Genomic DNA, 144,179 nt, shown 5'->3' on the forward strand with positions numbered 1-144,179 from the left:
ATACAAAAGAACATCTGGAAAATTTTAGATGATAAAAATTTAAAAGTTCCAAAAGAAAGCAGGCATATACAAATTCACAAAATAAAAGTGACACAGCTGCAAAAAATAATATTAATAAGTTTTTCACGATCTTGGTAGCCAGGAGATTTAGTTTATTACACAGAGCTTTTAATTATTGAATTTTGGTTTTCCCTATTTTACACAGAATGTTTTAAAATTCTTGTTTCAATTTACTAAGCACTAAGGAACACATATTTTTATCTTATCTTCTACATTTATACTCTTGGTTCAATATACCAAAATCAAACATTAATATCTCATTGATATAGAAGGGCTATCTTGCTTGAGTTTTTATATAAATTCAATAGTAAGAAATGTGCAAAGAACATTCAAAATGTAAAAACGTCCCTTGTTGAATTTGGCCACTGTTGTTGAAACAATTTCTTAGGGTAAAACCCTTTCTTCAAAATAAGTTAATAGGGAAGTATAAAGCAGACTGCCTGAGGTATAGTCGTAAATAACCCAGGACCCTGACTCATTCTGCTATTCTCCACCTAAATGGTCAATAAAACAACCTGATATTTAACCACAACCCTAGTCATTACCAAAATCCCTTTATTCTTCTAAAAGTGGTACCTAGGTTTTATGAATAAGAATACATGAGAGAGACAGTCTTTTACTGGGAGAATCAAATTTTAGGAGCTTTTTGCCTTCTCCAGTCCATGGGGCTTTAGCAGAGTCTTGTATCAATGGGCATTAGGTGCAATTATGACATTGCTTGGGATGCTGCATCCCAAATCCAAATACTTGGTTCAGATCCAAGTTCTACTTATGATATGGTTTCCTGATAATCAAGATCCTGGAAGGAAGAATATGATAGCTAAAATACTTGGGTTTTTGCAACAAATGTGTAATGTTTGTACGGAGTTATAAGTTCCCAGTTTCTACTGGTCCTAGCTATGGCTGTTGCAGGCATTTGTGGAATTAACTAGTGAATAGGCTATTTTTATTTATCTCTCTGTCTCTCTACATTTAAAATAAAATATAAACAAAAATTTTAAAGATAGATAAATGAGCTTTCAAAAAGATTTGTTAAACTAAGAAAAAAAAATCTACAAACTAGTCAAGTCCAATCCTACCAGCTTGTTCTCCTCTAACAACATACCTTAACCTTCTGTGTCTATATATTACTTGGTAAGACAATAGAAGGGAGTCTCCTTGGGAGAAGAAAATAAGTGCTGTATGGTTTCTCTTTAATCCTGACCCTTATGGGTTAGACATTTTGGTCCCCTGAGCAAACAATAGACGTTAGAATTCCTAGACTTTATTTATCTGAAGTTATTTTAATTTTCTTTCCTGTTTTTGAAGATATTCTTTTAATATAAGTTCACTAACTCAATTAACAGGAAATAAAAAGTCATTGTTCAGAGGTATAGACAATGAAAGGTACTCAGAACATAAAGAGGGATTAAGTAGAGAGGTTAGAAGAATTATTATTTTCTGCCTGAGTTAATTTCCAATTCTATTTAAAATTAGACACCTGTCTTATTTTCAACAAAACTCTGCTTAAATATTTTCAGTTATCAGAGAACATATTATTCTGAAGTCAGACTCTTTGATTTGTGGGGTTCTAATTATCTGGCAATATTTACACAGAATTGAAATCTGTCTGCTTGTAATTATGAACCATTATTTCTAGTTGTCCAGTGTGAAGACAAAGGACAATCATTTTTTACTTAATTTTTTGTTCACCCATTCATTCAGCAATTTCTTATTGGGTGCATTCCCTATCTTAGTGGTAGTATTAGGCAGTAAGAATGCCCAAAGCTAAGTTCCTGTTTCTGAGAAGCTTACTATACATTGCGTCTGACAAGCAGAGACTAAGTATAAGTGAAAAGCAAGAACTCCAGATGCCTCTCTTATTTCCATATCATTCACTTAAATCATTAATCTAGTCCTCAAACTGGAAAACCAAAAGGCGTTCTAGATTCTATATGTTCCTTCACTCCTTTATTTAAACTATCACATAGTTCTATTAAGCATACCTCTAAAAATATCCATGTAAGACCCACATACCAAGCCATCACCATTTCTCAATTAGAGGACTACAAGAATTTCCTACTTTGTTTTCCAATTTCCACTGTGGATGGTCAACAATCCATTCTTCTCAGATCACAGAATTAGTGTTTGACAATATATGTCAGATTGCATGACAAATCAGATGAAAAATCTCTTCAAAATTTCTAATTGCCCTGAGAATAAAGTCCAGTTTCCTTACATTGAAATACAGAGCTTTGGTTCATCTAGTACCACTTTCCCTTTGCCAATTTCCTTCATGTTACTCTTTTACTGATTTTTTTTTTTCTGCATAGGCATCTTTTCTCAGGGTGATTCTTTTCACTTACTGGGTTCTCTGTCTCCACCTTTGAAACACCATCAATACACACCTAACTGGTACTTACAAAAAAAAAAAAAAAAAAAAAAAAAGGCTCCTGTAACCATTTCAGAAAAAAACAAGATAACAGAATAAATCCTTCTTGTCAACTACACACTTTTTTAAAAAAAAAATTGTAACTCTGTCTATATTTTGATTTCTTTCTCTGTATTTTATTTAAACTATGCATTAAGGATTAATTAGATAATATGATTACAAATTCATAAAATGGCTTATGCCTCATGACCAGTTATCATCTTGACATATAATTATTCTCTCAACAAATATTGTTAAATAAATAAGAAGTCTCCATCGGCACTGTGGCTCACTTGGCTAATCTTCCACCTGCGGCACCAGCACCCCGGGTTCTAGTCCTGGTTGGGGTGCCAGATTCTGTCCCGGTTGCTCCTCTTCCAGTCCAGCTCTCTACTGTGGCCTGGGAAGGCAGTGGAGGATGGCCCAAGTCCTTGGGCCCTGCACCCACATGGGAGATCAGGAGGAAGCATCTGGCTCCTGGCTTCGAATCGGCTTGGTGCACTGGCCGCAGTGTGATGGCCGGAGCAGCCATTTCAGGGGTGAACCAACGGAAAGGAAGACCTTTCTCTCTGTCTCTCTCTGTCTAAATCTGCCTGTCAAAAAAATGAATAAGAAGTCTCTTAATTAATATGTGGAAATAGAGCCTATTATATATTTGTAGAATGTATTACCTATACTTAATATTTGATAAAGTTGATAACAGGTGAACATACGTCATACACAAATGTGTATGTGTGTATATGTATGTATATAATCCATTATATTTTTTATGGATATTACATTTCAGAACTGTTATTATCTCACTCATATTAAGTCACCTTGAAATATGGAGCCCAAATATTGCTGAAATGTAAGTTGAAGTTACTTTTTTGGAGTAAAGTTGATGACACACATTAAAAAGTAATATTAACTGTGTTGCCTCAGTAATTCTAACGTACGCAGAATTTTGTCCTAACAAAGTAATTAAAGGGTATTCTGATATGAGACAAGGGCATTTTAACTAGTGACTTAACCATTGGGCCAAATGCCCACCTCTCATATTTTTAATTCCATTTTTTGGACAAGATTTTTGGAGTATTCTCACAGAGTTCCTCTTTCTTGAGGCTTGGTACTGCACAATGTTTTTAACATAGTGTAAGAAATGCACTCTCAAGGGAGAATTAAAGAGAAAACCCAGAGTGAAAATTCTACAGGAGGCAGAGGAATGCGATGGACCTATGTGGAAAGTACAGATGTACAGCAAGAACACGGACACACCACACCAAGCATCCAAGTGCTGGACTAGGCAGTAGCTGGGAGATGGAGATGAGACCAAACAGCAGCGGCCCAAGGTGATATAGCCACAGGAAAAGTGACGTGAGTTTGCCCTGGAGTCCTGGGTGCTAGTGAGTACTCACAGACCCATTGGAAACAAAAGGGACAAGCTTCTCTTACCCCATATTCCCCACAACAGAGCCCTGCACCTGGCTGAGAGAGAGCGGGTGCCATTCTGGGCATGGGTGACAGCTGCAGAAGGCTTTGTGCGTGTGTACAGCAACTGGCTGGGACAGGATACCATCTGCTCGTCAGTACTGGCAACAGCAGTGGAAAAAGGGCAACATTCGGCTAGTGGCTCTTGTACACTTGTGTGATCCAGAGATTCTAGTGGAGACACAGATCCGTGGTCCCCACTAACTTTGACCTTGGCTGGGAGGATAGATGGGAGCTGGGCACCCACATAGGACTGTAAGACACTCCCAGCCTTCCAATATACCACAGGTTCCAGGGCTCAAGTCACCCAGGCAGAGCACCTACAGACAGCTGGCTTGGGGAACAATTGCTTCTCTGTGGACTAGACAGGCTGGTGGGGCAGAGTGGATCCTCTGCATACAGCAAATGTGGGAGCCTTGTGTGCTAAGACTATGGGATGTGGGGGCTTCACCAGAGGGTTTAGGGAGTAGTTGGGTCTCTGGGAAATCCTCTATGTGGCTCCATACACTCAGAGCTCCCCAGTAACCTGAGGAAAGTCATTACAGTGGGATCTGTGCTTGGAGTGAGGATGATACAGTTCATTTGTACAGTTCAAATGATGGCACAGATGAGTGTTGAACCCACTGGGGGCGAAAAAACAGGCATTGATCACCTTGGGGGAGCTGAGGATTTGATCACACAAGCTCCCATCTTCAGTTAAAAGGAGATCTACTCTGGCTAACTTGGATGTTACCCTGGATACTCACCCTTTCACCCCTCACCCTTGTGCACTGACCAGAGCTCCCTGGGCACACTCCTGGTATCTTTTCAAAATGCAGACTTTCCACCAAGACACAGAGGGACACTTGATAGTTAAGAGCCATCAGAGGGGAAAAAAGTATACCCCAAAATGACTAAAAATACACACAGAAATTCAAAGAATATATGAGTTAGAAGACAAATCATTGGAAATTTTGCAAACCAAAAAAAAAAAAAAAAAAAAAAAGAGAGAGAGAGAGAGAGAGAGAGAAGAAGAAGAAAAAGTAGAAAAAAATAGAAAAATTAAAGCAATATTGGTGGGGCCAGGGCTGTGGTGCATCAAGTTAAAGCCCTGGCCTGCAATACTAGCATCCCATATGGGTTGCGGTTTGAGACCTGGCTGCTCCACTTCCAATCCAGCTTTCTGTTATGGCCTGGTCAAGCAGTAGAAGATGGCCCAAGTCCTTGGGCCCCTGCACCTGCATGGGAGACCTAGAAGAAGCTCCAGGCTCCTGGCTTCAGATTGGCTCAGTTCCAGCCATTGCAGTCATTTGAGGAATGAGCCAGCAGATGGAAGAACTCTCTCTGTGTGTCCTTCTCTCTCTCTCTCTCTCTCTCTCTCTCTTTCTCTCTGTGTGTGTGTGTGTGTCTACCTCTCTCTGTAACTCTGTCTGTCAAATAAATAAAACAAATCTTTAAAAAAAAACAACACAGTTTTGGAGTGTTGGAGATTTATCAGATACTATTAAATTACCCAACATATAGATCTCAAGATTTCCTGGAGGTATGGAAAGAAAGAATATTAGAAGGTCTTTTTAATGAAATAATTACAGAAAATTTCCCTAATTTGGTGAAAGAAAGGGACTTCCAAATACAGTAAGTACATAGAACTCCTAATAAACATGGCCAGAGAAGAGCTTCACCAAGACACATTATAGCCAAATGTTCAACAGTAAAACATAAAGAAAATCTTTAAAAATATGCACAAGAGAAATACCACATTACTTTCAGAGGCTCCCCAATTAGACTCACAGCTGTATTATCAGAAATTCTTTAGCCTAGGAAGAATGGAGAGAGGTAGTCCAAGTCTTAAGAGAAAAAAAATACTGTCAACACAGAGCACTGTACACTGTAAATATCTCATTTATCAATGAAGGTGAAATAAAGACCTCTCATAACAAAGAGAAAATAAACAATTCATCACCATTTATCTAGCCTTACAAAACGTGCTTAAGGATGTGGTATACACAGAAACACAGAAGGATAGCCATCATTAAAAAAGAATGTGAAGGCAAAAAAATCTCTCAGTAAAAGTAAAAAGAGATTTCAAAGTAAATAATAAGAATATTTGGAAAAATGGCAATGCCAATATATTACTTATCAATAGTAACCTGAATGTAAATGGCCTCAACTGGCTGAATAGATTAAAAAACAAGACTTTTCTATTCATTGCCTACAAGATACACATCTGACCAACAAAAATACATAAAGACTGAAAATGAAAGAATGGAAAAATATTCCATGCTAATGGAAAGCAAAAATGAGCAGGTGTAGCCATCCTAACATCAGACAAAATAGACATTAACACAAAGACTGTTAAAGAAAGAGAGACAAAGGCACTATGTAATGATTAAGGGATCAGTTCAATAGGAAGACATAAAAGCTGCATTATTTGAAATTTTTACACATAGATTTTCAAAAAAAAAAATATTCCATGTTCATTGAAACAAAAGAAAAAAAATGAAGATTTTTCCAGGTAAATTTAAATTATATAAAATGAAACATAGAAAAGTATAGAAATTCTGGGAAAAATAATTAAAAAAGAATTCAACAGGCTATTGGAAAAGGAATATAAATCAGAAGAAAATGTCCAAAAATACATAGAAAAATATAAGACAAAAAACAATGACAACATAAGAGCTACAGGAAATACTGTTAAAGATGCACAATTGATTCTTACTATTTTCAGCAAAAATCATTTCAGATAGATTGTTTCTAAGACAGATTAGTACAGGATATTTTTTAATGGGATGCAGAACACCATTGCCATTAATACAATCATGTGTTTAAGTTTGTATACTTAGCTTTTCAGGACAGTTCAGTAGAACAAAGTATAGCTGGCTGACCTTGATTCCTGCTTAACTTATAAGATTGAAGACAATAAAGTGAATAATTGCATTGTCCTTTCACTCCATCTCAATGTTCCTCTACAGTATTGACTATTTTTCCTTTCATTCCTTGTCAATAATCTTGTCTCCTGCAATGCCTGTAATTTTGGTCATATCTATGACTAAATAGCCCATGTCCTTAAAAAGACAATCCCTAAAATCTCTTCCTTAACCTTGATAACACTTCTCAAATTCTCCAACTTATTATTTCTTTAAATTTATTGAAAGATGGGACTTAATTAGCTTTCTGGCTTTTCATTTTAGATCCTGTTCATAATATTCTCTATTCCACTACTGAAAAGAAAGAATGCAAAGAAACTAACTATAAATGTGGAAAATAATCCCTCTTAGCACACACTGAGCCATGATCAGCCATCTCCTAGGAAGAACTCTGTTGTCTGTTGGAATAAAATGGCAGAAATCAGGCTCCTAGATTAATGTACAAAACAAATACATAATTTAATAAGAGAAGAATCCCAGGAACACGAAAACATCAGGACAAAGAGATGGTTACCTTATCTTTTCTCAACTTCCTGGTTTCCATTTACCTATCTTTTTCCACTTCTCACCTTAATTATTACGACTCTTCTTTGAAGTCTCACTTTTAACATTCTGGGCCTCCTAATGTATCTTTTTTGTTGTCAAAATAGCTTTTCTTTAAGACATCTCTTACTGCATTTATCTCCTCTCTTTAATAACTTGGTATTTATACAGCATTTTTTCACATAGAATTCACTTTTCTTGACTTAGTACATAAGAGTTTTATTGTTGTGCTCCCTGTGTACCTATCTAGTGTTATTTATTTCTATGTTTCCTTTTTCCACTGTTCTCCACAATCAATTGTAAAATGTGTCAAGAGTTTTCTCATTTTCATGTCCTTTTTCCTGTTGATTCTTCTGCTGTAATACCATTATTAGTGGCATTCCTGTAATATTTTTTTTTTTTTTTGGCTATTTCCTGCTTCCTACTCAAGAGACATCAACTCATATTCCCAAAATGTAAACTTTTCTTGTAGTACTGAACAAATTTGCTTATCTCTTACACTAAGCTATAAATTTTTTGAGGACACATCTTGTTTGATTTACTATCTTTAGTCCTTAGCAAAATGATTAACTCGCAGTGGGCACTCAATAAATATTTCTTGAGGTAATATTTGTCTTTTTGCTTTCAAAAGAACACTGAGAGAGGGAAATCCCACAGATAATCACCTCTGAAACTGTGCACAATAATCTTTATATATGCATTTATCACACATTTATTCCTATAGGCCACTTTAAGTTTTCTCTGTAGGATTTTTTTTTTTTTTGCCATATAAATTTCTTTTAACTCTTCTTTGCTAACATTATCCAAGTTTCACTTTTTCAACTACTCAATAACTCTTCCTCAGCATTATGGTTATAGGGTCACTATATGACTTCTGTGCAAATCAGACAATCAGAATATTAATTCTCTTGGTCTGAAAAATTAATTCATGGACTTGTGACTCAATTGAAGTCATGAAGAGTCAAACAAATGTTTGTTGGAATTGTTGGAACCAAAGCAGAGACTTTCTCCATAGATTTATGTTTTGACAGAGGTAAAATGGGAGTTTCAGGTAGATCATTTTAATAATTAGAAACTGAGAAGGAAATCAACTAGCAGAAGAGAAGAACAGAATAACGAGGGAAAACTATAGCGATTTCATTTAAGTTGCAGAATCAAAATTATTTAGATGAACACTTCATTTTTAATGGTGTAAGCCAGTAAATATATTTATTTATTTACCCAATACAATTCTAGTTGGATTTTCTGCAACCAAATTTATCTTGATATATATCCTCATTTGGTCAACAGTAAAGACACTGCATGATTTCTAGCTATGCATAGATATTCCTGGTTAAAAACAAACAAATAAACAAAAAATATAGCAAGGGATTTGTTCCACATTTGTCCATACTGGTTTATATTTTTCTATGACCCTCTCTTCTCTTCCATACCAGTTATGATTTTTATTACCTTCTCCATATTAAACCATTCATTTTTGGAAACTAGTTGTATGAGTTCATAGTTTACAGACTACTGTTATAATTTATTGTACTTTACAAAATTTATTAAATATAGTTTTCTGTATTTCTTACTGTTCAACTAGTTTCTCACAGGCTCTAAGGCTCAAGGAATCAGAGTAGTCTTGATTCTAAGGCCCTATTTTCCAAGATACAAATTTTTGAAAATATAATTCTGTGTATTCTGTATAATTATATGATAATTCTGTAAATTATAAGATGTTCTACTCAGACTACTGAGAACGTAAATTCTTTCTAGGCCTATGTGAATTCTAGATACAGTTCTATATCTTTTTTTTTTTTTTTAAATCAGACATACACCCTCGTCATTACTAAGCTGGAAAATCAAGCAGAATCTTCTTTAGATCTCTCGAGCTGTCTTTCTGTGCAGATTTCTCAGATCCTTTATGATGTCTTACAAATTTTGGCCACAGAGGCCTTAGTGGACACCTGTGTAGTCCCACCTCAGGGAGACCACTAGGCTCTTCCACTAGTCATACTCGGACTGTGGCTTGAGAATTGGGAATTCTCTTCAGGAAGTATGGTGGACAGTCGAGGGACCCTGTATGTTTTCTTTCTCTCAACAATAATTTTATTTTTTTTCTTTCAATTAGCATGCCATAGTAGTACATATTTATGGAATACAGACTGATATTTTAAAATAGGTATAAAGTGTATACTGATGAAATCAGAGTGGTTAAATTTCATCTCTTCATTTTGTTATGTTCGCAGTTTTCTGTCTCCTCTCTTCTGGTTAGTTCTTCACAAAATATGTGCTAGGTCATTATGAAGTAATTCACCTACGTATGGTATAGGAAAACAGGATTTGTTCCTCTCATCTAATTTTATTTTGATCCCTGTATTCCAACCTCCTTTAGTTCCTCTTCCCTCACACTTCCTAGTGTCTAGGAATTGGTCTTTTACCATCCTGACCTCTACTTTGTTTTTATTGATGATGTTTTTTCTGCATAACCTGATACTTAATCCTTGAAAAACATATTTGATAGTATTTCCAGTTTTTTTTTAGTTTATTTTAACTGAGGGGCTTTATTAATTTATTATGATCCATCTTCACTAAAAACAGAGGTATAAAATTATTTAAAACAGGAATAAGAAACTTACGCACCCTTTGAAATTGTTGGGACATAATGCCCAAAGGAAATTTCTAAGATATATGCAAGTGCAACCATTCCTGGCAGTTTTCTTCTGGTGACGCCAACATGGTAAGTGACTGTTTTCTGAAAGATTGCATACATTTCAATCTGGAATTCAAGGAAAGTCCCTACAAATTATGTCAGTTTTCTGTTCACAAGTTATTCCAAGAAAGACATATGCAAGCCAGAAGCCTCTGTAGATGAGCTAATTTCATTACATGCAGCTGCAACTACAGAAAAATGGCTTATTTTTCTATTAAAAATGTCATAGAAGAGCCCTCTCATTTGTCACTTTAACCCAGAATAATAGTAAAAAAAAATCCTGATAAATGTAATTTTTGTGCTACTTTATTATAGGATAAATTGTAGTATTGCATAATAATAGCAGATCTACATTGGAAAACCTTGCACAATTCATATTTATGTTAATAGAGCATAAAATAATATTTGTCATGTAGTATGTATTTGATAAATAATGAAGGGATGTGGGGCCATCACTGTGGCTTAGTAGGTTATGCCTGTGATGCCAGCATCCCAGTTCGAGTCCCAGCTGCTCCTCTTCCAATCCAGCTCTGCTTTGGCCTGGGAAAGTGGTAGAAGATGGCCCGAGTGCTTGAGTCCCTGCACCCACTTGGGAGACCCAGAAGAAGATCTAGGCTCCTGGCTTCAGATCGACTCAGCCCCTGCCATTGTATTCATATGGGGAGTGAATCAACAAATGGAAGACCCCACACTAGGTCTCTCCCCCTCTCTGTAACTCTGCCTTTCAAATAAATAAATAAAATCTTTTTAAAAAATGATGGATGAATGAGTTCTGATAAAGGGTTAGATGCACAATTGATTTTAACCCTCAAAGACTATAGGAACAAGGAAACTAATAGAACATTAAGATACTGAGCAAGCTTTTTTAGGCCTGTAAGTGAAATTACTTTCGTTTTCTTAAATAATACATATGGAAAACACTTGAATGAAGTCTCATACTGTTTAAGTAGGTGCACTTGTTGCATATGTAACTAAATTTCTCAGAAGAGATCTAAAAAATAAACACTGTCTTAAATAAGATGCACTTTGTAAATGTTTATGATAGCTTTCTGAAATTATTAGCTCTTCTGCAACTCTTGTATTTTGCCTGAAGAATCTTAAACTTGACGACAGTATTACAGTTTGCAAAGCATTTTACTCATGTGATAAGATACTAACCATGAGCTCTTATTTTTCAATTCTGATAGTTCATAAAACTATAATAAACATAGCCATGACCTATTTCAAGAGGAGTCTACATTTAGTTTTCTGGGAAGTTATAATAAGTGTACATTGTGGAACAGGTTTTTATATACACAGTGAAGTTATGCTGATATCATTATGAGTGCTTGTTTTCTCCTTTTAAAATCAGAAATCAGAATAAATAATAGAATCTCTCAAATCCATTAATGAAAAGTAAAAAAAAAAATGCAATAACCCCAGGAAATAGTTAGTAGAGAAATACCCCTTTAATTAGGCTGTACTTATTACTCATTATTATTATTGTGGATCATAACAAGTGGCCAAGATAAAATATGTTCACCAAAAGTGCCTAATTTATCCAGATTGTCTTTATTAACAAGGCTATATTAAGTGGTTTCAGCTGTAATAGCATTTGAGTTCCATTAGATTTTGAAGTGATTTACAAATTCAAATTATTTTTAAAAATTAGATGTCAGGGTGGAGGTAATTAGTAAATACTAGTTTGAAGTTGCAAATTTATACTAAGTAGTTGAATTGAACAGAAACACTGAATGTTGTTGAAATACAAACAGGGTTGACGACACACTTTTAAAACCACTTATTCTTTGGTATGTGCAATAGATGATATTTGGGCATTTAAAATATTATATTTCTTGTAGTATGACATAAACATAAAAATTAAACTAATATCATTCTTTTTAAAGTCTAAAATGTTAATAGATATTTACTTGTATGTCCACATAAAGAAGCTGTTGATTACTTTCAATAAAGAAATTTGCCACTCTATTCTTGAAACTATACTAGATATATAAAAAAGAGATAAATAAAATAAGACTTCTGGTGCACTGAATTGAAGTTAATTAGTGGAAATAGATTTTGAATTAATGTTAAGAAGAGAAGATAACTAAACATTTCTTTAACAGCAAGGACTAAAATAAGACCGTCATTTATTGTATTGCTGATTTTGTTCTTTAATCTTTACATGGGCACCGATATTTCTTCAGTTACTTTTCTACAGCCAGCGTTCTTCTGGACCTTAAATATGTAATAACAAGATACACAAGGATAAATTATATTGGATGACGGAACTTAGTATCAATTATGGCAAATGCCATGAAAGAGATATTCAAAGAAAGAACTCTGAACTAAATCTTAGATGAAATTGCAGAGGATGGAAGATTTTCATGTTTCCAGAATGAATTTTATACCAGAATAGGACAAAGATATAAGAAAATTAGAGACAAAATTAGAAAACATAGTTACAATAATTTTAAGTTAAAATACCATAATTAAATCCAATAACACAAATGATTTTCTATCCCAACTAAGTGATTGATTACAAAATGCAGAGTTGGCTTACTGTTCAAAAAAATTAAACAGAAAATGTATGATTTCCAATGCAGGTAGAAAAAACAAAAAAATGACAAAAATCAAAACCATATATTTCAGAAAAAAGTCAGCAATCTAGGAATAAAATATAATCCTCAAATTCATAAAGAATACCTATGAAAAACTCACATCCAATCTCATACTTAGTTTTGAAAGAATGAGTATTTTCCATTTAAGATTAAGAAGAAAATTCAGTAATCTTGTTCTCACAATTTCTATTCAACATTGCCGTATAAGAAGGAGAGAGGTAGCTTGAGTTGTGGCCTAAAGGGTAGAGTTGCTGCCTATGACATCTGCATCACATATGGGTCTCAGCTCATATCCAGGCTACTCTACTTCCCATCCAGCTCCTTGAGAATGACCTGGGAAAAGCCATGGAATTTGACCCAAGCTTTGGGTTCCCTGCCCCAAACATGGGAGACCTGGAGGTGGATCCTGGTTCCTGGCTTTGGCATGGCCCAGACAAACCTAGTGATATAGCCATCTACGGGAGGGAACAAGCAGATGGAAGATCTCTGTTGCTCTGTCTCTCCCTGCTTCTCTGTAACTCTCAAAATAATAAAGTATCCTGTAATAAATGGTATCTGAAAGTGATAAAATAACTTCATCTTATTAAAGGCAATATTGGTAGAATACGACTGTGGATTGCACTAAAAACAGAATTCAGATATTCTTTGTGGTTATACAGTGATTGAATTCTTGGTAAACTTTAATGAAGTTGGTGCCTGTTAGGCCAAATACAGTTCAATCTAGAATCATTTGAGGTGACTGAAATGCATAGGAAAGGTTTATGTACCTTTTAAGAACAGCAATAGAATCTTGCTAAAATCATTATACCTCAAAGAGAGAAAATAATGGTTTCAAACTATTGATTTTTGGACACAGCTATCTAAATCATTTGGATTTCAGTTAAGTAATAGAGAAAACTGTAGGGGAAAAAAGTGAAATTGAAGGGTATTTACCAATGCAGAACTGGTTCCAGATTTCTTTTTGTAAATAAGAGCATTGCAAATTGCAAATAGAGTTGACTATCTGATTTCCAAAAGAATAGATGAATGTAGAAAGTTTGTGAGGCCAAAGCACCAAGATAGGTATAAATTGGAAAGCTTGAATCCCACTGAGGTGAAATCAAAAGTTTAGAAAGAGCAGCTCTAGATAAAAGTGAAAAAGAAGGAGCTCAAAATCTACCAATATAACAGCAACATTTTTGTCTTATTTATTTTACTATCATGAAATATCCAATGCAGGCAAACTTTTGAAGAGTTTTATTTACCTCTAGAGTCAAAGGAGTGGCACTAGAATCACTTCCGCTTTGGTAACACCCTCATGTTGATTGGCAGGAGCATGTGTGAAAGAAGAGATCACACAGCAGACAGGAACCCAGAGAACAACTCGGGGTGGAATTCTCTCTTAAAGCCGCTCACTCCCATGAGGAATACGTCAATCTGTACCAGGGGCATTGTTCTCAATGAGCTGATGACCTCCTACTAGGACTCATTCCTAAAGGACCACACTATCTTGACTGTCACCACACTGAGGACCAACTCTCTAACACCTCAACCTTTCAGGAACATGCTCAAACCATTCCCAAACATTAGCCAGCAAGGATTAAAGTCATGTAAGAAGAAATTGAAACTTAATGTTCTTAAAATTCAAAAATGATCCAATAAGCTTCTGAGAATAAGTTATGTAACCATTGGACCTACCACTATATCATTTACTTATAAGGGTTCATTTTTTATGAGTGAAAATTACACATATAACTAAAGTAAGTAAAAATAACAGGGGGGCTGGTGTTGTGGTACACTGGCTTGAGCCACTACCTGATACATGGGCATCCCATATGGGCATTGATTCCAGTCTTGGTTATTCCTCTGCTGATCCAGCTCCCTGCTGGTCTGCCTGGCTGAGCAATATATCAATAGAGTTCCAGGCTTCTGGATTTGGCTGGCATAGCCCTGGCGATGGTGGCCATTGTGTAGTGAAGCAGCACATGAAATATTTGTCTCTCCCCTTCTCTGTAACTCTTGCTTTCAAATAAATAAAAAAATTAAAATTTAAAAAAAATAGTATTTTTAATCCAATAAGAGTCTTTTTTAAAAAAAGATTTATTTATTTACTTGAAAGGGGATGTTACAGAGAGGCAGAAGCTGAGAGAGAGAGAGAAAGAGAGAGAGAGAGAGAGAGAGAAAGAGAGAGGTATTCCATCCGCTGGTTCACCCCTCCAGATGGCTGCAAAGGCCAGAGCTGTCCTGATCCGAAGCCAGGATCCAGGAGCTTCCTCTGACTCTCCTATGTATGTGTAGGAGCCTAAGGACTTGGGTCATCTTCTACTGCTTTCCCAGGCCATAGCAGAGAGCTAGGTCAGAAGGAGAGCAGCCAGGACTTGAACTAGCACCCATATGGGTTGATGGCACTGCAGGTGGCATCTTTACCCACTATGCCACAGTAAGAGTCTTTTTAGAACGTGGTTAAGTGACCTATACCAGAGTTATAAGTTTCATTTTTTAATGCTTAGTACCTTTGTTTAGTAAGCATAGAGATCTTTTTTGCTTTTCTAAAAAAAAAAAAAAAAATCAGAATCATGCATCTCTCTCTCTCTCTCTCTCTCTCTCTCTTTCTCTTTCTCCTCCCAGCTTTTGCTTCACTCCCCAAATGTCATAATGGCTAAGACTGGGCCATGCTGGGCCAAAGTCAGGAGCCAGGAATTCAATCCAGTTCTGGCTGCTCAAGCCATCAGATCCTGATTCCCAGGGTCCTCAGTGACAGGAAGTTGGAATTAGGAGCCTATGTCAATAATCAAACCCAGGGACTCCCATAAGGGAAAGGAGCATCAAAACAGACATACGTTAGACCAAACGCTCCCTCCAATCTTCACAGATTTACATAGGCAAAAACAGATCTGTCAGAGGATCAATTAATAAGTATAATTGAGATGAAGAGTAATCAAAGATTAAAATCAGTGTCTTTGCTTTAGAAGAGAGTTTTGGAGATGTTGTAGAAGGAAATAAATTTGAATATTGGAAAAGAGATTGCACATTAGAAAAAAGAAAGAAGAGAAATTGAATATGTTTTATTAATCATAATGAATTGGATATGAATTGTCATTTTTATTAAAAATTTAAAATATGATAATGCATTTCAGATACTTGTTGGATGTTGGACTGATTGGCATTCTTTTGGATGTACTTCAGCCACTATAGACAGCTAGTATTTATTAGGATTGCACGCAGTTTCCTCATATTTCTATAGTCTTTCCAACAAAACTTCTTAGAGTTAGAATCTCCATTCTTATATTCTCCCCAGGGACTCTTATAAGTATATTTGGTCTTCAGTATTTTTTGATTAAGAAGAAAATGAGTAATCATAACATGTAACTATTCTATTTTCCTTTATTCTTACCACTTTTATTTTGAAATCTATTTCTCTTTTTTAAGATTTATTTATTAACTTGAAAGACAGAGTTACAGAGCGGTAGAGGCAGAGAGAGAAAGAGAGAGAGAGAGAGAGAGAGAGAGAGAGAGAGAGAATCTTCCATCCACTGGCTCCCTCCCCAAAAGGTAGCAGCTGCTGGAGCTGGGCTGATCCAAAGCCAGGAGCCAGGACCTTCTTCTGGGTCTCCTATATGGGTGCAGGGGCCCAAGGACTTAGGCCATCTTCTACTGCTCTCCCAGACCATAGCAGAGAGCTGTATTGGAAGTGGAGCAACTGGGACTCGACCAGCACCCATATGGGATGCCAGCCCTGCAGGCAGCCCCTTTACCTGCCTGCCACAGTGTTGACCCCTTGAAATATATTTCTATATCTGTGTCTATTCCTCTAAAAAAAGAGTTTTATTTCCAAATCTATTAACTTGTGTTGTCTTATAAACTCCTTTCTATATACATAATGCATCAATACATATTGATACATTTGATTTACCCTCTCATAATACAATTTCTCTGTTCAACAAGTTGCTAACTCATAATCCAATCTCTCTTTTTAATATGTAAACCTCTTCTCAATCTTTAATTCTGTCTTTACAATAAAGGAAATCCTGAAACAGGTGAAGTGGTCAACCGAACTTGGCTATGTATGAGCTGAATTGATTTGCTCACCTTTGCCTTTCTCTTGAGTTCTGGGGATTTTCCTAGTGGGTGACCTTAATGTTGATAGTGGTGAAATATTTGAAGCATGATTACACTACCAAAAGCTTCATAACTACTTTAAAAATTATTGGATTGAAATTGAGACAAATCATTTCAAAGCACCACTGCAAATAGCCTCTTCAAATATCTGAGATACATAAAGTGCATGGTTAGACTAAATCACGCTTAAGAATAAGTGGCCATAGCATTCCTTTATGAGAATTAGAAGGTTAGGCAAGAACTAACATCAAGTCATTTACATGTAGTAAACTCTTCTTTTCAGCACATCTAGTCTAATTCTAACACCAACATAGTAGTAAATCTAATGGCTTTCAGTTTTTCTTGACTTTTATCCCCACAAATAAATCCAGTAATAGTGCAAGTGACATGGTCACACACACACACACGCACACAAACACACAAAGCAAAAGTGTCAAAAGGCCATATTTAGTGTTACTGTGATTACTCTATTACTTGTTTATATATTTAAATATGATTATTAAGCAAATGCATTTATTGCTAAGTTATATGTCATGAGCTACATTTAAAAAAAAATCTTATTTGAAAATATTTTTTCATTAAATGGTTTTAGCAGCAAATGGGAAGGTGAAAAGACCTAAAAGGCAAAAAGCATAGTTTTTGGGCATTGTAAGTAAACCAGATTTTAAGGAAGGGAATCCACATCTTCACTGCAATCATTATCATCCTCAGTAGTACATGTGCACATTGGAATATATTTTACATTTTGTAGCATTAAAGATTTGTGTTCTATATCTTGTTTTCACATTTCCTGATAGTATCTGACTTTATAAATTATTCTATATCTATAAAACTCATGACATTTGATAGGAAAGCACATAATTTTTAAATTTTCTTAGTCCCTAAAATACACATTTTACAAACAATATCGTATGTTGCACTGAAAAGAAAATTGATTCCTTGGTATTCACACATTGGTTTAGATTCTAGACTTATATCAATAATAATCAGTATTCAGGAGAAAATGATAAATCTACTCATCTACTTAGCTAAGTTTAATAAAAGTATTATAATCCATATGTATTGTTAAATTCTGTTTAGTATCTGATACAGAAAGGGGGTTAGACATGCTATAATCACATTTTGATCAATGTTCTCAAGATGTGTAAAGTACACTAAAGAATATTTTTTTTTTTGACAGGCAGAGTGGACAGTGAGAGAGAGACAGAGAGAAAGGTCTTCCTTTGCCGTTGGTTCACCCTCCAATGGCCGCTGCGCTGGCGCGCTGCGACTAGCGCACCGCGCTGATCCGAAGGCAGGAGCCAGGTGCTTCCCCTGGTCTCCCATGGGGTGCAGGGTCCAAGCACCTGGGCCATCCTCCACTGCACTCCCTGGCCACAGCAGAGAGCTGGCCTGGAAGAGGGGCAACCGGGACAGAATCCGGCGCCCCGACCGGGACCAGAACCCGGTGTGCCGGCGCCACGAAGTGGAGGATTAGCCTAGTGAGCCACGGCGCCGGCCTAAAGAATTTTTGATACCTATATTCTAGAATGTAGACTAGGTAGCTCCTTCCAGAAAGCTGTCTCTGATTGTGGAGATTACCAACAAACAACAAGGCAGTGTGTGAGTTTCAGGATGGTCAAAATAATCAGCAAAAATGGCAGAAATCTGCAAAATTCTAACAATCATGATGATTTATGCACTTTACTTCTTAGAGATAAAAATAATTTTCTTTTATAATTTTACATTCTTACATTTAAAACAATGATTAGATAACCAAAATGCCAAATATGAAGGCTATGCCTCAAAAAACAACTGTTTATCCAGTATGCCTTAGACAAGGATTCTTTACTTGGCCAATTTCTAGTTATGCTTCTAACTTTTTTCCTTTGTTAATCTATTGGTTTCTTGTAACCTAGTTTTCACCAAGAAATCCAGTAAGTCAGGTTATCAAGAATACCCCATCCTTGACATGTTTTTGATTTCCTCATCTTCCTCCATCTCCCAGATAATATTCCATCACCTTAGCTGATCTTCAGCAAGAATCCTGATTTGTGGGTTTAACCAGAATCTCCTTTACTCCTAATGCATTCTATTAGTAATTTTCCATCCAAATCTCCTGCCCTATTTCATGGCATTCAATTCCACTTGCTCATGCTGCATTTGGAATTGATTTCTCTCACCCACTAGAAATATATTTTGCAGTGGTTACTATACCTGTCACAGTGATCCTGTATAATGCCTTTCTGATCAGGATTAAACAAGTATTGCTGAATATTTTTTAACACATATGGAGGACAGAGACTCATGTTGAACCTGCCTTGGAGTAATTTAACACTTATTTGTTAAGGTTTATATTTTATAAAGATTTATTTATTTATTTGAAAGTCAAATTTACAGAGAGAGGGAGACAAAGAGAGAGGTCTTCCACCCAGTGGTTCATCCCCCAGATGGTCTCAAATACCAGGGCTGGGCCAGGCCAAAGCCAGGAGCCATGAGCTTCTTCCAGGTGGCAGGGGCACAAGCACTTGGGCTGTCATCTGCTGCTTTTCCCATGCAATTAGCAAGGAGCTGGATTGTAAATGGAGCAGCTGGGACATTAATTGGCATCCATGTGGTATACAGTGGCTTTACGCACTAAGCCAAAATGCCAGCCTCAAAAGTATTAATCACTTGTTGATATGCTTTTTATCATAACATTATTTGTATTTACTCATTTACTCAACAACTATCCAGTATATGCTGTGTGCCAACGTGTTAGGTACTAAGAATTGAACAATGAGAAGGCCATGTAAGAGTCCCACTTCTAGTTTTGTATTCTTGTTTTTAGTAATTTGCTTCCTTCAAGTGATACAACCGTCACCTTCATAGATCTCATTAATTTTCTGTGACAAATAATTTTCTTTCATTCAGTTTAATTAACAAGCTGATTCTTTTGTCTTTTGTTCAGCTTTTTCCTTTAAGTTTAGTGAAAACTTAGAAAGTTATGGATTTTCCCAGTGAGAAAATCAACTTTTATTCCTAAAAACATTCAGTTTCTCAGTATTTGTGATTCCAACACATTGTTTTGGTTATCTACTGCTGTTTTACAAACAATCACAAAATTTACTGGGCGCTGTCAATAATACTAATTTATTTTATTTATAAATCTAATATTCTCACAGGACACAGTAATGGAAGCTTGTTTCTGTTTGATGCAGCATAAGTAAAAGTGATTCAGCGGGGCTGGAGTCTATTTCTGAGTTTATTTATGGACATGACTGTCAAATTGATGGGTTCTGTTAGCTTTTAGTTCAACTCAGATTCTTCATCAGAAGCCTGACTTTCCACCTCAGAATCTCTTTGCAGCTTCATGAGTTTAGATTCCCAGTATTGCAGCTGGAATTCAACAGTGAGGGTGCAGACAAATCCAGGCAGAATCTGTTTCTTCTGACCTGGGGATAGCAATTCTGGAATATCACTTCTGCAAGTTTCTACTGGCAAGGTTAGAAATTAACTGGAGAAGATTAGACCTTGCCTATTAAAGGGCAGAAGAGAAAATTATAGATTCTGGTCTTTAAACAAATATTAAAGAAGTTAAACCCTGGACAGAATCCTGCGCCCTGACCAGGACTAGAACCTGGTGTGCCAGCACCGCAGGCGGAGGATTAGCCTAGTGAGCCAAACCTTTCATTCTTACCCTGGTCTCAGATATAGTTCTGAATGTAAAGTGTTTTTTTCATTTCTGCTGTACAGATTTTTTTCTTCCCTTTTTCTATCTCAGCAATATGTTTAGAGGTGTTGAATTGATATATGGTTTTCTTGTACCACCTTTTTGTTTCTCCTGTAGATTTTTCATTTTATAGACTAAGACCTTACCTCCAGAATTATGCCTTTCTTCTTTCCCTTATCAAAGTTGTTGAAATGTTTATCTTTTCTTTTAATTTTGTGAAGGAGGTAAGCTGAAAGCCGAAGTTATTTACATAGAGCAAATATCATTGTTTCCTGTATCTGGGTCACCTCAAGTCTTTTTGTAGATGTACTTTATCATATTCTAACTTGTTTTTCAATAATTTACAAGATGTCTTGATTGAATGATACTTCAAATTGGATATTGTGTACTGAAATTATAAGTAAGTCTCAAAAACCCTTGAAAATCTGGGAGCAACCATGATAGTATCAACAATCATAGTGAAATGTGTGCGCATGACAGTTAGAGATGGCATGTGGCAAAGAGGAGTTCAGTCAACTCTCCTTTCTTAATCAGATTTCCTGTGAGTACTTCTCTGTCAAATTTTACAAAAGAAAGCAGTTTTCCTCTTTATTTTTAACAGGAACCAGCTATCTCCTCTTCAGTTTCTTATAAATATTCTCCGTTGTCTAAATCAAGTTTCATAGTATGTCCTTCTAAGTTTTGATGCTAAATATGAATGCACTCATGGTGAGAGAAGGAAACATTAAAACTTATTTTATGTCAACATTTGACTTAAAATTAATAATTATTCATTATTAATAAATTATAATCAAAATGATGCTCATGCACATGATATAGAAGTTATCGAAGGTACCCTAAGGGATGGGTATTTATTTATATACAGCTGAATGACTCTTAATTTTATATCATTGAATTTTAATGAACGTATCATGAATCATCTATGGTATTTAAAATGATTTCTATAGAGAAGCAGCAGGGTAAATTTGCAGGTTTAATGGTAATGTTTTACTTAGCACTATGAACTCAGAAAGTATGCTGTTAACATACAGTTTAAAAAGACAACATGATTTAGCAAAACATTAGCCAAAATTGCAATTTTCAATATTTGTTGAGTAAATAACAAACATTGCTCTAAATACACTATTTTTTTGTCATGGAATATTAGTTAATTGTAGCATCACTTGTAGTTTCACATTTAAAAAATACTTAGTTTATCTATATGTAATCATTTTAATTTTAAAACTTGCATATTTTTTATGACATACATGATATGGTGGTTAATGAAACATTATACTAATTAATACTTTATATAAAATAATCTATACATAGTGTATATATAAATATTTTTGCTGAGAGAATAAAGAAGTTAAATATTTCAATTAGTGGTCTCTAATTCTTTGAATTGTTTTTCATGGCTTTTAGTGAGCTAGTTTCTTTTTTTAAAGGTTTTATTTATTTACTTAAGAGGCAGAGTTACAGACAGAAGGAGAGACAGAGAGGTCTTCCATCTACTGGTTCACTCCCTGAATGTCTGCAACTGCCAGGGCTGAGCTGATCTGAAGCCAGGAGCTTCTTCCAGGTTTCCCATGTGGGTGCAGAGGCCCAAGTGCTTGGGCCATAACTCCACTGCTTTCTCAGGCCAAGGCAGAGAGTTGGATAAGAAGAGGAACAGCTGGTACTAGAACCAGTGTCCACACGGGATGCCAAAACTGCCGTCAGAGTTTTAGCCCACTATGCAACAGTGCTGGCACCTAGTGAGTTAGTTCTATCAGTATAATTCTAGGATAAACTGAAAATATTTTCTCCTTACAGATATCGGTGTTCTTACAGCTGTATATTTCAATCTTCTACTTTTCTTCCTGTCTCATAAAACTTCAGGGATCAGCTATTCTTCCTTATCATTATTCTCAGTTACTGTGATTGCCTCTTAATTTCTATATTAGAAAACATGCTAGTAGGACTCCAAGTCTTATATCATTGTGAATGTTCCCTGCTATTTTCAGCTAAGACATGAACAATGATGTTATAAAAGAATTACAACAAAACGAAACAAAAACACCAAATTGACCTGGGAAGAAGCAGAACGAAGTAAAGAGGGTAGAGAAACTCCTTCAAATCCAAGGGGAAATTTGAAACTGAACTTGTGTGCTGAACTCACATTTTAAATTTAGTTTACAAAACTGTTAGAATGAGCATGAGAATTGTAATGCTGTGGGGTAGGCCACCACATTCCTGGCTCCTTAGCTTCCGATCAAGTTTCCTGGCCCAAGTAACTGGGGTTCTTATAACCTGTGTGAGAGACCTAATGGAGTTCTGGACTCCTGGGCTCAGCTCTTAGCCCAGCCCTGGCTGTTTTATGTATTTGGAGAGTGAACAGATAGAAAATGTCTCTCTCTGGCTCTCTCCCTCTATCACTCTGACTTTCAAATAAATAAATAAATCTTTTTGAAAAGGCAACACTTGAAAACTAGCCTCATTGGACCTTGAATACATTTAAATCAATTTTCTAAATCAACAAAGGAAACTTTTATTTATAATACAATCAAAAAAACCTATTCACTCTTCTTATCTATATTAAGATATCCCAGATAATTTATCCTGATATGAGTTGTTAGTAAAATTTCTAATAGTGTCTTTTTTTTTTTTTTTTTTTTGAGAGGTAGAGTTACAGACAGTAAGAGAGGGAGATGTAGAGAAAGGTCTTCCTTCCATTGGTTCACATTCACTCCCCAGATGGCCGCAACGACCAGGTGCCTCCTTCAGGTCTCCCATGTGAGTGCAGGGGCCCAAGGACCTGGGCCATCCTCTAATGTTCTCCCAGGCCACAGCAGAGAGTTGGACTGGAAGGGAGACAGCCAGGACCAGAACCGCTACCCATATTGGATGCCGGAGCCAGAGGTGGAGGATCAACCTACTGTGCCATGGAACCAGCCCCTTTTTTCTTTCTTAAAACATCAATGGGGAGCCAGCGCTGTGGCGCAGCAGGTTGAAGCCCAAGCCTGCAGTGCTGGCATCCCATATAGGTGCTGCTTTGGGTTCCAACTGTTCCTCTTCTGATCCAGCTCTCTTCTATGATGTGGAAAAGCAGTGGAGGATGGCCCAAGTACTTGGGCCTCTGCACCAGCTCAGCTCCGGCTGTTGCAGTCATTTGGGAGTGAACCAGCAGAATGGAAGATCTCTCTCACTCTGACTCTACCTCTCTCTGTAACTCTGCCTTTCAAATAAATAAAATAATTCTTTAAAAAAAAAATTATGAGGCCAGTGCCGTGGCTCAATAGGCTAATCTTCTGCCTGTGGCGCAGGTACCCAGGGTTCTAGTCCCGGTCGGGGTGCTGGATTCTGTCCCAGTTGCTCCTCTTCCAGTCCAGCTCTCTGCTGTGGCCCAGGAGTGCAGTGGAAAATGGCCAAGTCCTTGGGCCCTGCACCGACATGGGAGACCAGGAGGAGGCACCTGGCTCCTGGCTTCAGATTGGCGCGGTGCACCAGCCATAGCAGCCATTTGGGGGGTGAACCAACGGAAAAAGGAAGACCTTAAAGGGGAAAGATTTATACGATCTGAAGAGAAACCGGAGTATAAAGGGAAGACCTTTCTCTCTGTCTCTCTCTCTCACTGTCCACTTTGCCTGTCAAAAAAAAAAACAAAAATTATAAGTCAAACATATTTAGGACAATATGAAACATGAGATCTTTCAGACTTCCCTTTAAGCATTTTGACAGTTATGATTATCAAGATTCTTGAGAAATGAGTGAATTTCCTTGTGCATCCAAGTGCTTCTTTCACTCATTATGCAGCCATCATCTAGTTGGTTTGCAGCTTCCTGTCTTTAAGGGAATTAATGCTTGAAACAAAGATATTTTCCAAAACTCTAAAATTTCATAGTCTGTAATATTATTATTTTATTATCATTATGAATATACTATCATGGCCAGCACTGTGATAGCAGGTTCTGTCCCATGTGTGAGCCCAGAATTCTCTATTAGAGTGCTGGTTTAAGTCCTGGCTGCACTGTTTCCACTCCAGCTTCCTGCCAATGCATCTGGCATTGAAGGTAGCAGAAGATGGGTCAAAAACTTGGGCCCCTGCCACCCATATAGGTGCTCAGGACTGATTTCTTGGATCCTGGCCCAGACCTGGATATTGAAGCCATTTGGAGAATAAACCAGTGGATAGAAGATCGATTTTCTCTCTCTTCTCCTCCCTCTTATCTTTCCACCCTTGTCTCTCCCTCTTCCTCTGCCTCAGTCCCTCCCTTTCAAATTCATAAATTAAACTTTAAACATTCTTTAATACTAGCCTCTTTGAAAATCTGAAACAATGCTTCAGATATAATCTTGAATGGATGGGAATCAGAATATCTGGAACTCAATCCAAGGTACTCCAATAAGCAATGTGGGTCTCCAGTGTGGGAGCTTAACATACTGAACCACAACACCCACTCCGCCCTGCTTCTTAAAAATTTATTTTAAAATAATGTTGACAATAATCAGCAATTAACAGAAGTCATGATAAATAAATGACTTTATAAAAAGTAAAATATTTCAAACAGAACCCAGGGAATAGGAATTATTATAAAATGATACATACTTTTAATACTATTACTATGTTAGTGCTTTTCTATTGTAATGCCACTCTTCAGGAATAAAGTAGAAGCTTCAAAGTTTGACAGTTTGTCAATGCAGGAGATTGTGCTGTTAATCTTTTTGTCCAATACTGATAAGAGATGGGTTTTATAACATATGACACTACATACACAGAAACAATGTTTATCAAGTATTATTTATCAAGTAAGAATTTTATCAAAGATTGTCCAATTGGTATAAACATCTATAGAATATTTTAAAAAGCAAAATAATTTCACAATATACTCTGAAATAACTTATACAGTATATAATATAATGTTACTACACTATAAATTTAAGCAGAACTACAATCAATTACAGAGTCTATGCAATGAGGTTCTAATATAAATTTCCCATACTCTCTTCAATAGTATTTTCTAATGTGTTCCCTGGAATTTTTTAATGAATATGGTTGGTATGATAATATTCATTTACAGTATATAATGTCCTTCTCTGGAAGATCACAGGTTATTTTAATTTTGTATGAGTTTTAAATTGGTCACATTTTCTTATATCAAAATGTTTATTACTATGTCAGCCAGGATTTTTAGTCTTTTCACATCCACTTGCTTTAACTTTAATTTAAATAATGAGTGCTTATCAAAATTATTGTGTTTTTAAGATTTATTTATTTGAATGAGAGAGTAACAGAGAGAGAGGGAGAGACAGAGAGAAAATAAGATCTTCAATCGCCTGGTTCATTCTCAAAATGGCCATAATGGCTGGAGCTGGATCAGCCCAAAGCCATAAGCCAAGAACTCCACCTTGCTCTCTCTTATGGATGGCAGACACTCAAGTACTTGGACCATCATCTTCTGTTTTGCAGGGTGCACATAAGGAAGCTAGATCAAAAGCTGAGGCTGAACTAAATCCCAGGCTTTCTGATAGAGATGCAGACATTGCAAAATTTGGCTTAACCAATTGTGTTACAAGGCCAGCCTCAACACTATTTTTTTAATAATTTTTTTTTTTTTGACAGGCAGAGTGGACAGTGAGAGAGAGACAGAGAGAGAGAAAGGTCTTCCTTTGCCGTTGGTTCACCCTCCAATGGCCGCCGCTGCAGCCGGCGCACCGCGCTGATCCGATGGCAGGAGCCAGGAGCCAGGTGCTTTTCCTGGTCTCCCATGGGGTGCAGGGCCCAAGCACCTGGGCCATCCTCCACTGCACTCCCTGGCCATAGCAGAGAGCTGGCCTGGAAGAGGGGCAACCGGGACAGAATCCGGCGCCCCGACCGGGACTAGAACCCGGTGTGCCGGCACCGCAAGGTGGAGGATTAGCCTATTGAGCCACGGCGCCGGCCCTCAACACTATTTTTAAAATGGATTCTCATCTTTTTTTTAAAAGATTTATTTATTTTTCTTGAAAATCAGAGTTATAGAGAGAGGGAGACCCAAAAGGTCCTCCATTCATTGGTTCACTCCCTAAAGTAGCCTCAATTACAAGGGCTGAGCCAGGACAAAGCCAATAGCCAGGAGCTTCATCTAGGTCTTCCACCTGGGTGGCAGGGGCTGAAGCACCTTGAACATCCTCTGCAGCTTTTCCCAGGCCATCATCAGGGAGCTGGACTGGAAGCAAAGCAGCTGGGACTTGAATCGCTGCTCTTATGTGATGCTGTTGCTGTAGGCAGCTGCTTTACCTGCTACACCACACTGATGGCCCCTGGATTCTCTGCCTTGCATTGTAAACTTCAAGCTCATGAGTAATTCCCTTGCTTTGAGATCCCAGGAAGGGTTGCTGGAGCCGCAGTAGTGTCCATTCTTTCTAACCCTGGGTATCACATCATTAAGTAGCGTGTTCTGCTATATTCTGGTACTTCAGTGGATTTATTTGGAATAGCAGGTCGTTGTTAAGTACATTTTTTGTGGGCGCAGGAGATAGAAAATGGAACTTCTTGATTGGGATCTGAAATAAAAACAAATAATTGTCCCATTGGCTAAGGTTATGGACAGCATGCATTTCGTGGAAAGCTTCACTAAACAACTACACTGGCAGACTGCATTAGGAAAGCTTAAAAACTCCACTCCCAACACCAGCTATATTCTCCCTGAGGATGTACTCAGTATGTGTCTTTAGTTGAAGTTACTACTAATGCTAGAATACTGATTTCTACATTCATTGTTAACTGACTAAATATATAGTGAAAAGAAGGCTTTTAAAATTGACATTAAAAAGCAATATATAAATATATAATATATACATATATAATTTATGTTCAAATTTTTCTTTTTCCATTATACAGGTCTGTTTTTATACAGGTGTTTCATTTTTCCATTTGTTTAAAATTTATTTTATCTATTTGAAAGAGTGATAGAGAGAGACAGAGAGAGAGAAAGAATCTCCCATCTCCTGGTTTATACTGAGACTGGGCCAGGACGAAGCCAGAAGCCTGGACCTCCACCTGCATATCCCACATAAATGGCAGGGGTCTAAGTACTTGAGTCATTTTCTGCTGCTTTCCCAGTCACTTTAGCAAGGAACTGGATTGGGACTTGAACCAGTGCTCTAATATAGGATGCTGGGAGCCAAGAAAGCAGCTAAAGCCATTGAACCACAATGCCAGCCCTGATACAGGTCTTTGAATATTAATATGATGTACAATCTTATTTAATAAAATAGATGCAATGACTATAGGAATGCTATCCCAGAACATTACAGTTTGAAATATTATTCATTTATTAATTTTCATGCATCTATGAGTTATCTGGTTTCTTCTTCCTGTTTAGGCTGAGTTCACTCATGACTTCTTGGTCAACATTGTATTGAGTAGGCAGCTCTGCTAATTTTAGAAGGGCTTTATGGTAAGTTTGGATGTCAAATACCTTTAAGTTAGTCTATAATTCCTTCATTTGTGATACTTAGCTTCTTTCCTATACCATTTATAATACTCCATTAGGCTTGCTTAGACTTGTTCACTTTGCAGTGGCCCAAGTCTTACTGGAATTGTTCAAGACCTCTGATGTCCATGCTTAGAATTCCCCATTGAACATTCTATCAACCAAATCTTAACCAAAATGTGTTACAGGCTTAGTAGGAGTTGGCTCCCAAAATTAATGTAGATGTTTAAACTCTGATGTCTCAATGATCGTGGCAGACACTTGATCTAGTTAATGGTGTCTGAGAAGTGGAGCTGCTGAGAGGCCTATAGGTCACTAAGAGAAGGCTCTCAGACTGTCGTTCTCATAAAAAGGTTGATTAGCAGAGTTTAAATCTGCCTAACTGCTCTCTTATTTCCTGGTTTATCATGTGATTGGTCCTCTGCATCCTCTATAAACAGCCTCCACAGATAAGGCAAACAAGACTGCCTGATCCTGAACTGTAGCTTACAAACTGTAAGCTGAAACAAACCTGTCAATTTACAGATGAGGATACTGAACCTGTAAGGTTACCAGATTCATCTACTGATGTGTTTAACAAAAGTTTCTCAGATTTAACAAAACCTTTTCATTCATTTTCCACAAAACGAGAGAATTATTTCAAAGTGATATTTAGTGTTTTTTGAATTCAAAATTTATTTGAATTAAAATTATTGACAGTAACATATATTGGGAAACTTAAAATCAATATGAAATAGAAGATTTGAGTCAAAGAGGTAGTCATGAAGGAAAGAAAACTGAATGCTTTTATAAAAAGATCTGCTGTCTTTTAATCTATATTGTCTAACCTAGAATACTGGCCTCCCATAAAATCGAAGCAATAATTGAGAAATTGGCTACTATCTATAAGGAAGAATAATGAAAAAAGTTTAAAAATAAAGATAATTAAGATTATTTTATGTGCTTTCCACAATCATGGGTGAATTATTTTGGTTTGTCTCTTTCAATTATCATATTTATATTGCAAAATGGCTGTTACTACTTCCACTCCATGTATGAGAGACAAATTTTAGAGTTATTTTGGAATTTTGCATAAAAAACTGTGTACACATGCATATGTATCATTTGACTTTATTTGCCAGTAAGCTATACAATATTCATGCACAACAATATTTCATTTATTTTGATAATGTAAGAATGGCTTTCATACTTATTTCAAATTCCTATCTGAAATAAAATATTTTCTTCCATATATATATATTATATAACAAAATGTTTTAAGTGGGTACAGAAGTACCAGCTGAAGTGACTCAAATCAGACACCTGCTGTGATACAAGCCAAACATTTTATTTTCTTAATTTAAAATTGTTTACTCATAGAATAAGTAATATTTTACCCTTGAAGGGTTTTCTTTTCTTCATTTATGGAAGGACTAGATGGGTCTCACAGGTCATTCACAGTTATGAAAGAAACAATGAAAAATTCTCTTCAGAGGTGAGATATCCTTTATTTTTCACTAGAAAACAAATTATTTGCTTGGATGAAAACCTTTTGTATAGCAATGTAATTGCTGATATCTGTGGGGTGTCTTGGAAAATGAGATGCTCTGTCTCAGGGAGTTATAACTTATCCCTGTGCATAAAATCTGAATAAATAAATGGAGCAAACCTTAAGTATCTTGCAGAGAGGAAATACATGCAACACAGCAGAGAAATCAGAAATAAAACCTCAAACAATAACAATTGAAACAATAAAATGATTGGTTTGATTGTTTCTTCTATTTATGTATTTTAAAAAGTTGTTTCAGGGGACCAGTGCTGAGGTGTAGAAAGCTAAGCCTCCATCTGCAGTGTTGGCATCTCATATGGGGACCTGTTCAAGTCCTGGCTTCTCCGCTTCTGACATAGCTCCCTGCTAATGCGCCTAGGAAAGAAGCAGAAGATGGCCACTGCACCCAAGTAGGGGACCTGGAAGAAGCCCTGGTTCCCGGATTCAGCCTGGCCCAGTCCTGGCCTTGCAGCCATTTGGGGAGTAGACCAGCAGTTGGAAGATTTCTCTCTCTCTCTATGCCTCAGACTCTCCTTCTCTGTTATTCTGATTTTCAAATAAATAAATCAATCTTTAAAAAAAAAGTTGTTTTGCATTCTAGTAAAGAATAGCATTCTCCCTTATCTCTCTAAATAACAAATTACATGTCCATATACACATATGTAAATGTTTATGATTCTGAAATTAAATCATAGTTCTTTCCTTAACTTTATGAAATTAGTGACACTATGAAGAATGAATGACACAATAGGGACAAGTGACCCAGCCAATAATTCATTAAACAAATATTTACTGAGTGCTTACGATGAGTCAAGCACTGTTTTATGACACTATGAATAGAGAAACAAAGAAAATGACTATGTTTCATCTTGGAACTATAAATTATAGAGATAGAGAGAACACACAAAAGTATATTACAGATCGGTTTGTGCTAAGTACAATGAGGAAATAGATGGCTCTGAGGAAAGTCTCTGAAAAGATAGTGTGTACATGAATATTTTAAGGAAGATATCAAAATGTATGATATCCAATGTAGAGGGAAAAGGAGCTGCAAAGGCCTTGAGGGAAAAAAGTGTTTGGGATATTCAAGAAACATCAAGAAGTAAGTGGGATTATGTTTAGGTTATATTACAACATAAGGCAAAATAGGAATTTGAAACTTGAAATTTAATGAATATAGTAAACATGGATTATGTCGTGGATTTTATTCTTTACTCAGTCGCCTAAGCAATTCCCAAATCAAACATGGTGATGATTACAATTATGCTGTGATCCTCTCAGATCTACATTTCCAATTGTCTGCTTAAAAGTTCATTTGAGGTGCTAGCACTGTGGGTTAATGCCCTGGCCTCAAGTGCCGGCATCCCATATGGGCGACGGTTCGAGACCCGGCTGCTCCACTTCTGATCCAGCTCTCTGCAATGGCCTGGGAAAGCAGTAGAAGATGGCCCAAGTCCTTGGGCCCCTGCACCCATGTGGGAGACCTGGAAGAAATTCCTGGCTCCTGGCTCCTGGCTCCTGGCTCCTGGCTCCTGGCTTTGGATTGGCACAGTTCCGGCCATTGCGGCCATCTGGGGAGTGAATCATCGGATGGAAGACCTCTCTCTCTCTGCCTCTCCTCTCTCTGTGTACTCTGACTTTCAAATAAATAAATCATTTAAAAAAAAGTTCTATTTGAAGGGCCGCCTGTGGTAGGGATTAGAGTAGCTGCCTGTGACGCCACTTCCTATGTGGGTGCCACTTTGTATCCTGACTGCTCCACTTCCTATCCAGCTCCCTTATAATGTTCCTGAGAAAGCAGCAGAGGATGGTCTAAGTGATTTTGTCCCTGCACCCATATAGGAGAACCAAAAGAAGCTCCCGGCTCCTGGTTTAGACTGGTCCAGCTCTAGCCATTGCAGGCATTTGGGGAGTGAATTAGCAGATGGAAGATCTCTTTCTCTCTCTCTCACCCTCTCTCTGTGTGTAACTCTACCTTTCAAATAAATAAATCTTAAATAAAAGAGAGAGAAAATTCTATTTGGGTGTTACAGGCTGAGTTGTGTACCCACATCCCACAAATTCAAATCTTAAAGTCTGAATCCTCATGGCTTCATAGTTACTGGAGATAGGTTTTTAAGAGGTATAAGGTTAAATGAGATCACTGATTGCATCCAAATCCAATATGACTTGAGTCCTTATAAGAACAAGGGTTTAGGGAACTGGAATCCACATAGAAAAGACAATGTGAAGGCATGAGAGAAGATGGCCATTTACAAGCCAAATGGTGAGGATCCCAGAAGAAATCAAAACTGACAACCTACTTTCAAAAGTCTCTACTACAAAGTAAACTCCTGTTTTGCAACCCATCGGGCATATCACTTAGGTATATCAAACTTAGCAAATACACTGAGTCTCCCACCAGCATGTCAAGCGTAACAGCTCTGAAATGAATGTGTCATCTTCATCAAATCTGTCCTCCAACTGGATCATCTATCTCTGCCAGATCTGACTTTATTTACCTTGTTTCTCAATTCAGAAACCATGTCTTCATTCTTGGATTATTTCCCTCTCTTAAGTTTCAACATCAACAAGTTCTTTCTAAACTATAAAGAAAGATCTCCAATTAATTCCCTACTTGCTATCCTCACTCTCATCAACCTAGCTTATGTCGTTGTTGTCTCTTTGTTGAGTTAGTGCTTCAGCATTCTAGATAGAATGACTGCCACTATGTTTTACTGCCTCCAACACAATCGCTCCAAAATGTGAGTCCGCCGGGTTACCTGCCTGTTCTTTTTTGGCTCCCATTGCTTTACAGGATGAAACCAAAAGTTCTTATGGTTTTAAAAGTCCCTTATGAACTTTCTAATGTTTTCTCTTTACCCTGACTTCTCTCCACTGTAATCAGAGGAAACATTGTTAAGGAAATCTGAACTTATATATTTAATGTCCTTGACTATGTTGTTGTTCTCTCTGTCATATCCCAAACTCTCCAAATCTTATTCTCTTTGTCAGAGAAACATTTCCTTCTCCCTTCACTACACTTAGCCTTTCCATGAGCTCACATCCAACAGGTCCTTCTTTTGGCAGTATTTGATTTGGGAAATTTTTTATGATCAGAAAGTCTGGTTTAGAGTCTTATCCTCCTTAAAAAGCAAATGTTACTATAATTCTGAATAGATACTCACCCAGCTTTTATATCCATATTTTTTTACTAAATCAAGCTATTCATTAAGACCTGTATATATTCTTGTTTATTTATAAATTTCTTGTACATTATATGTGCTCTATAAGCAGTTCTGTGTACATGAATTAAATGGTTGCAGGTATATAGAACAATGTTGATTGAGATTACCCTTGTGTAAATGTGATTTAAAATTTGATTATATCTTATCCTATGCTTTTCTTTTTTAAAAAAATAGTTTATTTATTTACTTGAGAGGTAGAGTTAAAGACAGTGAGAGGGAGAGAAAGAGAGAAAGATCTTCCTTCTGCTGCTGGTTCACTCCCCAGATGGCCACAATGGCTGGAGCTGGGCCCATCCAAAGCCAGGAACCAGAAGCCAGCAGCAAGGAGCTTCTTCTGGGTCTCCCATGAGGATGCAAGGGCCCAAGGACTTGCGACATCTTCTACTGCTTTTCCCAGGCCATAGCAGAGAGCTGGATCAGAAGAGAAGCAGACAGGACTCATATAGGATTCCAGCACCTTACGGGGAGGATTAACCTCTTCCCTATGCTTTTCTTTGCTAAATATTTTCAGTTAACATGTATTCCATATTGTAAAAATAAATTGTCCCAGATACAGAATTTCTGCTTTCTTTAGGTTTCTAAGGTGAAACAAACTGAAGTATTTCTTTTTAAACATATGTAAGCTAACTATTAATTTTTGTGACTTAAATAGCAGAGTCTGTTTGTTTTATCTTATTTTTAGAGATTTATTTATTTATCTGAGAGGCAAAGTTACAGACAGAGGGAGAGACAGAGAGAAAGGTCCTCCATTAACTGATTCACTCCACAAATGGCCACAACAGCTGGAGCTGGGCCGATCAGAAACCGGGAACCAGAAGCCTCCGCCAGGTCTACCACGTGGGTGCAGGCACCCAAGCACCTGGGCCATCCTTCACCATGCCCCCAGGCCACCAGCAGAAAGCTGGATCTGGACACGGACTGGTGCCATAAGGGTTGCTGGCGCTGCAGGCAGAGGCTTAGCCCATTACGCCATGGCACCGGCTCCTATTTATTTATTTTAATATCCATTTTATTTATTTTAAAGACAAAGTTATCAAGAGAGAGGGAGAAACAGATAAAAACAGAGAAAGATCTTTCATTTGCTGGTTCAATCCCCAGATGGCCACAACAGCCAGGCTATGCTAGGTTGAAGTCAGGAGCCAGGAACTCCATCCAGGTCTCCCACATGGGTGGCAGAGGCCTAAATACTTGGGCCATCTTCTGCTGCTTTCCCAGGCAAATCAGCAGGGAGCTGATGGGAAGTGGAGCAACTGGGACCTGAATTGTGCTCATACGGGATGCTGGCCCCTAGCCGAGTTTTTGAGTTCCTCCAAAAGTTATGTATAGTTCTTCCTTGTCTTATAAATTCTATGCCTAGGTCTATGTAGGTCTATATCCAACAGAATTGAAAACATATGTCTATGTAAAAACTTGTATGTGAATGGCAGCATTATTCATAACAGCCAAAAAGGTGGAAACAACCCCAAAGCTCATCAATTGATCAATGAAGCAGGAGTGGTATCACTATACAACAGAGCCTTGAAAAAGATGGAGTTTTGATTCATGGATTTACTTGAATGAACTTTGAAAATTAAACAGAAAATGAAAGAAACCGGTCACAAAAGATCACACATTATATGATTTCATTTACAAAAATGTCTAGAATAGGCAAATCCAGGGAGACACAATGGAAATTAAAGAGTTGCTAAGGGACTGGGAGGGTTAGAGAGAGGCTGGATAATGGACATCATAACACAGTCAGATGGAAGAAACAAGTTCTAATTCTCCATTTCACAGTGGGGCAACTATGGTTCACATGATGTATTATATTCTTTATATAGAATTGGAAGAGGGGCTGGTGTTGCTGTTGATTTCCCAACAATGTTGCAGTGGATTCGTTTCTGAGAGGAGGAGCATGGTGGGGGCAAGTGGCGCGGAGTCACCACACAGACCCCGGGAGTCGGGTGAAAGCAGGCTTGAGGCGAGCAGCCCCCAGACTCGTTTATTACAGCTGGAACAACATCTTATATAGCCAAGACCAGTCAATCTGGTCAAGGGGCGGTCTATGCCCCAACCAATCACAGCCTGTTGCCAGGCAGGCTCCGTGGCCAGGTGGGTTTCAAAGCCATTCCTGAGTAACTGCCAATCTCTTGCCAGTGGCCACCTTGGCGTGGCCTTCTTATTCCACCACAGGCAGGCATTTTGGTGCTGCGGTAAAGCTGCCACCTGGGACACCAGCATCCCATATAGGTGTTGATTCCAGCCCCAAATGCTCCACCTCCAATCCAGTTGCCCGCCAATATGCCCGAGAAAACGGTGGAAAGCGGCCCAGGCCCCTGGTCCTCTGGACCCACTTGGGAGACTCAGAAGAAGCTCCTGGCTCCTGGCCATGGACCAGCCCAGCTCTGGCTGCTGCAACCAACTAGCGAGTGAATCAGAGGATGGAAGAACTCCCTTGGTCTACCCCTCTCTCTCTGCAAACTCTGCCCATCAAATAAACAAATACATCATCATCAAAAAAAAAAAAAATAACTGGAAGAGAGGAACTGGAAAGCCTCAAACACTAAGAAAGGATATAGAGATGGAAAGACTAGTTGTCAGTTTGGTTTGATTTATATTGTATATATGTGTTGAAATATTGCATTGTACTCCATAAAATGTAAAAAGTTTTCAAATTAATAAAGTAATTTTAAACTTACTTTTATTTTATTTTAAGACACACAGAGAGAGATTTTCCCAGCTTCCCACAGCAGCCAGGGATGGGCCAGGTCAAAGCCAGGAGCTCAAAACTCAGTCTGGGTATCCCATGTGGGTGGTAGGGACCCTAGTACTTGATCCAACACCTCTCAGTTGCTTCTCAGGATCTACTTTAAAGGAAAGTTGGACTGGATTTAGAGGATCTGAGATCCCATACCAGGCACTCTGTTGTGGAATGCAAGTGTCTCAAGCTGTGATTTAACATCTGTGACAAATGCCCATTCTTTTATCCCCTAGTTTGTTCCCCAGGTGCCCCCATCAATTTGGGCTGGGTCAGACTGAAGTAAGGAGCCTGGGCTATTCACATGGGAGTTAGGGATCCAAGCATCTGAGCAATCACAAGCTACCTTATAGGCTGTGCATTAGCAGCTGGAATCAGAAGCAGAATAAGGACTTGAAAGCAGGAGCTCCAATATGAGATGCAAACATCCCAGATAGTGTTTTAACTACTATACCAAATGCTCTATGCAAAATGCTCTCCCCTTAAAAATTTTTAAAAATAAAATAAAATTTTTTTTCTTGAAGAAAGCAGATTGCTAGTGTTGTGGAGCAGTGGGTGGCAATGCCAAATGCAATGATGTCACATATCAGAGCACTAGTTCAAGTCTTGGTTGTTCTGTTTCTTCTCTCTAAAATATTTATTCATTTAAATGAGAAGCAGAAACAGAGGAAGAGGGAGAGTCAGGGAGATTTTCCATCCATTGATACACTCCCTAAATGGATGCAAAGGCTGGGCCAGGACAAAACTAAGAGCCTGGGACTCCATCTGGGTCACTCACATGGATGCAGGGGCCCAAGGACTTGGGCCATCCTCAGCTGCACTCCCAGGTCCATCAACAGAGAGCTGGATCAGAAGCGGTACAGCTGGGACATGAAATGGTACCCATATATGATGCTGGACCTGCAGGCAGTGATTTAACCTGCTATGCCACATCACCAATTCCGGCTCCACTACTGATCCAGCTTCTTACCAATGTGCTGGGGAAGGAAGCAGAAAGTGGCGCAAGTACCTGTGCTCCCACCACCCCTGTGTGAAACCCACATGGAGCTGTGGGCTCCTGGCTTCACCCTGGCCCAGCCCAGGCTGCTGTGGTTATTTGGCTCCCCATTCAGTTTGCCCATTTGAGAAGATCATGGATTGCAAAAAGCCACCGGAGCCATGAAGAAGCAAAAGGATGCTTTTCCCTAGAGCTTTCACAGTCAGCATGGACTTCTAACCTCCAGAACCATAAGCAAATATGTTTCTATTGTTCTCATTCACTCAGTTCATTGTGCTTTATTAGGGCAGCCCTGGCAAATGGACACATTCAGTGACAACGCTGGGAGGGCAGACAGCACTCAGGCAAATGTATCCCTCTGACCTTGCCTAAATAAGATCAGAGTTGGCAAACTCAAAAGGCTTCCATAGCCTTGGCAATTCATGACAAGAGCCTGGGGTGATTACTGATGCCATAAACAAGAGTGTCAATTTGTTAAGTCAACAACTGTTTACTTACTCCCCATGTAGGATCTCTGTCCTTAATGTGTTGTTCAATGTGAATTAATGGTATAACTAGCCGGCGCCGCGGCTCACTAGGCTAATCCTCCGCCTTGCGGTGCCGGCACACCGGGTACTAGTCCCGGTTGGGGCGCCGGATTCTGTCCCGGTTGCCCCTCTTCCAGGCCAGCTCTCTGCTGTGGCCCGGGAGTGCAGTGGAGGATGGCCCAGGTGCTTGGGCCCTGCACCCCATGGGAGACCAGGAAAAGCACCTGGCTCCTGGCTCCTGCCATCGGATCAGCGCAGTGCACTAGACGCAGCGCGGCAGCCGCGGCGGCCATTGGAGGGTGAACCAACGGCAAAGGAAGACCTTTCTCTCTGTCTCTCTCTCTCTCACTGTCCACTCTGCCTGTCAAAAAAAAAAAAAAAAAATGGTATAACTAGTACTCAAACAGTACTTTATACTTTGTGTTTCTGTGTGGGTGCAAACTGTTGAAATCTTTACTTAGTTTATACTAAATTGATCTGTATATAAAGATAATTGAAAATGAATCTTGATGTGAATGGGATGGGAGAGGGAGCGAGAGATCCGATGGTTGTGGGTGGGAGGGAGGTTATGGGGAGAAAAGCCACTGTAATCCACAAGCTGTACTTTGGAAATTTATATTTATTAAATAAAAGTTAAAAAAGATTCTGATAGAAAAAAAACAAATAGACTACATAAAGCATGTGATAATTATGTTAAAAAGTATTCACATTCTGTAATTGCACACACTGTCTCTATTTTGTAGACTTTTTTCTTATCATTACTGAATAAAAAACTTAGAACATTAAAAAAATGTATCCCTCTGAGAGCCTGGTGTTGGGCATTTTCCAGATCCCTGGGAGATCTGAATTCTGGAGGTAGTGCCTCCTGCATGTGGGCCCTGACATGGTCCAACAATGAAATGGTAATTAGTATAGATGATAGGCTAGGTTATCCCAACCTTTCACTCTCCAAAGGGAAGGCTCCCTCAAGGGAAATTCCTTTGTCAAATCTTTGCACCCTTATCTGAAGGAACCAAAAGGTGTGGAGCCCTCCTTTGAAGACTGCCCCATGGTTCCATGGAGTGTGCGTGCCTACTTTTTTAGGGCTACTGTTTCTCCACCTGCAAACAGAAGCACTTCTCTTTTCAGATGCTTCACCTGCTCAATCACTGTGGCCTTGGACTGTACCGACCAAACCCTGCTTGGAGCTTCTCCCCAGGCACTAACGCCTCCTTCTCCTTTCTCCCGTAATTTCCTCCCTTCTTACCTGTGAACCTCAATCCCCTTTTCTTCCTCTACCCTGCTCACAATGTGGATGTTGCTAATTATATTTTAAGACATTATTTGTTATATTTGTTTTCAGCCTAATTTAAAAATATTTATGAGTATTTTTACTTCCAACTAGAAAGAAAAGGACCGTGTGTATAAGGAAAGTAGCACATTACATCATTCTCCCAAAATGTCTGCATACTATTTAAAATGAAAGCAAACTCTATTTTAAATGAATTTCGTTCTTGCATGTGATCCTGGGAATATACACATATTTACAAATCTAAAGAATCTTAATGATCCATTTTTTTCCTTTCACCAATCCCACATCTAATAAAGGTACATCCATTAGTAATTTAGTTTACTTTAAATTTCATTCTTTTCAGGCTAATAATTTTTTAGGATTATCAGGTCATAGAATACATTATAATTTTAAGTCTCCTAGAGTTATCTAATAAATGCTTCACAATGTAATAAATTGTCAATAAAATATTACTAAAATGACAAGTATATTTTTTTTTTTTTTTATCTATTTGAGAGGGATAGAGACAGAGAGAACAAAAGAGAGAGAAAGTGACAGAGAGATTACATTTCCATCCACCGATTCACTCCCCCTACACCTACAATTGCCATGACTGGACTGAATTGGAGACCTCAATCCAGATCTCCTATGTAGATGGAAGAATCCAATTACCTGGGCTGTCGCTGTTGCTGCACAGTCTTTGCATTAGCAAGGCTCTGCAGTCATCAGTTGGAACTGATAATAAAACCCACTCTAAGGAGGAATGTAGGTGTCTTAATTGACATCCTAACCACTAGGCTAACTGCTCACCTTAAAATGTGTGTGTGTGTGTGTGTGTGTGTATCAAATAAGGATTTATATATTTATATGAAAAATGGAGTTACAGAGAGAGTGGGAGACACACACACACACACACACACACACACAGAGAGAGAGAGAGAGAGAGAGAGAGAGATCCTCATCTTTTGGTTCACTCCCCAGATGAACTCAATGGCTGAGGCTGGGCCCGGCTGAGGGCAGGAGCCAGGAGCTTCCTCCTGGTCTCCCAAGTGGGTGCAAGGGCCCAGGCATTTGGTTCATCTCTTTTCCAAGGTGCATTAGTAGGGAGTTGGATTGGAAGTGAAGCAGCAGGGATTCGAACCAATATCCATACGTGATGTAGCATTGCAGGTGGTGGCCCAATTGGCTAAGCCAAAACGTGGACCCCAACTAACGTATTATCTTTTTAGAAGAAAAAAATATTTATTTATTTGAAAAGCAGAACTACTGAGAGGCAGAGGCAAAGAGAGAGAAGGAGAGAGAGAGAAAGGGAGAATCTTTCATCTGCTGTTTTCACTTTCCAAATGGATGCATTGGCCAGAGCTGGGCTGATCTGGAGCCAGGATCCAGGCACTTCTTTTGGGTTTCCCATGCTGCTGCAGAGCCCCAACCACTTGGGCCATCTTCTACTGCTTTTCCAGGCCATAGCAGAGAACTGGATCAGAAGTGGAGCAGCAAAGACTTGAACCGGCCCCCATATGGGAACCCAGAACTGTAAACTGCGGCTTTACCAACTATGCCACAGTGCCGGCCCCCAGATGTATTCTTAATCATATAAAATAATGGATTTATATAGCATTATCTGCCATGTGTGCACCATATTTTGGCCATGCTATTACTGAAATAGTTAAGAACAATGAAATTAGCTGTGATCTCAGATTGCTTAACGTCTCTGCAAAGTGACTCATTTGTCTATAAAAAGATGGTAATAATTTCTGCTTGTTATATTTCATGAGAAAAATAAGCAAAACAATATACTTAAGGCAGCATATATAGTGCATAAAAATATGTAATAAACATAATTTCAGAGTGATTAGAAGCACTTTGCCCATGATTTTCAACAAGAGAATATACATGTTTTGCTTTGTAAGGAATAATTTGCATTCTGTAATGTCATGACAATCCTTTGTCTTCCAAGTCTGTAGAGGTGCAAATCTCTTCTAATATTTGACTTGAAGTGTCTTAAGTTTTATAATGTACTGCCCATCATTACTGGGCTTTGACAAAAAATTGTGTTAATCGGATTTTTCAATTTTTCAATTAGTAGTGCTTTAAATCATTTTGTGTAGAAAATACCTAGAATTTTTCTGTCAGGGTATTGATTCCTAAGGTAATTAGTGATGTCATTAACTCTTTCAGTTCATTATGGTGTAATTTTGGAAATTACATTTGTTCTGAGTTAATCACTGCTCTAGATAGAGAGCATTAATGTATCTTCAAAAATGTCACACTTAACTTATGGCAACAATTCTTGAAAATAAATTTGTCATCTAATGATGATATGGGGTTAATATCCTCACACTCTTAAAGTAACTGACTTTTTCAAAATAAGTGGAATTACTCTAACTCTTGTCAGAGTTGAAAGCCCGTTGTTATGATGTATTTCAACATTTAATGAGTGCCAATAGTGCAGCAGGCAAGCCAGAGGAGCACAATTCTACAGTGATACCTGTAATTATGCAGGTTAAACTAGTTTTGTTACATAGATGCCAAAATCCAATTTTTAAGCATGGATAACTTTATTTTACTTATTTCGAACTCAAAGTCATATAGGACATCATGCACATACAATAAAAAGCTTAAAAAAGTTCAGTTGTTTTCTAGCTATCTATGACAAGCTTCAAAAACTTGAAAAGGAAGACTGCTGACAAAGCAGAGGCTGCGGGTCTGCTGCTTTTCAGACAATAACCCACAAATGAAAGAAGAAACTAAAATTCAACCAGAAATAAACCCCTGATTGTTCTCCTGTCAGGCTGTCACCTACATGAAACAGCTGCTAAAGCAAAGACAGACAGAGCAGCCACTGTTGTTAAAAGTACTAATGCTAAGACTTCTCATGAAAGATTTTTATTTTCATTTTTATAAACTGCGATGACACTTCTCATCAATCTAGTGACATCGCCCTTCTTAACTGGAATCACCATAAGGTCTTCACCAGATCCACAGCGTAGTCTTGTTTAGCATTCATGCCATTTTTTGGATGGACTGAAACTCATTCTGTATATCCTATCAATGATGGATTTTGACAAAATAGTGAAAATGGGCTTTTCTTTATGAGACAAAATAAAGTATTGCACTTCCTCCATATTTAAATCCATACATAAATGGGAAAAGTGGCCTAGCTTATATTTCGCAGTGTATTCAATAATAGCTAATCTTGCAGTCACTTTCCAAAGATAGATACGAAGTTAACACACCTAAACAAACAAAAACAGGAAAGTGAAAATTCAGATATCATGCATGTAAGATTTCAGGACTCAATTTGTATAGCTTCTTTTTTTTTTTTAGATTTATTTTTTATTTGTTTGAAAGGCAGAGTTACAGAGAGAGGTAGAGAGAGAGAGAGAGCGGTCTTCCTTCCGATGGCTCACTCTCCAGATGGCTGCAACTGCCAGAGCTGCGCCCATCTGAAGGCAGAAGCCAGGAGCTTCTTGCGGTTCCCCCATGTGTGTGCAGGGGCTCAAGGACTTAGACCATCTTCTACTGCCTTTCCAGGCCATAGCAGAGAGCTGGATCGAAGAGGAGCAGCCAGGACTAGAACCATTGCCCATATGGCCAGGGCTTTAACCACTGTGCCACAGCGCCAGCCCCTGTATAACTTCTTGCATTGCCATATCTCAGTTTGTCACATATGCAGTTCCTTTGGACTAAAATGCCTTTCCACTCCTTCTCAACTTAGTTGTTTTGTATCAATCCTATGCATTTGTCAGATGAAATGTCCCATCTTCTTTTAGATTCCTGGATGTAGAGTTAAATAATCTCTCATCTGTTTGCTACTGACTTTATATATGATTCTCTACAGTGCTTACTACATTGTAATTATGTTGTAATATAAAGGTTGGTGTTTGTGAAATCCTGACAGCAAGGTCTTTTCTTTCTTCATTTGATAATTCTAGTAGCTAGCTCAGACTTTGTTCAACATAAAATGTGATACATATTTGATCACATTTGATACATATTTGTGTAATAGAAATTACACAAAAGTAGTTTGAACTCTGTATTTTCACATAGGGAGTATTTTTTCTATGGATAATTGCAGATATACAGAAAAGCTACTACAGACATGCATAAATCAAACCGTCTTCTATTTTAACGATCTGGTTCTTCTTTATTTTTCATACATAAAATGAGGATGATTACTTCAACTTAAAGAAGCAGGATTTACTAAAAGAAAAAAAAAACACGTCATTTTAATCCACCCATCAAAACCTAGTGCTTTTACAATGATGAGAGAACTCCTGGACAGTCAGCTCTGCATATCTCACTTTTACCAGGGATTTATAAAGTTGAATTACTTTCAAAGAACACAGATAAGGAGAGAGAGATATAGAATTTATTATAATACTTTTCAATGCCACTTGTGATGCTTAACATTGGGAAAAGATGTCTCAGAGAAAGAAAAGATTACAGAATAACAATTGGTAGAAAATACTGAAAGAAAGAATTCAGCTAAAGGCTTGACAATAGTTATGCAAACAATTAGTAATTCAAAAGTGGAATATATTATTCCAGAAAATAATGAATTATTTTTCAATAGAAATATTCAAACACTTGATTGAAGAAATTAAGATATTAAATGGGCTGAAAGATTAATTTAAATGACCCTTCATCTCCATTCTATAATCCAATATATCTAGTTAAGAAAATTAGGAATAAGACTCTATACCTTCAATTTTATGACATATTTTAGGTATTTAATTTTTTTTAAACTTTTAGTGCTTTCAGAAGACATCACTAATACTTCTTATCATAAAATGATTTCAGCAGTAGAAATCCCAGGCTTACATGCAATATATTTTATTTGAACTTAAAGTAAAATTGCTAAAGATTTTTACTTTATGTTATTAATAATGTCGAATTTATTGCTATTGTAGTAGTACATGACTATATCTAATATCAAAAACTATTTTCTTCAAGTGGGAAACCATATTTTATCATTTTCCAACCATAAAATGTCTGCTTTCACCACTTCATTAGATTTGAGATCTTCACCATTCAACATGGCAAGAAAAATAAGTAAAACTATAAACAGAGTAGAAAGGTGGTACTGAAAGTAGGTCATTCAGATGACATTTGAAAAATATGCAAATAAAATGGGCACACTTAAGCAAAAATTATAGATTCCAATTTGAAAAGAGAAACATTCTGAATACATCTATACTTGTTATAGAAATTTTCCAATTGCCAAAAATCAACACATTTCTTTCTTTGGTAAATAAATAAATGAAGCAGCCTGACTATTTTTATAAGCTAATTCTATTAAATGTTCAAGGAAAAAACAGACTTTATGTTCTATGATATTTTCTGAATAATATAAAAAGTTATTTGCTTGAGTAGTTTACTTTTGTGAAGTATATGAAAATTTTTCAGGAACAAAGCATGATAAAATTCAAAGATGTATTTACTTTTTTACATACATATAAACATCATAAGCAAATAATAAAAATAAGATGTAAAAATACTAAAAATAGACAATGAATTCTTGATAGCAATATAAGGAATAACAATAAAAAACTCTAATAAAATTTAAATGTAATTGTGAAAATAAAATAATTTGTTGAAATTGGAAGTAATAGAAGAGATTTAATTACTAGTGCTATTGTTATTTTATTTAATTCATTTTCTGGCTGATTATACAGAAGACATGATTTAATACTGAAAATAAAAGAAAAAAGACAATTTAGTTATATTTTTGGGGAATACTGGCATAGCTTGTTTTATTGCACTTCAATTTACTGAAGGCCTCTGTAGGTATTGCCCTTTACACAATTTGAACTGTTGTGTCAAATCTGCATTGAACAAATCTATGAGTATAGTTTTTTTAATACTATGTGCCCAACTCATATCTCTGTATGACATTTTGGTAATTCATGTATTATTCATAACTTCTCAATTATTATCATATATGCCATGGACATCCATAATCAGTGATCCTTGATGTTATTCCTATAATTCCTTTGGGCTACCATATAGGATGATGAACTTAAATTGTTGTGTGTATTCTGACTTCTCCAACAAGCATTTCTCCCTGTCTCTCTCTGTCTTCAGGCTTTCCTATTCTCTGATACACAGTATTGAAATTAGGCCGATTAAAAACCCTACCATGCTCTTTAAGTATTCAAGTGACAGAATGAATCCTTTGTTTCTCACTTTAAATGAAAAACAAGAAAGGATAAATAGCTACAGAAAAAATTAAATATCTTGGAATATATTTAATCAAGGAGGTGAAAAATAGCCTAGGGTGATTACTGATGCCATAAACAAGAGTGTCAATTTGTTAAGTCAACAACAGGAGTCACTGTGCACTTACTCCTCATGTAGGATCTCTGTCCTTAGTGTGCTGTACATTGAGATTTAATGCTATAACTAGTACTCAAACAGTATTTTTCACTTTATGTTTCTGTGTGGGAGCAAACTGTTGAAATCTTTATTTATTGTATGCTAACGATCTTCTGTATATAAAGAGAATCGAAAATGAATCTTGATGTGAATGGGATGGGAGAGGGAATGGGAAAGGGTAGGGTTGCAGGTGGGAGGGACGTTATGGGGGGGAAGCCATTGTAATCCATAAGCTGTACTTTGGAAATTTATATTCATTAAATAAAAGTTAAAAAAAAGCAATAAATTAAAAAAAAAGAAAATTTGGGAAAAATTTAAAGAAAGAAGCAGAAAAAGATAAAAAAAAAGAACAGGGAAAATCTTCTGTGTTCATGTGTTCATGGATTGGAAAAGTTAATATCTCCAAAATGTCCATACTATCAAAAACAGCTTACAGGTTCAATGTGACCCCAATCAAAATACCAATGACATTCTTTTCACATTTGGAAAAAAATACTTTAAAATTCACATAGGAACATGAGACTCTGAATAGCTAAAGCAATCTTATACAACAAAAACAAAGCTGGAGGCATCACAAAACTAGACTACAAGATATACTCCAGGCCAATTATAATCAAAACAGACTGGTACTAGCAAAAAGTAAATATGTAGACCAATGGAACTGAATAGAAACTTTATAAATCAGTCCATGGAACTACAACTAACTTATCTTGGATAAAGGAGCTAAAATCAATCCCTGGAGAAAGTGCAATCTCTTCAACAAATGGTGCTGGGAAAATTGGATCTACACATGCAGAAGTATGAAACAAGACTCCTACCTTAAACATTATGTAAAAATCAATTCAAAATGGATTAAATATCTAAATTTATGACATAAAACCATCAAATTGCTAGAGAAAAAAATCAGGAAAACTCTGCAGGATATTGGCATAGGCAAAGACTCCTTGCAGAAGACCCCAGAAGCACAAGCAATTAAAACCAAAATAGGCAAATGCTATTACACCAAGCTGAGAAGCTTCTGCTCTGTAAAGGAAACACTCAGCAAAGCAAAGAGGCAAGGGACAGAATGGGAGAAAATATTTGCAAAATATGAAGCTTACAAAGGGTTAATATCCAGAATCTATAAAGAGTTTCATAAACTCAACAACAAAATAAACAATCCAGTCAAAAATGGGCAAAGGACTTGAAGGCATTTTTCCAAAAGAGTGCATTCAAATGACCAATAGACACATGGAAAAATATGCTAAGGATCACTAGTCATCAGGGAAATGCAAATTGAAACCATAGTGAAGTTTCACCTCACTCACACCAGGTAGAATGGCTCTCCTACAGAAACCAACAAACAATAAGTGCTATCAAAGATGTAAAGAAAAAGGTACCCTAATCTACTGTTGGTGGAAATGTAAACTAGTACAGCCATTGTGGAGGACAGTATGTAGATACAAAAAAAAAAAATAATATACCATATGACCCAGCATCCCTAGCCTGGAAATTTAACCAAGGGAAATGAAGTCAGTATGTGAATAAGTCAACCATCTGACCAGATATCTATCAACTGATGACTGGATAAAGAAAGTATGGTATATATACACTATGGAATACCATTCAGCCATTAAAAAACACAAACAAAAAAACTCTTGTCTTTTGTAACAGAAGGATGCAACTGGAAACCATTATACTTAGTGAAATAAACAAGTCCCCAAAAGAAAAACACCATATCTTTTTTCCCTGATATGTAGTAACTAATAGAGTACAAAAAATGTAAAATATAGGAGTGAAATTAATGTTTCAAGCTTCAGTGATTGTTTACAACCCTTGCCTGTACTGTTGAGGAACTGTGCTTTTTTCTTCAAATTCTGTGTGTTGAACTCATTACTTAGTGTAGCTTTAATTTTGAGTATAAAGTAAACTGAAAGTAAATCATTGCAAAAATAGGAGAGTAGGAAGAAGAAGAGTGGAATTATGTGGGAGAAGGAGTGTAGGGGGGGAAGTATCACTATGTTTCTGAATCTATATACATGAAATACATGAAATTTGTATCCTTAAATAACAAAAATTAAGAAACCTACCTTGCTCTTTAAGTATTCAAGTGAAAGAATTATGTGTTCCTCAATTAATCACCCAACATATTATTAGGAAAAGTTATTGAAGCAAGTCAAAAGTGCTACCCAAATGAACACATGAATGATTAAAAAAAAAAAAAAAAAAAAAAAAAAAAAAAAGACAACTTTGTTGCTGATATGAAGAAAGTTTTAGTGTTCTGAATAGAAAAATCAAACCAGTCACAGATTCCCACAAAACAAAGCTTGATCCAGTTCAAGGCCCTAATTCTTCTTTAATTTCATGAAGCATGAAAATGGTGAAGAAGATGCAAAATAAAATTTGAAGCTAGAGGAGCTTGGTCCACAATCCTTAAGAAATCCTCTTCATAACATACAAGTCATGGTGAAATGGCAGGTACTGATGTGGAAACGGCATGGAGCTGTCCAGTAGAAAATGGCTGCACTAAACAAGTGATTTTCTATGAAGGTAACATCCTTTTTTTGGAAGGAGATGCCACATAAGATTTTCATAGCTGAAGAGGAGAAGTCTGCCTGGCTTGAAAGGAGAGTCTGACTCTCTATTTAGGAACTAACCTACGTGTAACTTTTAGATTAATTCTCATTTAACATTTCCAGAATAGCAGAGGTCTTAAGAATTATACTGGGGCCAGCAAGTGGTGTAGTGTGTAAAGTGTCTGCCTGCAGAGCCGGCATCCTATGTGGATACCGGTTCTAGTCCCGGATGCTCCACTTCTGATTCAGCTCTCTGTTATAGACTGGGAAAGCAGTGGAGGATGGTCCAAGTGCTTGGGCCCCTGCACCCCTGTGGGAGACCTGGAAGAAGCTCCTGGTTCCTGGCTTCTAATCAGCCTAGCTCCAGCCATTGCAGCCAATTGGGGAGTGAACCAGCGTATGGGAAACCTCTCTCTCTCTCTCTCTGTCTCTCTCTGTGTGTGTGTGTGTGTGTGTCTCTCTGTCTCTCTCTCTCTGCCTCTCCTTCTCTCTCTCTGTAACTCTGACTTTCAAATAAATAAGTAAATCCTTAAAAAAGAATCATACTAAAACTACTCTGTTTCCTATAAATGAAACAACATAAACTGGATACAATTACCTCTGTTTGAAACAATCTTTGCTGAATATTCTAAGCCCACTATTGTAAAATGTTGCTTAAAAATACATTTTTCCTCATATTAGTGCTTATTGACAAGGAACATGATCACCCAAGAACACTGACTGGAAATTACAGGATATTTTCATGCCTGCTAACACAATCACCATTTTGCAACCCATGCATTAACAATTACTTCTGACTTTTAAGCCTTTTAAAGAAATATACTTAGCTCATTTTTCAATGTTTAATTGTAAAATTTAAAATACAGTTTGGATTTGTAAATATATGCATTTTGTAAGGTTAAATATGATAAAGTAGCAATGGAGGGCAGCAAATCCGTTGCTCTGATTGAACCAACAGATGAAAGATCTCTCTCTCTCCCTCTCTGTATCTGTGACTTTTAAACAAACAAATAAATAAATGCAGGAAGTAATTTTAGGTGCAGAGAAATAGCAAGAGAATTAGAATTAGATGTGGTGCCTGAAGATGTTACTGAGTTGGTGCAGTCTCATGATAAAACAGATGCTGAATTACTTCTCGTAGACGAGCAAAGAATGTGGATTCTTGAAAATAAATCTACTTTTGGTGAAGACTCTCAATACTGTTGCAATGATAATCGAGGATTTAGAATATTAAATAAACTTTACAGATGAAGCAACAGTGTGGTTTCAGAGAATGGACTCCAATTTTGGAAGAAGTTTTATTGTGGGCAAAATGCCATCAAATAGCATTACTTGCTGCAGAAGAATATTTTGTGAGAGTAAATTATGTGGCAGAATTCATTGCTGTCTTATTTGAGGAAAGTGCCACAGCTGCCCCAAACTTCAGCTCCAACCACCCTCATCAGTTTGCAGCTACCATCACTGAGACAAAATCATCCACCAGAAAAAAGATTGAGACAATGAAGGTTCAGATGATTGTTAGCACTTGTTAGCAATAAAGGATTTTTAATTATCATAGTTGACATTACATGGTTTCACATTCAATAGACTATAAAGTATAGGGGTGGGCATTTGGTGCAAAAAATATACTGCTTGGGAAATCTGTATCCCATATGGAAGGGCCTGGTTCCATTTCCAATCCAGCTTCCTACTATTGCACACTCTTCTAAGATGCAGCCGATGATAGTTTGTGTACTTGGGTCCCATACATCCATGTGGGAAACCTGAACTGGCTCCTGGCCCAGTCCTACTTGTTGCAAGCTTTTGTGGAATGAAGCAGTGAATGTGATCTCTCTCTATCTCTCTCTCTTTCTCCCTCTCCTCTCCCCTTTCTGATATTCTTCCTTTAAAAAATACATCTTGAAGGCTGTGTGTGTGTGTGTGTGTGTGTGTGAGTGAGACTTGAAGGCTGTGTGTGTGTGTGTGTGTGAGAGAGAGACTTGAAGGCTGTGTGTGTGTGTGTGAGAGAGAGAGAGAGAGAGTGAGAGAGAGGGAGAGAGAGGATTCCCATATGCTTGTTCACACTCCTAATGTCCACAGTGGGCAATCTGGGCCAGTCTGTAACCAGGACCCAGACTGTCAATAGAGGCCTCACAGGTGAGTGGCAGGGACCCAATCACCCGAGCCTCCACCACTGCCTCCCAGGATGCCCATTAGCAGGAAGCTGGACCTGGAAGTCAAAGCTGAGTGTGGAATCCACATGCTAGGATTTGGGACACATTCATCTTTCCTGCTAGGCCAAATGTTTGTCCTGAGACTAGCTATAACAACAAAGATTGGTTTTTCCTAGTTTCAAAATTCTAAAAATGAAATTATAAGCATTTATTTGCATAGTTATAGCTTCTTAGAATTATATTTGTGAGGTTTTATTTTATAATTCTGTGAAATAATGTTTTTTTCATTACTTTAAAATCACCTTAAGACACCACATTTTCTTCATCCTCTCTACAGCTGATGTTCATTATCTTAGTTCTATTGTTTTCTGACAATCTACTTGTTAGAAATCTATTCAAATAGATTGTTAGACAACACACACACACACACAGGACACAAAGAGAGGCAGAGACAAAGAAAGATCTTGCAGATACTGGTTCACTCCGTAAATACTCATAATTTGTAGGGCTGGATCAGACTGAGGAAATGGGACTTCAGCCCAGGTTCCCCTTGTGAGTGCCAGGGACACAATCTCTTGACCCAGCATTACCTGCTGCTTCCCAGGGTGCACATTTGGCAGGAAGCTGGACATGTGAGTGGAGCAAGTGTTGAAATCCAAACCTTATGAGATGCAAATGCCTAAGAGGCAGCCATTTGTTCAGCAAAAACCCACCTTTCTAGTTTTTCCTACTACGAGGTATTACAATTTGAGCCTATTTGAATCAGTGGGGTTGTTGTTATTTTTCATATGTGAAGGGAACCTCAGAAAACTAATAACAATGGAATTTTATTATGTTCAAAGTTTTTGTAGCAGTTTTTTCATAATATTTTTCCTTCAAAATTTTGAAAGGTATATATAACACATGCATTTCTGTTTTGTATATATATATATAGGCCTAGAATGATCTGCTCATATACTATGTTTCAATCAATGGTTCTAGATGAATAGCCAAGGTTCTTTCAGAAAATCACATTCCCACATTAGAATACAAGAATACTTCTTGCTTCATATTCACCAAACTTTTCTTCTTTATGTATTGTTCTATTTTCTCATTGTTCATCATCATTACAACATTTTAAATAGCACTATAAAACATTCACTACATGATAGAAAAATAATTTCCAATCTAAAATACGGATGAATGTGTGTTCAACTGAATTTTAATAATGTCTCATAGCTAAACATGAAAAGATTTTCTAATTCCTCATGGATCAACTCATCTCCAATATGTTGACATTAAAATAGATGATGAACTTAGAAAAACTCAGGAAAGTATAATTAGCACAATGAATAAAGTAGAATATATTCTATTCTTTGACAATCCTCCCAATATTAGGAAATTCCGTTTTATATGTTCCTATAAGTAAACTAAACTACCAGTATCACCTACAGCAAAAAATAATAATGTCTTATTGTATATAAGCAGTTCAATTATCATAAATTATTGAATTATTTAAGTAAATTTTGTCTACTAACACATTTTTATACTATGTATAGTATTAGTTTGCTGAATATTAATTTTGTTAAAAATGTGTTATTTGCTGAAGTTTGGGGATAATTTTATAGATACATTACCAGATTATATCATTGATTTAATGCATTAGACAATAAATCACCTTAAAGTTGGTTTCTGTAAAATATTTAATATGATTACAAGAATGTATTTTCTTTTTTTTCCTACTAAGAAATGTATTTCACTGATAAAGTTTTAATAACACCCAACCAACTATTTGAATTACTACACTTTAAAAAAAATGGCATTCCATACAATTCTCTGAGCAGATCACAGTGGTATCGTTACTTGTCTGTTTTCCCTAGACTTGCATTTCTTAGTTGGGGTTGATTTGGGTCCCAGGGTATATCTGGCAATGAGTGGAGTCATCTGTGACTTTCCCAGAACGCGGAGGGGCTCTCATTGGTGTGTAACAGATAGAGGTCAGGGGTCTTCCTAGGCATCCACAAAAGCACAGGACAGCCTCCCACAATTAAGAATTATGTAGCCCCAAATGTCAGGAGTGCTGAGGCTGTGAAACTCTGTCCTCAAGGAAACACAGCCACTGCACTGTTCCTGAAGATCCTAGGTTCAGCGGCAGAAGTGAATTCTATGGGCATTTTACACATTTCTGTTTTTTTAACTTTTATTTAGTAAATATAACTTTCCAAAGTACAGTTTATGGATTACAATGGCATCCCCCCCATAACTTCCTTCCGACTGGCACCCCTCCCATCTCCCGCTCCCTCTCCCATTCCATTCACATCAAGATTCATTTTCAATTATCTTTATATACAGAAAATCGATTTAGTATATATTAAGTAAAGATTTCAAAAGTTTGCACCCACACAGAAACACGAAGTGTAAAATACTGTTTCAGTACTAGTTATAGCATTACTTCACATTAGACAACACACTAAGGACAGATCCCACATGAGGAGTAAGTACACAGTGACTCCTGTTGTTGACTTAACAATGTAACACTCTTGTTTATGGCGTCAGTAATCACCCTAGGCTCTAGTCATGAGTTGTCAAGGCTATGGAAGCCTTTTGAGTTTGCCGACTTCGATCTTATTCTGACAGGGTCATAGTCAAAGTGGAAGTTCTCTCCTCCCTTCAGAGAAAGGTACCTCCTTCTTTGATGACCTGTTCTTTCCACTGGGATCTCACTTGCAGAGATCTTTCATTTAGGGTGTTTTTGTTTTTGTTTTGTTTGTTTGTTTTTCTTTTTTTTTTTTTTTTTTTGCCAGAGTATCTTGGCTTTCCATGCCTAAAATACTCTCATGGGCTTTTCAGCCAGATCCGAATGCCTTAAGGGCTGATTCTGAGGCCAGAGTGCTGTTTAGGACATCTGCCATTCTATGAGTGTGCTGTGTATAAGAAAGGGAGAGAACGATCCAACATGGGAAGAATGTATTTTCTTATTACTCATAATTGCTTTTTTGTCTTTATTGAGGTCTAATTGACAAAGATAAATTGTGCATTTCATGGTATATAACTTGATGTCCTAATATATGTATACATTTTGAAACTATCACCATAATCAGTGTTAATATTTCCATCACTCAAAATAGTTAACTTCTGTGTGTGTGTTTGTGGTGAACATAGTTAAGAGCTGCTTCGCAAGCCATTTTCAAATGTAAATTCAATATTAAGGACTATATTCTCCATGCTGTACGTTAGCGCTCAGGACTTCACTTATCTTACATGACCAGAACTTTGTACCTTTGACCGATATCTTTCTGCTTAATTTACTTCCAAGAACCTGGCAACTATAACTCTATCCTGGGCTTATTAAAGTTTGGCTAGTTTAGATTCCATATATAACAGAGACAATGCAGTATTTTTGTATGTGTTTAGCTTATTTCAGTTAGCATAATGTCCTTTATTTTACTCATGGCTCTATAAGTGGCAGGGTTTTCTTCTTTTCTTTCAGAATTAATAATAGTCTATTGTACACTTAATGCTACGTTTTCTCTATTCACTCATCCATTGATGAATATTAAATTTGTATGTCTTAGGAATGATGGATAATGTTTCAATTAAATTGTGTGAACATATCATGATATTAAGTTTTGGGTTAATATATATTTAGAAAAGAGATTGCTAGTATAAATTATAGCTTATTTTTAAATGTTTGAGGAATTTCCATACTTTTTTTCCATAATGGCTATAAGAATCAATATTCCCAGCAATTGTACCAGGGTTTTCTATTCTCCGTAGCTAGCCTTTGTTATTTTTTGTTCTTTTGATAGTATCCATTCTAACAGATGTGAAGTGACATTTCCTTGTTTTGATTTATATTTCTCTGATAATAAGTAGTGTTGAGTATCTCTTCACACATATAACTATTTGTGCTTTTAATTTAAAGAAATATCTATCTGGGTTCTTAACCAGTTTTTTAATTGGATGATTTCTTACAATCAAGTTAAGTTCCTTGTATATGTGTAGGTCTTTAAAAAGGTCATAGAAAAATGTATATTATGGAAAAGCTATACATAAATTCAAAAAATTTTTCACCAAAGCAAAAATTTTAATTTCTTATTTACACAAATAATATTTTAATTTATATTTCCATGAAATTTCATATTTTCACAAACTTTTTTGAAGTACCCTTCTATTTCTATATTAATCCCCAGAGATACATGTTACAAAGATTTCCCACAATTTAATGCATGCCTTTGTACTCTGTCAATTGTTTCATTTGCATTTTGATTTGATATAATCCCATTATGTCACTCATTTTGGGTTGTGTTGTTTTTGTTTTTATTTTGATTGTCTATTCTTCTGATGTTATCCAGTCAATTCAAAGACACAGATTGCTGAATGGATGAAAAAACAAGACCCATCTATTTGCTACCTACAAGAAACACTTGTCAGCAACAAAGATATATGCATCCTGAAAATGAAAGGATGGAAAAAAGGTATTCCATGCTAACAAAAAGCAAATACAAACAAATGTAACCATCCTAATACCAGACAAAATAGACTTTAACATAAAAACTCTTAAGAGGCAAAAAAGGGCACTATATAATGATTAATGGATCAATTCAGCAAGAAGATGTGGCTTCAGTAAATTTATATGCACCCAGTGCCAAGGATCCTGGCTATTTAAAACAAATGTAAATGGATATAAAGGGAGACATAGACTCCAATACAATAGGAATAGGGGTCTTAAATATCTCACTTTCATCAATGGATGGATTCATCAATGGATGGATCACCCAGACTGAACAAAGAAACAACAGAGCTAATCTACATTACAGACCAAGAGGACTTAACTGATATCTACAGAATCTTTCATCCCACAGTTTCAGAACACGCATTATTTTTATAAGAGCATAGACCTTTCTGTAGGGCAGACCATGTACTAGGCCATAAGGCAATTTTTAGCAAATTCAAAAATATTGAAATGCTATCATATCTTTTCTGACCACAATGGAATGAAGCTTGAAATTAACAACTCAAGAATCTCTAGAATATAAGCAAACATGTGGAGACTGAATAACAAACTCCTGAATGAAGAGTGAGTCATAGAGTAAATCAAAAGAAAAATAAAAAAAATTCTAGAAAAAAAAATGAAGATGACAATACAACATATCACAACTTAAGGGATACAGAAAAAGCAGTTTTAAGAGGGATCTTTATAGTAATTCATGCCTACATCAAGAAATTAGAAAGGCAGAAAATGAATGAGCTGTCAGTGTATCTCAAGGACACAGAGAAACAATGAACCAAACCCAAAATTAGTAGAAGGAAAGAAATCATTAAAATTAGAAAAGAAATAAACTAAGTGGAAACTAAAAAATTTGAAAGATCAGTGAAATAAAGGTTTTTTTTTTAATTTTTGTTTGAAATAAGAAATAAAATTGATACACCATTGGCCCAACTAATCAGAAAAAAAAGAGGGAGATACCCAAATTTGTAAAATCAGATGGGCACCAGTTCAAGTCCTAGCTGCTCCACTTTCATTCCCACTCCTTGCTAATGTGTGTGGTAAATCAGCAAAGAATGGCCCAACTCCTTGGGCCTCTGCACCTACTAGGGAGACCCAGAAGAAGCTCCTGGCTCCTGGCTTTGGATCAGCTTAGCTCTGGCTGTTGTGGCCATTTGGGTTGTGAACCAGCAGATGGATGACCTCTCTCTTTCTCTCTATCTATGCCTGTCTCTGTAACTCTGTCTTTCAAATAAATAAAATAAATCTTTAAAAAATTAAATCAGAAGTGAAAAAAGAAATGTAACAACAGATACCACAGAAATAAAAAAGAATCAACAGGAATTACCAAAAACAACTATCTACCAACAAATTGGAAAATCTAGATGAAATGGATAGATTCCTGTATACATACAATCTACCAAAATTGTGTCATGAAGACAGAAAATCTAAACAGACAAATAACCAAGATGGAGATGAAATCAATAATAAAGACCCTTCCAACAAAGAAAAGCCCAAAACTGAGTGACTTCACTACTGAATTCTACCAGACATTTAAAATGAACTAATTACAATTCTTATCGAGCTATTCAAAACAATTGAAAGGGAGGGAATTCACCCAAGTTCCTTCCATGAAACCAGCATCGTGTTAATTCCTAAGCCAGAAAAACATACAACAGAGAAAGAAATTTATATTCCAATATCCCTGATGAACATAGGTCCAAAAATCCTCAAAAAGTTCTAGCAAATCGAATCCAACAACATATTAGACTGATTATTCACCCAGAACTAGTGGGATTTATTATTTGTATGCAGGGATGTTTTAACATTTGCTGTTGCTTTTTTCTGGAAGTTTTACACTTTCAAGTTTTTTTTAAAGCTTTTATTTCTTTATTTCTTTGAAATGGTTACACAGAAAAAGAAGGAGAGGCAGAGAGAGAGAGAGGGAGAGAGAGAGAGAGAGAGAGAGAGAGAGAGAGATCTTCCATCTGCTGGTTCACTCCCCAGTTGGCAGCAACAGTCAGAGCTGTGCCTATTTGAAGCCAGGAGCCAGGAGCTTCTTCTAGTATCCCACTCTGGTGCTGAGGATCAAGGACTTGGGCCATCTTCTACTGCTTCCCCAGGCCATAGCAGAGAGCTGGATCAGAGGTGGGGCAGCCAGGACTTGAACCGGCACCTATAGAGGATGCTGGCACTGCAGGTGGAAGATTTACTCGCTATGCCATACCACTGGCCCCCATTTTCAAGTTTTTAATTTAAGTCTATAGACTGTTTTGATTTTATTTTTACACATGGTTTGAGATAATGGTCCAATATCATTCTTATCCAAATGAGTATCCAATATTCTTAATATTATTTATTGAAAAGATTATTATTTTCCAATTGTGCATTACTGATATTTTTATCAAAAAATCAGTTGAATAAAAGGATAAGAATATACCTCTAGCTCTCTCTTTTCAACCTTTGGCCTCTTTTTATGCAACTACATCTTTGTTTTGATTACTTTCACTTTATATCTTGAAACAGTTTGATGTTTCCAGATATCTTTTTCTTTCTCAAGATAATTTTTGCTATGACTGGCATTTTGTGTTTTTTATCACTATATGGATTCTAGGGTTTATTTTTAAATTTATTTATTTATTTCAAAGGAAGAGTTACAGAGAGACAGAGACAGAGAGAGGGATAGAGGTGTCTTCTGTCTGCTGGTTAACTATCCAAAATGGTTGAAACAGCTAGAACCCAGCCTTTCTAAAGCCAGGTGCCAGGAGCTTCTTCCAGGTCTCCCACGTGGGTGCAAGGACCCAAGGACTTGGGCCATCTTACACTGCTTTCCCAGTCCATAACAGAGAGCTGGATCAGAAGTGGAACACTGGAGACTCAAATTGGCACTCACATGGGATGCCAGCAGGGCAGGCATTAGGTTTACCCACTATGCAAAGGCTTTGGTCTCAAGGATTATGTTTTCTTTTCCTGTAAAAAATGCTATTGGCATTTTGATAGGGATTACATTGAATCTGAAGTTTACTTCCTGTAAATGGTCATGTTAACAATATTAATGGATCCAATCCATTCATGTGGATGTCTTTTCTTTTATATTTACCTTTTTTAATTTTTATCCATGCATTTTTATTTTTAATGCATAAAACTTTCTCCTCTTTATATAAGTTTATTTATAAGTATATTATTCTTTTTATTGTTATAAATTTTTTTTTAATTTCCCCTTTGAATAGTTTATTTTTTGTGCATAGAAACACCATGGTTTTGTATTCACTAATTCCATGTTCTACAGATTTGCTGAATTCATTGGTTAGTTCTAGCAGTTCTTGTTTATTTATTTGTAATTAGAAGGACTTTTATTTTCTTTTTTTTAGAATTAGATAATTTTTCATTTATATAAAAAAAATATATTTCATGTATCTCATAAATACAATTCTAAGAAGTTAATCATACTTTCCTTCCTCCTTCCCCATTTGCCCCGCTTCCCTTCCCTTCTTTATATTAATTTTTATAAACATATAATTTTAATCCTCTCTATAATCACAGGTTTAATTCAACACTAACCACAGTATTCAACAATTAAAAAGTAGGAAACTACATTTTCAAAGGGATATAAACGAAAGTTGAAAATAGCAATCATATCAAAAGATGCCTGTTTTATCCATATACATCTTTTTTTTATTTGACAGATAGAGTTAGATGGTGAGAGAGAGAGACAAAGAGAAAGATCTTCCTTCCATGGGTTCACCCCCCAAATGGCTGCCACGGTCAGAGCTGTGCCAATCTGAAGCCAGGAGCCAGGTATTTCCTCCTGGTCTCCATGCAGGTACAGGGGCCCAAGCACTTGGGCCATCCTCCACTGCCTTCCTGAGCCACAGCAGAGAGCTGGGCTGGAAGAGGCGCAACTGGGACTAGAACCTGGTGCCTATATGGGATGCTGGTGCCACAGTTGGAGGATTAACCAAGTGAGCCATGGCACACCAGCCCCCAATCCATATACATTTTAAAATTCTATATTAACAACCACATGTCAGAGGAAACGTATGAAATTTGTATTTATTAGACAGGCTTATTTCACTAAGCATAATGGTTTCCAGTTGCATCCATTTTGTTGCAAAAGGCAGGATTTCCAAAGTGTGTATATATTACACTTTTTTGTCCAATCATCAGTTTATAGACATCAGGATTGATGCCATATCTTAGCTATTATGAATCTACAAAAACATATGATACAAGCGACTGTTTAATATACTGATTTCATTTCTTTGGGTAAATTCCCAGGGGTGGGATGGCTGGGTCATATTTTAGATCTATTTTCAGATCTCTGAGAAATCTATATACTACTTTCCATAATGGTTAAACTAGTTTATGTTTCCACCAACAGTGAAATAGCATAACTTTGTTACCTATATTTTCACCAGCATTTATTGTTTTGTAATTTGGGGATGATAGCTATTCTAACTGGTGTAGGTGAAATTTCATTGTGATTTCAATTTTCATTCCCTGTTGATAGTGATGCTGATCATTTTTTGATGTGCCTGTTGGAAGTTTGTATTTCATCTTCTGAAAATTTTTCATGTCCTTTGCCCATTTCATAAGTAGGTTTCTTGTCCTGTTGTTATTGAGTTTCTTGATCTCTTTGTAGATCCTGGATATTAATCCTTTATCAGCAACATACTTTTCAAATATTTCCTCCCATTCGGTCCATTGCTTCTTCACTTTGTTGTTTCCTTTGTAGTGCAGAAGCTTCTCAGCTTGATGCAATCACATTTGTATATTTTCACATTTATATCCGGTGCTTCTAGGGTCTTTTCCAAGAAATCTTTGCCTATGCCAACATCACTCAGAGTTTCCCCAATGTTCTTCTCTAAAATCTTGATGGTATCAGGTTGTAGATTTAGATCCTTGATGCATTTTGGTTGATTTTTGTATAAGGTGTAAAGTAGGTGGCTTGTTTCATACTTTCAGATTTCTGCATGTTTAGATTCAGTTATCCCAGCAACATTTGTTGAAAGGACTGTCTTTTCTACAGGGATTGATTTTAGTTCCTTTGGCAAAGACAGGTAGATGGTTTTAGATGTATGGACTGATTTCTGGTGTTTATTTCAGTGCCGTTAGTCTACATATGTTTTTTGTGCCAGTATTACACTGTTTTTATTATAATTCCCTATAATATGTCTTGAAGTCTGGTATTATGATAACTTAGGCTTTGTTTTGTTGTTTGAAATTTCTTTAGCTATTTGAGATCTCTTGTGTTTCCACAGGAATTTTAGCATCTTTTTTTCTAGATCTGAGTAGAATGTCCTTAGTTTTTTTGATTTGTTTCAAATTGAATCTACAAAATGCTTTGGATAATATGGACATTTTGGCAATATTAAGACTTCCAATCCATAACCATGAAGATTTTTCCATTTTTGTATTTCTTCCATTTCTTTATTTACTGCTTTGTAATATTAATTGCAGAAATTTTTCATCTCCTTTGGGTTAAATTGATCCCAAAGTATTTAAATTTTTGTAGCTATTGTGAATAGGACTGATCTTACTAGTTCTTTCTAACAATGGAGCTATTTTTGTATATGAACATCATTTGTTTTTGTGCATTGATTTTATATCCTGCATATTTACCAAACTCTCATATGAGCTCCAGCAATCTCTTAGTGGTAGTTTTCTGCTAGTTTATCTAATTTTCTCATATGTAATTGTACCTAATGATCCCTCCTGTTACCTTTTATTTTGGAGACATCTATTTGGCACACTAATATGATGCAATTTCATTGAGAATTAAAAAAAAAAAAAAGTCATTTTGTGTTACTGAATGGATTGTCATCCCTATTTTCCCCAAATTATGAAGCATTTTCTCATTGAATAAGATTTCTCTCCTCCATCCTCCCTCGTATGTGGGAAAGTATTTGATTCACACAAATATTATTAGATATGCATAGCAGTGGCTGTTTAACACAGTAGTTATGTTGCTTCTTGGGACATCAACATTCCCTGTCAGAGTGCTTGGGTTCAGATTCTGGCTCTGTTTTCACTTCCTGCTCCCTTTTAGTGGATAACCTGGAAGGCAGCAGATGGTGGCCCAAGTAATGTATCCCTGTCACCCACATAGAAGACCTGGATTTAATTTCTTACTTCCTTGCTTCCAGCCCCAGTTGAGAGATTTGGGAAGAGAACCATTGATGGCAATTTTTTTTTTCTTTATGTGTGTCTCCTTTCCTATTCTCCCTGTCTCTTGCACACAAATAAAAATAAGTAAGTATTTTCAAAATATATACATTATATACTTCAATCATTGTACCTAAAAGATGATATAATAAATCTACTTGTTTAAATCTACAACCTGGTAAAAGTTTAACACATGGAAACTGTCCAAAAATGGAAGCTATTAAATTATCAAAAAAAAACAAAAAACAAAAAACTAAGGGAACTAATTATTTGATGCTTAGAGAAAAAACGAGAAGAAATTAAAGTAAATGAAAATGCAATTTTTATAACGTTCTTTTCATATGGTAGGTTGAATAACTTCAAAATATTAGATAAAATTATGGAACACTAGAAATGGGAGAGATCTTTAATGTTGCTTGTTTTAACTTCTACCTTTAAAAACAGCAAATAGAAACTTATAAAATGTGCAAAAGAAAACAAGTCAAATGGATTAGGTAAAGAATCAGATAAAGAGCATTCAAATGTACCAATGCTGGGTGTGTTAAACGTGTTAGGCACTGAAAATTTGAACATGAAAGAAGCTTGGGGACTTTATTTTTCCTACTTCATTAAGATTCGATAAGACATCTGAAGAGTCAGCATTTTGTGGCTAAGACAAAAATGATAAAAAGCTTCATTGAAAATAATATTTATTTGGATTGTGCTGGCACTTTAACAACAACAATAGCAAAAATAGCAACATTTTTAAATATAGAGAGGTAAGCAAAAAGATTTCTCAAACATTAAAAACCCCTGTATATCAAATACTGACTGGAAGATACAAGAAAGTTAATAAATGTAATTAATCTTAATATTAGAAAAAACTTTTAATTATGTTCCACATGATATGTTCATCAATATATTGGGAAAATGCAAACTTTCCACTGAACTGCTAGATTCACAGGCATTTGTAGAATGAATGTGTATGTGACTTTTCTGAAACATCATTATCAATAGTTCAGAGTGAGAACAGAAGACATAATAAGAAATGCTCTGTTGAGACTTGGCCCAGTTCTATTTAACATTTTCATTCATGACCTAGTTAACAACATGGAAAATGTATTTTTTAACTAAGGATAGGTTTAGCATACTAAACTACTGTAAAAACCTTAGAAAAATAAGTAGAAAAATATAGTAAAATGACTGTTCAATATAAGCACAAATTAAAAAAAAAACAATTTACATTAATATGTCACAAAGCATTCATTTCCTTGATGGAACATAAATTAAAAATATTTAGTATTATATGTTGTAACCCTATATACTATATTTAAAACTCAAGAAAGCATGTTTGCTTCAATGCACACTTATATTTCATTCTCTTAAAATTCATCTTCCATTCAGCTAAAGATTCAACTTAGTTAGAACACATTTTGAAAACTGATTTAGAGGGGCTCCCAATAATTCACTCTATCTGCTAAATGCAATTTGCCAATGATACTAGAGTTCTGTTATTTAGATATGAGAAGTACAAAGCTTTAGATTCTTCAGCCTGGAAATTTTTAATTATAGCATTAGTTAAATTTGTGTGTATTTAAAGTTGTTTTCAACTTTATGTCTCAGGATGGTGAAAGAACTTTCAATAAAACATCTGGAGATAAAAGTTCTAGTTTTTTTTTTTCTTTTTTATTAGGCAGAGTTAGACAGTGTGAGAGAGAGAGACAGAGAGAAAGATTTTCCTTGCATTGGTTCACCCCCAAAATGGCTGCTATGGCTGGCACACTGCGCCAATCCGAAGCCAGGAGCCAGGTGCTTTCCCTGGTCTCCCACGCTGGTGCAGGCACCCAAGCACCTGGGCTTTCCTCCACTGCCTTCCTGGGCCACAGCAGAGAGCTGGACTGGAAGAGGAGCAAGCGGGACTAGAACTCTGTACCCATATGTGATGCCGGCACCACAGGCAGAGGATTAACCAAGTGAGGCCAGGGCGCCAGCCCAAGTTCTAAGTTTTGATTGCTTACTGCAAGTATCTTGGTTGTAAATAAGGAAAATTCTCAGATGACAGCCATCAATCTAAACCATTGTATTGTCCTTTCCCTTCGAGTATGTGCAGGTCTGGTTATTCCTTTCAATAAACAAAATATGAAAAATATATAAAGAATAAATAGGTGTACTCACTTCCAAGGCATTTGAATATGGCTAAAAAGCCCATGAGAGCATTTCAGGCATGGAAAGCCAAGATACCCTGGCAAAAAATGACCTACATGAAAGATCTCTGTGAGATCCCTGTGGAAAGAACGGGCCATCAAAGAAGGAGGTACCTTTCTCTGAAGGGAGGAGAGAATTTCCACTTTGATTATCGCCCTGTCTAAATAATGTCAGAGTTTGTGGACTCAACAGGCTTCCATAGCCGTGGCAGCTCATGACAAGAGCCTCGAGTGATAACTGATGTCATAAATAAGAGTGCCAATTGTTAAATCAATAACAGGAGTCAGCGTGCACTTACTCCCATGTAGGATCTCTGTCCTTAATGTGTTGTACTATGAGAATTAATGGTAAAACTAGTCTTCAAACAGTACTATTTACTTTGTGTGTCTGTTTGGGTACAAACTGTTGAAATCTTTACCTAGTTATAGAGTTGAACTTCTATATATAAAGATAATTAAAAGTGAATCCTAATGAAGAATGAAATGGGAGGGGAAGTAGGAGGTGGGATGGTTTGAGGTTGGGAGGGCAGGTATGCTATAATCTAAAAGTTGTAGTTATGAAATTTATATTTATTAAATAAAAGCTTTCTATAAAAATTAAAAAATGAACCAGGACCTAAATCAAGAGAGTTTATTTATATTTTTTTGACTTTTATTTAATGAATATAAATTTCCAAAGTACAGCTTAAGGATTACAATGGTTTCCCCCCAATAACATCCTTCCTACCCACAACCCTCCCCTCTCCCACTTGCTCTCCCCTTCCATTCACATCAAGATTCATTTTCAATTATCTTTATATATAGAAAATCGATTTAGTATATATTAAGTAAAGCTCTCAACAGTTTGCACCCATACAGAAACACAAAGTGCAAAATACTGTTTGAGTACTAGTTATAGCATTATATCTCAATGTACAGCACATTTAGGACAGAGATCCTACATGAGGAGCAAGTGCACAGTGACTCCTGTTGTTGACTAAACAAATTGACACTCTTGTTCATGGCATCAGTAATCTCCCTAGGCTCTTGTCATGAGTTGCCAAGGCTATGAAAGCCTTTTGAGTTCACTGACTCTGATCATATTTAGACAAGGTCATAGTCAAAGTGGAAGTTCTCTCCTCCCTTCAGAGAAAGGTACCTCCTTCTTTGATGACCTGTTCTTTCCACTGGAATCTCACTCACAGAGATGTTTCATTTAGGTCATTTTTCTTTTTGCCAGAGTGTCTTGGCTTTCCATGACTGAAAAACTCTCATGGACTTTTCAGCTGGATATGAATGTCTTAAGGGCTGATTCTGAGGCCAGAGTGCTATTTAGGACATCTGCCATTCTATGAGTCTGCTGTGTATCCCGCTTCCCATGTTGAATAGTTCTCTCCCTTTTTTATTCTATCAGTTAGTATTTGCAGACACTAGTCTTGTTTATGTGATCCCTTTGACTCTTAGACCTATTAGTATGATCAATTGTGAACAGAAATTGATCACTTGGATTAGTGAGATGGCATTGGTGGTCCGGCGCCGTGGCTCACTAGGATAATCCTCCGCCTTGCGGCACCGGCACACCAGGTTCTAGTCCCGGTCGGGGCGCCAGATTCTGTCCCAGTTGCCCCTCTTCCAGGCCAGCTCTCTGCTGTGGCCAGGGAGTGCAGTGGAGGATGGCCCAAGTGCTTGGTCCCTGCACGACATGGGAGACCAGGATAAGTACCTGGCTCCTGCCATCGGATCAGCATGGTGCGCAGGCTGCAGCACGCTGGCAGCAGCAGCCATTGGAGGGTGAACCAACAGCAAAAGGAAGACCTTTCTCTCTGTCTCTCTCTCTCACTGTGCACTCTGCCTGTCAAAAAAAAAAAAAAAAAAAAGAGATGGCATTGGTACATGCCACCTTGATGAGATTGATTTGGAATCCACTGGCATGTTTCTAACTCTACCATTTGGGGTAAGTCAATTTGGGATTGAGCATGTCCCAAATTGTACATCTCTTTATTTATATTAATCAAAAGGTGTGCCCTTTAGATGAGGATCCACAAGTCGCTTGCAAGGAATTGAAGGCTACTAATCTGAAGGAACTTTGAAATTATTCTTTCCCCATGTAAACCTTTGGTAAGAATACAATCTACCCCTTCTTAATTTCAGCATGGTGAAACCCGGAAAAGAAGAGCCAACTATGCAAAGCCAGGGCTACTGATGGAAGAAAATGTGGAAAGAATAATGTTCATTGTTTTTGCCAGTAACTTTGTGGTAACTTGTTAAACATCATAGAAAATTATTAGATTAGTACAGATCCAGAAATAATGTAAGAATTAGAGCCATTTAGCTTGACATGTTATAAAAAAGTTTACTTCTGTTTCAAAAGGTATAGTTGCCCAAAGAAATTTCTGATAACATTATATCTTAGAATCTCCTATCAAGTTTAATAATAAAGAATTAATATAAAAGAGTTCTACAAATTTAAGAGGAACCCTTTATGTCATCGATTCTCTGTCTCCAGGTTCTGAAGCTCTAATTTCTCACATTTTCTTATATTTTTTAAATTATTTATTTAGTATTAGATATTGATCTGAATGTCTGATAAAAATGTTTAATAACAAAGCATGTCATGACAACAGATTCTGTTTGTTTGTTATACTGATATGTTAATTCATTTAGTTGTCTTCGTAGAAAAAATAAAGATGCCATCCAAAAGTGCAACTTAAGATTCTTGACTACTTGTATTGGTTGATCATCTTTAACTGAATCTCCCTATATCAAGCCAAAACTATGTGACAGATGTATCTGGAGTCTCTAGAGGGTCAGAAAAGGACAATTAAAGCAATTCCATTTTCAAAAATTATTACAGAAGTATTGGAAATGGATTTGTATTCCTTGCTTCTAAACAGCTGTGGCTACATTCATTTTGCTAACTTCATTTTAGAATTATTTCATTATATTTCTCTCAAATATTATTCTTGCATGCATCCTCCTTTTGGCTTCCCATTAGTTTAAACTCATTTGCTGAAAGAATGTTTAGTTTGTAAGCATGGCTTGCAAAACAAAATAAACAAACTATAGTCTTACAATGAATAGAATGAAGCACTTTCATGCCAGTAGCCACCTTTCCATTATTTCGTTTTTGCAATAATTATCATTAAATGGATTGAGTTTTCCAGCTATCTCTTTCATGATGTGATCTACATTTTTCTCCACTAGAAAAATAATTTCTATCTATGAAATTATAGTAGCTACTTTGACAAATGTGAATCAGTTGGATCCTTCTGTCCTAAATGAGGCCAGGATTGGGGAGATGAAAATATCTAGCTTTACATTTTCTATCATTGTAAAAGAATCTAGGCATGGAAGTATTTGAAATCCAGAGAAAGAAATTGTCTCTTCATGGGAAATCGCTGCATTGGATGTGAACTAAGCAAGTTGGGTGGTGATTTGTTACTGTCACACACATTTGTTCGGATTACTTGTATGGAGCACATCATTTGGCCCTTCTGATTAGTTTAGAATTTTGGTTGCTATGAGACTGTTGCATGAATCTGTGCATTTTTCACCTATATTTAGTGTCCAGAATTTTCATAAAAAAAGCAGTTACTTATGTGCACAGTAGCTTAACATAGTGTGTGACAGAATAAAAAGTAATTTAGAAGAGAAAAGATATGCTGTTATTCTTCAAGGAGCAAAAGATATTTGTGACAAATTTCCTTCAATAGCAGACTTGGGAATCTCATCAACTTACATCCACTCCTCAATTTAGCAGACAAGCTGTTCTCCACCAGAATATTCAGGAGACAATAGACAAAAGGATGTTCTTATAACTGCATATATTTTAGGGAAAAAGTAAGACATTCGATTCAAAGACTGAGTTGAAGGGCGAAATATTGTTGAAACACTAAAGCTTATCTCTGCAGTATACTCCATCAAAAGAAAACAGAAATAGACAGCATGTGAAAAATATTTTAAATGAAAACTACTGCTAATCTACTACTAAAATACTGCAAATATTTGTGTGTGTGTGTATTTGGTATTTGCTAGTAACATTGTTCCTTAGGAATATATTTACAATATGGTACAAATGTATTTTCACCAATAGAACTTTAAGTTACGGCAGATAATGAAATCTCTTTGACTCTATCATCATAGAAAAAATTATGTAAAAGCACTGAATGGCCTTATAATCTTACATTTTCAATGAAAAGGTGCCATTTTAATATCATGCAATTAGTTAAGAAATTTATCGATTAGTTTAAATAATAACCAATGTTAAAAATAAATCATGTGATAAGAAATTTTAGCAGAATTGTTAAAATTTTTCATAAATCACATTTAGATGAATTTGACTTACAAATATTTATACATAAAAGTGAAAAAATAATCATTATTCTAACTTGCACACTAATATTTTTAAGTGTGGACTAAAACTGGAGTGATAGATGGAACTGGCAGTATTAATGTTTCTTTGAGTATAAAATAGTAAAAAACACATTTATTTTATTTTGAAATTCCAATGACTAGCTATGATGTTTTAGTATATTATAGTACTCATATTTTATTTAGAAAATCACAAGTAATCTTTAATGAGAAAATCAAAATGTTGTTGAGTTTGAAATGCATACTTCAGCATCAAAATTACTTTATACAAATCAAAATAACTTATGAAAATATGAGTTGCACTTAAACAGAAAAATCAGACAGTTAATTGTAGAATAGCTAACAGAATATCTGAACACTCTACACTATGTTAGAAACAATAATTTATTCCAGGGACTTACATAAGTACTCAGAATATAATTTTATATATAAACATATTTAATAGAAATAAACAAATAAATATTTATTATTTATGAAAGAAATATAATGGGTTTTCTTATCTGAATATGAAGATAGCGACATTTTTTATCTGCCCAGCATATATAATTAAAGAGTCATTTATCACCCAGAATAATGAAATTCATGTATTGTTTGCCTTTAAAAATATAAACACAAAAATCTATAAATATATTTCCTTCTTAATACATGTCCACACTTCTATAAAAATAGGAAGAAAAATTAAAGCTTAGAGTACAAAATTAAAAGTCCATGTCTAACAAATATTATTGCTTTATATTATTCTTAAAATTAAAGCCATATATTCAACATTTATAAATTATGTTCAAAGATAGTCAGGTCTGTCTAACATAAATCTGTTGGGGCTGGCATTGTGGCATCACATGTGAATGCTTATTTGAGTCTCAGATGCTCAACTTCGATTCAGCTCCCTGCTAATGTACCTGGGAAAGCAGTGGAAAATGGTCCAGGTGCTTATGTCCCTGTCACCCACATATGAGACCTGGATGGATTGGATACAGGCCTCAGGCTGGTCTGACCCTGGCTGTTGTGGCCTCTTGGAGAGTGAACCAGCAGATGGAAAATCTAACTCCTCCATCTGTCCCTCTATATCTCTGCCTTTCAAATAAATAAATATTTTTCAAAATGCCATTTGCCAGACTACTTTCTTTTTTCTTATTAATAATAGTCCTTTTTTGACATTTTTAAATAATATTTGAGAGGCAGATACAGCAAGACAAATAGGCAGAAAAAGAGCACTTTAATCTGCTGATTCACTCCCCAAAATGTTCACAAGAGCCCTGGGGTAGAGGCTGGGAATACAATACAGATTCCTCAGGTAGGAATCCAATCACTTGCACCATCATCGCTGCCTCCCAGGGTCCTCATTAGAGGAGAGTCAGGAGCAGAAGTGCACTTGAACCCAAAAACTCTGATTTGGATTACATATAACTGCTGCCTCGATTGTTAGGCCCAACCAGCAGTCCTGGTTTTCATTCATACCCTACCTATACCACTATAAGAGGTATCTAAATATTCCACAGTATGATAGTCCTCCTAATCAAAATAAAAAGATTTTGTATGTTGTTTTCTACTATATGCAGAAAAATTAATTTCTCTTAAAACATTTAAAATCTAAAATACATATATTTTAAAAATATTCATATTGATACACTGTTAAAATTTTAAGGTCAGTTTTTTTGCTTATATTCAGAAATTATTGTTCATGATCACATATATTAATTTGTCAGGTCTAGGAACTTACTTTGGTACTAAACCTATCAGTTTGTGTACTCAGTAAAATGTTTATCTTTCTTACAATGAATGAAGTGCATGCAGAGAGCAGAGTGAATGATCTTGATTTTGATAAAAGATGGGAGGAAGGGAACAGAATCTCAAATATATCTTTAGAATGAAAAACCTTATCTCTGGGGAGATGTGCTGGCTGCAAGACTAAGTTAACACATAATACTGTATGCATGTTGACCTCTTATTGAACTGTTGCTGACAAGAAATAAATCTTACTTATGCCATGTTATAATTTCCTTGAAAAGAGAGCTTAGAAAATTAACAGGAATACAGTATGGTGTTCCAATTCTTATTCTTTGTATTTTGTTACTTTATTTTTAAAATTGAACAATTTTTCCAACCTGTAATTTTAATGTCTAATGAATATGTTATAAATAACTTTATTCCTTCTCTCTCCAGGTGTTTAATTATCAAACAGTGTAGGGGTCTTTTGTACTACTATTTTCCTTTTGTATTTTATAATGATATTAACCTGCTAGGACAAGTATTTTAGGTATTATCCCTAAAATACATGTAACTCATTTTAACATAAAACTAATTCTTCCTCACACTTAAATGCCTCCAGAACCCAATCCATCTTTAAAAATGTAGTGTTACATGAAATCTACTGACATTCACATTGTGATTCATGAGACGTGCGTACCAGGTTAGGATTTTGTCTGTCTTAGTGTCAGACAGGCATTTACTGTTACTCAGCTGGGTATCTTTGTACTTAGGCATTTTGCTCTACATAATTTTATTATAATGCAGTCTATGCAGGAGTGCAGATCTCTAAAATAGTTCCCATATTCATTTCCAGGGGATGGTGACATGTTGTAATGCTTCCACAATGGCCATTCTCTTCTGCAGTAGAACCATTCAAAGTGCAACAAAGCAACACAATAATGAAAAAAGACCACTGCATTTAGATGAATCTAAACATAACATAAGAAGCATCTTCAGTGTCACCAAATACATTTTTTTCTTTCAAGAATAAAAGGTCTTGGAAGTAAAAATTTTCCTTGTTTCTAAGCTATAGATAAAACTTGGTTGGAAGTAGAAGGACCTGAGCTCTCACAACATATACATACAACCAACTCCTTAGTAATTGTTAACATATTATCTTAGTTGCCAGGAATTGTGACAGTCACTGAAATTTTCAGTAAATCACTTTAACTTGAACTCTGCAACCCATAGATTTGAAATCTGTGCAACTGGCATGATAAAGAATGAAATGGAAGATACCAATGGACACCAATGGACATACAGTACTCATATTTGATAAATAGGTGGTAGCTATTAATACAAGCTTAGAGTAAGGTTAAGTTTATAAATTTCACAGCCACATAACCTAGGTGTAGTTATAGTCACAGTCAGTTTGAACTTTGACAAAATTCTTCGAAAATGAAAATAAAGTATTATTTCTCTAACAGGGTTCTTATGAGATTTCAATAAGTAAATATGGGAAGAATATATGGAGCACTGTATGGTTCAGTAAGCTGTGGCTAAACAGCTAGTTAAGGTGTCTCTAACATATTTTCAATGCTAGAACTTCAAGAATGTTTGTATGTGGAAAATTTAGGAGCAAAAAATGAATAGTCTAGACCTTTATTAAGTAATTTTTGGAATTTTATATAAAATTGTATACCATGAAATTCCAAGAAAAATACTTAGACAAATTATACATATATGAAAACAATAGAAATATTTTGAAGCAGTTGTAATATATGTAGTCATAAAATGGGTTACTAAAGTCATATCTTTTTTTTTTTTTTTTACAGGCAGAGTGGACAGTGAGAGAGAGAGACAGAGAGAGAAAGGTCTTCCTTTTGCCGTTGGTTCACCCTCCAATGGCCGCCGCTGCAGCCGGCGCACCGCGCTGATCCTGGCAGGAGCCAGGAGCCAGGTGCTTTTCCTGGTCTCCCATGGGGTGCAGGGCCCAAGCACCTGGGCCATCCTCCACTGCACTCCCTGGCCATAGCAGAGAGCTGGCCTGGAAGAGGGGCAACCGGGACAGAATCCGGCGCCCCAACCGGGACTAGAACCCGGTGTGCCGGCGCCGCAAGGTGGAGGATTAGCCTATTGAGCCACGGCGCCGGTAAAGTCATATCTTGCCATTTGTTTTGCTTTATATACAAGGAGTCTTCAAATGTTCAAGAAATGCATATTATGAAAAAACTATGCATGAGTTTCAGTTTTTGTGCATCAAATAAGCATATCTTTAGTTACAATTTTTCACACACTTTTGATGTGTGCTCATATGATCTTACTGCTTTTCCTCTACTCTCACTTTGCATATATATTTTTTGTTTATGTTCATAATCAAGAGAAGGAAAATTACATATAAATTTTTAGAAAATTTGCTTATATTTGAGGAATATTTGTAATACAAGTCATTTGAAAAGTTTTCACAACTAAAACACATGATATTTATAGGAAAAATTTACTAGGTACTCCAATTTTCACATCCGTGAACTGCAAATAAGTACTTGTAGTCAACTAATGGTATGATGTTATTTGGGAATTTTCAACGTTCTAGAATTCTGTTACTTCAACTGTTTGACCTATCCTCAACAATTGCTAAATTGAACTGCTGAACATTAAAGAAAGATAATTGAGTTGAATGTGTCTTGGCTATTCCAACTTCATGTGATTAATATCATGGAAGATTTTTAATATCCTACTTCACCTCTGTCCCCATAAATTTGTACCTGAAGTGCCTTGATTACAACTTTTTTTTTTTTTTTTTTTTTTTGGACAGGCAGAGTGGACAGTGTGAGAGAGAGACAGAGAGAAAGGTCTTCCTTTGCCACTGGTTCACCCTCCAATGGCTGCCGCAGCCAGCGCACCATGCTGATCCGATGGCAGGAGCCAGGTACTTATCCTAGTCTCCCATGGGGTGCAGGGCCCAAGGACTTGGGCCATCCTCCACTGCACTCCCTGGCCACAGCATAGAGCTGGCCTGGAAGAGGGGCAACCGGGACAGAATCCGGCGCCCCAACCGGGACTAGAACCTGGTGTGCAGGCGCTGCAAGGCAGAGGATTAGCCTAGTGAGCCACGGCGCCGGCCTCCTTGATTACAACTTACATCATACCCCAGTCTCACTTTACTTTTTGAAACAAAGGATGTACTAAAAAAGGAAAAGGAATTAAGAGATACTTCAAACTTCATCACCCCTGCTAATATTAGAAAAATGCTTTGATAATCCAATACTTTTTGTCCGAGTTCTTTCTTTATATTCAATCTCATATTCCCATTCTCTTATGATGTTATTTAGGAAAAGGAGACAGTTGTATCAAAGAACCAAATGTTTCTAAAACAAAACAAAATTCTCTTACTTCTGCAAGTTGAACTCTAAAGACAATGACAAGAAAGTATATAGCTAATAAATATGTGTGGTACCATTGTGTTATAAATCAACATTTACTAGAATGGTTTGAGGATGATAAGCCAATTGCTTATTTTAGTATTCTGGTTTATTCAGGGTTACCCTATAGGAAACACTGATTTTAAATCTTTGGGTAAATAGCTACTATACAGTATCTGAATATAGAAATGAATAAAAATATAACAATTACTATCACTGAATTTTAGAGTTGAAATATCAACATTGGTTGATTTATTATTTGATTGCCAATGTTAAATACTATACTATCAGTAATATATTCTATGCAAAATTGATAATTTAGTAGATTATGGACATTCCATTCTTTTATTCTTAAAATGTTGGAATGTCCGAATTCCTAATTAACTATTTTCCTTTGTTTTTGAATACTTGCTCTGTCTTCCTTAAATGAAAGGCACAATAATATATGACAAAATTTTTTGGTATTTTGTATGTATGTATGTATGTGTATGCAAATATAACTAATTCAAAACGTCTACCACTTTGTTTATTTTTAAAGATTTATTTTATTTATTTTAAAGACAGAGTTACAGAGAGAGATAGAGACAGAGAGAAAGGTCTTTCATCCACTGGTTCAGATCCCAGATGCCTTCAATGGCCGGAGCTGCGCCAAACCAAAGCCAGGAGGCAGGAGCCAGGAGCTTCTTCTGGGTATCCCACGCAGATGCAGGGGCCCAAGGACTTGGGCCATCTTCTACTGCTTTCCCAGGCCACAGCAGAGAACTGGATTGGAAGAGGAGCAGCCAGGACTAGAACCGGTGCCCATATGGGGTGCTGGTGTTTCAGGCCAGGGCTTTAACCCGCTGTGCCACATATTTATGTGTTAATTCCTTGGTCTTTCCATTGAAACTACCATAGTGGTTTCATCCTGCCCAATAAGTCACCATGCAAAGTACACCTGGGGCCAACCTGTGTATGAGTGTGAAAGCTACCATGGACTATGGGGCTAATCATTTCATAATGTCAAATTATGGATTTACTGATAAAAATATAAAATGAGAGGTACAATAAGCACATTCTGATTTATTTTAGAAAGCATTTGTAATATACTTAAATAAATTATTTCTTGAAATTATTGACACTACTTTGCTGCAGTTCCTACAAATAGGTGGATTACAATACACCTGAAGAAAGCACTAAATCATAGTGTCAGAAAGAATTAAGAAAACTATTAATCTTTTACAAAACTAGAATCTGTTCATAGATAATAAAGTGTTCTGCGCACATGTGGTGGTGTATGTTTTTGTACAACTGATTATATGTCCTTCAACTGTAGTCTGGAAATTACATGTGACCTACAATATAGTAGTACAAAACTTGACATGAGGAATTTCACAGCTATTTAGTATTCTTTGAATTATGTATTTTATTTGCATTTTGAAACATATTTAGATATAGTAGATTTTCCATGAAGATGATAATTCATTATTCTCTTAATTGATTCTTACCGTTGAAAATACAGTAATATAACTCTTACTGTAGTCTGCAGGATAATAAAATCTTTCAGCTCATAACTTTGACTATCCTTAAGAAATGATTGCAGTAATCATTAATATGAAAGATCCCTTCCATGGCCATAATACAAATGACAAATATGTAATAGACAAAAGTCCAATGAAATTCAGAATATACTCCTAAAATTTAACCTCCTAGGCTCTACTTTACATTTGTATGTTGTCATCCTTTTGTCTGGAAGATCTATAATTTTAAGAAAACCACAGACCTATATAACCTTGCTTGTTTTAGTTTTCACAATTGATTTTTTTCTGCTAATGACTCATTGCTATTTTTTTCATTAGTTTACACAAAATAACTGAAGATGGATCAGACTTCCCATTTCATCACTGACATCCAAATAGTTAACCTTGAAGATCAAATAGTCATGACATTGTATCTCATTACAATGCAATGAAATATAATGTAATATCATATGATAACATTTTATAGTAGTTCTATTGTGTTCTACAAGATATATATATATATATATAATGCCTACCAAATACCAGATACAATATAAGACTACTACACTTTGATAGATTAAGAATATAAATTAGAAACAAGGGACCAGTGTTGTGGTGTAGCAGGTTAAACCTTCACCTGAGAGGCTGGCGTCCCAGATGAGCACTGGTTTATGTTCCAGCTGCTCCACTTCCAATCCAGCTCCCTGATAATGTGCTTGAGAAAGCAGTGGAGGATGGTCCAAGGGCTTGGGCCCTGCATCTACATGAGAGATGCAGAAGAAGCAGCTTTGGGCTTCTGATTTTGGCCTGGACCAGCCCTTACTGTTAGGGCAGCTTGGGGAGTGAACCAGCAGATGGATGATCTATCTGTCTTTCACTGTCGCTCCTCCTCTCTCTGTAACTCTGCCTTTCAAATAAATAAAAAAGATATCTTAAAATAAAAAGAAATAAAGAACAAGAATTAAGGGGAAGATATAGCCTATTTTGTTTTATTGTTTATTACATTAGTCTATTTGGATTGCTGTTAAAAATTACTTAGCTTATAAACAACAGAAATTTTTTGGTAACAGTTCTGTTTCCTGAGAAGTCAATGATCAATGTTCCAACAGTTGCAATCCGTAGAGAGGTCTTGCTCTTACTGTCCATAGATGATGCCCTCTCACTATGCCCTCTCGTGGCGAAAAGATCAAACAAGTTCTCCCAGGCCGCTATAATAAGAACAGTTCATCAATCAATGCAGCCTTATCTTCATGATCTAATTATTGCACAAGTTTTCACCTCTTAATGGCATAGCTCTAGGGACTAGATTTCAACATATGAAATTTTGTGGCACACCATCATGCACACAATAGCACAATCTTTATGGATTTTGATATTGCTAACATCTGAACTTGATTTTTTAAAGATTTATTCATTTATTTGAAAAGCAGAGTTACACAGTGAGGAGACACAAAGAGAGAAACAGAGAGAGAGAGAGAGAGAGAGAGAGAGAGATAAAGAAAGATCTTATATCCACTGGTTCATGTCCAAAATGGCTGCATTGACCAGGGCTGATCCAAATGCCAGGAGCCTCATCCAGGTCTCCCACACGGATGCATGTGCCAAGGATTTGAGTCATCTTCCATTGCTTTCCCAGTTACATTAGCAGGGATCTGTATTGGAAGTGGAGCAGCTGGGACTCAAACTGGCACCCAGCTGGGATTGCAGAGTTGCAGTGGTGACTTTACCCACTATGCCACAACCATCCCTGAACTTGTTTTTTAATGCACAAGGTAGAACTAATAATGCTTCATCAGTTTTGAGTGTGTACATATGTGTGAAATTTAAAGGAAACACTGTTCAAAAATTCTATACACAGCCCAGAAAAGCCATCTGTGGAAATTAATAATAATTAGAGGTGTTTGGAAAATATTATCATGTAGATTCAACATGTGGTTTTCTCCACATAAGAGGCAGGAATGTAAGCAAACAATAACACAAGTAAAAATATACAGTACTGAAGTAGTATACCGAAGGGGATTATTTTATAATACTTACTGAGGAGATACTGTTTAACCAAATTTTCATGAATGAGTAGAGTTTCACAGAGAGATAAATCAAAAGCAAAACAGATTATTTCATTCAGACAAAATGTGGTAAAGGCAAGTAATAAGGATAAGTGATACAGAGGGACTCAGGGCAGTAGGAGACACCAAGAAATTCGGGACAATTGAAGGTACGGGGTGAGGAGATCATGCAGGGTCTGAAATGTGGACAGAAAGCTTGCTTTGCATTCCTTTCAGAGACAGATGATGTCCTTCCCTCACTGCCCTCAGAAAACATCCCATAATCTTTCAGAGTTCATTATCTATCCAAACATCCCTTATTGATGCAAGACTGAAAGTTCTGGGAATGAAACAAATTAAAGAAAATGAATAATGACTCCTGGTCTTGAGTCCAATTTGGAGAAAGGCGTAAATGAGTAGTAGCGTGTGGGAGAGGCCTTCAGCCTTGAGGTTCAGACATGAGCATCCCACATTGGCTTATCTGGATTTGATTTCACCTCTAGCTGCAGACTCCACCTGGTTGACAGCAAAGATGTTGGGAGGCAGCAGGTGGTGGGTCACTGCCATCTGATCCCCAGTGTGGGAGACCTGGATTGAGTTCCCTGCTCCCGGCCCTGACCTTGAGACCAGCTGTTGTAGGCATCTGAGGAAATGAACCAATGGATAGAAGCCCAGTCTGTATATCTGCAATGTCTCTCACATAAATTTCGTAGTGATAATAAGTATGCTATATGAGTGCCATAACAGAGCTACATTCAAAAATGCTCTTGGAAGCATCTGCATCTGCCTGTGACACAGCTTGTTACGAGATCCATCCTTTCACTTCAGCAAAATATGAAAAATCTAGACACAGTAGTTTCATAAATGACTATATGAAATCATTAGAAAGGATCAAAGGAAAAGCAGAAGAATTGAGGGTTCAGTTTTCCAGTTAAAAAATGGGTTGTAGTGAGCTGAATTTTTCTAAAGTAATTTCCTTCCAGGAAATGTATTCACTCTCTGCAAGGGATATAGAGAATATATAGGAAGTGTCAGTCTATAGTTTGTGCCATTACATGATACTAAATGGAAAAGCATTAGATTCAAGCCTACCAAAGCAGTCAGAACTCAAAGGGTGAATATCGTAAAAAAGTCAGACATATTTGAGGTAAAAATCCCAAGAAATCAGTCAAAAGCCATGTCGTAAGAGATTAAAAAGTCAAGCAGAGATTTCAGCAGTCCCACAGTATTGGGATGGCAATGGGAATATGTAGCCTGTAAAGGAAGAGGGGGCCTTGTAAAGTTCCCATCTTTCTGCTGAGATAGTTTATCTCTTCCTAGTATGAAGTATTGATACCTTATTTAAACACTTCTCCAATGCATCTAAAATGCCAATAACTCCAAAAGCAAAAACTGCAGGATCAAACAATTTTATGAAAACAAATGTATATTTACAACTGAAACAGGCTGTGTTACCTGCACCTCCATAATATCGCAAATACACTAAACTCTATGTTATTTAGTCCTCACTCTCACAAGTTTCTTTTCCTTTTGTTTTTTTATTTCAGTGAATACAACATAGTCTCAGATAACCAGGAACCCAAAGAAATATATTTGTGATTTATCATTACATTTCTTTATTCTCAAGAAATTTTACCAAAATCACTGTAAATTAATGGTTGAAACACCTCCAAGGGCTAATTTCACTCCACATCTATTTATCATTGTGCCGTTGATAGCATTTCTTGCTCACATAATTTTAGTGTGGTCCTAATAGCATTCTTGTTCAGTTCTTCTCCTTCTTGAATATCCACAGTGATTATCATTGTCATAACATGTCATTTTTATGTGGCTAACCATTCTCCAAATGAATTCATAGCTATTTATAATCTAACTTAATTTTCTACAACTTCTACCTGTAGGGCCTGTGACCTTAGGTGCCCTGTTCCTAGAATACCATTCGTATTCATTCTACACCTGACAAAATTCTGGTCACCTTGCAAGACCCAGACCAAATAGCTTTGCTTCTTTGGAGGGTTCACAATTTCATTGTTTCCACTCAAAGATTAGTCTGTTCTTTTTCTTGTGACTCTATAAGTACTTCAGTCATGGTGCTAGATTAATGCTTTCATTGTATCGTCATGAATTGCTTATAATTCTGTTTCTTTTTATGTAGCACACTCTGTCAGACTGGTTTCATACCAACTGCTTTGAATCTTCACAACTTAGCACAGGACTCCCTGCTACATAAGTGATTAATTGAATTGTGTGTTCTCCCCCAGGGACCATTTTTGTCTGAGAAAAACCCACATAAGAAAGGAATGGGCTTTTAAAACGAACCATTCTATCCTTATATTCTGTTACAGAATAAATGGCTTTGAGGAAAAAGCAGTATTCAGAAAAGCATACCAAAATTATAGTCCTTTAGAACTTCTTAAGGGTTGCATAAATTATTTTTCAAGAAGTAAGTATGAATTGGTTTGACTGAACTGAAATCGTGATGATGTAAATTTTAAACTGAATGTGTTTGTCTTCTATCTTTTTGTGTGCACAGTTAGTCTCCAGACTACATTAATTGTTATCATTTTGTGGAATTCATGTAAGAGACATAACCAGGAATTACATTATTTGCACCAATCTTTTTAATTTTAATGAGAACATAAAGAAAATAAGTATCTATTTTCATCAATGTTTTCTATTTCTAGTTTATCATACTTAGTAGGTTCTATATGACAATAAGAAAAAAATATCATTTCCTGCTATCAGCACTGTACTTAAACATCTAGGCTGGAAAACATCTAAGCAATAATATTTCTATAAATTTTTGAAAAGCATAAGTGATTTTTGTAAACATACTAGTATTCAGCTGCATCATTTCCCATCTTGTATAGTTTTCTAACTTCTGCTAAAATAAAAAAAAAATAAAAAAAAAAAAAACAGAAAATCTTTAAAAAGCTTAAGTTACACCATGTAAGAACAACCTTAGTGGCCGGCACTGCGGCATAGTGGGTTGTGCCGCCACTTGCAGTGCCAGCATCCCATGTGTGCCGGTTCCAGTCCTGGCTCCTCCACTTGCACTGCTGATCCAGCTCTCTGTTGTGGCCTGGAAAAGTAGTACAAGATGGCCCAAGGCCTTGGGCCCCTGCACCCACATGGGAGACCCTGAAGAAGCTCCTGGCTCCTGGCTTCGGATTGGCCCGGCTCTGGCCATTGCCACCAATTGGGGAGTGAACCAGAGGATGAAAGACCTCTATCTCTGCCTCTTGGTCTCTCTCTGTGTAACTCTGACTTTCAAGTAGATAAATAAATCTTAGAAAAAAATAAAATAAAAAAGAACAACCTTAAAGGAGTCACAGCCATCATTCCTGGAGAAAGTATTGTTGCTTTTTAAAATTCTCATTATACATGGAGTAGTGAAAGTATTTTTTTTACTTTATTTATTTTGTCATGCATGAGAACTAAATGTATAAAATCAACAATTTACACATAACATTAGGGAATGACACTTCCATTGTTAAGATGTTGATCTAGTCATTCAACCCAAATTAGATATTTTTGGTGTGATATTACATTATCTTTTAAAGCCCTGTTGTACACTAATGCCTATCTCTAGAATTCATGAGTCATCATTCCTATATCCAAAGAATCTTTTCCTGAAAACAAAAGTGTTAAAAAGGGACAATCATCAGGGATAATTAAAATAATGTGTTTTCAGGCCATTTGTAGATGTCCACCCAGTGGCAAAAAAATAAAATCATCTCTGTGTTTTTGTAATTTCCTTTAATAATTTAATATTGATTTATGATACAAAAGAGAGTTTAGTTTTATACTGGTATTAACTTGATATTTAATTAAGTCAATCTAAAAGATAATCAACTAATTTAAAAATGTTCTCCCTGTCCAAATGAAAATTTATGTAACTTCCATAACTGTTGTATAAGTTTTTTTCAAGATTTATTTTATTTATTTAAAAGAGAATTACAGGGAGAGATAGAGACAGAGACAGAGATAGGTACAGAGAGAGATTTCTTCTATCTGCGGGTTCACTCCCCAGATGGCTGCAACTGCGGGAGCTGGGCCAATCTGAAGCCAGGAGCCAGGAGCTGCTTAATGTCTCCCATGTGAGTGCAAGGACCCAAGGACTTGGGCCATCATCTACTGCTTTCCCAGGTGAATTACTAGGGATCTGGATCAGAAGTGGAACAGCCAGGACTAGAACCAGCGTTCATATGGGATGTCAGCGACACAGGCCAAGGCTGTAACCCACTGCAAAATAGCACCATCCCCTTATATAAGTTTTTGACATAGTTATTTTCTAATCATATATATTATGGAGAGGCAGAGAAAATAATAGGGGCCATAACTTAAATTGCTTTAATAAATCCCACAATAATTTTTCTGAAAGTCTATGGAAATATCAGTTTGACATACTGACACATAGAATGATACTTCATGTTGTTTAAAACAGTTCTATTTGAGCCAGCATTGTGGGGCAGTGGGCTAAGCTGCCACCTATAATGCCTGCATTCCATGTAGGCATCAACTTGAGCCCCATTGGATCCACTTCAGATTTAGCTCCCTGTGTATGCACTTGGGGAAGCAGTGGAAGGAGTCCAAGCACTTGGGCCCTGTCATCCAGGTAGGAGTCTTGGATGGAGTTCTAGTATTCTGTCTTGGATCTAGCCCAGGTCTGGCAGATCCAGCCATTTGAGGAGTGAATCAACAGTTGGGAGTTTCTCTCTCTCTGTCTCTCTGTCTCTCTGTCTCTCTGTCTCTCTGTCTCTCTCTCTCTCTCTTTCTCTGTCTCTTATCTCCCTCTCTCTCTTTATCTCTCTCTCTCTCTCTCTCTTTTTCCCTTTCTCTCCTCAACACTGCCTTTTAAATAAGTAAATAAATCTTAAAAAAAGGTATAAAACATGAAATTTCCTTGGAGGTCACCCTGAACATTCAAAGATGCCTATCATAAAAATAGTTGCATTATTGATAAAAGAATACTCCCCAAATAAACTACAATGTCACCATTCATTCCAATAATCAGAAATCTTATAGAATGGTTAGTGTAAAGATAATATATTAGAGATGATGGGACAATCTATAGGCTAAAACTACCAACAAATCACTTCTAATTCCTTCTTTTAAGAGGCAAACAGTCCAAATAAGAGTGTCAACTGTTAAATCAACAACATGAGTTACTGTGCACTTACTCCCCATGTAGGACCTCTGTCTTTAATGTGTTGTACTATGAGAATTAATGGTTAAACTAGTCTTCAAACAGTACTTTATACTTTGTGTGTCTGTGTGCAAACTGGTGAAATCTTTACTTAGTATAGAGTTGATCTTTTGTTTATAAAGATAATTAAAAATGAATCTTAATAAAGAATGGGATGGGAGAGAGTCAGAGATGGGGTGGTTTGCAGGATGGGAGGGTGATTATGAGGGGAAGAACCAGTATAATCCAAAAGTTGTACTTTGAAATTTATATTTATTAAATAAAACTTTTCTATAAAAGCAAGAGGCAAACAGTAAATCTCTTGCCCTATTATCTAATTAGATAATGTCTACCATATATTGGAAGACAATGACTTCATGACATTACAAAAGCAATTAAGATGAAGGTGGATATATTTTTGTTCAATAAAAGAACTAGCTGTTTTTAGAAAATAAGAAAGAGGGAAATAGTGAAAATACATGCAATTTGTTGAAAAAATTTCTAAGCAATACTTGCCATTGTTTGAAAATAGTTCCATTGTCCCCCAAGACTTTATGGGTTAAAATTCAATCCTCAGTGTGAGATATTAAGAGTGTGGAAATTTAATCTGACAATGGTGTTTAGACATGAAGTCTTTCAAAAGTGACTGTGATTAGATAATGTCATTAGGGAAGAGCATCATGATTGAATCTTGGTGACTTTACAAGAAAATGGAAAGAGTACAGATGAAGAGGTTCATATACATTGGTGCAGGTTCTATGTCTTCTGCCAGGAGATGTCTGTGCCTCTTCAGGACTTGGCCAGCAAGGAAGCCATCACCAAAAGTAGCCACTGGAATTTATTCCTCCAGAACTGTGAGCCAACAAATCTTCTTTCCATAAGTAGCCTGCCTCAGGTATTTCATTATAATAATGAAAAACTTACTAATGCAGCCTTAAATTCAAATTTTCATTATACAAATTTTAAGGCATTTCAGTAATTATAGTGTCTCTTTTGTAAAATATTCTAAGAAAACTCAAAGACAAAATGCCTTAAGGATATGTTAGAATAAAATGGGCTAGAATGTAGCTAAAATACTGCTTAAAAATCTAAATTTTTAGAAAAGACAGAATCGTTATCTAAAGCTTAAGGAGAAGATAAATTCACTGGATTCCCCAAGGTACATTTTCTTGGGTATTTGCCTTCAACTCTTCTTAATATAATGAGAAAATTTTACTTGCACTTTAATCTCAAGTTATTTCTGCAGTGCTTAATTTCTTCATGTACTTAGTATAATAATTTAAAACAATAACAACATGAGTAAATAGTTCCCCACTTTGCAAATGAAGACAATGTGAACCTTAGAAATTAAGCAATTTGCTTGTTACATAAATAAAATTAGAATCACAACTATAAATACTTACATAGTTCACATCTAATCTTTCATAGCTACATTTTGATGCTGCTGTAACACACAGAATGTTTCTGGTGTGTGTGTGTGTGTGTGTGTGTGTGTGTGTCCATGTGAGGGCTTTCTTGATAATCAAATAAGAAATGACAGTTTCAACTGAAAACTAAACCTTCTATGTTTGTAATTTTTTGTTTGGGATTTAGGCAAGAAACTTCCATTATTCATGCTTCTGACTATTAAGAAAGGCAGAAATGTTAGGAAAATAGAATAATAATGTCTTCACATAATACCCTCTGTAGTAAGGTTGTACACTTTTTATAATGATATAAAAATTTACATGGTTAATTATTTAGTGTGTTTCAGCACTAATTCACATTAATTTTTATGTAGCCTTCCTTAAAATACTAGATTATTTTTGACACGTGATACAGTCATGGAATTAATAGTACCCAAACACATAGGAAGTTGAAATCATTATTAATTACCAATGTTGTATAACAATGATTACACGTGTCTATGAATGTGTAGCTCTGCTAAAAATAACAGGAGATTCCTAGGAATGGAAATTCTAATCTTTTACTACATCATGAAACAATTGTTATCCTTGGAAATTATCAGATAATTGCTAATTAAAGCATTAATGGTATATTGAATTCATTCATAAGATGAGCTATACACTGCCAAGGAAGTCAGTATATAGAAACAGGTTCCGTCATCCTCTGGGAGAAGCACTTTAAGGCCAATCTGGCAATATGAGGGTATTTTGAAAAGTTGTGGAGTGTAGATTAAAAAAAATGAGTGTATTTTCGTTAAAATTTTTTGAAATCTGTGCATATGAGGAGTCTGCAAAAAGTTCATGAAAAATGCATATCATGAAAATCCTTGCATTGGTTTCAAAGATTTTTGCAGCAAAATAAATTCAAGTTTTAATTTTGTGTTTCCACAACCTTTTTGAAGTTCCTTCATATATTTTAAAATTTTACATTTACAGTTTCTATGATTTTGCAATCCTAGGAAAAATACTCCTGTATCAGCACACGGGGAAATAATAAAGACATTCAACATAGCATTGTTGGTCATTTAAATGGTGAAAACCAATAAACATCACCATTATCATCAAGTTAGATATATAAGTTGGAATTCTGTGTGTCACTTTGCTAAGATGATGCTAAATGAAAAAACGAATTGATTTTCTTTCTCCCTCCAAAGATATGTGACATATTTCCATGTTTTATCTGTATACATACATGTGTGAGAGGCTTTTAAATGCATAGGAAACAATCTAGAAATACACAGCATTTAGCAACCAGTAGGGAAACCAAGAATGGTAGTGATTATAAGCAATGGTTGTACTGATTTCATTTTTATGCACAACATTAAAATTAATGTTTTGGAGTAAGAATGTGTTCAGGTATTACTTATATAAATTGTACTTTAAATATCAACTTAAAATAAAATGAGTTATAAATAGTTTTGGGAGAAATGTATAACTCTAGGCTTACTATACTTCAGTTAGTGGTTATTTAGCTCTGTGTCACCATTGGAATCTAACTATTTTCATCTCAATATCACCTTTGAGAAAATTAAAAATCTTGTCTATTTCTTGAAACAAGTTATATTTCAGGCTAAACCATATCTTCAAATGCATCATCACTATGTTGTGTCTGCAAGATATTGTTTTAACTCTGGGTGTTATAAAGTGATTAAACCATTACCGTCATGCAAACACTTAGGTTAATTTTGTTGGGTGATGATAGTCTCTGGAGAATTTTGAGGTGAATTACATTGCTCTGCCCCGTAGTCTTGCTGTAAGCTTGAAATAAAAACAACTTTTAAGTCCAATCCTGCCATATATAAATACATTTATTTAGCAAAACATAAATAATAAATAGACATAAAAAGCCATTGTAATCCATAAACTGTACTTTGGAAATTTATATTTACTAAATAAAAGTTAAAAAAAAATAAATAGACATAAAATAGTTCATGCTACTTATTCTGTATGTTTCATGAAATTCCAAGTTTCTGACCTTTTCATGCTTGAAGAAACAGTTCACATAAGGTGGGCATGCTAATATTCTGGAGTCAGGATACTAATTCTGTGTTAGTGGATATCAGATAATTAAAAATTCTTGAACCCAATGGCTGGAAATAAGACTAATAGTCAAACTTTTTGAGAATTTTATGCTCTGATTATGGAAAAACAAGGAGTGATTTTGAATTATTGTTGCCAATTTGCATATCTGAAATATTATTAATTTTATTGAGAGCTCATTATTCATATTCATTATAATGATTAACAAGCCATTGATTTCACCAATACAAGCATATTTCTGAGTTTCATTACTCTATTTGGAAAAGAAGTTGGAATTGATTGAAATATAGATAAAAGAAGTTCTTTCAGTAGTTACTCAAAGTTTAGATTTCCTAAAGTTATTTATAAGTGAACATTCTTAAAGTTCAATGTATTAATTAGCACAACTGACTAAGACTAAGCATGATGTAATAGGCATAATATAAAGGTCTAGTATAGCACTGGTATTTTAAGTGCAGACAACAAAACAATGAGCTTACTTATTTTTGCCAATAATATTCAATTTCGATTAACTAAAATTTGTTGATATGACTGCAGAGGGCTTATAGTTCATAACTATGCTATGGTATTCAGATTGATAACCAGTGCATTTTGGAATTTTGTTAAATTTCACTTTGCTTAAAGATATTTTATAAAGCTCACAATTAACTTTGTTGTTTATTAGTCTCTTCTATTACTATAACAGTAATAGTTCTTGAGGAGTAGAACTCAAGTGACTTCAAACTGATTCACACAAATTTTCACAATAAGACAAAACAAATAAAATGCTGATGAGGATATGGACAAAGGGGAATACTTACACACTGTTTTTGGGAATGTAAATTAGTGAATTCACTGTGGAAAACAATGTGGAGATTTCTTTACAAAAAAACTAGAAATAGAATTGCCATATGATTCAGCAATCTCACTACTGGATATAGGCACATATACCCAAAAGACTTGAATAAAATGGATCAAAGAGCTACCTGCACCACCATGTTTATTAGCATCACTGTTCAAAACAGTCAAATTTTGGAATCAACCAAGATGTCCACCATCAGCTGAATGGATAAAGAAAATATGGTGTATATACATACACACACATACACACACAGAGACACACACACACATATATATATACACACAATGGAATATTATTTGGGTATAAAAAAGAATGACATTCTACCGTTTGCAACAAAATGGATGCAAGTGGAGGATATTATATTGAGTGAAATAAGCTGGACCCAGAAAGGCAAATACTGCATGTTCCTCCTTATGTGTGGCAGATAAAATTTTTAAAAAGGAGAAGAAAAAAGTAAAACTATTTGTGTGGATCATAATTGCTACAATATAGTTTTGTAAAAGTTTGTTTTACACTTTGTCAAACCAATGGTTAAGAATGTTATACTACTATAGCTTTAATGATCTGTGAATACTTTAAAATTTACAGTGTGTTGGTGAAATAGTCATTTTGCCATTCTAGTACTGTTTATAGCCTGTGTCTGGAATCCCACTAAATCAGGGTCTTTTTTCTGTTTACTTGTTAAACTTATTATTATGCAATTTTAATGTAATATACATTTAAAATATGTTAAATATGTTATTTCAAAGACTACAAACAAGACAGAAAGAAAGGGAGAAGGTAGTTTTTTAAAGACATTTTTACTAATCCTCACAAAAGAAAGAAAAGACAAGGTGCTATTTGTAGGTAGTAGGGTGAGAGGGAGGAGAGGGAGAAAGAAAGAGAATATCATTATTTTAGAATTGTATCTACAAATAACATTGAATCTTTTAAAAACTAATTAAAAATTAACATACTTAAAAAAACATGATGGAAAAAAGGAAGATACTTCATGCTTTTTCTGCCAAATGTGTATATTCAACTTGATATTAGATAAACTAGAAAAGATAATATATTTCTGCTAGTGTCAAAATTCTATTATCAATCCTATTTCTATTTATTAAAAATGAAGCAAGGAAACGTGATTTGATCACTTTAGTGTTTTTGGCCTTGTCATACAACTTTACTTCATTACATACAACTTTACTTTCATTATGAAATTAAAACACCCTGCTGCCACTCAAAACAAAATTGCCATTTTCCCAAGTTTATCAAATAGAATTCATTTGTAGTATGTCCGTTTACTTGATTTAAATAATTCATGGCCAGCTAGGCATAAACCCCTATGTTGATCTCCTTTGCCTCTAGTAATGTAGGAAAGAACAGAAGCTAATAATAATAGGTATAGTCACATTTAATTACTAGAATTAATGTAAAGACTTTGTAATTACTTTCTATAAAGCTTTTTTTTTTTTTAAATTCAATGAAAACAAGCCAGTAAAGCAGCTAATTTCAGAAATCCTGTGGCTGCTTGCCAAGGGTTTAAGCAAGCAATGATAGTCAGGGTCATTGGCTCTCTGAAAAACCAAGGGTGCCTGCTAGTTGTAGGTTTCAATAACACCATTGGGAACTTTCAATTTAACTTGATACTCAAAAACGGCCAGTGGGAGTTTTCAATAAACTCAATCAATGCTGAAAGCAAAGTACTATTAAAAACAAGGGTAAACATTGATTTTAAGCTTCAGGTACATTCAGAAATCATTCTTTGGGGGGAGTCTTTAACATCTCGTTCCTTCACTCCTTTAACATCTCATTCCTACAGTAAAAGAGTGACTGCTATGGAAACACATAGAACTGCACACAAAGGTTGTCAAGGCCAGTTGCCTATGTTCTTGAATGATTCCATTTTTGAAATCATGTTGCATTTTCTTTGTAACCATTTTAGGATAAAAACCCTCTCTAAGCTTGTGGCCTCATGCAGCATGCATACATAATTTTCAATGTGGCTATAATTTTTGACTATGCAAAAGAAAGCAAATCTTATATTTTGAGCATTTACATTAGTGTCACTTCTGAATCCATCATCATTCAACTTATGTCTACTGAAACACATTTTGCTGATCTGTACATAAATGGGCTGTGAATTGTAGCTACAGATGGCTCAGGAACATACTTCATAGTGAGCAAACTTTGGATGACTGAAAGAAAATTGACAGAAATACTACAAGGAGAAATCATATACCTCTTCAATAACAGAGGGAATATATCAAAAGCCAAAAAAGAACAAAGCTAACCTGTTCCCCAATGAAAACTTATCACATATACCTAATGCATGCTAATATGAAGTTGGTCATTTCCCAGGATGATACACAAGACTTTCCCATCCTGCTATTTGTAGACTGGATGGTTATTAGGTGGGCCATTACCACTACCTTCCAGATTCAACATTAGCAGGAAGCTTGAATCAAGAACCAGAAGAGATGTATAATTTGGGACATGCTCAGGCTGACTTGCCCCAAGTGGTGGAGTTGGAAGCATACCAGGGGATTCCAATTCAATCCCATCGAGGTGGCATGTACCAATGCCATCTCACTGATCCAGGTGATCAATTTCAGTTCACAGTTGGTCATGGTGGAGGGACTGGGAGTCAAAGGGAGCACATAGACAAGTCTAGTACCTGCTAACGCTAACCAATGGAGTAAATAAAGGGGAGAGTGATCCAACATGGGAAGTGAGATACTCAGCAGACTCATAGAATGGCAGATGTCCTAAATAGCACTCTGGCCTCAGAATCAGCCCTAAAGGCATTCGGAGCTGGCTGAAAAGCTCATGAGAGTATTTCAGGCATGGAAAGCCAAGACACTCTGGCAAAAGATCTCTGCGAGTGAGATTCCAGTGGAAAGAACAGGTCATCAAAGAAGGAGGTACCTTTCTCTGAAGGGAGGAGAGAACCTCCACTTTGACTATGACCTTGTCTAAACAAGATAAGAGTCGGAGAACTCAGAGGGCTTCCATAGCCTTGGAAACTCATGACTGGAGCATAGGGAGATTACTGATGCCATAGACAGGAGTGTCAATTTGTAAAGTCAACAACAGGAGTCACTGTGCACTTACTCCTCATGTAGGATCTCTGTCCTTAATGTGCAGTACATTGAGATTTAATGCTATAACGAGTACTCAAACAATATATTTCACTTTGTGTTTCTATGGGGGTGCAAACTGTTGAAATCCTTACTTAATGCATACTAAACTGATCCTCTGTAAAAAAAAAAAAAAAGAAATTATCAATTCCCAACTTGACTCTCACTGGGATTAAACATGACAATAGGTCTGCTCTGATTTCATCATCATTTAAAAAAAATCATCTATTATTTTTCACTTTATGTTTCTGTGTGGGAGCAAACTGTTGAAATACATACTTAATGTATACTAAGCTGATCTTCTGTATATTAAGATAATCGAAAATGAATCTTGATGTGAATGGAAGGGGAGAGGGAGTGGGAAAGGGGAGGGTTGTGGGTGGGAAGGACGGTATGGGGGGGAATCCATTGTAATCCATAAGTCGTAGTTTGGAAATTTATATTCATTAAATAAAAGTTAAAAAAAAAAAAAAGAACCAGAACCTAGTATGAAATTCATCTACTGGGGCCAGCACTGTTGTGTAGTGGGCTAAGCCTCTGCTTGAGGTGCCAGCATGCCATATGGGCACTGGTTCTAGTCCCAGCTACTCTTCTTCCCACCCAGCTCTGCTTATGGCTTGGGAAAGCAGTGGAAGATGGCCCAAGTACTCGGGCCCCTGCACCTGCATGGGAGACCCAAAGGAAGTTCCTGTCTCTTGGCTTCAGATCAGCCCGGCTCCAGCTGCTGCGGCCATTTGGGGAATGAACCAGGCAATGTGAGACCTCTCTGTCTCCCCTCTGTCAGTAACTCCAACTCTCAAATAAATTAAGTTTTTATTAAAAAAAAAAAAAAGAAAGAAATCCAGTCACTGTGATGTAGAATGTGAGCATCTTAACCACTAGGTCAAACATTTGCTCCTGATTATTCTTTCATGCATGTCTTTTTTTTTTTCTTTTGACAGGCAGAGTGGACAGTGAGAGAGACAGAGAGAAAGGTCTTCCTTTGCCATTGGTTCACCCTCCAATGGCCGCCGCGGCCAGTGCGCTGCGGCCAGTGCACCACGCTGATCCGATGGCAGGAGCCAGGTGCTTCTCCTGGTCTCCCATGGGGTGCAGGGCCCAAGCACTTGGGTCATCCTCCACTGCACTCCCTGGCCACAGCACAGAGCTGGCCTGGAAGAGGGGCAACTGGGACAGAATCTGGCCCCCCGACCGGGACTAGAACCCGGTGTGCTGGCGCCACAAGGCGGAGGATTAGCCTAGTGAGCCGCGGCACTGGCCTCATGCATGTCTTGATTTTCAACATGTTCAAAATATTTTTAGGGTGTATGCATGGTGATGATCCATCCGATATATATATATATATATATATATATATATATATATATAAATAATGTGTATATATATATTACTTCACACTACTGCAATATTATAACATTTTATACTTCATGGCAGTGCTACTTAAGGTAAACAGAAGGCTGTTATAGTTGCTCCTTATGCCAACATGAGCAAAAATATAACATTTTTTCACTTAAAGATTGAATTATTTCCTGTTGTATCTGTAATAAATTATAACAAACTTAGTGGCTAACAACAACACAGATGTGTCATCCTATAGTGCATAGGTCAGAAGTTTGAAAATTGGTTGTATAGGTCTAAAAATCAAGTAATTGGTATAGGTGTATTCCTCTGGGAGATTCCAGGGGAGAAACCAGTTGCTGCCTATTCCATTCTTCTAGAGGCTACTCCTGTTCCTTGCACCTGGCTACATCATTCCAAAATCTATCTTCCGGGGGCTGATATTCAGGTGTAGTGGGTAAAACTGTCACCGATGTCAGTATCCCACATAGGCGCAGGTTCATATCCTGGCTGCCCCACTTCCAATCCAGCTCTCCGCTAATGGCCTGCGAAAGCAGTGGATGATGGCCAAAGTAACTTCACCCCTGGCAACCACATGGGAGTCCTGGAAGAGGCTCTTGGCTCCTGGCTACGGACTGACCCATCTCTGGCCATTGCAGCTATGTGGGATATGAACCCACAGGTGGACTCTCTCTCTCTCTCTCTCTCCCTCTCTCTCTCTCTCTTTCTTTCAAATAAATATGTCTTTAAAAAATCTACTTACTTGTCATTTCTCCTTCTCTTTCTCGCCTGCCTCCTTCTCTTTCAGGATTTTGATTTTCCTAAATGGACAATCCAGAAATTGCTTTCAATCTAAAAATCCTTAACTTACTCACATTTATGGACTCTCTTTTTACATGTGAGGTAATGCATTCACCAATTCCAGGGATTAGGATGTGGATATGTTTGAGAAACTGTTACTCTATCTATCATTCATGTACATGGTTATATGTCATCAATCAATATATTGGAACATCATGAATAATCACTACATAGTCCAGCTATTATATATTATAATTTAGTTAATCAATACTTAGTAATAGACTATTATGCAATGTTTCCAGCTTACAACTTCAGCATGGTGCTAGGAACAGAGCACAAAACAAAGACCAACTTACAAATGATCTCTAGATGCATTTGATAATTATTTCCATTAAAAAATGAATTGGGGGGTTAAAAAGTCAAGGGCTAGACTTAACTACTTCATTTTGGCAAATTCCAGTGATTTCTTTGATTATTATAGATTTCTTTGGCCACCTGAACTTCTATGGCATTAGATATAAATTGCTATCCCAAGAGAAGGATATAAGGAATACTTGAGATTATTGGTGTGCGTGTGTGTATGTATGTGTGTATGTGTGTGTGCCTCCTACTGGGAATTTAGGAAGGACATACTGCTACTTCCAAGCTTATTTTCACTGTCTTTCCTGAAACAATCTTTTCTAAATAAGAGATGGGAGGTAGAGTCAGCTAAATGTACTCTTATAACTGACTAAGGGCTAGAGTTAACTGTGATACTTCTCTTTAATTCCCTGCATTACTTAGCCCAGTTTTGTGGTTTTAGATGCATAATAATCACTCATTAAAAATAGCTGAAATCTTGGGTGAAGCTAATAAAATAATTGGAAAATGTCCATCCCAGCCTCTAGGGCCAGACTCCTGTAGGGTTCAATGATATCAGAGCTGCTCACATGGGTAATTTCCCCTTCAAATAGCTTCTTTTCAACATGAAGAAAAAGTAAGTTACTGACTTCATTTTGAACTGTTTTCTTCTTAGTGAGTAAAGACAAGACAGAATTATTATTCTCTGAAGTTCTTAAAGACAAGACATGCCTCATAGTCACTGACTGTTGACGCAGAAAAAACATCTAGTGTATGTATTGATTTGTAATGAAAAAAGCCTTGTCCTCTCAACCAGATTGTTTATAGAAAGTATGTCTGAAAAACAAAGCTTCAGGTTCCAGTCGACATACATAGCACACACCATTTCCACAGGCCTAAAGTTGAGATCATTTTAGCATGGAACAGACATTCTCCAGCTCATGCCAATCATTATTTATGAGTGATTTCAATGGCTGGATTAAAGAAATGTAATAGAGAATTGCAAAAATGTATCATTAAAGCAGTGCATTTAAAAGGAGAAGGCTGTGAAACCATGGGGTGCTGTGAGTAGCAACCCAATGTGCTGTGAAAACACATTAACTTTGGAAGGATCTGCTCCAACAACACCATTTGATCTTGAAATAGAAACAAAAAAGAGGCAAGAAAACAAACAAAATCCAGCAGAGGTACAGAATGTTTCATCTTTGAGCAGTACAACAAAAAAATGAGTAGCTTAACTGTGTTAGGCACTGAAAAAGTACAAGTGCCTCCAAAGTCAGAGCCATAGCCTCCATCCTTAAACTAAAGAGCATGAGATGCAAAGTGAAAAGGGATCACTCACCCATTGTAGTTATTTTGTCATCCTGCATTGCTAACTTTTCTTGTTCCATAGAAAGAACATTAATGTTATTGGAATGTAAATAAACAATCCCAAAAGTATTTTTCCTTTGGTTTAAGAAGCATTGGTTCTGATTTCATTCCACTTAAAAAGTTTTCATTTTAGTTATGGAAACTTATCTATAATTGTCTTTTCTTTTACATAAGAGAACAGTGTTAGGAATTGAAATAGAAGACTTATATACTTTTGCAACTATTTTCATACCAGAAAATTAATGAAAGGAAACTAATATACTTATTTTTGTCTTATTTTAGCACAGCAGGGGTTACAATGACCAGAGAAGAAGTCTGCCCGTGACCAAACATGACAGGGAGCTTTACTGCTGTAACAACTGCTTCCTCAGCTCAGACAACATCTTGACACTGGTCTAGGCATTGTCATTTTGCTCTAATCAGTCAAACAGGATTTCCTTGGCATCAGTCTTGCCAATATCCTACTCTAAGTGTAGGATGGTGGTTTTAGTCTAGAGCTCTATACGAAATACTTGATACTGGATAATTTACAAAGAAAATAACTTTGTGTCACAGTTCTAAAAGCAGTGAAGCCTATGATCAAGGAATGGGGATTAAAGTCTGGTGAGGAGTGCTCTCTGCTTCCCACAGCATCTTGAAGTGTCTTTCCTGAAGATAGGAAAACACTGTGTTATCACATTGTGAAAACACAAGAGGCCACTCCCTTCAATTTCAAGATGTTTTAAAGATTGCTAATCCCATTCATAAGGGCAGAACTCTCATCACTTATTGATAGCCCCCCATCACCAAAGTCTACTTCTCTTGATCCTGGTACATCAGGGATTAAGTTTAAACATGAATTTTGGAAAGGACACTATATTCAAACTATCACAAACTTTGGTCTTATGCACCAAAGATGATGCCTTCATAATGGCTTAACCCAAAAAATGGCATTTCCCCAAGCATCTCTAATGGATTTTCCAAGGAATTTGTTATAGAAATATAGAGGAGTTAATATTTGAAGAAATCTAACATTCCCTCAAAATTTGCATCAGTGTGAGGCCAGTGTTGTGATGTAGCTGGTTAAGCCAACAGCTGCAACACTAGCATCCCATATCTGCTTCTGATCCAGCCTCATGCTAATGTGCTTGGGAAGGCAGAGGAAGAAGATCCAAGTACTTGAGCCATTTCCACCAATATGGGAGACCTTTATGGATTTCCTGGCTCTTGGCTGCAGCCTGGCTCAGATGTGGTTGTGGAAACCACATGGAGGGTGAATTAGTAGATTCCTCTCTCTTTCTTTCTTTCTTTCTCTATCTCTCCCTCCCTCTCCCCACCTTTCTTTGTCACTCTATTCAAATAAATACATTTTTAGATAGAAAGAGTTGAGGCAGTATACTAGAACCCTGGGGAAAACTGGACGAGGCACAGTAAGCTTCTCTCCTAGGAGCTAGAACCACGAAGAAGTAGCCAACTCTTTTCTACCCATGATGGATGGGAAACAAGGCGAAAATGCCTGTCCCTTGTCCAGCAGGGCTTAAGATCAGACTAGGAGAGGTTGGAAGTCACCACATTGATTGACAGTGCTGATTAATATGGTGCAGCGACTTTTTCAAATGTTTTCAGAGGGGATAGTCATGCTGACTTATATTAGTTTCTGAGGGTTTCCATAATAATGTAACATACACATGTTGCCTTGAACAGATTTTTCTTTTATTTCCTCACAGTTTTGAAGGCTAGAATTGATTATTTCTGAGGACGGTAAGGAGGGAGAACTACTCCAATTCTCTCCTAGCTTCTGGTAACTTGCTGTTAATCTTTGGTGTTGTTTAGTTTATGGCAGCATAATTCCAATATTCATTTGTGATTCTCCCTATGTCTTTGTTTTGTACATCCAAAATTCCCCTTTTCATAAGAACAAAGTCATGTGGTATTAATATCCATCCTCATGCCTATATTAACTTGATTTTTTTTTGCACAGTCTCTAGTTCCAAATAAGGTCATTATTACAAGGACTAGGGGTTAGGATTTTAACATTTTTAAGTAAGAAATGTATCAACCTACAGCATAGTCCTTGGAAAGTTGCTAACATCCAGTATGCAGCCTGCAGAAGAGATGAGGTTAGTGTTGCTGGTATGAAGGATGAGCAACACGTAGGATAAAAAGGTACCTGTCCATCCCAACCTCCCTGTGTCACACACACACACACACACACACACACGCCAATCTTGGCTGTGGTATAAGGGAAGTGGCAACATAGTTGGAAATGGATAAAAGACACACAAGCCCATATATGAGTCTTAGGCCCCCAGGACCTGACATCGGGCTATTGGAGGACAACGATTTCTGAAATCATCTGCTGTTTAACATGAGTGAGAGTTATGAAAAATCATAGCACTGTCAATATTTTGGCTGCCTGACATTTGATAAGACATTCGAAAATAATACTGTTTCTCCATTTTATTTGGTAGTATTGAAGTAATTTCGTATATTTTTAAATTTTCTGTTTTATGAACATGGTGCTATCTATGATGACAGATGACCAGCCTCCCAGGAAAGAAGTGATATCCTTTCATTAGGGAATTATAAATTACAAAGTTGCTAATAATATGAATGATAATCTTGGGATATAGACGTATGAAATAATTATCCATGTTTTACATTGTATTGAAATAAGTAATGTTAAACAAATATTTTCAAAGATTGAATCAAGTAATCTAAACAAGAAAAAGTGATTATAAATACAGTTCACTTAATAAATAAAGTGGTTACTTTTCTTTTTTTAATGTTTTGATAACCTTCTCAAAAATTGTCTCTACATGTATGTAGGTAGACTCTTGGGTTTTTGATCCAGAGATTCATTTGAAAAAGGAAAGCAACTGTGTAGAATTATTAGTGTCATTAATTTCTCATTGAAAAAACTTCAGTGTAGAAGTACTTTAAAACTGTAATGTCTGATTTGAAGTGTAAATTTAAATATGTTTTAAAAACTTACTCTCAGAAGATAGGTTTTTCATTAGGAAGTTGATCACTGAAAAAAACGTTCCAATCTGAAGTATGCAAAATTTCCAATTCTAAGGAGACCACATGTACAATAAAGTAATTATCTACTATTAGCAGCTTTGAGGGAAAAAGAATTTCTTTTAATGAAAAATTATTATTTCACTGAATGTATCATAGTTTGCCTACATTCAGTTTTTAATTCAATGATAATAAAGCTTTAAAAATTTGAGTCTTATCATATTCTACAGTAAAGAAAGGGTGGGCAAAACATCTATTAATAACTTTTTGCTATCTTATGACTTCATCATAGTTTATACCATGGGACCACAGTCAGGTTCTCAGTATTTTAAAATCTGAGTATTGATTTTATCAATCTATCGAGAGAAGTTAATTTGCTAGCATATTCATCCAAGTAACAATAGATTAACTTAAAAGTTAGAAAGCAATTTTGTAAGTGTATGGGAGACATTCAAATATTTAACTATGATCTCCATTTATATAAAAACTCAAATATCAGTGGTTTTCTTAATTCTTTACAATTAAATATAGTGTGTTTATTGTGATATATAAAGCATGATGGCCTTATTCCTTATATTTTTCTACCCTTATCTACTACTATTCTTCTCTCTCCCTGCTACATTCCAGAATATTTTTCTAGTTTCACCTTTTGTTGCTTTTATGCATTAGCTACATTACACCCTTAATTTACAGTGTTATTAATCCTTTCTATAGCCTTTCAGGTTTAGTTCATGCTGTGAAAACTTCTCTTCAGCTTTCTTCTTCCAAATGCCAAATAAGGAATCGTTATCTCTATTTTATATCCTTTTGCTTAATGCTGCAACTTTTCTTTCTTAAGTTTCATTTCCTCATCAATTACACATTGTAAAGATAGCAAATAATATTTCAGTATATACTTATTATTCATATTTTTATAACTTAACATGAAATGCCTTCTAATTATCTTCTCAGTAAAAATGCAATTTAATTAAAGTTGCTGACTGTTAGAACTTTCCTTATTTTGTGACTGGGTTTACTTAGTGTTATTTTAATGAATTTACTGGTTTGATACACAGAAAACCACAAAGTGCTTGAAATTTTTAGATTATAAGTGTTCTTGGGAGGCTACTTACTCAAAGGAACTCTGTTATATAATCAGTCTCTAAATCTGTCAGCACAAAAGTAACCTTTCAGTCTTTCCATAAATTTGAAGAGAGGATCATTTGGCTGTGTAAACCAAATAAAAATTTTCATGGAAGGAATTATATTCCTTGAAAATGAAGTTTGCTGAAATTTAAAAAATGGAATTTAAAAATTGATGCTTGTTATTCAGTTTCCAATTTTTTGAAAAAATATGAATGGGGGAATTTACTGAGTTTTGCTATACCATATTGAAAATCTGCTAGTTTTATCCAACACTCTAGACCAGCAAAAAAAATTTGCCAAGGAACTACAAACGTTTGCTTTTATTATTCTCCAAGTATAAGCCAAAGTATTGCATGATGCTTAGCTCAAAAATAGGTGCTCAATTAATATTGCATTTATGAATAGCAATGTGAAATTACAGTGCAATTAATTAGGTCACAGATTATTTTACATTGGCTTTATTTTATTCTCTTTAATGGGATTTGAGAAGCACTCTAGTGTAATCATTTTCACATTTAGAAACCATCTGTTAGAATGGGTCATTTCTACAGATGGCTAATCTCATTGATGTATGTGGAATCTTTGCAGCTTGAACATCAGAGTGTAATTTTCCTATCGGTCCCTAATCTTTGCAGGAACACCTTATTTAGCATCTTCAGCCATCACTGGTCTATATGCAAATTCCATTTTCAATGAGAATGATTCACATCTTATGAAAGAACAAGTCAAAATGGCTCCACACTTATACAGCTTATGGTAATCACCCATGGAGAGCCAGCATGCCATTTGGAAAGGTGGTGATTTGACCCAAATGATGACTCATGACAACCATGTTCCTACTGAAGTGAGACATCATGATTTCTACTGAGTTTTTATTCACCTATATTCAATAATAAACTTAGGTGATAGCAGAGTTTGAAACTACATGCAACTATGTCCACAATTATCTGTGAAGAACAATACATATATACATCTGCTTAGCTACTTTGTCTTTCTGTAGTCACTGAAAAATTGTATTATTGAAAAAAACCCTAAACTATACAAAGATATTTTTAGAATTTCATGGAGAAATGGAATTAAAATTTAAATTTATTTTGGTGCTTAGTAATTTTTGAAATCCTTGTATATATTTTAATAACATGTATTTTCGCAGATTTTTGCAGACTGCTGCCACAAATCAATTTTAAGAATCTTTGCATCAAATAAACTTATTATTTAATTGTGTTTTCCAGAAACTTTGGATGTACCTTTGTAAATTTTGCCAAAATGGCAAAGAACACTTGAGAACACTCAAGATTTTTGAGAAAGGAGGAGTAATATCAATTTATCAGAAAATGATATTATCGAGAAAACATTTCTCTCATTAAAGTGAAATTGCCATCATAAAAGTCAACAACACTCTGGAGAGAGATCACTAAAAGTTAGAATTGAAAGAACTGTAGAGACCCTCTCAATCATTGTACACTTGAATTGGGAAATAAATAGATAATGCTACTGTGACCTATACACGATCAAACAACTAATTAATTAGCTAGGGAAATCAGTCATGACAAGATTCTCTTAAGGGTGTTCTCATTTAAAATTTCATAAATTAATATTAACTAACTTTGCACACTGAATTTTGGGATAGCTGAAAGACCAGACTTCCTCAAATACTTGAAGTAGCCATGGAATGAACATGGCTCACAATGCAGAAATTAGTGGTTTATCATATTCAAATTGATTTCTTTCCTTGTTGTCACTGATCTACACTAGCAAACTTATAAGCCATGCTGTACTTCTGTTTTGTGTTGTTAATCATTCTTTCTTCCCAAACTAAAATGGATACAGAATGGGAAAAATATTAGCAAAAATGTGTATGTTCTTTGTTGTTTTGTGTGATTGTATCAATGTACTGAAGAGGCAGATGAACTGATTAAGTTATAAGTTCTATCATATATGGTGCACCGCTAGTCTGGCACTGCCTCATGAATGTTCTCCGTGGAAAAACAATGTGATATTTGCTTACACTGCCTTGGCTAACGTCAACCACTGTGCAATTGTCATTTCCAAGTGGTGGGTAGGTAAAGCCTCCCCACAGAAAGAGGCACTGCAAATCATAAGGCTCAGTCTAATGAATGGGATGAAAAATAAAACTTACAAGGAAAGGCAGCAAATATTTGAGAACATTCCATCTCAAATATTTGAGAATCTTCCATCCAGTGGTTCACTACCCAGTTGGAAGCAAAGGCCAAAGCAGGGCCAAGCCAAAGTCAAAATTCAGGAACTTCTTCCAAGTCTCCCACGTTGGGGTAAGGGCCCAAGCATTTGGGACATCTCCCACTGCATTCCCAGGTGCATTGGCGGGAAGCTGGATTGGAAGTGGAGAGCTGGAATAGGAACCAGAGCACATATGAGATGTTGGTGTCAAAAGCATTGGCTTAACCCAATATGCCATAACACAGGCCTAGGAATGAAGTTTTTGTATGTGTTGTAGGGTGACCAAATATCCTGATATCTCCTTAGGTGTGGAATTTCTAGTGCTAAAATCAAGGAAGCCAGGACAAACTGGGATGGCTGATCACTATGCTTGACTATAAGCTTAATGAAGAAAGAAGGTGCACAGAGAAACAGCATCAAAGAGTACAAAATAAAAGTTTTTCTGACAGTTTCAAGTGTGTTGAAAGAAGATGTAATATCCCTAGGTCAAAGACAAAGGACTCTATTACCCAGAGCAATAGCTGTCCTCGGAATACTGGCATTTTTTGCCCTCTTTCCTGAATCTCAACCCCTACAGGATGATGTTAAAAATATGAGTGCACTTGCACACACAGTGAGTTGCATTATAGGCCAGTAAATCTGAGTTTAGGGAACTCTGAATCTTTTGAACAGGCAATAAAGTTACTTAATTTTGCTTCAAAGAGAGTAGTAATAGACAGTAAGCGTTTGCCCTCACCTCTGTGTGAAGATATTATCACTATCTTTTGAACTTTTTCCTAAACTTTTATTAAAAATAGTTGAGAATAAAGGTAATCATTTTCTCTGCTGGCAAGACAAAAATGGGACAGACTCATAGAGTCTGTTTCTCATAGTGTCCATTTAATTTCAAAAAGTTTCCCCTTTGGTGCTCAGTTAGATGTTGCCGATCAGGGAGAAAATATGATATTTGTCCCTTTGGGACTGGCTTAATTCACTCAGCATGATGTTTTCCAAATTCCTCCATCTTGTTGCAAATGACCAGGTTTAGTTGTTTTTGACTGCTGTACATTAATGTCTTGTATTGCCTTTTTAACTTTTATTTAATAAATTAATTAAATTCAATAAATATTAATAGTATTTTTTTTGCCAGAGTGTTGGCTTTCCATGCCTGAAATACTCTTTTGGGTTTTTAGACAGATAAGAATGCCTTAAGGGCTGATTCTGAGGCCAGAGTGCTGTTTAGGACATCTGCCATTCTATGAGTCTGCTCTGTATCTCGCTTCCCATGTTGGATTGTTCTCTCCCTTTTTTATTCTATCAGTTAGTATTAGCAGACACTAGTCTTGTTTATGTGATCCCTTTGACTCTTACACCTTCATGCACCATGTTTGTGAGATCAGTTATGAACTGAAACGGATTACTTGGACTAGGGAGATGGCATTGGTACATGCCACCATGATGGGATTGAATTGGAATCCCCTGGCACATTTCTAACTCTACCATTTGGGGCAAGTCCAGTTGAGCATGTGCCAAACTGTACATCTCCTCCCTCTCTTAATCCCATTCTTATATTTGACAGGGATCACTTTTCAATTAAATTTAAACTTAAATGTAAATTTAAATGTGAGTATCCTATGTGGGTGCTGGTTCGAGTCCTGGCTGCTCCACTTCTGATCCAGCTCTCTGCTATGGACTGGGAAAGCAGTAGAAGACGGCCCAAATTCTTGGGCTCTTGCACCCATGTGGGAGACCCAGAAGAAGCTCCTGGTTCCTGGCTTCAGATCAGTGCATCTCCGGCCATTGTAGCCAATTGGGGAATTATCCAGCGGATGGAAGACCTCTCTCTGCCTCTCCTTCTCTTTCTGTGTAACTCTTTCAAATGCATAAATAAATCTAAAAAAAGTAGTCTATTTTGTGAAATACAATAATAACTGCTCCTGATCACTTTTTCTCTATTTGCATAGAATTTCTTTTTTCTTGCTTTCACTTTCAGCCGGTGTATATCTTTACAGGTACAGTGTATTTCTCACAGACATCTGTATTTCTTGAGAAATTTAGTCCAATTAAATTCAAATTTATTATTGATAAGTAAAGATTTCATTCTGTCATTTTAAAAAATTCCTTGTGTTTGTTTTTAATATTGCCAATTTGTTAAGTCAACAACAGGAGTCACTGTGCACTTTCTCCTCATGTAAGATCTTTGTCCTTAGTGTGCTGTACATTGAGATTTAATGCTATACCTAGTACTCAAACAGTATTTTTCACTTTATGTTTCTGTGTGGGAGCAAACTGTTGAAATCTTTACTTAATGTATGCTAAACTGATCTTCTGTATATAAAGAGAATCGAAAATGAATCTTGATGTGAATGGAAGGGGAGAGGGAGTGGGAAAGGGGAGGGTTGCAGGTGGGAGGGACATTATGGGGGGGGCAGCCATTGTAATCCATAAGCTTTACTTTGGAAATTTATATTCATTAAATAAAAGTTAAAAAATTGTTTGCCTTTTTCTAGTGGTCTTCATACAGTCACACTCTTTTACAATGTAAAAACACAACAGTGTTTCTATATTAGAATGTGAAGATGAAGAGATTGAGGAAATGCCAGAAATAGAATTCAAAAATTAATCATAGCATTAATCAAAAGCAATCAGAAGCAAATCCATGAATTAAGGAAAACCATACATGATTGAAATCAAAATGAAATATTAAAAATGAAGAATTCAATAGATCAAATAAAAAATGCAGTGGAAAGCCTTACAGCAGACTTAGTGAGGCAGAAGAAAGAATATCTAAACTAGAAGACCAGTTGTGGAAATCTTGCAGTTAAACCAAAAAGAAAAAAATAAAATAAAATAGAAAATTCAAAAATAGTATTGGAGATTTAAGGTATGCTATCAAACTACCCAATATACAGGTCTTAGGAGTTCCTGAAAGTGTAGAAAGAGAGAATGGAGTAGAAGGTCTATTTAGTAAAATCATTATATAAAGCTTCCCTAATGTGGAGAAAGAGACCTCCAAGTAGAGGAAGCACATGGAACTCCTACCAGATATGACCAAAAAAGAACTTCGCCATGACACATTGTAGTCAAACTTTCCACAGTAAAATATAAAGAAAAACTCTAAAATGTGCACAGGATTTTCAACTAGCCTCACAGCTTACTTCCTATCAGAAACCCTACAAGCTAGAAGAGAATGGCAAGATATAGTCTAAGTTTTAAAAGTAAAAAAAAAATTTCAACCTACAATATTATACTTTGCAAAGTTCTCATTTATGAATGAAGGAGAAAAAAAGACCTTCCATAACAAACAGAAATTGAAAGAATTTGTTGCCACTCATCCAGCCTTACAAAAGATGCCTAAGGATGTGCCATACACAGAAACACAGAAAGTTAACCATTATTATGTGAAAACGTGAAGGCACAAAATCCCCAAATAAAAGTATAAAAGAAATCCAAAATAATCAATAGGAATATTTATGAAAAAATGGTGAGACCAAGTCCTTACTCATCAACAGACATCTTGAATGTAAATGGTTTCAATTCTCCAGTTAGAAGATACAGAATTCTGAATAGATTAAAAAGCAAGACCCCTCTATTTGCAGTCTACAAGAAACACATCTCATCAACAAAGCTACACACAGACTGAAAGTGAGAGGATGGAAAAAGGCATTCCACACTAATGGAAAGTGAAAAAAGGGCAGGTATTGTTATCCTAGTATCAGACAAAATAGACTTTAACATAAAACCTGTTAAAAGAAATAAACAGGGGCACTATGTAATGATTAAGGGATCAATTCAACAGGAAGATGTGACTATAATAAATGTTTACACACCCAATTACAGGGTGTCTGACTATTTAAAAGAAATGTTAATGGATCTGAAGGGAGACATAGATGCCAATAAAATAGTAATGGGGGATTTCAACATACTATTTTCATCAATGGGCAGATGAAATAGACAGAAAATCAAAAAAAGAAATAACAGAGCTAACTGACACTATGAACAAAATGGACCTGAGAGATATCTATAGAACTTTTCACCCTACAATTGCACAATACACCTTCTTCTCATCAGTGTTTGGAACTTTCTCTAGGAAAGACCACATGCTAGTCCATAAAACAAGTCTTAGCAAATTCAAAATAATTGAAATCATGCCATGCGTCTACTCTGAGCACAATGGAATGAAGCAGGAAATCAACAACTCAAGAATCTTTAGATCATATGCAAACACATGGAGACTGAACAACCTATTCCCGAATGAATAGGCAGTCATAGAAGAAATAATAAGAGAAATGAGAAAATTTTTGGTAACAAATGGAGATAACAATACATCATATCGTTAATTGAATAGAGCAAAAGTAGAGTTAATAGGGGAGTTTATAGCAATTAGTGCCTACATGAAGAAGTTGGAAAAGTACCAAATAAATGAGCTTTCAATGTATCTCTAGGACCTAGAAAAACAACAAAAAACAAAACTCAAAATTAATAGGAGGAAAGAAATAATTAAAATTAGATAAGAAATAAACAAAATTTAAATCCTCCTCCCAAAAAATGCAATAGAAAAGACCAGTGAAATTAAGAGCTGGCATTTAAAAAAAAATCAATACACCATTGTCCCAACTAACCAAAAAAAGTGGGAAAACCCAAATCAATGAAATCAGAGATTAAAAAGGAAATGTAACAACAGATACCACAGAAATACAAAGAATCATCAGAAATTGCTACAAAGAGCTCTATGCCAACAAATTGGGAAACCTAGAAGAAATGAATAGATGCTTAGACACGTACAATCTACCAATATTGAATCATGAAGACATAAAAATCTAAACAGACCAATAACCATGATGGAAATTGAATCAGTGATAAAGATCCTCCTAAAAAAAGAAAGACCCAGGATCAGATGGCTTCAGGGCTGAAGTCTACCAGACATTAAAAGAATAACTGATTCCAATCCTTTACAAGCTATTCAAAACAATTGAAAGGGAGGGAATCCTCCAAAACTCCTTCTTTGAAGCCTGCATCATCTTAATTCCTAAACCTGAGAAAGATACAACAGAGAAAGAGAACTATAGAACAAGATTCTTAATGAACATAGATGCAAAAATACTCACTAAAATATCAACCAATCAAATCTTGCAACACATCAGACAGATTATTCACCCGGACCAAGTGAAATTTATTCCTGGTATGCAGGGATGGTTCAAGATTCACAAATCAGTACATGTGATGCATAACATTAACAAATTGAAGAACAAAAACCATATGGTTATCTTAGTAGATGCAGAGAAAACATTTGGTAAAGTAAAACACCCTTTCATGTTGAAAATCTTAAGCAAATTGAGTATAGAAGGAACATTCCTCAACATAAGGCAATTTAAAAGAAACCCATAGCTAGCATCCTATTGCATGAGGGAAAGCTGAAAGCATTCTACCTAAGATGCAGAACCAGACAAGGATGCCCACTCTCACCATTGCTATTTAATTTAATCCTGGAGGTTTTATCCAGAGCCCTTAGGCAAGCAAAATATCAAATAGATCGAATTGATCAGATAGATCAATAAGATCAAATAGATACAAATTGGAAAGGAGAAAATCAAATTATCCCTATTTGCAGATGACATGAACCTATATACAGGATGGAGGGCATGTAAGCTGGTTCAGCCACTGCGGAATACAGTATGAAGTTACCTCAGCAACCTGAATATAGACCTAACATATGACCCAGCCATCCCACTCCTGAGAATTTACCCAAAACAAAAGAAATCCACATATGAAAGGGCTATATGAAACTCCATGTTCACTGTCGTAATATTCACAATAGGTAATTTATGGAATCAACCCAGATGTCCACCAACTTTTGAATGGATGAATAAATTATGGTATATATACACTATGTAGTAGTACTACTGAGATGTAAAAAAAATAAAAAAATGAAATGCTATCTTTTGCAACAAGAAGGATGCAACTTGAATCCATTATACTTAGTGAAATAAACCAGTCCCAAAAAGACAGATTTCATGTTTTCCATGATCAGAGGTAACTACTACATTATTGAAATGTACTACATTGGAGTGAAATAGAAATTTTGAGGTTTGATGATTGTTTACAGCCCTTCTCTATTCTGTTGAAGAACAGTATTTTTTGTTTTCATAGCATTTGTTGAACTCTTTTACTTAGAGTTACCTATAAGAACTCTTTTACTTTAGAGGTAGTTATAAGATCATTAAGCAAAGTATAAATAGATCTTTGTAAAATTAAGAGTGAGACTGTGAGAGGGAGGGGTAAGAAGGGTTGGAGCATGGGTGGGATGTAGGGTTGGGGGAAGTATCACTGTTTTCCTAAATCTATATATATGAAATACATGAAACTGGTATAACTTAAATAAAATTTTAAAAAAAGTAAATTGAAAACAGATCATTGTAAAAACTAAAGAGAGAATAAGAGAGGAAGAAGCAGGAAGTATGCACACATGGGCAAGAAGGTGGTTAGGACTTGAAGTATCATTATATTCTCAAATCTCTATAAACTTAATACATTAAATTTGTTCACCTGAAGTTAAAAAAAAAAAAGTTAAAAAAAATAGCACAGTCACAGAAATAAAGGGAGAGAAAGAGATAAAGAGATTTTCATCTGCTGTTTCACTCCCCAAATGTCCACCATGGCCAGCAGTGTGCCAGGCAGAAGCCAGGAGCCAGTAGCTTCTTCTATGTCTCCCATATGTGTTCAGGGACTCAAGCGCTTGGGCCATCCTCTGCTGCTTTCTCAGGTGCATTATCAGGGAGCTGGATCAGAAGTGGAGCAGTCGAGGTTTCAACTGGTGCTATATGGGTTGCTGGCATCTTAGCCTACAGCTTTACCCACTCTGCCACAACCCTTGCCCTGACATAAGATATTTTTATTATACATTATGATCAAAGACTTGCTAGCTCTATTAAATAGACAATTAAACAAATAAAATGCAAAAAGAGCATAATCCACCAGAAAAAAAACAAGGACAATACATAATACTCAAATGAAAAGATGTTCAACTTCACTTTTATTAAGCAAATTTTAAAACTGTCGCAGCGTCATTAAAACTGTAGTAGTGTACAATTACCATCAATAACTTTTATACTTATTGACTTTTTAATTTCTATTGTTTCTGTTTGGTCTTTTTCCTATCTCTATCTCTTTACTGAATGGATTCATGCCCTGTACTAATTTCCTTACCTCATTCAACTGCTTTTCTGTCTTTTTTTGTATCTCTTTGAGTAACATTACAATATTTTCTTTAAATTCTTTCTCAGGTATTTTCTTTTTTTTAAAGATTTATTTTTTTTATTCAAAAGCCAGAGTTACAGAGAGGCCGAGGCCGAGAGAGAGAGAGAAATCTTCCATCTGCTGGCTCACTCCCCAAATGGCCATGATGGCCAGAGATGGACTTATCTGAAGCCAGGAACCAGGAGCTTCATCTGGGTCTCCAATGTGGATATGGGAGCCAAGGACTTGTGCCATCTTCTACTACTTTCCTAGGCCATAGCAGAGGGCTGGATCAGAAGTGGAGCAGCTGGGACCTGAAACAGCAACCACATGGGATGCTGGCACTGCAGGCAGTAGCTTTACCTGCTATGCCACAGTGCCAGCCCTTTCTCAAGCTTTTTAGCCATGTCCCTTTCTTCATGGTCTGATGTTAATGCATTACTGCATTCCTTTTGGTGCATAATATTGGCTTGTTTGTTCGTATTTCTTTTGTTCCTACCTTGATTTTTTGTCTATAGTTGATGGTAGCAATAGTAGGGATCTGGAGTGCTCCTGTGGCCAATGTCTTTGCCGGGATCCCTGTTACAGGCCCTCAGTCATTTCTCAATTTATGCAGGATCTCTTCAGGTGTTGAAAGCAGGCCCAGAGAATGCAATGAGTCAGCCCAGTAGGACCCAAGAAAGGAGGTAGAACAATGAGATTATCATTGCCTCAAGGAGTGGGATGGTGTCATGAGCTCTCAACCACTAGTCAATTCCAGAACACACAGAATAGTGCTAATGCTGGGTAGCAAACTTGGTTCCCACAGATGCTTTCTCAGAGAGTTGCTGGATTCATAAGAGTGACTTTAGCTATGGGCTTGCATAACAAATAGTCCTGAGACACTTTCTGTGACCTGCTTACTGAGCTGGGTGGGTTGACAGATTGCCAACCTAGAGTCATAAGCCAAGTTGGTTGTGCAAACCTTGGAGAGGCAGAGAAATGCCTGGAAGCTTTCATGGAAAGGATGGAAGCCATGAGTCATATACCAGGCCTAGGAGGAATGTGGAAACTGGGTTAGAGACCTTAGTGGGCACTTGGTTGGATCTGGGACAGAAAGTTTATGACAAAGCGCTGAACAAACACATTGCATGCTGAACTAGAGGGGCACAAAAAACCTTGTCCAAAGTCCAAAGATTTAGAACTCTGTATGCTGAACTAGGTGAGTCATAGAATGGCCAGGTCCAAGCCAAATGGGTGCCTGGCATTGTGGCGTAGTGGGTAAAGCCATCTCCTGCAGTGTCAGCATCCCATATGGGTGCCGGTTCAAATCCCAGCTGCTCCACTTTCAATCCAGCTCTCTGCTATGGCTTGGGAAAGCAGTAGAAGATGGCCCAAGTCCTGGAGCCCTTGTATCCATGTGGAAGACCCGGAAGAAGTGTCTGACTCCTGGCTTTGGATCCGCCCAGCTCTGGCCTTGTGGATAGTTGGGGAGTGAACCAGCAGATGGAAGACTTTTCTCTCTTTCTCTGCCTCTGCCTTTCTGTAACTCTCTGCCTTTCAAATAAATAAATCTTTTTAAAAAAAGCCAAAGTGAATTCACTATGTGCTGTGCGAGGCAGGGCATGGAAATTTCAGGCTAGAGCCCTAAATGCATGCACTGGGTAGGGCCAGAAAGCCCAGGCTGCTATTTGTGTGACGCTATGAATCTAGAATATGTCTTGGATGGATATCATGCAGAAACTCTGGCTACTATCAGTGGGAGTGGATGGAGCTGAGTGGTATGAAACTTAGCCTGCAGGCCCTTCTCTTTGCTGGTGTGGGCAGTGGGCTGTTTCACAGTTCAGAATAAGCATGCATCTTGGCTGTTTAATCCTACCACACGTGTGCTCTACCTTGAATATCTGCACACAACCTATTGAGTGTTCAGACCCTACTGTAGAAAAAAAAAATCTCTATTGCACAGGGAGCTCTGATTCTTTGTAAGAGGACTGAGATGGGTCATTGGAATCATGATTGACTTCCAGTGGGTGCAGGCTACAGTAGCAATCAATGGTGATTTGAGTAATTAGGGGAGATGCGGCTGAGGGGAGTATCATGATCCCCAAGTCTGAAAGGGCAAGCCCCCACTGTCTATGGTCTCTTAGGGACTGCACATCCCAGCTACTGCCTGTTCCCACTGTCCCCTGCTGTGTAGACCATGTTGTAGGATAGGATATTGGTGTTGCCATTGCTCTGTTGAATTCAATTGAACATGTGGGGCTTAGTACCTCCTGCTAGAAATCTGGAAAGTCTGTGGGACCTCCTGAGTAGGAGACACGCAAGGGTTTCTGAATCTGAGCACAGTATGATTTCCAAGAGTGACTCCTTTCTCAAAAGGGTGCCACCCTGGCTCAGCTCTGAGGATTGGTGGAGGGAAAATGAAGATTTCTTCTCTGAAGCAAAAGGGCTATGACTTTTCCAAGGAATTCTCCTTAGTAAGCTGCTGAACTGAGGTGTTTGGATTTCTCTCCAGTGAGGGTTTTGCACACACAAATGGGCTCCTCAGAGGCTTTTCTGTTCACACTTTCCCCTGCAACAGTGATTCTCACTGGCCATGGGCCCAGGATTCTGTCACTACGGATTGCTGTTATTCCTCTCCCTATGCTGCTATGCCAGGATGGAGACATACTATGTACCACTGTCCCCATACTATATTCACTTGCTTTTCCTTGGGCACTCTCCACAAGATACAGCTTATTTGGGTCTTGTCCATGGAGAAGGAAGTGTATGCCCAGCTTCTCTATTCAACCATGTTAGAAAAAACAAACAAGCAAACAAACGAAATATAGTCCTCTCCTTCCAAATTTTAGCAGGATGGTGCTGAGGTTATCAATATAAAAATAATAACAGTTTTTAGTGATGCATGCACATTGATAATATGATTCCAAATCCTCTGAGTGCAGGTGGGTTTCCTAATTTTTTTTTTTTTTTTGAGAGCACTTCTGGGGAGTTGAGCAAGCATTGTTTGGCACTAGAGTATACATTTGACATTCTCCTCTCAGTCATTTGTCTTCTCCACCACCCAGATTTCATGGCTATCCCTTTAGCCTGAGGTTCTACCTTCAACTGCCTTGTGATGAACAGTAGTGGTGAATACTTTATCCCTTTTACTATTTTTTGTGTTCTACTTAATACTATTGGTTGAACTCTATAATTAACACACAATTATTTTTAGGTGTTTAAATTTAACTGAAGAGGGATCCCTGTTAAATATAAGAGTGGGAATAAGAGAGGGAGGAGAGGTACAGTTCGGCACATGCTCAATCAGACTTGCCCCAAATGGTAGAGTTAGAAATGTGCAAGGGGATTCCGATTCAATCCCATCATGGTGGCATGTACCAATGCCATCTCCCTAGTCCAAGTGATCAGTTTCAGTTCATAATTGATCATAATGATAGGATTAAGAGGCAAAGGGGTCATATAAACAAGACCAGTGTCTGCTAATACTAACTGATAGAATTAAAAAGGAGAGAACGATCCAACATGGGAAGTGGGATACACAGCAGATCCAAGGAATGGCAGATGTCCTAAAGAGAACTCTGGCCTCAGAATCAGCACTTAAGGCATGCGGATCTGGCTTAAGAGCCCATGAGAGTATTTCAGGTATTTCAGTGCCAAGACACTGTGGCAAAAAAAAAAAAAAAAAAAAAAAAAATCTCTATAAGTGAGATCCCAGTGGAAAGAACAGGCCATCAAAGAAGGAGATTGCTTTCTCTGAAAGGAGGAGAGAACTTCCACTTTGACTATGGCCTTGTCTACATAAGATCAGAGTCAGAGAACTCAAAAGGCTTCCATAGCCTTGGCAACTCATGACTAGAGCCTAGGGTGATTACTGACACCATAAACAAGAGTGTAAATTGTTAAGTCAACAACAGGAGTCACTGTGCACTTACTTCTCATGTAGGATCTCTGTCCTTAATGTGTTGTACTATGTGAATTAACGCTATAACTAGTACTCAAACAGTACTTTATACTTTGTGTTTCTGTGTGGGTGCAAACTGTTGAAATCTTTACTTAATATATACTAAATTGATCTTCTGTATATAAAGATAATTGAAAATGAATGTGAATGGAATGGGAGAGGGAGCAGGAGATGGGATGGTTGTGGGTGGGAGGGAAGTTATGGGGGGAAAAAGCCACTGTAATCCATAAGCTGTATTTATATTTATTAAATAAAAGTTTAAAAAAATATTGGTGAATATTGACCAACTCTCCATTTTGGCTCATTGGCATCCACCCTCAATTTTTCTCATGATTTTACATGCTTCATCAGACATGAGTTATAATAATGCAGTGGTCCTGAATCAGGATTTTGCATGCCCCATGGGCCATTTCATAACATCTGGAGACATTTTTGATTGTCACAAGTTGGTTCAATATATAAATATTTTTAGCTATTTCAAATTAGTTGGTAAGAGCTGGAGATATTACAAAATAATCTAAAAATCACAGTGTAATCTCTCATAATAACTTTCTGGCTAAGTGTTATAGTGCTATCTTATAAACAAACAAGCATATGTTCATGTGTTTCCTTTTATCTCACTGCTCTATATTTTATGTGCACTTTGAGATATTTGAGGGAGTATTGTAGATTCTTCAGCATAATTTTGCTGACTAGTGTTACCACTAATTTGAACCCCAGCAATTTGTTCTATCCACTATGTATAATGTGGCTGATGAATGAGCAAACAATATAGTTTATTGGATGAAGTGAAGATACAAAAATTATACACCTGATAGACCGGGATGGCCTGGCATCTCTGTAAAGGACTGAGAGCCCAGTCTGCATCCAGATGGGGATATTATGGACGTGAGTATGGGAACCCCAATTCTTCTCTCCTCTTCCCTCTTCTTGGAAAATCTGGGTAGAGGATTTTGGATGTGGAACTCCCCTAAGCACAGCTTTCCAGACAGTACTGACCACGAGAGTTCTTATCTATTGGAGAAGAAAATGAATCCTTCAGTCCAGTAGGGCCAGCTGTGCCCCTCCCTCATTCAGTGAATTACTTTTGATGAAGAACAGGCAAGGACATGTTGGACCATGGAGGACAAACAAGAGGCTGGGTTTCAGGACTTATTTCTTTATTCCATTGCACATTAATCTGTTTTCTTTAAAAATTATAATTTTCTTCAGCCCCTGTTACACACATAGGCTAATATCTATCTACCTGCTTTAACATTAATTTTCAAATAAAAATTAATTAATAAAAATTAACTGGAATTGATCTAAAATGTACAGGAGTATAAACCATTGTATTTTGACTACCAAATACAATGGCTATTTGGCTATTTTCCATACATCTATTTTTGTAAGACTGAAGATGTTACAATGAGTCAGTGCGAGGTCCATGGGTGCTAAATCTTATGTGGTTTCTGAATTATTTAATGTGGACGTTAAAAATTAGTCTTGAATTCTCAATAACCCAAGGTCCATTCCTGTTATTTATTTGCTACATCAGGTGCTTTATGATCTTCTTTGCACGTGTTGACATTTTAATCATTAGATGTTTTTCAGTTTATCATCTATTAACATGTGTTCTATTCAGCATATATTTAGGTAACAAGAAACAGAAGAACTATTATTATTGGCAAAAGGATTCAAGAGAAAGTATAATTCAAAAATAAAAGGTTTTATCAATGGCCCAGGATGTTTCTACTGCTCTTTCAGCCGCCTAAAATCAATAGTTGCATGTCCTAATAGTATGTGGAGGAGGTAGGGGTTCATCTACTTAGACAACAATCTAACTGGTGCTCCTTCACTTGAAACAATAAAGCTTCATTTGAATCTGACATTCCTTCTGCTAATCTCCTTGAAATTTCAGGCAAACAAACAGAAAGAAATCAATCACCATCCCACAGCATGCTGCCTGAGTTTCAGAGATTCCTAGGAGGAGACGAAATTGTGTGTGATCACTAATCTTAAATTGGAGTTCAATTACAAGGTAGGGAGAGAATAGAAAGGATGTGAGTTCTCACTATTTGAATACATATGGAAACATCCATGAATGAATTTCAAACTCTGCACTCAGTGTCCTTAAATTTCTGAAATCATGGCAGAATTTTGCACCCATTTTCCTGAGATGCACTTATCTTTAGTAGCCGGGAATACTGTCTGCTAACAACTCACAGCTCCCTGCTTCTCAAGAGATTCACCTTCATGCACTTGGAGGCTGCTTTGTCAGGCAGCCAGGGGAGCACAGCAATTGGGCCCCCATGCTCTCGGGGACACTGCTGCAATTCAGCATCAAAGCTCCCTGTGAAATAAGGTTGTAGGTAGTCTCTAGCAGATACCACACTTGCTGATTTATTTCTCCTCCACTATTTTATTTTCTCACTCTTTTTATCTGAGAGCATACTCGGCATCAATCTGTTATGCAAAAAACCCCTTCTCAGGCTCTACTGTTTGAGAAGCAGATCTAAGACCTGAAAGTACCCACAGAGAGAAACAAGGATGCTGTCATTTAGTTCTATTGTTACTAATGTTATTACCTGTCCTCAAGAAAATTGTAATATAAATTGTTCCTGTTTATTGGTAATTTTCTCTATGCCAGGCACTAAGCTTTTCAAACATACCATCTGAATTTATATCTTCTGATATAAACTGAGAAAACAATAAGTACATAAGCTGTAGAATAAATGAATACATAAATGAAATGTGTATTATATGTATTTCTGTATTATCAGAATATTTTTATGTATTATGCAGAATATATCTAAGAGTTAAGTCAGTAGTTAACTGCTCTTTATTAAGACACTAGTTTTAATAACAAGATAGGTGATGAGTGTTATGGAGAAAAATAAAGTGAGTTAAGGGTGATTAGAAGTCGTAAGTGTGTTTATGTTAGGGTTTAGGAGTTTTTAGTAACCTAAGAAGGTGAGTAGGTGGTCAGTTAAAGCAGAAAAAACTTTTACTGTAGGAGGGATAGAATAGGTGGGTGAAGTCTTGTCTTAACAGTTTGGAATGTCCCGGGGCCGGGGGTGGGGGTGGGCGGGGTGGGTGGGAGGGGGCTTTTCCAGGCCATAAAAATTCCATTAGCTTTTAGATTACTGTGCCCTGTTTATTAGGGTTTGGGGTTAAGCATTTTTGTTGCAGTGGCCTACCAGGGTCTAATATTTACTGGTGAAGCGACAGCAATTAGTTGCTGTATTTTGAAGTCCCTACAGTTAAAATGACACAGGATCTGAGGCATTAAACAAATTAAAGAAGGAATGACTTGTACATATATCTTGAGAAAAAGCGTTTTAGGCAATGGAATATCAACTTCAAAGGCCCTTGACACGAGAGCAGCTCAGATGTGTCAGAGGAAGCATAGGAAGCTAGAGAGATTTGGCCAGGTATTAAGTGGAAGAGCATGAAGACAAATAGGCTTTCTTCACGTTGCATGAGATGAGACACCAGGAACATCTTAAATGTAGTTGGGCCACAATCTGTCATCTCAGAATGGTCTATTGCGTTGCTGTATGTAGTCCAGGGGCAAGGTTAAGAGCAAGCAGAGATGTTAGGAGATACTGATAATTCTTCAGGACAGATAGAAGCAGGTACCCTGGATCAATGTGGTGGTATTGAAATCATGAGGACAGATTCTAAACATACTCTGATTCAAATATTTAGTTGTTTAAAAAAATCAAACAAAATGATTTTTCCTAAGCAGCTGCCTGGATAATGTCTTCTAGGGAGGCACCTGCTTCTGCTGGGAATCAGCCTCAACAGCTTTTTTTGGCATGGAGGTTAAAATGCAGATCACAGTTGGTGGCTTGCTGCCATGATTCTAGGCAGGAGAGAAGAAAATCTGCATAATAAAATAAGAAGAATTAGTACCTAGGGTTTGGGGCTGGTAGGGGTTGAAAAAAGAGCTAGAGCTTTGGATGAGGATGTCAGATGACAGAAAGCAGATTGCTACACCAAGGATTCTTCCGTGCTGTTTACCACATCTTCCACGTTCCTACAATGTTCTGGAGGTGATCTAATTTCTGGTGGAGAGGCAGCTGTTTGAATAGGAGGCTGACACGGGATGAAGCAGAGGCAGCAGCAGCAACAACACAGTTGGGAGGCTCCCAGGAGACCTGGGGTTATTCAAACTTAAAGGAACACTCAGTGAACTGAGTTCATTAGTCTCTTAGTCAAATTGCTAATCACAAAGCCCATGCAACTCTCTTATAGGACTGTACCCTAGCAGTTCTATTGTTACTAGCATAGAAAATCTACATGTTTTCCTAGTGGGCATTTATAATGGAACGTGGAAAAATTTTAAGCTTTCTGATTCAGTTTCATATTGAGCTCACCACTTCATCACTCTTCTACTTCTTCTGTTATGGTTTACTGTTATCCAAAATTTAATATTTTGGGTTCTTGCCCTTTACTTAGATAAGAATTCTAAGCACCAGGTCCATACTAGACAGACAATGTGGTAAAGTACAGGATTTATTTGGAAAGTGCGAGAAATACACAGGAACATGAGGGCTTTACGAAGGAAAGGCGAGTCAGAAAGAATAAACAGGCGCTCCACACCAGGCTTTTTGAGGGAGCAACCCAGAGACTGCTCGCGAGAGGGGGCACGTGGGCGGGAGTACAGGCAGGAGAAGCGGCAAGATGGCGCTGGCTCAGCATGCTCCAGCCTTCTAGCCACTTCTAAAAGGGGAGTGGTTACACAGTCTGATTGACAGTTGGGTGGATACAGGTGAGATCAAGAAGAGAACAGGGAGGATATGGCCTCCAGCTCATGAGCCTAATCCTATCTCCCTAATTGGTTTCATATCACTTCCCCATTGCTCAGTCAGGGAAGAATGTCTGCAAATCAGTGGGAGGAGGGGTCTCTAGTGCCTTTACTGGAAAATTGAAGTCTATTCTAGGAAAAATCTTTGTATTGAATTAAATCTAGATTGCCACCTGACATATGTTCCATCAAAATTATGGCAGGAATGAAAAATAAAGGAGGTTTATATTAAAAATGTTAGGGAATACTTGCAGATATCCTGACTCTGCATTTACAAAATTAATATTATTGGAACCTGTTACACCACTGAGGCCTAAACCCCTACACACTATGAAACTGGGGACAGATAAATCTAAAAAGGCTAGTGGTGTAAGGCTGCCACAAAAGACACCAAACACTGGGGTAAAGGAAAGGTTTATTGGGGGAAACCCAACACTGGAGGGAAGGAGTGAAGGAAAAGAGGGAGAAGAGCCTGAAGAGCCTAAGAGAAAGAAAGAGACAGAGAGACAGAGAGAGACAGAGATCAGGAGATGGAGAGACAGAGAGCCATGTTTCAGGAACAGGTCCTTTTAAAACTTTGTCCTTGTAAAGTTCAGGCAGGGAAGAAGAAGCTGCGAATCCCATTAGAGTGGGGGTGGAGCTGACACTGGTGGTTGGGCCATGTGGCCACCTGGCTTCCAGCACTGGAGCCTAGGATGGTGTCATGGTGTAGATCGCACCATAGGTAAGACTGTGCCATTTTACTAACAAGTGGAGTGCTTACTTCTCTGCAAAGCCCCCCACAGGGGACAGTGCAAATTGCTAAGACTATCACCATATCTTTCCCAAAGTTGCCTGTCCGCATGGCCCCACCCACCTTGTTAAGGTCCAATTGACACTCAGAATGTCCACAGGACCTCCCCCAACAGCAGCTTGAACAGGGACTATGCTCTCTGCTCAGATGAAATGAAGCCTGGCTTCAAACCCTCCACCCTCTGTTTTGACAGGCTGAACCCCCTTTCTTTCCCCCTAATCTGTCCCTGCTAAAATAAATGTCTGTTATATTCTAACTGGCCACCTCCTCACTTTCTTGGAACCCTAAACATCCTAAAACCTAACAATGATTATTTTAGATTATTCATTTGTAATTTCTCATTAGGTCAGAGGGAAATTTACTCAGACAAAAAAGAAGTGTTAAATAAAATGATCTGGCTCTGAGGTTTTCTGTGCATCTTTGTACTACTCTAAAAGAAATAGGTGATGTGAGGGAAACAGAAGTTTAATGCATACCCAGGTCTAAATGTAGAAGTGTTGGGATTAACACTTATTGAGCAAAATGAAATGAGAAATTAGGTTAATTTTGAACTGTAATTTTTGCTGTCATGACATATGCATGAATTTAATCAACTGTAATACAGAGCATAGTGTATTTCATATAGAGTAATCTTGTATATTTAGAGATTTTATAATGGACCTTGATTGTGAGGGGGAAGAGAGCTTTTAAATTGTTTAATAAAAGTTTCAGAAGTACTTGATATCAGTTCACTTTTAAATAAAATAGCATATTGTAAGGAAAACTTTTATTTTTATGACATTTTCAAAACAGCAGGCATATAGAGTATGCATAAATTCCAGTCATGTTTATGTTGATTATCTCAGTGAAATCCAATATCGCAATCACATCATCGAATAATGAGATTCAAGAAAGCATTATTCTTCAAACAGGTAGCTCAGTGGGATCAAAATAAATATAAAAGAGTAAAACTATTGTTTTCCAATACTAGCAAGAATGTAACAAATAACCTTGGTAGGGGGACAGATTGATATTCTGTATAAATGGCTTTAATTTAAAAAATTGAAAGTCTTCTCTATTACCTGTAAATTGATATGGCACACTTTGAAAATTGCAGAGGTAGCTTGAGCCACCCCAGAAAAGAGCAATACCATTTATGTGCTTACCCACAGGAGAAGATGGCGCAGTTTGAGATTATTTCAGAAGCCCTAAACACCATTGCTTATTTCATATGAAAATACCAGTTTAATATTTTAGCATTTACAAAAATGATTTAAGTTACATTCTATTTATACGCACAGATATAGCTACTGAAGTGAACAAAATGTAGCTTCACTACAATGATATTAGAGATAAAAGTAAAATAAAAATTTGTAGTAAAATTTTATCTCCTTTTAACACTTTTTGCAGATGTATACTGTTGATGGGTTTCTGGCAACATAATATTTGAACTTACTAATTTTTACATTCACATGTTTTCTCACAATAACCGAACTACCGAGTTTAAGAAATAGCGGACTTCTGGGGCCAGGGCTGTGGCACAGCAGGTTAATGCCCTGGCCTGGGGTGCCAGCATCCCATATGGACACTGGTTCAATACCTGGCTGCTCGACTTCTGATCTAGCTCTCCGCTATGGCCTGGGAAAGCAGTAGAAGATGGCCCAAGTCCTTGGGTTCCTGCAGCCATGTGGGACACCCAGAGGAAGCTCTGGCTCCTGGCTTCGGATAGGTGCAGCTGTGACCCTTGCGGCCAACTGGGGAGTGAACCAGCGGATGGAAGACCTTGGAAGACCTCTCTCTGCCTCTCTTCTCTCAGTGAACCATCGGATGGAAGACATCTCTTTCTCTCTCTCTCTCACTCTCTCTCTCTGCCTTTCCTTTCTGTGTAACTCTTTCAAATAAATAAATAAACCTTTTAAAAAAAAGGAATAGTAGACTTCTTATACTAATGACAATGGAGAATTGCTATCGATGTGTAGTAGACCTACTGGCTTCATTTTGTTGTATAGAAATTATCATCTTGCTCTCAGTGTCTTTACATGCTCGGTGACCTTAAATATGTTATTTTGTTTTATTAAGAGTGGAAAACATAATTAATAAGGTATTACAAAAGATTTTTAAGTCCATTGAACAAATAAAGTAATGGCAGAAAGTTAATAACAGTTAATTTTAAAACATATTCATGTAAAATTCATTTATATATACAAATATATATTACATATAATTTATATATTTTTTTAAAGGAAGAGTTAGACAATGAGGGAGAGAGAGACAGAGAGAAAGGTCTTCCTTCTATTGGTTCACCCCCAAAATGGCCACTACAGCCAGCGCGCTGAGCAGATCAAAAGCCAGGAGCCAGGTGCTTCCTCCTGGTCTACCATGCGGGTGCAGGGCCCAAGCACTTGGGCCATCCTCCACTGCCTTCCCTGGCCACAGCAGAGAGCTGGACTGGAAGAAAAGCAACCAGGACAGAATCCGGCGCCCCAACCAGGGCTAGAACCTGGGGTGCCGGTGCTGCAGGCGGAGGATTAACCAAGTGAGCTGCAGCACCAGCCGCATATTATTTATATTAAATACTAGTGATTGACAAAATCATAAACATTGAAAAACATACTGAAGTTTTATAAAGGTTTTACATATTTGTATCAAATATATTATATTAAGTATTTAAAAGATACTACACTTAATTTATGTTACATGTGTATTTATCTATATATATAAATCCTCTGTAAGGCAACATTAGTACATTTTTACTGGTTATGGGTTTTTCTGTTGTGTAATTTTAACATAAAAGAATCCAATATTTTTGTGTTCTAATTTTTGTGTTGTTAAAATCACTAATCTGGAAGACATTAACAAAAGTTAATGATAGAAGTATAGGAGATTTCTAACAACAAATGAGACAAATACAGCAATGATAACTTGAGTGACAAATAAATGGACAGCGGCTTCTTATTTAATGATTGTGGATAAATATTGCACGCACTTAACAAAGGCATTTTCTGATTCATTCGTGAGGCATTTCTTGTGTATATAAATATGTGAATAAAATTTCAGCAACTCAATACAGTGTTCTATTATCCTGGACTATAGAGTATGGTTGCTCATTTCACTATAATCCAATTCCTCTGGTGTGCATCTTACTATTCCAATATTCAACAGGTGGGTAGTGAGAAGAAATTAAAGCTTTACAAAAGTTTTAAATATTTTGTGACTAAAAGCCAGAATAAATTAGAAAATATGATTTCCGATATACACAGATATCATTGTTTTTCTTATTTATTTATTTACTAGTGCAAGAAAGCATATTTCTAAATAAGAAAATTTTTAAAAAGTTGAAGACTTTAATGAAATACTGTTGTGTTTGTGTAAAGAACAGCCTTTGCAGAGTTCTTTGAGGCTCACAAAATTCTCAGAGCTGCCTCAGTGGTAATAGCCCCCAGACAGCTAACCATGGATGCACAATACACTTGTTTTCACCCCTCCCCCCATTTTGAATACACTGGTATGTTGAGATAATCTCTTTCTAATAATTTCTGTTCTAGTCTAAATGCGTATTTTTGCTGGGATGATAGAGAACAAGTAACAGGGCTTCAAAGGAACTTTTGAAATGAAGACTTTGCCTAAAGATAAAGGCAATGGTTTATTTGTTCTTGAACAGCAGGTGGCATGTTAAGGATATTAAAGAATACCAACAGAACAACATTGTCACTCTCAGTTCTCTCTTCTCTACACTGCCAATGCCATTTCTCTCCATGTTCATTCTCACGTGTTCTTTGTAAAATGATTTTTAGTTTATTCTGTAACACTGAATGCATTGAAATCAAAACATTTAAGGAGATTAAAATTTAAGTGAATAACATTTTCATCTATTTTATGATTATCTACTAGTTAATCAAAGATCATGTTAATGTCACTCATTAACAAACTGTTAAAGTTGGAAGGGATTTGGGGAAGCAGTTGGTCCAAATAACTCATCTTACAGGAAGTTATGTTTTAAAAATGATTGTGAGCATTTGTTGTACTCTGTTCACTTTTGTGTGTGTATTCAGAATGCTTTACTTTATTTGAATTAAGAGTAAAATAAAAATCTGAACACATATAGCCTAGAAATTAAATTTACTGATATCAAATGACTTGAAAGGAATACCGATCCATAGATTAAAGTCATCTGCCATTGCATAACCTTTTTAGAAATAGATTTGATGCTTCTTTAAAAGAAAAGAGAAAAAAAAAAAAAAAAAAAGCCAGCGCCGCGGCTCTCTAGGCTAATCCTCCACCTAGCGGTGCCGGCACACCGGGTTCTAGTCCCGGTCAGGGCACCGGATTCTATCCCGGTTGCCCCTCTTCCAGGCCAGCTCTCTGCTGTGGCCAGGGAGTGCAGTGGAGGATGGCCCAAGTGCTTGGGCCCTGCACCCCATGCGAGACCAGGAGAAGCACCTATCTCCTGCCTTTGGATCGGTGCTGTGCGCCAGCCGCAGTGCGCCAGCCATGGCGGCCATTGGAGGGTGAACCAACGGCAAAGGAAGACCTTTCTCTCTGTCTCTCTCTCTCACTATCCACTCTGCCTGTCCAAAAAAAAGAAAAGAGGGATGCCACTTGGGACACATTATCCCCTATCGAGTGCCAGAGTGCCAGGGTTTGAATCCCTGCTCCATTTGTAATTCAACTTCCTGCTAATGTGAGCCCTGGGAGGCAGCAGGTGATGGCTGAAGAGCTTGTGTCCCTGAGAGCATGGATGGAGTTGGGGGGATCCTGGTTTTGCCTGGCCCAGTCCTGGTTGTAGTGGGCATTTGGGGCGTGAACCAGGGGATGGAAAGTCTTTTTCTCTCTGTCTCTGTCTCTCTCACTTTGTCTTTAAATTAAGTGAAAATAAGTAAATAACACTCAAAAAGTAGTTTATTACTAGGAAAGATACTATATTGCATTTTACCTCTACTTCATTCAGCTTTATTATTATTATTTTTATGATGATGATATAATGATGATGATCTTGTGATCTGTTAATTTACTTTTTTAAAGACAAAATATGAGGCAACTTCAAAAGTTCATGTAAAATAGAATAAAAAGACAACTTTATTTCAGTTTTAAAATTTTGAAATAAATGCATACTAAGTTTATTCAAAAGGTTATAAAGGGTTATAAATGATATAAAGGTTATATCATCAAAAAACTATGCATGGATTTTCAAATTTTTATTTCATTTTCACAAACTTTTTTAAATATCCTTGTATTTATTTTCAATCTCAGAACTAAACTCATCAACTCCCTTTTGAACTGATACATGCATTCTTTAAATCTTAGTGTATGCTTTAAATTAACATGTATTAATAGATACTATTGTGTATCCTGATTTGCACATAATGGTTAGTAAATTTTTAGTGGTCATATTAGCAAAAGAATTCTTGAGTTAATATTTGAGGTTTATTCCCCATTCCTTTTATCGTCTCTCCACTCTGCCATCACACCAATGATCCAGGCAGCAGTCATAGATTCTTATAAGCACCTCTTTCAAGAGAAGACTGATACTATTGAGTAAAAAGTGTCAAATAACATCTTGAAAATCATAGCACAGTCAATAGTTTTGAAAGCCAAAGTGTTGTGGATTTACAAAGGTCAGATTCTAGTATAAGAAAAGTCAAAAAAACTGTTGATGACAAACAGCCAAAAGCCAGAACAAAATTTTAACCCAGAAACTACAGAGCTGGAAAGAATGCAGAACTATGTCAGAGGAGTTTCCTGAGCAGATGAGATGAAAATCCCACAGCTGAAATCCCCAGGAAACTGGCTGAGTGAGAATCATAGGCTTTGTTTTCTTTCTTTCTTTCTTTCTTTTTTTTTAAGATTTATTTATTTATTTGAGAGGCGGAGTTATAGACAGAGAGAGGGGTCTTGCATCCACTGGTTCACTTGACAGTTGGTCATAATGGCCAGAGCTGAGCCAATCTGAAGCCAGGAACAAGGAGTTTAGGAGTTTCCTTCCAGTCTCCCACATGGATGCAGGGCCCAAGTGTTTGGACCATCTTCCACCAGCATTAGTAATAGGCTGGATTGGAATTGGAGCAGCCAGAACTTGAACCAGCATGCATATGGGATACTGGCTCAGCAAGCAGAAGCTTAACTTGCTACACCACATTACCAGCCCCATAAGCTTCCTTTTCCATTACAGGGCAACATGGCAGTAGTTCTTAATTTTGCATTACTTTGGGTAGCACAAAAAATCCTCAAGTGAAAGAATAGTTCCTTCATAGACAAGGAGAGTTAATAAAGAAGTAACCAAATAAACCATGAATTGCAAAGATTGTAACCCAGCCATCGTTAGAAGTAGAATTGGAGCAGTATTAAATTATTATAAATCAATAAATAGACTCAGTTTTTTCATGGTAGTTAAAATATAAACTCAAAAGTTGCTGGCCACAAAGAAGAATGAATTTCTTCTCTAGGAGCTATGAGCTAGCAACTTTGCACCCATTTACTTTTTCCATCTCTCCACCATCCCACCATCAGAGATCATCTATTACTTTCCTCTCTTTTCCAGTATAACTACATTCCAGGTTACTATTTACCTTCTAATTTCTTGATCATCAAGTGGTATAATCCCAGTTATTGGTTATATGGAAAGATAATCTGACTGGCATATCTTGATTTCTATTTCTTCTCAAAAAAAAAAAAAAAGACAAATGAGTTTTACATTGTAAACAGATTTATCAGGTAGTGGGAAATTCTGAAGGAAGACGTTAATGTTTCTATGAGAACTGTAAGATATAGCAATCCTATTTTTGAAAATATTTATTTATTTATTTTTAAAGCATAGTTACAGAGAGAGGGGGAGAAAGACACAGAGAGATTTCCCACCCACTTGTTCACTTCCCAAATTCCACTACAGGTAGGACTAGGCCAGGCCAAAGCCAGGATCCAGGAACTTCATCTGGGTATGGGACACGGAGGGTAAGGGTCCAAATACTTGATTAATCCATCCTCTGCCCTCCAGATGCATTGCAGGAAATTGTGTCTGAGGTGCAGGGTAGCTGGAACTGCATCTAGGCACTCTCCAGTATGCAGTGTGGATGTCGCAAGAGACAGCTTAACCAGCTGTACCACACCAATCCTTCAGTTTTGTGGTAAAATTATTTTCAAGGCACAGTAAAAAATATTTTAAACATATAATTAGAAAATATAAATATCTTAATCATCTAAAATTGAATTTTAGTAGGGATGTTTTCTTTCCCATCATAGTGAAACTTTATTAGAAGCCCCAATCCCTAAAACAAATCATATGAACTCAAACCCTCTTGAGAGGTGAGAATTTTTTTTCTCAGTTGATTTACAAGTTATATTAACAATGAGATTTAGTTTTTCGTTTTCACATTCAATTTTCCTAAATTATCAGTTAACTTAGGCAAAAGAAATTTTGGTCCAATTATTTTGATTACAAATAATAAAAATATTCTGGGTTCACAATCATACAACTGAACCAGAGATTCATGATCTAGTATCAGTTATATGATCAGTATGCAAGTGGATAAAATACAATTGGTAAAGGTAGTAAATTTCTAGTTATAGCAACACACATTGCAAGTTTTACTTGGATACAGATTTAACATTGAATGAACTATTTAGATGAGTATGTAAACATATCTGTAATAATATGGTATAAAGAGTAACCCATTTTAAGTGTATGTCATAGAAATAATACTTTGTATACATAATAATACATAGATGAAATCTTTATAATAAAGCAAGTAAATAAACTTTGGAAGTTATTGTCTTTATTAACACACAAATTTAATATTTGGAACTGATGGTGATAAGGATGAATTGAATATTTTCTGTCCTTTTCAAACCTGCTGATTATTTTGCTAAATATTATTTATATTTATTATAAGTGTGATTTCATTAAAATACAGAACTGCAAAGGTGCTGGATGTGCTGTCTTCCAATTTTGTGAAGATCTCATGTATTAGTTTGCATCTTCATATAAAGTCAGTAACAAACTTTATAGGGGATAATTCTGAAAATCACTGAGAAGGCAAGTTGTTAGTACTTGGAATCTCATTTTTGGATTTTTGTCCAATATCTGCAAGATTATCACACAGAATTTTCAGGAATGAGGCAATTACTTATATATCACCATAACAAAGATAAAGCATCCAGTAGAATGAGTGATAGAAACCAGGGTGGTAAATGGGTTGTCAAACTCCATTACCTTATCACTGAGGATTTCCTACATAAAAATGACAGGTTGGCTATGTGATGGCCTTAGACTTAAATGATAGTGGAACAAAAATAGGATAATCTCTATACACTGAATCTGATTCATTCCTCGTATGGGAAGGTGAGTTGTTTTGTGGCACCCAAAGTATTCTTATCCACTCAGAGTGGTAAATATGGCACACTTGTAGTTTGCATGTGTAGTGGGTGATGATTATACTTACAAAAGAATATTCCTGTTAGCGTTCCTTAAAAGGGAACTTCAGAGTGAGAAGCAAGACCTGCTGCTACCCAACTTTGAGGTCTGCTATAGTTCTCAGCTTGAACAGGCAAGAGGTTTTAACCTTAACTTTCTATTAGAAGATTAACTCCTCTGCATGAAAACATTCCAAAATCAGGATAAATAACTAACTAGCCTATTCAAGAGTTAAAATATTAGCAGTAAAGTATAGCAGATTGCATGTAGTTTATTAGTATGCTTTTCAATTTGGTTATGGATTAATTTATTGGAACAGTTTCTTAAAGGAACGCAAACATAGAACAAATACATAAGTAAAGATTAATGTTAGAAAATACTTCTTATTTGGAACATTAGTGAATATTAGTGAGAGCAGCAGCGATGTGTGGAAGTTACAGTTTTTAGTTTTTAATTTTTTATTTATATTAGCTGAACAAATTTCATGTATTTTATATATACACATTTAAGAGCATAATGATACTTCCTACTCAACCCTCCTTTATGTTCTCACCCTCCCTCCTCCTTCCTTTCTTATTTTTCTTTTCTTTTAATTTTTACAATGATATAATTTCAGGTTATTTGTTGAAAAATGGCTACATGTGCCTGATTCACATAAATTATTAGGGTATACAGAATCCCCTTTATTTTTGAAAGTCAAACGTTTTTATTAGTAGATTAAAATATAAGAATGTGACTGTATTCCTACTGAAAGTCTAGAATTGTGAAGATCACACCTTAAATGAAGTGTATCTCTATAAAGATAATAAGTGTTTTTCTTCTAAGCATGTAGGGAAAGAAGTAAATGTATACAAATGTCATACCTCAGCCTTCCCACTGACCAAGTTCCATAACATAACTTTTGACAACCCCCTAAAATTATTATCCTAAAAATCCAATGTACCTGTCCCATCCTGCGGGACGTCAACTAGGGCCAAGCACCTAGAAGGAGAAATGAAAGGGACAGGAGACACAAAGATGGCAGCAAGACAAGGGTCCTGATCAAGTTGCAATTTTTATTTTCAATCACACTCTTATATATCATAAAGGCAGGGTGTCGGGCAGGGGAAGGAGGGGGAGCTTATCTTGTAGCTGCAATGCTTGTGCAAGTAGGGGAAAGGTTACAAGGTCTTAAGGCACAAGATCACACAAGGTTGCGTTATCAGTACTATCTGGCCTGGGCTGTCTAGTCCTGCCTCAGTAGTTTTTCACTAAGAGGCCACATGCTGCGTGGTCCCCGACATGTATCTAATGCCTTTACTAGTTTTAATACATGATGGAAAGTCAGAGGTTCAGGGGACAATGCAATCTTTACCCAGGACTTCCTTCTGACTCAGATTCTATATTTACTATAAAATGGAAATTTGCTTTTTAAGTGAATTTGGGCATGCAATGGCCTTTCTATTTTTAAACATTCATTTTGCAAGCACAATTAGCATAAATGAGGCATGCCCTTTGGCTGAAGAGGAAGACAGAAGCACAGTTCATATAGTAATGCTAAGTTGGAAATAGGAAGTAGTTGGGTCAAGAAAAGCTACCAGAGTGACTCATTGTGTGACTTACCTATCACATTCATAGTTTTTCAATAAAAAGTTAACAAGAAAATATTAAGAAAGTTGACATGATAAGAATTTACATACCATAAAACTTATTGTTTAATCATTTTTAAGTATACAGTTTAGTGGTATTAACTATATTCATATTATTGGGCAACCATCAAAAATATGCATCTCCAGAACTTTTTTAAAAAATTATTGGAGAGGCAGAGACAGATGGGGAGAAAGAGAGAGCATTACCATCTGCTGGTTCACTCCCTCAGATGGCCACAACAGTTGGGGACCAATTCTGGAAGCTGGCACCTCAATCCATGTCAGCCACTGGGTGTCAGGAACCCAACTACCCGAGCCTTCACTGCTGTTTCTCAGACTGTGCATTAGCAGGAACCTGGAATCAGGAGTAGAACTGACATTGAACCAAGGCACTCTGATGTGCATGTGGACGTGCTAAACTCTAGGACAAACACCTGCCCTGCTAGACCTTCTAGATCATTCCAGATTGAAACTCCAAACCCACCAGCAATACTTGCTCAGTAGATTCTCCATGTGGTCCCTGGAAACCTCCAATCTGCTTTCTGCTTTTGTCAATTTGACTACTATATGTATTTAGTGGAATCATAATAGTGTTTGTCATTAATATTCCTTTGCATGAGGAATGTCTCAACAGAGGATAAAATGACAACATGAAAGCCAAACATTAAAGCAATTTCAGAAAATGAAAATCCCTGCAGTTCTCTGGTTGGCAGCAGGAAATCAATCACATCCAACCACAGTGTGATTCACTGGTTCTCAACTTAATAAGAATGTAAATATAATAATACAGTTCCATTTGGGATCTAGGTGGGTCACATAGGAGACAATCAAATGTAACAAGAAAACTTGAAATATATAAGGTCAAAGGTATACTACCTTTAATAAAATGACCTAGGTGAAGGCATTTGGCATAGAGTTTTAGACTCCCATATCAGATTGCCTGTGTTCAAGTCCTCGCTCTCTCCCAATTCCACATTTCAGTTTATGCTCCTTCTAGGAGTCTGCAGGTAATGGCAGTTGGCTACTTGACATCGAAGTGGAAGACCTGGATTTCATTCTTGGTTCATGCTTGAATCTGGCTCTTCTATGCAGTTGTGGGCATTTGAGGAATGAGCCAATAAATAGGAGAGCTCTCTATCTCTTTCTCTCTCTCTTTGGCTTAAAATAGAATGAAAATAAATAAATAAAAATTAAAAATCAAATTTTCAAGATTACTGTGGCAGGCTGAAGAGCCCATGAGAGTATTTTAGGCATGGAAAGCCAAGACACTCTGAAAAAGAAAAAAAAAAAAAAAAAAAAAAACCTAAATGAAAGATCTCTGCGAGTGAGATTTCAGTGGAAAGAACAGGGCCATCGATCATCAAAGAAGGAGGTACCTTTCTCTGAAGGGAGGAGAGAACTTCCACTTTGACTATGACCCTGTTGGAATAAGATCGAAATCGGCGAACTGAAAAGGCTTTCATAGCCTTGGCAACTCATGACTGGAGCCTAGGGAGATTTCTGACGCTATAAACAAGAGTGTCACATTGTTAAGTCAAAAACAGGAGTCACTGTGCACTTACTCCCCATGTAGGACCTCTGTCCTTAATGTGTTGTCCAATGTGAAGTAATGCTATAACTAGTACTCAAACAGTATTTTACACTTTGTGTTTCTGTGTGGGTGCAAACTGATGAAATCTTTACTTAATATATACTAAATCGATCTTCTGTATATAAAGATAATTGAAAACGAATCTTGATGTGAATGGAATGGGAGAGGGAGTGGGAGATGGGAGGGGTGTGAGTGGGAGGGAAATTATGGGGGGGAAGCCAATGTAATCCATAAACTGTACTTTGGAAATTTGTATTTACTAAATAAAAAAAAAAAAAAAACTTAAAATCACAGGTGGGTAATTTTGTATCAGAATTATTTGCACTTTTATGATAGATTTTAGGCATTAGAGATCTTTTTGCATATAAATAATATTACATCTATAACTGATGTGTGAATTTGTTTTGAAGTATGGAAATCTTGAAGTGGCACATTGTTTTGTACTCTGAGCCTCAATTTCAAAGTGGTGCTGATTTGTAATCTCTTTCATTTGCATATGTGTATTTTAGCCATTGCTTATCATATTGCCTCTTGAATTGCTTACATTTTAAAAAATTCTGTTGCACTATTACGTTTACAGTTAACACAGTATCTTCACTTGGTCCATTGGAAAGCTGTTTTTCTGTTCTGTTAACTATTTGTATAGATATGTTTTCCTTCTGATTTGTAAATGCTTATGTTGTAGATGGTTTGTGTAGAGACAGATAGACCTTCACTTTGCAGTTTTTCCACCGTGAGGAACAATATACTTAATTGTTTGTTTGAAAGCTTTCTTTTTTTTCTTTCTTATATATAACTTTGAAATATATTTTGTCAAGTGTTCATTGTAAAAAAATATTTGCAATAGCTCTGTTTATATGTGTGAATATGTATATATATATAAATATATATAGGTTAATTTTTCCACAAGATATAACCACTAATTAAATCACAGCACAAAACACATAGTTAATTATATCATTAAATTAAATTATAGCGCTAATTTATGACCCATAAATATTCTTATAAAAACAAAAAAATGAATTGTAATTAAATTCTAAATGGAAATTCTGGGATAAAAGTACACACAGCATAGTCTTCATGAAAAAAAATAAGTTCCTGAGGGGCCGGCATTGTGGCATGGCAGTTATACTTAACGCCTGCGATGCCAGCATCACATATGGGCACTGGGTCATGTCCTGGCTGCTCCAGTTTTGATCAACTCCCTGCTGGGAAAAGCAGTGCAAAATGGCCCAAGTGCTTGGGCCCTGCGCCCACTTGACTGACCAAGATGAAACTCCTGGCTCTTGACTTCTACGTGGCGCACCCCTGGCAACTGCAGCCATCTGGGGAGTAAAGCAGGAGACAGAGGCTCTCTTCCTCCCTCCCTTTCTCTCACTCTCTGTACCTCTGATTTTCAAATAAGTAAAAATATTAAAAAAAAGAAAAAAATTCTTTAAAATTTTTGCTAACAATTCATGATCATCTCAGTCTATGAAATCCTGTTTGGCTCTCTGGCTCTCTCTCCCTCTCTGTTCTCTCTCTCTCTCTCTCTCTCTCTCTCTGTCTTTCTCTCTCTCTTTGTGTGTATGTGTGTGTGTGTTCATCCCAAAATTATGTAATTTCTACTCTATAAATACTTAATAAACTCTCTACTGAAACTGAGGAAGCAGTGGCCAGACTGGAGCAGATATTATAAGTTTAGCCACTTTTCTTTCTATTAAAGTAGAACCTGATGAGGAAGGGCAAATACAATCAAACACAGTACACTAGGAGCTGAGGCTGTAGACCACCGAAAATAGGAATGATGTGAAGAGAAAAACAGAAGAAAAGGCAGAGAGCAAATTTTCTTTTGTAATTTTTGAACTTGGTAAATATTACCAACTTTTTTGATCAGTTTGCTTGTGTGCTTTTATATATTCCTATTTCTCAGAACTGAAGCACAGCACTTAGGTTTAGACCTGGGTCTGTCAGCTCCAATGAATTTGTGTGAGTTCCAGCCTGTGTTTTTCTATTGCTTCCTACAGTGAGTTGTACCCCTGAAATAATCTCAGAAAAATTATGTACAATTTATAATGAAAACAATTAAATATTTTTTGAGATGAGGAAAATATTCCATATATGTTTGATAGTGATGATTCAAAACTAATTAAGCAGACCCTAAACACAGATATTCTAAAGCATTTAAATCTTAAAAAAAAAAAAAACTAGTGTTCTATCCATACAATGCAAATTTTACAGATAGAAAAACTGAGTCATGGAGAGAAAAGAGCATCCTTCACTTCTTCCATGGATTCCACTCCCTTTATCTGTTTATTAAAGGTATGCAAATGCATCAATTCACCATATTGTAAAATTTTAATTGCTTAATGAACATAAACAATGTGTTTTATCATAAATGACTCTCCATAAATATTTTCTCTTAAATTTTCTGGTAAATAAAATTTTAATTTTATTTTAATTTTATAATTCATTCCTTAACAGTCTAAAATCAAATTAATATTTTTGCCAATTTGAATATGAACTAAGCATTTTATTTAAAATTAAATTAGAAATGTAGGTAATAGCTATCAGTTATTGTAGGTAGGTAATAGCTACAAGCAGTGTATTACTTAGAAAATCCAATTAGAGAAATAGTTTCTCCAGCATATAATCACATTGATATAAAATGAAAAAACAGATTAGCAAAACTGATTAGAAGGACCAATTAGCAAAATAAAAATAAATATACTTTTTGAAAATGAAATTTATAGGTCACTACTATCTTAAAAATGTACATTGGTATTATTTAAAATTATGTAAGTAAGGACTTGGATGGTACAATAGTAAATCATGATTTTTCCAGCGATCTTTTCTTTTAAGGTTTATTTTAATTATATGTAAGGCAGAGCTACAGAGAGAGAGAGAGGGATCATCTATCTGCTGGCCAACTTCCCAGATGGCTGCAAAGGCCAGGGCTGGGCCAGACTGAAGCTAGGAGTCAGGAGCCAGGAGCTTCTTCCTGGTCTCCCTGATGGGTGCAGGGGCCCACGGACTTGGGCCATCTCCCACTGCTTTCCCAGGCACATCAGCAGGGAGCAGGGTCAGCAGTGGAGCAGCCAGGACTCAGCTGGAGCCCATATGTGATGCTGGCATTACAGACGAGGTTTAACCTGTTAGAACTCAATGCTGGCCCGGATCATTTTTATGCTTTATGATGAAAAATGCTTTCAACTCACTTGAATATGCAACAAATAACCCATTTTGCATTTACTAAAGTTTAAATCAGTTACTTATGTATAGTCTATGAGAATTCCACAGCTATAGCTTATAATTGATATGTAAACCTGGCATTCCTTTTATTGACTAATGATCCATGTTTAAACTACTTTGAACTTAAAAATAAAAAAAAAAAATGACCTACCTGTGAATCCATTTACATATACCCAACCTGGTACAGACACATTATTACCATTTTACCTAACCTAACTGAAAGCCTATCAAGGCAAACATAAGGTCAGTCACCATCATAGTAGAAAGATAACAGCAACTGCTTTGAAAATCCTGAACTTTAGAAGAGCAGAGATTTTGAAGATATCAGCTTCTACTAAAAATTACAACAAAATGATGAATGATGTTAAAGACAAATTTTGTGACAAAAACTTTGAAAAATCATTTCCAGTTTGGGCATTTGGCATAGTGGTTAAGTCACTGTTTGGGAAAGTCTCTTTCCATATCAGAGGACTTGGGTTGTATTCCCTGCTCCTCACTTTATCCCACTTCCTGTTAATGAGCACCTCGGCAGGCAGTCGGTGATGGCTCCAGCAGTTGCGTCCTTGTTGCCACTTACTACCTTTCAGGTAAAGTGAAAATAAATAAAATTTTCAAAAAAAGAAAAAAAGAGTTTATACAAGCATAATGAAATCACTTCCCTTTTCTGGAATGATATAAACTTCCTTTTTGCAGCTTTTCAGTATGGCTGTCTACTGATCTCTGCTGTGGTTCAGGGCTACTGAAAAGGAGGAATTAGACATTCCAGGTATGACATGTTAGGGTAGAAAAGCCATGTGCACTAGAAACTACATCAGAGTAATCTTGTTTGACCGAGGACATAGGGAAAGGTGTGGAAGTAGAAATATTCTGGAGTCTGCAATTAATGCCCAAGAACTGTTGAAGGATTTTTTTATTTTAACTTTCAGTAGGAAAAATATACTTTGTCAAAGATTAGCTCAGTATGTGTACAGCCCATGCTGTTCACAGACTGTTAAGATTTTTAAATTTCTGCTTTGTTTCTCAGATTCCCTTTTCTTCGTGGTAGTTTTCCTTCCTATGAATGTCCTGAGACAGAAGCATCCCGAGGCTGTTGCCCGGGGAGGAATCAGCTTAGAGCAGCTTCTGCTTTGCTGTTCCACGGACCTTCACCCACTGTAAGCAGCTGGTAAAGCACGTGAATGCCTACGGTGGCTGAGGAGACACAGGTGGGCATCATAAATGGAGGCGGAACGATAGCTGTCTGGCATTTACTCCCTTCATATTGTTTTGTGACTTCCGCTTTCTCTAAATGAGAAGTACAGAGAATAATATTTTGCTCCCCAGATAATGTGGAACAGTGTCCATCTATTGGTCATCGTTGCCATTGTGTGAAACACACAATTCAGGAAATGTGGAATTTAACAAGCTGAAAATAACATTGAAATGAGAGGGATAGCACTAAGATGGAGGGATGTTGTGTATTGCCCACTGAGGGAATCGTGCTCAGTGCTCCCAGATCGGGTTTATCTCATTAGTGCTGAGCTCCTTAAATAGAGTAACAAATAAGAAATTATGCTCCATTGCATGATTTAAAAAAGGAAAAAAAGACTGCTTGAAAACATTACCAGTCAACCAAGACTTCATAGGTCTTCTTGATATGTCATGAGACTTTCTGGAATGATTAATATAATTCTCAAGCGTGATGTCAGAAAGGAAAGAAAAAACAGCCATGAGTATAGTGAAAATATACAGTTGTGAGAAGTATGGATGCATTCTTTGAAAGAGAAACAAATATAAAAAACACTGTTACATTTGGTGAAGCTATTGAGCAGTCCAACCATACCCAACCACCTCCCAGGATAAACAAGAAAACAGAGACACTGAGTAAGTCACACTGTGTATTGCAGGCAGCAAAGTGGGGATTGTGTGACACTGAAATTTACCAATCCTTGAGATAAAGCATCTCAGGCGAACATGATGTGATTAAAAATTATTGTCCTATTTTGTTTTTATTAAGAGATACTTGTGAAGAGTATGTACTGTGTAATTATATCATGTTAGTATTCTGCTAGAAAAATGACTGGCGGCTGGCGCCGCGGCTCAATACGCTAATCCTCTGCCTTGCGGCACCGGCACAGCGGGTTCTAGTCCCGGTCGGGGCGCCGGATTCTGTCCCGGTTGCCCCTCTTCCAGGCCAGCTCTCTGCTGTGGCCAGGGAGTGCAGTGGAGGATGGCCCAAGTCATGGGGCCCTGCACCCCATGGGAGACCAGGATAAGCACCTGGCTCCTGGCTTCAGATCAGCGCAATGCACCGACTGCTGCGCGTTGGTCGCGGCGGCCATTGGAGGGTGAACCAATGGCAAAGGAAGACCTTTCTCTCTGTCTCTCTCCCTCTCACTGTCCACTCTGCCTGTCAAAAAATAAAAAAAAAAAGTAAAAAGAAAAATGACTGGCAATGAAAAATAGCCAAAAGTAGGTGCTTACCAAAATGATCATTTATCAATGCCATCTCTGACTGGTTTTACAAGACGTACTACATAGCAGGAGCCACAAAATTGGGGGAAATGCGGATCTAGATGTTGTAGGCACAGAGGCAATTAACTAGTATTTAGAATAATACTTAAATTGTGGTACATGTAATCAGCTCTTTTTTTTTTTTTTAGCAAAAGATTGATTTATTAGAAAGGCAAGCAGTTACTGAGAGAGAGAGAGAGAGAGAGAGAGAGAGAGAAAGCAGTACCTGCTGTCGGCTGGTTCGCATCTCACATGACCACAATGGCTGAGCCTAGGCCAGGCTGAAGGCAGGAGCCTGGAACTCCATCCAGGTCCCCCACATGGGTGGCAGGGACCCAGTCACACAGGCCATCCTCCTCTGCTTTGCCAGAACAGTAACAGGGATCCACATCGGAATCTGAGCAGTCCAGATTCCAGCTGGTTCTCATATGTGATAACTCACTGCACCCTCATAATTGCTCTTTAGTGTTTCACCTCCTTCAGGACAAAAATCATGTCTACTGCTCCACTTTTTTTCTCTTGCGACGCTCAAGATTATTTATTGACTACTCAAAAAGGCAGTCATTATTTTTAGCTTATTTCATCTTTTATGGATAGTAGATGTGGAAAACATTCACAATACACTTAGAATAGTACAGTTTGGAGACAGCGTTGTTGGTAAGTGAAGGAAAGTAAACACTATTATGACAATATGAGGAATGAATATCAATGGTTACTAGTTTATGATAGAATTGAATTGAATTTTTAGCTGGACTTTGGATTTGCCTAGAACACTGATAGGAAAAGATTGCTAAAAGTAATTAGTAATTACTAAAAGTATTAGAGGAGGAATGTCAAGGCCAAAGCTGTGATGCATCTGAAATGTTAGCCTGTTTTCAAACTGATAAGTTAATCTGCACCTGCTTCTTCTCCCTGTCTGCCCTCTGGATCAGGGAACAGGCCTCTGATTTATTCACAGAGTATCGTTAGCAGCCACAAAGCCCCACGTTCCAACTCCCCCTGGGGCAAGGCGATGAGGGCCAGATGTCCTCTGCATGAACCATAGGAATCACATCATAGAGGGGACCACAAACTAAGGAACTCAGAATTTGTATAGGGTGGCTGGAATGTTCCTCATCCAATCCAGAAAGAGAGGATGTGTGTGTGTGTGTGTGTGTGTGTGGTGGGGATGGGGCGTGGTGGGTGATGATGGTGGAGATATTTGCTCTGAAATGTAAACAGATTTTCTTGAGCAAGAAAGCATCCGTCCTCCTGTGAACGTAAGCAAACGTCTCCAGAGCAACATACAATCTCTAAGGCCGAATCATGCTTTCCGTTTCCTCATTCTGCTCTGACTGCAAAAACATGAAAACATCCACAGAGAGTAGAATTGTTTCAAAACAATGAGAATTTCCTTGGCAGCATGATTTGTAAGGGGTTGGTTAGCATGCTAGTGAAGCCAAAAAACAAAACCCAATAACCCACTCTTAGAAAATAGGGATGATTTCAATGTTTCTCTAGTATCTCTCTAATAACCTAGCATTATTGAGAGGTTGATAATACTGAAATACGGAACATTATGTACCAGAGGCCACACTCTATTCCAACTTATATTTTGAAAAGATATGGGCCATAGAATTCAATCAAAAAGCTATTCTACTTTGTCTTCCAATATTCTTTGAAAATTTGTTTACTGTGATCTATATACCCACTACCTCTGGACTCATTGATTTTATCTTTTTTTTCTTCTTGTACTTAAAAAAAATTAAGTTTAATGAAGATGAAATAAACTTTAAGTTCCACAGGACAACCTCAACTATCCTCTTTGAGCATTTGGTTCTGTGTGTGAGTTAGTGTTCTTGGCTCTGTGATGCTGCAGCTATCCATTCTCCATTTTTTTGTAGGAAAAGGTTTATGCACTCATGTGATGGTTATGAAAGGGAGATTGCCACTTGCTCCTTTCTGTATTACTTATTTTTTCTGATTTATAAACACTTGTCTCTCCAGAGTTGACTTTAAGAAGTGGAAGAAATACAATGAAATGATATATTTTTTTTAAATTTCTTAGTTTTGCAATTGATACTTTTTTTCTGTGCAGGGGAGGAAAGAATATCTGTAGACATGTCACTACTGGAGATGTCTTATCTGTGTCACAGGAAATTGTGTCCCTCTTAATTAAACTGATTCCGTTATATCTGTAAGGTAGTCTGCCTTGGAATACAGAATGTGTTCTCATGTTTCAGTCTAAACTAAGGCAGAAAGTGCCTCAATTAATTTCCTGATATGCCGTGCTCTCATTAAAAGTAATAATTAATTACATTTCTTTTTGTATCATTAGTTGCTAGATTTTCAGAAGACAACTAAAACTCATCAATGAACTGACACAACTATCACTTGAAATTCTAACAATTTTATATAGAATTCATATATACAAATTCTAACAATTAATATAGAGAAATGAAAGTTATAAACACATGTCCAGGGTTTTCTCTCACAGACTTGTAGTGGTTACATACTTTCTAATTATTGCTATGTCAATGTGGCCATATTATTTAATCTCTCTCTCTCTCTCTCTCTCTCTGGGTCTCAGTGTTCTACTCTTAGAAAATAGGGATGATTTCAATGTTTCTCTAGTATCTCTCTAATAACCTAGCATTATTGACAGGTTGATAATTCTGAAATACAGAACATTACATACCAGAGGCCGCACTGTATTCTAACTTATATTTTGAAAACATATGGACCATGGAATTCAAGACAGAGGGAATTCAAGGCCACGGAATTATGGAGATAGAGGGAGAAACACAACAAAAAATGAACGGGTGTTTTTCCTGTTATATTATCTGCCCCACAAATAATTCATTATTGGCTGCATCACTGGTGATTAAGACTTTGAAAAGTAATATATAAAAGAATTCATAAAAATGTCAGGTAGTACAGAGTAAGTATAAATTGAAAAAATAAAAAAAGTACTTAGGAAAATAACAATTTTTAAAAACCAGAATTTGATAAAATTCAGATTTTAAAACATTATATTCATAATAAAATACCAATTCATGGGGGAAGGCATTTGGTGCAATTGTTAAAATGCCACTGGGTACGTCTGCAGCCCATTTTGGAATGCTTAGGCTGTAGTGCTGGCTCTGTTCTGGGTTCCAGTTTCCTGCTAAAGTAGTTAGAGCTCTGCCATCAACATGGAACACCAGATTGAATTTCCAGGTCCCAGCTTTGACCTGCCCCATCCCCTGCCACTGCACACAATTGGGCAGTGAACCCATCATAGGAACTCAGTCTCGCTCTCTCTCTCATAAATTATTTAGTAAGTTAATTAAATAGAATGAATGTGGGCAGGCGTTATGCCACAGCTGGTTAAGCTGCCATGAGAAACACCAGCATCCTATATCTGAGTGCCTGGATGGATTCCTTTGTCTGCTTCTGGTCCAGATTCCTGCTAATGTGTGCTGAGAGGCAGCAGACAGTAGCTCAACTACTTGGGTCCCTGCCATTTATGTGGTAGACTCATATGGAATTTCTGACTTATGGCTTCAGCCTGGCCCGGAATTGACTGTTGCATGTGTTTGGAGGATGAACCAGTAGATAGAAGAGAGATCCCTCCCTCTATCTTTCTCTACCAATTTGCCTTTTAAATAAATATAACTAGTACTCAAACAGTATTTTTCACTTTATGTTTCTGTGTGGGAGCAAACTGTTGAAATCTTTACTTAATGTGTGCTAAATTGATCTTCTGTATATAAAGAGAATCGAAAATGAATCTTGATGTGAATGGAAGGGGAGAGGGAGTGGGAAAGGGGAGGGTTGCAGGTGGGAGGGACGTTATGGGGGGGAAGCCATTGTAATCCATAAGCTGTACTTTGGAAATTTATATTCATTAAATAAAATTAAAAAAAAAAACAGAAATACATAAACTTCAAAAAATAATTAGCTGGTGAAAGTTATTATTCTTGGTGCTGAACGTATACACAAACTAAAATAAACAGCAAGCAAACAAAAGCCCAAACACCCTTAAACTATAAAGTGGATGCTTGTTTATAATCAATAGTATTTTAAAGAATAATTTTTATGGAAATGAAAATATTGTTTTGTGGAAAATAATTGTGCTCATTCTGATACTTGGTAGATTATAAAAATACAGTCAACTTTTTAGGAAAAATGTATCACCGGTTAACAAGAAGGCAAGACAATAATAACTAACTTTCAACCAGTGATACATATATATTACTATACAGCAAAATGAGATCCCAGAAAATCTGTAGCAGTAAAAGAGAGAAAAATAAGTGTCAGATGTCATATTTGTCTCTAATAAAACTATGAAGCGTTTCATTTAGGGTTGAAACATTCTAACTTAGCTGGCTTTTAACATGCACTGTTAACTGGAAAACCTTTCTTTTCAGTTTTGTTTGTTTTTTTTTGTTTTTTTTTTTTGGCTCAGACCAGCATGAGGGCCAACATTTTTGTAACACAGAGGCCATAATTTAAATGGTGAAAAAATGAAACTTTTGAGGCTTAGAGAATTTGTTTACAAAGGATGAGAAGTGATAATATTTCTAAATGGTGATCTGATAGACTCCAAGATTTGTTAACAAATGCAGATGTTCTATAGATAAACCTATAAAGCATTACAAAACAACTTCTGATCATGTTTTCTTCTCGTAATTAAAAAAAAAAAAATTAGAAGATTTCTTCATCCTTGAGTGATATCATTGCCAGGAATTGACTTGCTAATTATATTCCAAAGGTGCATTAAAAGTTTTAACAATCAAGACAATACTATAACTTGATATACATGTTATTATATACAAATTATAATATATCCCACTTCAGTTTTTATGATAGCCACTAACCAAATGTGGCTATTTAATAGGCCAAATGGTGATAGTGTGTTAAGGAACTGATTTTTTATTTCACTTAATTTTATTTAAGTTAAATTGGATTTTAAATAGTTATGTGATTAGTGCCTTCTACATTAGATACTACATTTTTTGAGAATGATATTACAAATACTATAATCCTGAATACCAAGAGTATACAGTGTAGTGCAAATTATTTTTCAAATACTTGCAGTAATTTACAAATTATGTGGATTTTTCAAAGTTATTTGAAGGGACATCACCAAGTAAATCTTCTTCTTATCAGATCCATGATCTGACAAAAGGAATTGCATAATACTTAGCCCCTATTCTCCTAGCATCTGTCACTTTGTCACAGCCAGAGTGTGGCCAGGTGCACTGCCACCTGTCCTGGATAGTACATACTCTGGGTCTGTGCTTCCCATCACGACTGAACTCAGAGAGACCTTGACACTATTGTTATTGCTTCCAAAAAGCTTCCTGTTTGTCACTTGCTCCACTGCCCCACCAAAACTGAGCATCTTTAGAATAGTGGGTAGACATAGGATATGCATTCACCTGTGCCAATGTCACCTTAATGCACCTAGTGACCACAAACAGCATCTCTGTAGGGTCTTGCTAATTGCCACTGTGACCAGTGCTGTATAGATCAGGCAGCACAGAAAAAACTAGTATTTTTTTTTTTTTATTTTTTAGTTTTTTGACAGGCAGAGTGGACAGTGAGAGAGAGAGACAGAAAGGTCTTTCTTTGCCGTTGGTTCACCCTCCAATGGCCGCCACTGCCGGCGCGCTGCGGCCGGGGCACCGCGCTGCGGCCGGGGCACCGTGCTGATCCGATGGCAGGAGCCAGGTTTTAACAATTTATTCAACCATAAAACAGATTACATAGGCTTATGAGATTTTTTTAAACATTTATTTAGCACTTTAGGTATTAGCAGCGAATCGGGTTGTAGTCTGAATATATCGCTTAGGAAGCACGCAAAACATTTTAAGGAACTGCCTATGTTTAATAGCAGAAGTGAAAAAATAAAACATGTTTATCCAGTTGAAACAACACCTTTTACTTTCTGTCTAGATGACTTCTGCTTGGTTGATTTATTCATACGTTTTGATCTTTTTTGATGTAGTTTAACATCTGTTCAATTATCATATTCTTAACACACATTTCCTCAGCATGTTTTCTGCTCTATCTTCCCTTTGTTCTCTTGGACAAATTGACTGATGTTGATTTCATTTGGGATGTGCAATAGTAAAGGTTAAGTGGGGATTATGCAAGTGAAATAAGCTATCAGGATAAAATTGGAGAAGTTCAAAAGAAAAATAATGGGGAAATGTGTTTAGGGGAAACAGAGAAAGAGAAGTAGACGAGTAAAAGGAAGGAAGATACATGTCTTCAAATCCAGAATATTGGTGATTATCTTGATGAAACAGATGGATTCCTTACTAAACTTTTGCCAATACAATAATAGCCTGATGAAAATGTCATTCTTACATTGGCTTTCTGAAAAAAAATCATCGAAGTGAAGTCAGGATGTCAGAGAAGCTGCGTCTCATTTTGTTTGTTCAGTGCTTTCTACTAATTATTTAAACTTGCAATGCAATCCCCTAACATTGTATTTGCTTTTCTCATTTTCTGAATGGAAATAAACTTCGTTGTTGACATTGAAATGGTTATTGACGTCTCTAGTATCATTCCTTTAAGAATTATACTTTTCCATATTTCCTTGTCTTCATTCTCTTTCTTTTTTTGCAGAACCTTTGCTCTCCAGTGATGTAATAAAAAGAAATACGCCGCTAGAATTTAATTTCTGTATATTCTTCTCTTCTATACCTCTCTCATTACGAGAAATGAAACTCTCAAGCTAAATCTTGATATAAAATTCAGATGTTCTTTGCAAATATTAACAAGTTTCCTCAAAATACAGGGATATAATTGTGAATGCCTGAAGATCAGGCTAGATGATTATATTCAGCATGTAAATTTATGGGTCACTTTTACCACCAAGTGATTTTCTTTAAAACATTTCTTTTTTAATCAGTTCATTTGGAGTTCATATAAGATTTTATGAATTTCTCAATTATTTGTCCTTTATCAATAAATATTTTTGTGGATTCCAAATTAAGTAAGGAAAAATGTTGAATTTCTATTGAATATACATTTGGGTGAAGTTGTGAAGTCAGTTTCACTATCTTGAAGTTGAAATTCAGAACAATAGAGGTTTGAGTTCGGTTGCTCCAAGTGTCTGTGTCCTGATTTTGGGTTTGCTTTTTATTTCACATATAAAACAGTACAGACAAAGCTGGGACCCAGAAAAATGGCACAGGAACACCTAATATTTAACTGTAGACATAAAAAATTGATTGTGCCAAGAGAATGCTATTTCCATGTGTTATATCAGAAACACAATTACTTTTCAATATTTAGAGTATAGAGCTTGATTTAGAAATTCAGAAAAAATATTTATATCCTCATCTTTACCTTAAGTTTAAAAAAATAATCAGAACTATTTTCCTGATATGAGAACTTCAATGTTTAATGATTGAACAAAATCATCAATCATTGGTTTTTGAAACCCAGTTTGCCACAGTGAGTTAAGGTGCTGTTTGGAACAACCGCATCCCATGTTAGAGAGCCTGGTGCCAAATCCTGACTGCTGTGCTTCTGATGCAACTTCCTGCTGAAACACCTGGAAAGCAGCAGATTATGACCCAAGTATCTGAGTTCCTGCAGCCTATGTGGGAAAATCTGATGCAGTCTTTGACTCTGGCTTTGATCTAGCCCAGTCCTGGCTGTAATGAACACATAGGGATAAGCCACTTGATGTAAGATCCTTCGGGATCCCTCTCTATTTCTCTCTCCCTTTCTCTCTGTAACTCTGCCATTCAAACAAACAACAAATAAATCTTTAAGAAACAGTATTACTTGCTTGCTTCTTTTATGAACTTTACATATTGAAAGGTAGTTACTTGGATATGATCATAATGTTATCATCTCTCTCTTTCTCTGTCACATATACACTTCATTTTACTTATGAGTAAAAATATATTTCCCATCTACATATATGGATTTTTGCTCTGACTTTAATTATTTTTGTAGAGCATCCCATTGGACGAGAAACTGGTAAGGAAATTTTCCATATGCAGTACCAACTCCCGAAATACTTCAGGTAGTTATAAGGATGAAGTGAAGGGAGGTTATGATGGATCAAGCTATCCTCTTAACTGCATTGATTCTGTTTCACCACAATTACATGGGCCCCTGTGGATGTCTGAATTGATATGCCTCTAAAAAGGAACAGCCCCACCCTTCTCCAAGTGGAGTTAGTTTCTGTACTGTATGCTGTCACCTCATAATGTAGTATCGAAAATTAATTCTTTCTAAGATTATGAATATCTCAGGCAAATTCTAAGAACATTATTACATCAAAAACATCAGTTACCAATATGCTCCAATTATAGATTTTGTTTGTCCATGTTTTTAAAGCAACCTGAGGGTCAGCATTGCGGTATAGTAGGTAAAACCGCATCCCATATGAGTACTGGTTCAAGTCCCAGCTGTCCCACTTCTGATCTAGCTCCCTGCTAATGGACTGGGAAAAGCAGCGCATGGTGGAACAAGTGCCTGGGCTCCTGCAACCCACGTAGGAGACCCTGAAGAAGCTCTTGGATCTTGGCTTCCACCTGACCCAGCCCTGTCTGCTGCTGGGAAATAAAACAGCAGATGGAAGATCTCTCTGTCTCTCTCTTTCTGCATCTCTCCATCTCTCTTTAACACTTTCAAATGCATAAATAAATCTTTAAAAACAAAACAAAATAAAAGGTCACCACTAGAATTTGAAAATGTCATCGGGAATTGATGTGTGTGGTAGGTGGAAAGGGACTATTCAGAAGGAATCCCCAAAGTTCAAGGCCTTAAATATGAGTCAGTCACCTTTCATTATTCATTAATTTATTAATTGAAAGTAGATAAACTATATACATTTTGATTGAATCAGTACTAACTTAGTGATTCATTTTCTGTTTGAATTATATTAATTTTGCTTTGTTTCCCATAGTTTTCTTTTTACCCTAAAAAAGTTCTTTAATTTACCTGTCCCCTCTTTCACTATGGATATAGATTTAGTTTTTTTTTTTCAATAATAATAAATTATGTAAGTAACAGCTTGTAGCTAAACTGTCCTAGTAACACTAAACAACTGAAATTTTTAAGTCCAGAACCATTTTTTTTAAGATTATTTTATTTATTTGAAAGAGTTTCAGAGAGAGGTAGAGACAGAGAGAGCAGTCTTACATTCACTGGTTCATTCCCCAGATGGCTGCAATGGCCGGAGCTGCACCGATCCGAAGCCAGGAGCCAGGAGATTCTTCCAGGTCTCCCACAAGGGTGCAGGGGCCCAAGGACTTGGGCCATCTTCTACTGCTTTCCCAGGCCATAGCAGAGAGCTGGATCGGAAGTGGAGCAGCTGGTTCTCGAACCAGCGCCCATATGGGATGGCAGTGCTCAGGCCAGGGCATTAACCTGCTGTGCCACAGCACCGGCCCCAGAACCATTTTCTTAAGAAAGTAGAATACTTAACAATATTTAGTTAGGATTCTTTCAAATGGGATGTGTAATTCTTTTTTAATTAATTTATTTATCTGAAAGTCAGAGTTACACAGAGAGATAAGAGAGGCAGAGAGAGGGAGAAAGAGAGAGAGGTCTTACATCCGCTGGTTTACTCCCCAGTTGGCCACAATAGCTGCAGCTGCACCAATCCAAAGCCAGGAACCAGGAGCTTTTTTTGGGTCTCCCACATGGGTGGAGGGGCCCAAGGACTTGGGCCATCTTCTACTGCTTTCCTAGGTCATAGCAGAGAACTGGATCAGAAATGGAGCAGCCGGGTCTTGAATGGGTGCTCATATGGGTTGCCAGCATTGCAGGCGGCAGCTTAAGCCACTCTAGGCCACCGTGCCAGCCCCAACATATGTAATTATTTAATGGGAGGTTTTAATGTTCTTTGTGACTGAAATTTTTATATAAAAATCTAGAAAATATGAGGCAAAGTTCTGAATAGGCAAAGCTGGAATAAATGTGTGAGAGATTTCACCTCAAAATTGAGTCCTTTATTTTAGATATGATGTATGAAAATAAATAATATAAAGTATATCTCTTTAATTTGTTCATTATTCAGATATAACAAAATTTTTTGAGTTTTTCTTGTGAGCAAGATGTTTTGTAAAAGCTGTATATCTTTTCTCAAATTTTGATATCTAAGGACTGTTTCTGAAATTTGCACAAAAAAAATTAGGGCTATGTAATCTTATCACTTTCTGAAGATTGACAAAAATCAAAGAATCTGGCCTATTCCTAATTTTAATAGTTTCATTTTACATACCTGTTGCCACCAAATTAAATGAAGAAGTGTTAAACAACATGATAAATTGTAATTGTGAATAAAAATCAAGCATTGAAAACAGTGTATTTGTAAATGACATATCACAATAAACAGAATTCAGTGAACTTGGAAAATTCAGTAAGAATTATAAGATATTTAGGACAATAGATGTTGGAATAAGAGTTATTGATTAAATTTACCAATTGATTAATTCATGCATCAAAATTATTATGTGTCTCCTTAATATTTTATGCTATAAACTGGCTTAGGTTTTGAGTGTGCACTTCTGTACAAGATATTATTCCTTCACTCAAAGACTATATAAGTTTCTAAGTAAGATTTGTATAAATTAAAAATACTTTACAGTATACTGTATTTTGTTTGAATATATATGTAGTGAACTAAAGAAACACAGGGATTCTAATTCTGTGACCAATATTATGGGTTAGGGAAAATTGCCAAAAAACAATTTTTGATTGAGTTTTGGGATTTAGTGCAAATATCGGTAAGGGTAATTATAAGGCAGATTACAAGAAAAGATAACAGTTTATCATGACATTTCTAAACAAGTTTAAGAAAAAGGTCTTAATAGAATCCAAGCAGTAGGTAAATTTAAGATGTTATCCAGGAGCATACCCTAGTTTCTTTAGATCATCATCATTTTTACTACATTGAGCATAAATGAGTAAGACAGTTCTAAGAGTCAATTTTGGATGCATGTACTTTTGTGGGGTGTAGAGTTTTAAATTCTTATTTACAATAATTGTAATCTTAGTGAGTCATGTGTAATGTAAGAGAATGCTAACTCTGAATGCATCATGGAAGATATATTTGAAGATATGAACCTGAAGAAGAAAACTTACTTAAGAGCTCCATGGGAATGCAGAAATTTGTTAAATCTGTTTTCTATTATGTGTACAGTACTTCAGCCAGGGATATTAGTAGGCACACAATAAATACTTTATAAATAAAATGGTATCAAAGTATGACAATTCCTGCTAGAAAAAAGAAACACCAGAAAGTACTTGTGTAAAAAATGTTAGGCCAAGTGGAATCATCAGTACAGGTTTATCAAAGAGATCCAGTTTGGAATGGAGAGGAAAATCAATGAGTCTAGGGCATTGCTCAGATCTTTGACTTGGACTGCTGGCTGAGATGGTAACGCTGTTAATTAGTTCAGGACCCAGGAGAGCCATGCCGTGGCTCTTTTTTGAGTGTCCTCAGAAATTAATAATGAAATATCATTCATCTGATCTATGTTGTCCATAGATTAACATAGATTTTGGCTGAAAATTATCACCCTCCAGAAAAGCTAGGTTTGCACAGCCTACATATCAGATAGGCTAGTTTTTGCTTTCCTTTTAAAAGAATATTCCCAATTGAACAGAATGCTTCTTCAGAGAAAGACAAAAGGAAAAAAAAAATGAGGCTTAGTATATCTTCTCTTTTTATCATCTGGCAACTTAATTATCTATGATGCAAGGTTTGTGTAAACTCCTGTATTGTTCTGTATCTCCATCCAAAAACTTGTTTAAATTGCCAATGGCACAATATTTTCATATATTTTTTCTGAAAAAAAATTCTCATTGATTCTTTTAGAAACATGTGTCTTCTCACTTTCAGACTCATTGGTAACTTGCTAAGAGAAAGGCAGTGGAAACAAAAAAGACACAGTAAGAAGATGAAATCGGCAATTCTGGTGACTAGCTGAAGGAAGTAAGGGAGAGATTTGTGGGAGAAGAGAGGATTCTTTAGGCAGTAGACTTGTGGTATGAGGTAGAAAATAAAGGAACCACAAGATTCTTTGTTGTTTTATTTAATTTTGGTCAAGCTGTTTGTTCTGGTTTCTGTATCTTATAGGAAATATTTTGCTTTGAACAAACACAAAGCAAAAACACATTTTTCATACAGTACAATGCAATGATTTCTTCCCAGTGGCTTCTGGAAATAGCTCTAAAGGGGAGAAATGATTTCATT

This window comes from Oryctolagus cuniculus, chromosome 4 (genome assembly GCF_051225735.1).
Source record: "Oryctolagus cuniculus isolate XC-2025 breed Fujian yellow rabbit chromosome 4, ASM5122573v1, whole genome shotgun sequence".
Taxonomy (NCBI): domain Eukaryota; kingdom Metazoa; phylum Chordata; class Mammalia; order Lagomorpha; family Leporidae; genus Oryctolagus; species Oryctolagus cuniculus.